At 39.2% G+C, this 106,008-nt stretch overlaps 2 protein-coding genes across 9 annotated transcripts; one reads left to right on the forward strand and one right to left on the reverse strand.

Annotated features, from left to right (window-relative positions):
• Nucleotides 1-19,128: 19,128 nt before the first annotated feature.
• On the reverse strand, nt 19,129-34,012 carry LOC137243865 (helicase ARIP4). 2 transcript variants are annotated; one of them, XM_067772087.1, is made up of 10 exons: nt 33,796-34,012; nt 27,070-29,552; nt 26,029-26,723; nt 25,681-25,879; nt 25,234-25,618; nt 24,678-24,807; nt 24,335-24,616; nt 22,515-23,095; nt 22,301-22,439; nt 19,129-20,023 (listed from the first exon to the last, which is right to left on the reverse strand). In XM_067772087.1, the coding sequence occupies exons 2-10, from the start codon at nt 29,547-29,549 to the stop codon at nt 19,281-19,283; spliced, it is 5,634 nt and encodes a 1,877-aa protein (XP_067628188.1). In that variant the 5' UTR covers nt 29,550-29,552; nt 33,796-34,012; the 3' UTR covers nt 19,129-19,280. The 2 variants fall into 2 exon arrangements, with proteins under 2 accessions (XP_067628188.1, XP_067628187.1); XM_067772086.1 differs by having other exon boundaries at nt 25,141-25,618.
• A 13,648-nt stretch (nt 34,013-47,660) lies between these two features.
• enok (enoki mushroom) lies at nt 47,661-105,193 on the forward strand. Of its 7 annotated transcripts, none has more exons than XM_067772091.1 (10): nt 47,840-47,891; nt 47,986-48,037; nt 81,802-82,342; nt 82,410-82,738; nt 82,809-82,889; nt 83,415-84,784; nt 97,859-98,078; nt 98,148-103,029; nt 103,732-104,419; nt 104,498-105,193. In XM_067772091.1, exons 1-10 carry the CDS (start codon nt 47,855-47,857, stop codon nt 105,037-105,039), a joined length of 8,742 nt encoding a protein of 2,913 aa, XP_067628192.1. In that variant the 5' UTR covers nt 47,840-47,854; the 3' UTR covers nt 105,040-105,193. The 7 variants fall into 7 exon arrangements, with proteins under 7 accessions (XP_067628193.1, XP_067628194.1, XP_067628192.1 ...); XM_067772090.1 differs by having other exon boundaries at nt 103,732-104,398; nt 104,468-105,193; XM_067772094.1 differs by having other exon boundaries at nt 103,732-104,398.
• The last annotated feature ends 815 nt before the right edge of the window (nt 105,194-106,008 follow it).

Raw genomic sequence — 106,008 nt, forward strand, 5'->3', positions numbered from 1 at the left:
AGGGCGAATACCCCAGGGATTCGGGCAGAAGCTAATCGTGGAGACTCGTGGGCGGAAGTATTACACCAACTGTTCCAGGCTTCACAGGAGGAAATGCGGAGAGAGATGGAGTCGATCCGAACCAATATGGACCAGCTCAACGCCGCCCTCTAATCGGCGCAGCAATCTATAAATTTGAACCGGAACGCGAATAGAACGGAGCGTAACCCACTTCCAGCGGCTGTAACCGTAATGAATCCTGCTCCGAGCAACATAGCAATAAAACCCCACGAGTGGAAAATATCGTTCGACGGTACTGGAAGCGTGGCGGATTTTCTGTTTAAGCTAAACACCCTGTGTGAGGGCACACAATGCCACTTATTCCTTTCTGGGCGGACCGAAGAGTGGTACTGGTTGTTCACAAAACAGAACCCAAGCGCGACATATGCCTTTTTGTGCTATTCCTTGAAGAGAGAGTTCGGTACTCTAAAAAGTGACCACGAGATCATGATGGAAATCTCCATGTGGAAGCAAAAGGCAAGTGAGTGCTATGACGTGTTCCACACGGACATAATATCCTTGAACGCGCGCTTAAGAGAACCCATGTCAGAGGTATTGCTGATTGACATCATAAAAAGGAACGCGGATGTAAGAACCCTTCATGATCTACGCGATGTAGCACGCAGAGGGGAACAAGTGCTGAAAGAAAGCAAGCTGTTGGGAGCCACTTACCCACGACGGCATGTGAACGAAGCCCGTGTGATAACCCCGGACTTGAGGATAGAAAGCGAGGTTTGCGAAGTGGATCCGCAGATAGAGGCGCTGGAATATCGACGCAACAGGAGACCGGACTATTCAGGAATCCAATGCTGGAATTGTCAGGCAATTGGCCACTCATATATATACTGTGAGGAACCCATTAGGAATTCTTTTTGTTTTAAATGTGGGTATAAGGGAGTACTTACTCCTAAATGCCCTAGGGACCATCGCAGGCAGGGAAACCAGTACCCGAGCGAGAAGGGGGGGAACCTCATTCGGCATCATAGCTCCCACACCAGCGGGTGCTCGAGGCGTCGTCCAGTGCACCGAACCAGAGGGTGAATCTCTGCATGTAGGTGGTGAGCTTCTGAGGTGCAGTAGTACCCTGGCGAAAGAATCCTCGAACGTGATAATAACCTTCCCTGACAGTACGGATAATTCCAATAGTTCTAAATCCGAGAGTCAAACGTCCTCATCCGCGATAGGCGAGCCGATCAGAATTCTGCGACGCCAGCATAGGGATGTCGCTTGCATGACACAATCTTTACCTAATCTAGAAGAAAGGGGACATAGGTATAAACAAATAAGACATACCATTTTCGAACAACGACCGGTATCGGACAATATTTCGAAGTGCAGGAAGAGATACCACCGGAGAGTACAGGAGCGTAGACTGCTGCAAGCCACCACGTTAACGCTTACAGAGGATGAAAGGCCTCTCGTAAAGGCTAAAATAAAAGATAGTTTCATTGTAGGGTTGTTGGATTCGGGAGACAACGTCTCCATCTTGGGAAAAAATGGAGTAGAATTCCTAAGAGATAACGGCTTCGATTATCAGCCCTTACATGCATTCGTATATACCGCGGGTGGCAACAAACAAAAAATCTTAGGCTCAGTATCCCTACCGGTCACTTTCAAGAATACCACGAAGGTTATTCGTTTTTACCTTGTTCCTTCACTTCTCCAAGAAGCTTACTTCGGGGTAGATTTTTGGAGAGCATTTGCATTAGCTCCCGAAATATTCCCAAGCGTAGAGTGCATAGAGGTGAGGAATGAAAAGGACAAAGAACTTAACCTCCATGAATTGTCATCAGCCCGGAAAATAGAATTGCAAAAGGTCATAGAGACGCTTCCTTCGTACGAAAAGTTAGGCCTGGGGCAAACTAAATTAGTGGAGCATCACATTGACACCGGTGATGCCGTTCCTATAAAAAGCAAACATTTCCCTCTTTCGCCACCGAGGCAAGCCGAAGCTTTTAGCGAATTAGACAGGTTACTCGAATTGGGAGTTATAGAAGAATCAAACTCTCCGTGGTGTAGTCCTGTGGTACTGGTTCGGAAACCAGGTAAAGTTAGGCTGTGCATATATTCCAGGGAAGTCAACGCGGTGACTAAGAAGGACTGATACCCCCTGCCTCATATCAACGGCTTATTGAGCAGACTGAAATATACGCATTTTATTAGTGGCATTGATCTGAAGGACGCGTTCTTCCAGATCAAATTGACAGAGTCCTCCAAGGAAAAAACAGCATTCGCAGTTCCGGGGAGGCCTCTGTACCACTTCAAGGTGATGCCATTTGGTCTGTGCAATGGACCGCAAACTATGAGTAGGCTGATGGACAAGGCAATCCCTTCGCGTCTGCGGGAGAATGTCTTCGTCTACCTGGACGACCTGATGGTATGTAGTACAAATTTTGAAGACCACCTGAAATTGCTGGCGGAAGTGGGTGTTTGAAGGTGGATCCAGGAAAAATAGAAGCGATACAAAACTTTACGATCCCTAAATCTCCTCGGCAGGTGCGTAGGTTTGTGGGCATGGCGAATTGGTACAGGGCGTTTATTACCAATCTTGCTGACTTGGCAGGTCCCTTGACCGACTGTCTCCGTAAGTTATCAGGCCCGTTCAAGCTTACCTTTGAAGCTATAGAGGCCTTCTAAAAACTAAAAGTAGCTTCGAGTTCCGCTCCTGTCTTGGCCCAACCTGATTTTTCCAAAGAATTCGTAATCCAATGCGACGCGTCCAAAATAGGTGTTGGCGGAATGTTGTTCCAGGTCGATGACGAGGGCGCTCAGCATCCAATCGCGTTCGTGTCGAAAAATCTGAATAATGCTCAACGCAACTATACAGCAACCGAGCTGAAATGTCTCGCCGCCATAATCAGCGTGAAGCGCTTCCGACCCTATGTCGAAGGATTACCGTTTCGGATTATCACGGACCACTCCAATCTCAAGTGGCTGATGACGCAAAAGGACTTAAGCGGGAGGTTGGCGAGGTGGTCGCTCCTGCTACAAAGATACGATTTTAAAATGGAACATCTTAAAAGCACCCTGAATGTAGTACCCGATGCGCTTTCGCGGTTAGATGCCGATGAGTTAACTTTCACTACCACACCCGGGGAAATAGATTTAATCTCTCCCGAATTTAGGAGTAACGAATATCTCGATTTGATTCGGACCGTCACCGAAAACGAGGAATCGCTTTCGGACTTACGAGTGGTGGACGGTGTAATTTTCAAAAGAGTTAAATTTCGTAACGGGGTGGAAGGGGAAGAAGACTCGCTGTGGCGTTTGTGGCTGCGGGTTGACTGAGGAAGCAGTGAGATTAGCACATGACGCTAACCGGAGTTACCATGGCGGGTGGCAGAAAACCTTAGAACGTTTTAGGCAGAAGTACTTCTGGCCGCAGCAGGCTAAGAACGTCAGGGACTACGTCCAGCGTTGTGACACTTGCAAGGCAGTAAAACCCACTAATCAACAGTCGAGACCACCAACCTAATACCTTTGCATCCGAGAGGCCATTTCAGCGATTATATTGCGATTTTCTAGGGCCGTATCCGCGATCTAAGCGGCGAAATCAATTTCTTTTTATAGTACTAGACCATCTTTTAAAATACGTTTGGCTAAAGCCCATGCAGAGAGCCACCACTGTTAACGTTATAAATTACTTCGCTTCAGAAATTTTTCCAGCTGTAGGGGTCCCTGAATTTATTTATAGTGACAATGGTAAACAGTTTATCTCCAAAGAAATTAACCAATATTTAGTAAATTACGGGGTGACGCACGTGAGGACGGGGTTATATTCTCCTCAAGCTAACTCATCCGAACGCGTTAATAGAGAAATTGTTTCGAAGATTAGAATTTTCCTGAAGGATAAACCAGACCATACCGATTGGGACAAGCATATACCCGAAATTTTATCAGTGTTGAGAAGTGATCTTCATACGGCAATTCAGTGCGCTTCTTATTTTGCATTATATGGCCAAAATATGGTCCAACATGCCTCAGCGTGCAATATATTAGAGAAACTCGGCAGCCTTCGGGAAGACCAGGTTACGATAGTGAGAAGAACGGACAAGTTGACTAATATTCGTGAGCAGATCCGTAGAAATTTAGATCAGGCCAAGGATAGGGGAATAAACACCTATAACAAGCGCTCTAGACAAGTCAACTACAAGGAAGGTCAGGAAGTTTTCCGGAAAAACTTTGCCTTAAGTAACTTCAAACAGGGCATTAACGCCAAATTCTTGCTAAAATACCTTAAGTGTCGCGTGCTCCGAAAAATAGGCAATGCACTGTATGATCTCGAGGACCTAAACGGGAAATGGATAGGTCGCTTCCATTCTTCGGATATACGTCCGCAATAAACCCTCAAGAACAGTTTACCAAATTACCAATTGATTTTTTTTTAACCTACCAATAGGACCTTTTTTTTTTGTCTGGGCGTTTTGGCGGTCGGGGACATCTCGCCCAGTATTCTCCCCAAGCAATGACCTCATAGGATGTTCACACGAGTGCTCACCGAGAACCGTGAACAGCCTGGCAGTCCAAGCTTGGGTTGGACTAGCCTTACGGAGTTTTGACGAGTTCTCCATAACAAATGTCTAACTGCCGCAAAGCCCTAAACTAAGAAACAAAATTAATTCCCTACTTGACTTACCTTTTTTTTGATGGACCTATGTTACCCGTCTAGCTTCGCGGTAGAACTTTGAGACTCTTATCTTAGGGGTGGGTCGGACCCCACGTTGCTTGTCATCGGAGGTTCCTGGCAGTGGCTTCCCACAGATAATCCGGTTTCCTGTTCGCTTCATCGTCAGGTATTCAAAGCGAAACAGGTTTGTTATGGTCCACTTGGGAGAGTCACCTTTGGAACGCACCTAGTGGCTAGTGATGGCAAAGAAAAGGTGCCATGCAATTTTAATCCAACATAGACACTAGAGGTCGCCACGGCCGCGTAAATGATGATCTCTAAGAAGGAAACACGCTGTTTCCGGATAGAGAGCGAAAAAAAAGGAAGGTTGGAAAAAAGGGAAAACGTGGAGCTTGTGTGCTGGCAGCAGTATTTATAAGCCCAAATTACCGATAACAAACAAGTACAAAGTTATTAGTGAACCAGCTTGGTACTGCTGTGGTGTTGGTCTTTTTGCGCTAAACAACTTGTATTGCGCAGTCCCACCCCGACGCAGGAAAAGTTGAGAATCAGACAAGAAGACAACAGCAAACCGAAGTAGCAAAAAGTAACACGACCGCGAGAAAAATAAAAATCAACCACTTTGTATATGCGTGGAACTATCGGGAGCAAAGTTTCAATCGAGGAAATCTACAATTAAAATAAATACTTGTCAAATCATGTTGAGGTACCACTTTCACGATTGAGTGTATACGGAGTAAGTCAATTATTGCAGAGACGTAAAAGACGGTGAGGAACTTTAACTGGAACACCAACCAACAGTGTAGGTAATCCCTGTGAACTGCGCCCATTTTGCGCCCTCTACACGGCATACAGTATTTTTGTTTAACCTAAGAATACATATATGAGCACTTTTGTGGTCAGTGTTATAATACCTAAACAGCGGTGGGAAAAATAATAGGTGTTCCACCTTGATACTCATACCAGCAAAACGTCATATCGAGCACGACATAAATTGAGCATAAACAAAAAAAGGCTCCTTAAGATACACATACTGCCGCACTCACCACCCTAGAGCGCAACCACCAACAACCGCGCGTTAACACCACCATTGCGTGCAACACCGCGCGCAACCACCAGCGATAGCACTAGCCAACCAAGCGCGCAACCTCCACTAATAGCGCCAACCAAGCGCGCAACAACCACCGGACGTACCACCACCATCAGCTTTATTAGCAACAATCAGTAGGGCCGCCTCAGATAGGCCTGCTGCAACATCCACGTTAGTAACAACAAACAGCAGGACCTCCGAATACAGGCCTGCTGCAACGAACCTCGTATAGGCCTGCTGATACAGCCACCAACTACGACAATAACTGCCTTTAAAACTGGGTGAGTTCGGTCTGTAATACAGAAACCACATTTTTTTTATTTTAATTTAACCAATTACTAGTTGGGTTTGGAATTAAGAGAATAATTGAAAAAATCTTTGGGAATTGAGTTGGACTATAAATTTGTAATGCCAGTCTAAAAATAATTGTAAAAATCTTTGGGATTTGAGTTGGACTATAAATTTGTAATGCCAGCCTAAAAATAGTTAAGTTACGAAAAGCTGCATACTCAAAATTTTAATAAGGTTCTGAAGAAAAATTTCGGAATTTTCAAAAATGTTTTAGGAGTTGGTTTATAATTCATTCACATTCCTTTTAATTGCACTAAATTTAATTTTAAATTTGGTTATTAAAAAAAGAAAAAGTATCGATGGTTAAACTGTGCTGTTACTTTAGTGCGTGTAGATACCTAAACATTATTACATATATGGGTATTTTAGATTTTCTTTCATATAAATAAGAAAATGATTTTATAATGCAAGAAAATCTAAAATGTTCTTCGGAGGAAAAAATTGCCGAAAGCATACTGAAAAAATAGCTTAGAATTTTAAATGAAAATTTGTAAATTTTCTAAATATTTTTGAAAACCTGCCGAGTTTTAAAAAATTTTTTTTTTTTAAATGTTTTCAAAATCGTCCTACACATTTTCTGTATACATTCAATCAATGGTTTAAACTAACAAACAAAAAAAAAAAAAACAAAGAATATATATAATTGGATATTTATTACTGCTGAATTAGGGTGGGTCCAATTGTTCAGTAAAACCTGTGCTTCAATTAATATAGTATGCAAGCTGATGGCAGCAGTTTTTTAAAAGTCTTTATTTTAGTATAACGGCTGCTGAAGCTGTAAAGACTGAACTACCAGAGAGGTGAGGTGTGAAGCGTTTTCCGCATAAATGCAGCATTCGTTTTGCAAAATCTGAGAAATTTACCGCTTTTGCTAGCAGTTATTATTTATGAACGCGAAAGAAAATGGTTATTTCTTATACATTTTACTACCCCAGCTGCAGTACGCAGGGCAAAAGTTTAACTGACATGATTTCCAAGTTTTATATATATATCACTAGTTAAATATAGGGGTGCCGTTTTGCTATCGAGAATTTGGGAAAAAAAGCACAATACTTCAAAAGACGTTTCCAATGTCAGGTTTATATATTGGAATTGCCTTTTAAATGCGAAAAAAATACCCACCTTAATTTACTACATATGTATAGCGGAGAAAAAAAAATAGCAGATAAAAAAATTTACTTAAACATTTTATTTACGTAAATTATACAAAAAAAACGGTTCATGAATTGTACAATGAAAGCTTTTGGGGTTTACCCGAACAAAATTTCAAAAAAATTTAAAAATAAGAATAGTTTTTAAAAGTATTGGTATTATTTAATTCAAATATACATTTTTATTAATTTTGGACAGTTTTACACTTTGTATGGAAGAAAACCCAAAATCAGCCTTCGAAAAAGAGTTGTTAAAAAAACCAATGCGAATTTTCAAAAGACTTCAGCTTTTTTATTTACTCCAACTAGAATAATGTTGTAGTTCAGAATTATTGACTAAACATTTGTAAGTTTACATGAAGACTTTTAAAAACTGCGAATTTTTTCGAAATTCGTTTTCGTTATTCAAGTTTTCTTTTAGGTTTTAAATAAACGAAAACCAAATGAATTATAAATAAATTCTTGTAACAATGGGAATGCTGGCATCCTCTTTTATTTAGAAGGCACTTAGGCACACAGGTAAGGGTCCACCGAAAATCTAGGTGTGTCGGTGGCCATGGTTTTCGAGGGTGGGATAAGCACCGGGCATCGCCACAACACCCGCGGCGCCCCCAAGTTATATTCGGCTCTTTTCTTTTTTTTTAATTTTAATTTTTCAGCATCTTTTTTCCACTTTTGATTTTCAGCAGTTAGTAACCGGTCATGTCCGGTTCGGTATTTTTTTTTGCGGTTATTTCTTTTTGAATTTTGAATTTTTGAATGTTTAACGGTCTGTCCGTGGCATCCGGTTCGACCGGATGTCGTTTTAGTTTCAATTTATAAGCGTTTTGAGTCGGCTCTGCGCTTCTGTCAGTTTTTTTTTTTTTTTGAATTTGACAGCTGAGTTTTTTGAATAGGCATGATATGACTTTTTTTTTTGTTATGGCGCAGGAACGGTAAGGTTGGCAAGGACCCCGCCCAGCCGACATGACTAGCCACAGTGCTACCCGAAATCATGCCGACTGCCTTCCTTGCTGCTCCCGTAGAAAATGCGATTCCATAACAATATATTTACGAAAGCATTGAATAGCAATCATCATAAATACTTGTGCAATATGATGGAGATGACATCATAAGAGAACGTCGCCGATTTTGTTTACAACAATGAGTGGGAGTATTGGAATTATCCATTGTCGAAACAAAGATGGCAACCCTTTTTTCTGTATTCTATTTTACTATTTTTACCTTCGTCAAAGAGGATAAATACAATAAGAGCCGTCACTCCTTATTTTGTGGCGAGTATCTCGCTGGAAATTGAAAAAATTGATGCCGATTGTTTTCTGAGAGGGACATTTTTAATTGTCTCGCATTTATCCATGCCCTCGTGCAATTGTGATTTTTGGAAAGAGAATTAAATAAGTTAATTAAATACAGTTGAAAAATAAATACAAATACCCCACGAAAATGTATAGAAGACATTTATAAACATCTCGCCCAAAAAAAAAGTAGCAAATACCTCTCAGTATACATCGAGTAAATTACAAAAAAATAACGAGTGACGGCTCTTATTGTATTTATCCTCTTTGCCTTCGTTAACTACAGTTGAAATGTGACGTTTAAAGAAGAAGCACTAACTACAGTTGAAATGTGACGTTTAAAGAAGAAGCACTTCAATAAAATTTTCTTTCCATAAAAGCGAATTGTTCAACTGTTAATTAAACGTGTTTTCTTTTGTGCGCTTATTTTTTTATTCACTTAATTGGTTCGGTCGAAAGGACTTCTAAAACATTTAAAAGAACTACAGTGAGAGGGGTGTTAGAGGCGTTGGTTCTACATCACAATTGAAGAGATGGTTGGTGTTATGTGGGGACACATTGCAAGCAGGATGTATGTTTTGTATGTCGGGGGTTTATTCTGGATAGGTAAGAGTTTAACCTGTTACAGTACCCAGATCGAAGTTGAGCTAGAGTGACGCGCGTTTCCCTAGGGAAAGTGCGTTCCTGTTCTGCAATTTCTGGGTATTTTTCTTTAAGAACTGGATTAACCAGGCAATTCCTGACATAGAGGTCCGATGCCTGTTTGTAGATATCACTGAGGACCTGCTTGTGCTTTTTTTCTTCATACGGCTCTGTTCTCAGGTGCCGTATTTCCTCATAATGCTTACGGCGATGACCCCTTAAGCCCCTGTGAGGTGTAGCCTCATCAATCAGATGTCTGTTGGCATGCCAAGGTTTCTGAGTATTCAACAGAAACTGTTCAGCATTTCATTTCTCTTCCTAATGGGGAGTACTCTCGCCCATTGTGTAGGTGGTGTTCTGGGGACATAAGAAGACAGCCAGTAGCGGTTCTGAGGGTAGTATTTTGGCAGGCCTGTATTTTCTTCCAGTGAGTAACCTTTAGGCTTGGCGACCATATTGGGGACGCGTAGTAAACGATCGGCCGGCCAATTGATTTGTAAGTGGTAATGACTGTTTCTTTGTCTTTTCCCCAAGTACTGCCAGCAAGAGATTTGAGGCCGTATCAAAACCTTTGGCAGGTCTAGCGCAACAAGTACTGTCGTATGGTGGGGGTTTTGATTTGATCATCAATTTATTGTCCTGTCAATGGCGTTTAGCGCGGTGGTAGTGCTATGTAGTTTTCGAAAGCCATGCTGATGATTGGCAAGACGCAAATTTGCAGTGAAATAGGGAAGTAGTATGGCTTCAAGTGTCTTGACTACTGGCGATAGGATATCGGACGATAGGATTCTCCTACGTTAGTTGATTTCACAGGCTTTAATAGCGGTACCACCCTCGTCATTTTCCATTTTTCGGGGATGACGAAGGCGGACAGGCACAGATTGAAGACATGCCCTACATAATTAAATCCCTCTTTGCCTAGGTTTTTAAGCATCGGCATGGCTATGCCGTCTGAGCCTACTGTTTTAAATGGTTTACCATGAACGATGGCATCCTCAACCTCTTTGGCGGCGATGGTAATTGGCGATGCGCTGTATTTATGCTTGTGTGCGCGTCTGTTTACCCGCCGTCTGGATTTGTTAACCGTAGAATGCATTACATATTGTCGGCAAAAAGCGCTCGCGTATTTTTTCGCATCCGACAGCACTTTATCGCCAAAGGCGATGAAAATTTTGTCATTCTGCTTGGTCGGGTTCGATAGGGACTTTACGGTGGACCGTAGCTTACCTACATCGGCAGAGAGGTCACAATTCTTTAAGTGCTCCTCTCATTTCGCTCGGTTGTGTTCATCCACTAGCAATCTGATGAGTTGGTTTTTATCCGTTATTTGGGGGTCGCCGCTGGTCGTGCTGTATTTAAGGTCGCGTTCTGTCGCTATAGTTGCGGCCTCCGCTGGAAAATGTGACATATTTCCGGGATTCTTCAGGCGGGAATAAAGCGAGCCGAAGCGGATTCAATGACTTTCCGGAAAGCACGCTCCCCTTGACGGGCACCAGTCGGGATAGGGATGGCAGCAAAACGGTTGTCAGTATAGGTTTTGCAATCATCCCACTTCCCATTCTTAAAATTTATAAAAGTGCGTTTTTCAGTTGTGATGAAGTCGGCAGATGGCTCGAGCGAAAGGAGTATGGGTGGTTGGATGCCAATGTTACCATTGGCTGCCTGTTGACGCAGTTTACGAGTCCTGCGCTCACGATTGATATATCTGGCGAACTGTGACAGCTTCCTACCATACGAGTGGGGGCATCTCCGTTTATCGTGCAGAAAGTCCTTTCTTCTATTTGGTCCGCCGACATCTCGCCCCTGCTGTCGGCCTGTAGGTTAGAATACCATAGATTGTGGTAAGCATTGAAATCGTCTAAGATAATGCGATTGTTGCCAGTGAGTAGAGCGCTGATGTCAGGGCAGTATCCACTGGGGCAACGGGTGACAGGAGGGATGTAGATGTGGATGATTTCTAAATTTACATCGCCTGACCGAACAGATATGCTTTGGCGTCCCAGGACACTGTCCCTACGGCCGATATTGACATCAAATAGACTATATTGCACTGAGTGGTGGGTGATAACCGCGAGACCGCCTCCATGTTCGCTCTCGCGATCTTTTCAGTGAACGCTATACCCATAGAAGGTCTGCAAAGCAGATCTTGCCGTGAGTTTGGTCTCTTGGATCGCAGCAATGCGGACTTTATTCCGCTTCATAAAATCAACTATCTCCGTGATCTTCCCAGTTAAACCATTACAGTTTAACTGCAGTATTCTGAAGTGCAACGTGGGAGACGTCGTCACTTTGGGGGTAAGTGACGGGTTAATACGCCTGAGTTGAGGGAGGCCGGGACCCAAGTGCTGTTGTGGGACTGAGGCCGGACGTCCCTGGGTAAGCATTGGAGTACCCGGTGTAGTTGGGTTTGCGGCTTTCGCAGGGCGCTAAGGCGCGAACTACAGGCCGCCCTTGGGCGTGAACAGAAAGGAGCCAAAAAATGTTTATAAAAGTTACGAGGACGTCGGGTTTTGGGGTCTAGCCCGCAACCTCCCGTCCGATGTCCATGATGTGACCATCCCTTACAAGCGACACACTGATAAGAGTGCGACCGTCCTAAAAAAATTATTTTCCGGTTTTGGTTTAAACCTGAAATACTTGATGACCATTTTGGCATAAAGGGATACGTACTCTATAGGATGGATAGAAAGGTAAAGAAAGGTGGTAGTGTTGCTATGTATTGTAAAAAACATCTCAAGTCGAGAATCATATCAAGTATAGCTGTTGGCGTCACTGAGAACTTGCTAGTTGAAGTGTCTACTTCAATGTCCAAAGTCCTTTTTTCGTGCGTCTATAACACTAATAAATTGTGCAACGTGAAGGAATATTTTACAATGTTGTCCTCGGTCGCAGTTGATTACACTGATATAATTATCTGCGGAGATTTTAATGTTAATCTCTTATGTAGTGACCCGTATACCTGCCGTTTGTTAGACGATGTTTCAAGTGTTGGTCTTGAAGTGGTTAATGTGTGCGTACCAACAAGGTATGGACAGAACTGCTGCCCCAGCCTTCTTGACTATTTCATTGTGTCCGATACGTCTAAAGTCTTAAAGTTTGATCAATTATCCTTTATCTCAGACCATGATCTAATTTTCTGTTCATTTGATGTAGTGCTCGATAACCACAGTGCAGTAGCTAGACCATCCATTTCACCAGATTATCGACGACTGGACGTAAATAACCTTCTGGGAGACATCTCCAGCATAAATTGGTCTACTTGTTGGAGCTTGAGTTCGGTGCATGAAAAGCTGAGATTTTTAAATGAAATTATTTTATACCTCTATACAACTCACGTTCCATCTCGGGTATATAGCAACAGATCTTCCTCTTGCCCTTGGTTTAATAGATCCGTCCGTGCTATGATTATCAAGCGCAATAAGCTTTATTCCCTTTGGAAGAAAAACCGAAGCGACGCAAATTGGCGTGCATACAAACTTACACGAAATGAGACCACAGCCTATATTAGGAGAGAAAAATGCAGATACTACAGTAAAATGTTGAATATATCGTTGCCTAATCATGTTTTGTGGCGTAATCTGAAAAAACTTCGTGTACATGTTAGTGAGAGTTCTGACTGTTCCCTTAATCCTGAAGATCTTAATGCAGCTTTTGTGAGCCAAGCTAACCCGTCTTGTCTTAATACCAGTTTCTCAACCCCTCCCTTATATGTGGTTCCTGTTTGTCAAGTATTTGAGTTTACAGCTGTTTCGGATCTTGATGTGGCGAGATGCATAAATAAAATAAGGTCCAACGCAATCGGTCAGGGCAATATACCGCTCAAATTTGTTAAAATAATTGCCCCGTACATTCTTCCTACATTGACGCATATTATCAACCACAGTATTACTACCTCCTGCTTCCCTGATATGTGGAAGATTGCCACGGTTATACCTATTGCAAAAACTAAGTTTGCAGATTGTCCTAGTGACTTTCGGCCTATCAGCATTTTGCCAGCACTCTCGAAAGTCTTTGAGATATTGTTGTCGGAACAAATTCAAGACCATGTTTGCAAACATAGTCTGCTATCACCATTCCAGTCAGTCTTCCGATCAAAGCACAGTTGCTCCACGGCTATCATAAAAATTTTAGACGATGTCAGGGCACCCTTTGACAAAAACCAGTTGACTTTATTATGCCTGCTTGACTTCTCAAAAGCCTTCGACTCTGTGAACCATGACCTACTGTGCTCAAAATTAAAAAATTATTTTGGTTTTGATGACTCCGCAGTGCGGCTCATGCGAAGTTATCTGACGGGTAGATCCCAGCTCGTCAAAGTCGGCTCCGAAACTTCAGGTCTAAAACCACTATTGGCAGGGGTACCACAAGGCTCTATCTTGGGTCCACTACTTTTTAGTATTTTTATTAATGACATATTTAATGCATGCCAGCATGCTCATATGCATGCATATGCTGATGATGTCCAACTATATTTGTCGGGAAATCATGAGGGGACAAACGATTTATGCTCAAGATTGAATAATGACTTAACATCCATATTTGAATGGGCTAGGAAAAATGACTTATGCATGAACAGTGAGAAATCATACGTGTTGCCTATATCTAAAAAACGAATAAGTTTCTCAAGTATTCCGCCCTTGCGCGTTGCCAGTAAATGTCTCAAACTCGTTTCAAAAGTGACTAATCTTGGTTTTGTTATTAACACGACGTTGTCCTGTGATGATCATGTAAATTCGGTGGTTAAGAAAGTATACGATATCTTAAGAAACTTACGAATGTCTGCTATTTATACTCCGGTCAATGTTAGAAGAAAACTTGCAATTCAATTGATTATGCCGATCATTTGCTACTCTGAGCTAGTGTACAGTAAACTGAGCTCCCAGTCTGCTCATAAAATTGATGTAGCATTTAATCATGTTACACGTTATGTATTCGGCTTAGTCAGATTTGATCATATATCCAGCTGGAGAGCGCGTCTACTGGGCTGCGAAATCTTCGAATATCTGAAAGCTAGGAACAGCATTTTCCTTTGTCAACTTATCATGTATAAGGAGCCTAGTTACCTATATGATAAGCTAATATTCCCCAGGTCTGCTCGAATCAACGACCCAATAGTACCAACTTATAACTATCTAACATCTGGACGGCTATTCTTTGTCAATGCCATTCGCCTATGGAACTCTATTCCAGTATCCGTACGTAAAATAAAATAAATAAATGTAAGGCGCGATAACCTCCGAAGAGATCTAAGGCCGAGCTTCTCTTCCAATTTGCGTCGTGCTCCTCTTGATTTTTCCCTACAAATTGGCCGGACGGGACCTACATGTTTTATGCCGACTCCGAACGGCATCTGCAAGGCAGATGAGTTTTCACTGAGAGCTTTTCATGGCAGAAATACAATCGGAGCGCTTGCCAGACACTGCCGAGGGGCGACCCCGCTTAGAAAAATTTTCTTCTAATTGAAAAATCTTATTTCTAAAATTTTGATGTTGGTTTGCCCGGGAGTTGAACCCAGGGCATACGGTGTGATAGGCGGAGCACGCTACCATCACACCACGGTGGCCGCCAGTATCCGTACGTAGTAGTCTAAATAAAAGCAACTTTAAAAATGTTCTTTATGCTCATTTTAGTTGAAACCATTATACTTCTTGAGTTTTCGCCATCAATATGTATGAGTGTATACAATGTTTTGTTATTGAATTTAATTATTTGTTTATTTTAGATACTAGTAAATTACGATAATTCTCTATGTTTGATGTGATTATTTAACCTACATAACCCTCTGTTATGACTTTTGTTCTTTTTTACATTGTGATTTATCTTTTTGTTGTACTATAAAAGATCCTAGATCTTATTGTACTAATACTATTTTTGCAATAAATGATGATGATGATGATGCTAAAACGGAGCAAAACCATTTCTCTGGACCGGGATCAAGTACAGGTCCCGGATTGGGTTCGATACCTGCCCGGAGCAGGAGAATATGGCGCAGTCCCGCTGCAAGGATCTGCCGAGAGGATGACAACAAATTAAATGGGGTTACCCCGAAATTTCAGCCCTTGAATTAAAACAACTTTCTTTTCAAAGTATAATGTTAATTTACCGTGACTTAAAAAATACCTCGGGTGTGAAAGGCGAGCCCACCAACTCCATAGCACATTTGTACTGCTTCTTGTGCTTCTGTGAATGTTAAAAAAAGAAAACCGTGGACAGCGTTAGAGCTTTCTAGAGGCTGATATTTAACAAAGAAGGGCTGCGCATCGAAATGTGGAAATCAGTATGGATGCCAGCCAAGTATCAACTGATTCAGACTGTTCACTATAGCCTGCATCTTCATTCAGCATATTTGTCTGCAATGAGTCCTGAGACTTGAATTTTTTCCAGACTGTGTTCATGCTTTATTTTTTTTTAAACCCTCCACTCAGATGATTTTGTGATATTGTTGTTGTAGCATTGCTTCGCCCCACCTAATAGTTGCGACCGATCACAAATTGTCATCAATATCCTCTAACGGGAGTCCAAGGAAACTTGCTGTTTCAACAGGGGTGGACCATAATGGAAGGGGTGTTAGAGGCGTTGCATTACAATTAAAGAGATGGTTGGTGTCATGTGGGGACACATTGCAAGCAGGGCATACATTTTGTATGTCGGGATTGATTCTGGATAGGTAAGAGTTTAACCTGTTACAGTATCCAGAACGAAGTGGAGCTAGAGTGCCTCGCGTTTCCCTGGGTAGTATGCGTTCCTCTTCCGCAAGTTTTGGGTACTGTTCTTTGAGTACTGGATTCACCGGGCAATTCCTGGCATAAAGGTCCGACACCTGTTTGTGGAGTTCACTGAGGACCTGCTTGTGTTTTTGGCCAATTGCTTTTTATGTGGTAATGAGCGTTTCTTTGTCTTTTCCCCAAGTACTGCCAGCAAGGGATTTGAGGATTTTATTACGGCTCTGGGTTTTCGGTACAATTGCGGCTGCATGCTCACCAAAATGTAGATCCTGATCAAACGTGACACCCAAGATTTTGGGGTGTAGGACAGTCGGTAGCGTAGTGCCATCGACGTGGATGTTCAAAATGGTCGACATTAGGGACGTCCATGTTGTAAATAAGGTCGCGGAGGATTTAGTTCGTGATAATGCCAGGTTTCGCGAGGCGAAAAAACTGGAGAGATCAGGGAGGTAGCCGTTTATTCTGTTACAAAGCTCATCGATCTGTGGGCCTGGGCCTGTGGATTTAAACCACAATTTATCTGGGTGCTAATGGCATTTAGCGCGGTGGTGGTGCTATGGAGTTTTCTGAAGACATGCTGATGACAGAGTAGCTGCAAATTTGCTTTGAAGTAGGGGAGCAAAATGGCTCAAGCGTCTTGGCTACTGGCGATAGCAGAGATATCGGTTGGTTTCCCAGGCTTTAGTAGCGGGACTACCTTGGCCATTTTCCATTTTCCGGGAATGGCAAAGGTGGAAAGAGACAGGTTGAAGACATGTGCTAAATATTTGAAACCCTCTTTCCCTAGGTTTTTAAGCATCGGCATGGCTTTGCCGTCTGGGCCCACTGCTTTGGATGGTTTAGCATGACCGATAGCATCCTCAACCTCTTTGGCGGTGATGGTAATTGGTGACGCGCTGAATTTATGTTTATGTGCGTGTCTGTTGGCCCTACGTCTATCTTTGTCGACCGTAAAATGCATAATATATTGTCGGCAGAAAGCGCTCATGCATTTTTTCGCATCCGACAGCACTTTATCGCCAAAGGTGATAGAAACTTTGTCATTGAGCCTTGACGGATTCGATAGGGACTTTACGGTGGACTAAACTTTACCTACACCGGCAGAGAGGTTAAAACCGCTTAGGTGCTCCTCCCACTTCGCCCGCTTGTGTTCATCCACAAGCAATCTGATGCGTTGGTTTATATCCCTTATTTGAGGATCGCCGGGATCGAGCTGTCTTATAAGGTCACATTCTCTCGCTAAATTTGCGGCCTCCGCCGGAAGGTGGGGCCAAATTTCGGGAATTCTACCGGCGGGTATGAAGCGAGCAGAGGCGGATTCAATGACCTTGCGGAAAGCACGCTCCCCTTGGCGGGCATCAGTTGGGATAGGGAGGGCAGCAAAGCGATTGTCTGTAAAGGATTTGAATTCGTCCCACTTTCCTTTTTTAAAGTTTATGAAAGTGCGTTTTTCTCTGACGATGAAGTCGGCGGTAAGCTCGAGCGAAATAAGTATAGGCAGGTGGTCGGATGCCAGTGTTACCATCGCCTGCCAGCTGACGCAGTTTACGAGTTCTGCGCTCACGATATATCCGGAGAATTGTGACAGCTTCCAGCTACCATACGTGTGGGGGCGTCTCCGTTTATTGTGCAGAACGTCGTTTCATCTATTTGATCCGCCAACATCTCATCCCTACTGTCCGCCCGCAATGAGATCGTGATGGGCGTTGAAATCGCCTAAGATAATGCGATTGTTACCAGTAAGGCGCTGATATTAGGGCGGTATCCACTGGGGCAACAGGTGGCAGGAGGGATGTAGATGTTGATGATTTCTAGGTTTGCATCACCTGACCGGACAGATAAACCTTGATGTTCTAAGACTCTGTCCCTGCGGTCGATGCCGAGATCAAATGTATGATATTGCACGGAGTGGTGTATGATAAACATTATACCCAGAACAGGTCTGCAGAGCAGATCTTGCTGTGAGTTTAGTCTCTTGAATCGCAGCAATGCGGATGTTGTGCCTCTTCATGAAATCGACTATCTCCGTAATCTTCCCAGTTAGTCCATTACAGTTTAACTGCAGAATTCTGAAGTGCATAGGGGGAGACGTCGTCACTCGGGGAGTAAGTGACCGGTGACTACGCCTGGGTTGTGGAAGGCTAGGACGCAACTGCTGTTGTGGCCCTGGGACTGGACGTCCTTGGGTAAGCATTGGGGTACCCGGTGTATTTGGGTATGCGGCCTGGCAACATGGCGCAATGAAACCCGTCGAGGGGTTGCCGTTGTGGAGATCAGAACATCTAGGAAAGTGGCATCGTCCATGGCAGGAGCTGCATTGGGCGGATGTCGCAAACATATATATTCTGTGCTGGCAAACGGTGCAAAGGGAGGTAGGGACTAAGAGTCTGTTTCCCTGACCTACACAGTGGGCGCTAAGGCGTAGACTACGGGACGCCCTTGGGTGTGAACAGCAAGGAGCCACAAAAGATTTATAAAAGTTACGAGGTCGTCGGGTTTTGAGATCTAGCCCAGAACATCCTGTCCGATGCAACCGTCCCTTGCACGTGACACACTAACAAGAGTCACCGTTTCTCAGGACCGGGGTCAGGAGACGGACAGGGATTGGGTTCGATACCTTCCCGCAGCAAGAGAATATGGAGCAGTCCCGCTGCAAGGAGCTGCTGGGAGGATGACAATTTGTGGTAGGAACGCAACAAATTAAATGGGGTTACACTGAAATGACAGTCCTTGGTCGGGAAAAATCCCGAGTCGCTCCGGTACATAGAACCGACTGCCTGGGAAGCACTGCTACAACAGCAACAACATGATTTTGTGATTTGAGAGGAAAGATTCCGATTAAACCCTCTTGTTCTCAATCAGAGGATATGCGATATTGTTGCCAAGCGTGGTGTCTTGGGGAAAATTTATCGATATTTTTGGTTCTAAACCGGTTGTAAATCTGGCCGGTTTGGGAAAATAGCACCCTTATGGTACTAGACCGACTATCTCTGGAACGATTTGATACGACCACGTTGAGCCTTCTGGGTCATCCAATTCCTCCTTCCCTGAGGAAATTTAAGCTGCAGTTCAAGTTAATCTCAAATTAACCTTGGCTCTAAGCTAGCCTATTGACTTTGTTTTTATTTTATTTATACTGTCACAAAAAAGGTCTCAAGGGGGATCACTACGACGACAATCGATCCCAATTCTAAAACAAAAATCACAGTTACATATTTTAATTGTTTTATTAATTTAAGTCTATACTTCAAATTTACGATAATACCATGCAATTAAATTAATTAATTTAAAACCTTTCTGTGGCTGTATGTTGATATTTATTTTTTCTTACATAACTATAATATATGTATTTATGTGTATTTATAACTTGTGATGCCATTGATTATGTTGAGCACCATTTTGAGGATAAATGGACGAATGTACCGGATTACATTGATCATTTAAGGAAGCTGGCCCTAATAATGGTGACCAATGCATTTGGTATGGATTGGTGCCAATTGGCGCAGTCGCCCCGTTGCCATATGAATTGGCAAAAGGTGAAAAATAATGCGGATGTGGATTATATGAACTATAGGCGGCATAATCTGGAAAATGTGTAGAATAATCGCAGGGTGCAGGCACATTTTGTGCTGCTCCACCAACATGCATAAGGTTTGAACTGCTATTATTATGCTCTTGCACTCCCGCCGCGCCAAATGTATCGCCAGCAATAAGGCTATGATTTTGATTTAAATTGTGTGTACTGTGAGAACTTTGCGCTAAATTACTATAATGTTCATTATCTAGATTATAATTTGTTCCATAAAGATGATGCAATTTTGGCTGTTGCTGTTGATGGAATAATGTCGAATAGGGCGGTTGTGAATAGGGTGATTGGTGCGGTGGGGGATTTAAATGACTGTGCTTTAATGATGATGATGAATGCTGCTGACTCTGTTGAGATGATGATGACGATGATGAGGAAGGTGTTGAAGAGGATGATGATGAAGATACAGATGGTGGAGGCGTATAATCAGTTGGCATTGGCATCTCGTTTTGTTGTAGCTTTCGTTTAGTGTAATTGCATGTTTGAAATGAATCAGTCGGTGTTGCCTTCATATCAGCTGTAAAGGAAAAAGAACGCATGTTAAAATGTACGTTGTAATAAGTAAAATGTAAGTTAATTTGAATTTCTAAATCAATGTAAAGTCAACAGAACTCGAGTTGTGGACAATAAATAGTGCAGAAAAAGAGCAATTCACATGCTCCCTTATTTCCAAGCAAATTTGCAACTAGCCTCCCATCAGCATGGCTTCAGAAAACTCCATAGCACTACCTCCGCGCTAAATGCCATCAGCACCCAGATAAATTGCGGTTTAAATCAAAACCCCCACCATAGAACAGTACTCGTAGCGCTAGACCTATCAAAAGCTTTTGATACGGTCAACCATGGCTCGTTACTGCAAGACCTGGAAGGGTCTACCCTTCCCCCATGTCTTAAAAGGTGGACCGCAAATTATCTGGGTGGTCGGCAGGCATCGGTGCTATTTAGAAACGAAACATCAAAGCCAAGGAGAATTAAACAAGGGGTGCCACAGGGTGGTGTCCTATCCCCACTTTTGTTTAATTTCTACATATCTAAGCTACCTTCACCACCGGAAGGAGTCACAATCGTTTCCTACGCCGATGACTGCACAGTAATGGCCACAGGCCCAGGCCCACAGATCGATGAGCTATGCAATAAAATAAACGGCTACCTCCCTGATCTCTCCAGTTTTTTCGCCTCGCGAAACCTGGCATTATCACCGACTAAATCTTCCGCGACCTTATTTACAACATGGACGTCCCAAATGTCGACCATTTTGAACATCCACGTCGATGGCTCTACGCTACCGACTGTCCTACACCCCAAAATCTTGGGTGTGACGTTTGATCAGGATCTACATTTTGGTGAGCACGCAGCCGCAATTGTTCCGAGAATTCAGAGCCGTAACAAAATCCTCAAATCCCTTGCTGGCAGTACCTGGGGAAAAGATAAAGAAACGCTCATGACTACATACAAAGCAATTAGCCAGCCGATTACGTGCTACGCGTCACCCATATGGTCGCCAAGCCTAAAAATTACCCACTGGAAGAAGCTACAGGCCTGCCAAAATACTGCTCTCAGAATTGCCACGGGCTGTCTTCTTATGTCCCCAGAACACCATCTACATAATGAGGCGAGAACACTCCCCATCAGGGAAAGAAACGAGATGCTGACCAAACAGTTCCTGTTGAATACCCAGAAACCTGGGCATCCCAACAGACATCTGATTGACGAGCCAGCACCGCCTAGGGGCTTAAGGAGTCATCTCCGTAAGCATTTTGAGGAAATACGGCATCTGAGAACACAGCCGTATGAAGCGAAAAAACATAAGCAGGTCCTTGGTGAACTCCACAAACAGGCGTCGGACCTTTATGCCGGGAATTGCCCGGTGAACCCAGTACTCAAAGTAAAGTATCCAAAACTTGCGGAAGAGGAACGCATACTCCCCAGGGAAACGCGTGTCACTCTGGCTCAACTTCGTTCTGGATACTGTAACAGGTTAAACTCTTACCTATCCAGAATCAACCCCGACATACAAAATGTATGCCCCGCTTGCAATGTGTCCCCACATGACACCAACCATCTCTTTAATTGTAATGTGGAACCAACGCCTCTAACACCCCTTTCCCTATGGTCCACCCCTGTTGAAACAGCAAGTTTCCTTGGACTCCCGTTAGAGGATATTGATGACAGTTTGTGATCGGTCGCGTCTGTTAGGTGGGGCGAAGCACTGCTACAACAACAACAACAACAGCAATTCACATGCAAGAACAACAACAAGCAGTCGATAAAATATATTCACTAAAGCTAAGACTCCATTTCAGTCGTTGAGAATGTCAACTCGCTTGTTAGCTGAGTAAATGAAATAGCTAACAAATAGCTGACTTATAAATTATGGTCCAGCATGATATAAAAGGGGGTGAATCGATTTTGTGGTACCACAGCATTTGATCTATCAGCAGCAAGTCATCTTCTCTACCTAACTAATTTAAATTGATCATCACATCCACATTTACGTAAAGCTAAAACATGGTTCACACCGTTGGCAAAACGTAGGACCTTTTTTTTTCAAATATTCAAATGGCCATCTTATATTCCCTCTCTAGCATTAAAGTTGGGAAGCAGGGCTATATATTTTCTGGTTTATCATATTATCGACCTTGTCCGAATTCTCTGTTGGTGTGTTGGTGCAAATAGATCGTTCACGGCCGTGTAAGACAAAAGCAGATACCGGAGAAGCCTTTCTCCCTCACAACGTTAACTTCATCGCTACATCTTCCGCATTCAATTAAAATCACATATAATCTTTTCTTACCTCTTGGATTCGCATATTTTGGCAGATCTGGTGGCGTAAGTCCACAAAATGGATAACTACCCATTTCTTTGTATGGATATGGTGCCGGATCCACTAGTGGCTTATTCTTATTATATTGTGGTCGATTTTTTTGCTGTAGCTAAAATTTGCATAAGAGTATTAAAACGAATATTAGTGGCTTTTCATTAGTTTGAGTTGGCTTTTGTGTTCTTACCTGATTTAAATGTGGAGTTGGATTGCTCTTTTCAATACTATGTTTTAATGGATAAAGTGCATCTTCCTTTTCCTTCTCTTGATTATGTTGATCTTCTTGTTGACAGCTTTGCTGAGAGTGTTCGCTCGTTTTCAATGTTGCTGCTTCGTCTATTTGTTGCTGCTGCTGTTGGAGTTGCTGTTGCTGCTGTTGATGATTTTGTTCATGTTGCTGTTGTGTATGTTTGTGTTGGTGTTGATGTTGTATTGGTTGCTGTTGTCGTTTGGGATCTAATACGGTTTGGTTACTTCCGATTGTATTTTTATAATCCGACTTGGTGGTATTATCGTTTGTGTGAGATGTATATTGTTTCTCATTATTCAATGAATTCGCTTTCTGTTCGCCCTTTTTCATGGTATCAATTGTGTTATTCATGTCATCTTTTTGTTGCATTTGCGAATCCATTTTATATTGACTTTGCTGCATGAAATCTTTGCCTTTAGCAGGGCTGGCATCTAACGACTTTTTAGAGTTACTGTCACCGCATTTATCATACTTTTCGCCAGATTTTTCGGTGGTCGGTGTACCAATATTTTGAGATCCTTGCAACGAAATAAGAAAGTTACATTAGCCAAGTACAAGTGATATCTATATCTTATCTTTGTTGGAACAGTTCCAGGTGGCTCAAAGAAAATTACGCCAGAAAGCTGACATTAACTTTACACCTATTTTATTTTGACTATGACTATGCCCTTTACTTTTTATGTGAAGTTGTTCTTTTATATTGGCATAAAGTTTTGATTCAGCTAAATGTTTCGAAATAATATTTTGTCTTGTTTCGAACTACAAAAGAACTAGCGCCAAACTATAGTCGATCAAAGGATGTTCTGAATGTTACAGGCCTGCCAAAATACTGCTCTCAGAACCGCCACGGGCTGTCTTCTTATGTCCCCAGAACACCATCTACATAATCAGACGAGAATACTCCCCACCAGGGAGAGAAATGAGATGCTAACCAAACAGCTCCTGTTGAATACCCAGAAACCTAGACATCTGATTGATGAGCCAACACCGCCCAAGGGCTTAAGGAGCAATCTCCGTAAGCATTATGAGGAAATACGGCTCCTGAGAACACACCCGTATGAAGAAAAAACACAAGCAGGTCCTCAGTGAACTCCACAAACAGGCGTCGGACCTTTATGCCAGGAATTGCCCGATGAATCCAGTACTCAAAGAACACTACCCAAAACTTACGGAGGAGGAACGCATACTCCGCAGAGAAACGCGAGTCACTCTAGCTCAACTGAGATCTGGATACTGTAACAGCTTAAACTCTTACCTATCCAGAATGAACACAAGACACCAACCATTTCTTTAATTGTAATGTGGAACCAACGCCTCTAACACCCCTCTCATTATGGTCCACCCCTGTTGAAACAGCAAGTTTCCTTGGACTCCCGTTAGAGGATATTGATGACAATTTTGATCGGTCGCACCTATTGGATGGGGCGAAGCACTGCTACAACAAAAACAAGGGATGTTTTTACCATCTCCAATCTCACTAACCGACACTCTTTCGTTTGTCTGTCAAACAAACTGCTGGTATTGTTGAGTTGAGATAGAGATGGCAGTCCTCAAACCACTTAAATCATTAATGTGAACTTTGAGGTACAAATTAATCATAGAATACAATATTTATGTAAAAAAATTGCTAGAGAATTTTAATTAATAAAATGTTGTTTTTAGGTAATCCTAAATAATAAGTTACTTAAATGTTTAAGTTGAATTTTAAGTTGGAACACACTTTGTATCACGCAATACTTCTTTTTTGTAATTATCACCTTTTGTCGCATTGTCGCTTTCCTTTTGTGTCAAACTTTCCTTTTTTGTATCTTCACAGCCCTTTTTCTCAGCTGCATTTTCACCTTCATTTGTTATATCAATAACCTCATCTTTATCCGCCTTTGTCGCTTCTGTCGCTTTACTCGACGTACGTATTGCAATAATTTTTCCACTTTCCAATTGCATATAAATACCCTTAGCAGACTTCAGAACCATAACCCGTTGACCGGATTTCAATATTATATTTGATTTGTCATTCGAATGAGTGGGTATAACAACGTCTAAAAGAAAATATGCGATTATGTTACTGGTAATTATTTTACGAATGAAAAAGCAACATACCTAAAGGTAAAGTCATTTCTTGTGCAGTCATGCCTTGTCGCTGCCAAACTTCAGCTGGTATCCAGCGTGTGGTACGTATACCACCACCTTTAGATCCTGTGGTAGTTTTAGTTGTTTGCATTGGTCGTATCTGAACGAAAAAAAATCATATTGTATTAGAAATAACTTTCATTTTCGAACATTATACTGTGCTACATTCTCAATGGCACTGTTAAATGGTAGAATGATTCCGGTTCAAGATAAAAGTGTCAATATTACACTCCTTCAACACACTAAACTAAAAACCTTTTTGAACAAAAAGAATAATTATTTATAATAAAAAATATTGATTCCCACAAAATATATCTGCTATTTTATCTATATAAGCACATGCAACCCTATCGTAATGCGTTAGAATCACTCCTTAAGCCAGTATGGTATTTATTTTTTCAATGATGTACATATGTATTGCATGCATATTTACCGATGCAACGGGACGTGTTACAATACTGCCATCGTTACGCACAATACGATACTGATTTTTAATGGGCGCACACAAAGTTTGTTTAACACTCGCCTTCTTCTCCATTTCATAGCCACGATGTGCTTGCCTCTTTTCAGCCTGTGATAATTTCTTCTCCTTACGATCAATTAATAAACTCTCATGATAGAAAGGCTCCTTAGAGAGACCACCTTTATGCTGTTCGATTATTTTACGTATTAGTACATCCTCAAATGAATCGAGTGATTGTTTAAATTCCGGCACCTCGCTCTGATCATCATCATCGTAATCATGACAAAGATTGGTTACGTCTCTTATGGATAGATGTGCATCTGGATTGCATTCATCGACAACGCGATCGGACATTCCTTGTTTTTTAATTTGTCTATCATAAATTTTCTTTTCTAAACATTTATCCATAACTATTCTATAAACGAAACAGGGCTTTCTTTGGCCATAACTGTAAAAAAAAAATGTTTAAAAGCGCATTTTTTTATGTTTAAAATGTAAAAGTAAATATACCGATATATTCTATAAACTGCTTGTGTATCGTGACAAGGATTCCAGCTAGCATCGAAAACTATAACACGATTAGCGCCAACAAGATTAATACCCAGTGACCCAGCACGGGTTGAAATCAAAAACAATTTTACGCCATGATTTGAATTGAATTCATTTACGAGACGTTCGCGCTCTTGAGAAGTTGTTGAACCGTCCAAGCCTAAAAGAAGTTATTTGATTATAAAACACTGTACATTTATTGTAAATAAGGCAATATTGTATGCAATTTTTGCACACCTGTGTTACTAATCACAAAATTAATTTGTGTTAATTTTCTACCTTTCAACATTTAAATCGTTTCTAACTTACGGAAATAAGACACTCCTCGTACCCAATGTATATTCGTATCGGGCATGTATGCCATTTGCAAAAATGTTTCTATTAAATTTAATGTTAATAGACTTTGACTGAAAAGCAGCACGCGATCGCCAAGTTTGACACTTTCATTTAGAATACAAAACAGAATTTCCATTTTTGGTGAATTCTCTACAATGCCAGGTCGATATTTTTTCATTAAATCAATAGCCCATTCATGGAGTGTGCTATCATCCGGTTTGACCTTGGCAACATCCTCTTCAGTGCTCAACGCATTTTCGGGCGCTAAAATTTTACAATCTTCAATAAAAGCCTCAGCAGTGGTAGTACCACTTGTATTTGATAACATAGAATTTGTAGTGCTATCGGATTGTAGTGCTTCATTCTTAATTATGGGACATAGGGTCATATCAATACCAGTTTCAACTGTTTTAATTTCTTTTGTATCCAAATCGACAATTTGCGAAGAACCAGCGGTTCCATTAGTTTCATTTTCAGTCTCGTCCGCACGTTGCGGCACCATACCAACATAGTTCGGTTTCGATATGCATTCCATATTCTCCGTAGCCGATTGATAAGGAAAATAATTTACATTTGATTCTTGCCAATAATTTGGATTGCCATGCCCACCCATATAAGACGGTAGCACATCGTTTTGCTGTTGGTTGTAGGGATCAGTTAATAGCGAGCTGTAAGAACATTGAATTTTAATTAATATAAATTTAAATTTGACTAATTTTTAATATTAAATTTAAGTTTTGATTTCGCTCTACTTCTTTTTCGAAGTAACAATGACTGACGTATCAACATGCGGATATGAGAATCCCATGTCATTTGAGAAACCGCCAATCTCAGAGGCTGCTCAAAAATGTTCCTTTCTAGATTCTGTTTGAAGAAAACCTCATCGGTTAAATTTTTTTAAAAGCTTAATGTCTTTTTAGCTTAGAATGAGTGTTTTGAAACAAATTCTGAGACGTCTTTTCAGCTGGGGATCCAAATGTCTTAATTTATTAGTTAAAATTTTTGCATACATACCTTTTCATCAAATTGGTAAATTCTGTGTTCGGTTTGTGCGCTATTAAAGCTTGTACATTATCGCATTGTGCCGCTGCTACTGGTGTTTGTGTCTCCGCCAGCTTAAAAGCTGATGCAGAAGAGTTTACCTCAGGGGGACTAAACTCTTCTCTTGGTTTACTTATTTGCACCATTCGTTCAGTATTAGCTGCTATAGATTTATTCTCATAAAGATTTGGATTTTTCGATTCAGGCATGATAGCAGTAGCAGCAGGAGCAACAGGAGGCACAACAGCTGGTTCGCCGATCACTTCAGATTCTTCCATTTCTAATTCCCAATCAATTTCTTTCTTTTTCAAGAAAGTGTACAGCACATCCGGATGATTCCATATTTTACAACAAACCGCAAATGCTTTTAATGGATTAGGAACAGATTTAGTACGCACAATATCATTCATAAATGTATCATATAGTTGGCGTTGAAATTGTGTCATTCGTGTTAGTATAACATATTCTAATTTTTTAGGTAATGTTTGTTGTAGTACAACATGTGAACGACGCTGCACAAAACCAAGTAAGAGCGAATGTAATACGTGTGCACGGTAACGCATCAATTTATGATCTTCAGGTGTTGAATCAATACATTGTCCATTTTGTATTGGACGTTCGAACATATTACAAAATTCATTACGTGTACCCAAATAATTGGGACGTACAAAATCCACCATACACCAATATTCCAATAGATTATTTTGTAATGGATAACCAGTTAAAACAATTCTACGTCTTGTGCGTATCTGTTTGAGAGCAAGTGATATGCCAGCATGAGCATTTTTAATACGGTGACCCTCATCGCATATAACCAAATCTGGACCAGGTTTAACTAATGCTTGATGTACACTTTCCATTAGACGTCTATTCACTTCGGAACCATTTCGTTCACAATTAACCGCTTTAGCACTCCGCCTCTTACGTGTTGTCATCAATTTTAAGGCTAACAAACGAAATAATTCATAGCCAATAAGTAAAACACCACCTTCCTCAGCCCATTTCAGTATAACTTTAGCACGTGCATTCAATGTTTTATGCTGATCGTTAAGTATGAAAACATCAAATTGCCTCGGGCGTATGTGATCGGGATTATCAGAGTATTTCGGTAGCCACATATTGAATTCAGATACCCAATTTTGCAACGTATTTATAGGCATTACACAAAGTACCGTCTTGGATGGTGTATGCCGTAGGAAGATATCACAGAAACAAATCACTTGTAGCGTCTTACCCAGTCCCATTGAATGGGATAGTATACAACCAAAACCACTAGAACTTTTAAAACGTTTCGTTGATTCAATAATATTGTCGAACAAAAATCGTACGCCACCAATTTGATGTGGTTTTATAGTGCGCGCAATTTGTGGTGCTACAAAAATATCATCTTCACCCTCTGGATGTCCGATGTTGACCAATACACGTCCATGTTCATCGGGTACATTATATGCATCTTTCACATGTAAGCCACTATTATTCGGATCGTCCTCCACTTCTTCTTCATCTTCCAAATCTTCTTCATCGTCTGATAACATAATGCAATCATCCTCAGAGGAGCTATCTTCAATTGTAACTACATCGCTAATAACTTGATCTTCTGCTGGCTTAGCACTATCATCATCATCATCACTACCAACTTGGGCTGCAGCGATTGGAACCGTAACATCTTTCTTTATATCAGCGTCAGTTTCAATTTTATTAACCAAGCTTTTATCGCCAACAATACTTGCAACAAATGGTAATGCTTGTGTATTAGCAATTTTTTCCGTTTCTGTAGTGGAAGCGGAGGTGGCGACTGCCTCGATATCCTCAAATGGTGTGTCACTGGTAACCTTTGCAAATGTTGTGCCACTTTGTAACAGTGAGAGTACTTTATTTTGTGTACGCACAAAACTACGATTAACTGCTGCTTGCCGCTGTGTTTCACGTATGATTTTCTGTTGTTCGGCAACACGTGCCAAACGTTCAGATTCCTCACGTTGAGCTGCGAGGGTATTTGTATCTAATTGATTCTCATCATAAACATCGCGTATATTTTTGCGCATATTTGCAGTCTTTCTCTCCTCCGCAGACATTGTATTACTCTGCTTCTTCGCCTCGAAAATGGCGTCATCATAATCAATCTCCTTCTTTCTCTTCTGCCCAAATTGATCATTATTGGCATAGCTGCTACCAGTAGCAGAGGGATAGCCACCGGCGCTAGTAACTGTTTCAATAGCGCTAGTTTGTTTAGTTAAAAAAACTAATGATTGTTTGGCATTCATATCATTTGTGTAAAGTGGATCGGGGTTTCTTAGATATTGTTGGCCATAAGGAACTTCTGGCAGCGGATTTCCGGTAGGGACATCCGGCCGTAAAAAAGGTTGGAATGGATCGGTGGTAGGCAGGTTTGTTGTTGGAGGATTATGTGCAGCATTCTGATTGTACGTATCCATCTGATTTTCGGAATCCATTTTCTGGAAATTGAAATAGTTTGAGAGTTATTAGGAGAGGGAATATATACAAATCTCCGTTAATTTACCAGTAGAATTAAAAAAAAAATTATTTTAGTATTTATTCATATTATTATTTTTTTATCTTCTATACTTATTATTTTCTGAAACCAATCTTAATAATGTTGTTTTATAAGCTTAGCAAGTGCAGAATTAGAGGCATATACTATTTTTGCTTAAACGTATTTCCAGGAACCGGCGGTATATGTGCTACTGTATTTGGTACCAGGTGTTAACCCAAAGTCTATTGAATGCTCGCAAAGTCCTGTCCGTATCTGTTACAATAAAAGGGTAAGCATGGGTTTCATTCTATTCCACATATCACACAAAAGTAACGCCTTCATTCATGCAGTGTGAGCTGGAGAGTTGTCCTAATTTTTGAAGATCTTTCATAAGCAGCTTTCTGTGTTGTTGTTGTTGTAGCAGTTCAGCTTTATGTGTAATTGTTCGCTGTGTTATCCGAAGCTGGAATCATAACTGCTTTTGATTAGATTTCAAGCTAAGTTTGCTACTCTTGTGCTCCATACTTAGTGTTTGGTTTCTAAATCATGATTCGAAAAGATTCAATACAACTAATGTTTTCGCTAAACCTGCTACCTTGTCCATCTTCGAAATCAATGGATTCGCTTCTCTTTCAAGATGCACAGAACCCTTTCAGCAGATTCCTATATAACAATGTCTATCTGAATTCTTTGTCAACATCAAAGCACACAGAGTTTTTGTGTCATTGCCTTTTAACTTGACGCCAACATCTGTTGCGCCTTTGTGGCAAGTAATACCAGTCGTAAAATTGATACTTTGTTTCTGCATTGTAGCGGTCGAGGAATTTGTAAAAAAAAGGTATTCAAGGGGTTGATAAGCACAATACAAAGCTTGATAGCTTCTGAGCTTCCGCAACCTAATTGTCAACCTCACCGCCAGGGGAATCCTGTTACAAATATGAATGTATCATACACATGTAGTAGCAGGCAAAGCTCTGGCGTAGCCAAGTTCTTCATGGAACCAGGGGTGATGGGCGGGATGGCATAGAAGGTTTAATGTGGTCATAATAATCGTTCCCGAGATGGTGGGGCTAGAAGCCTAATGGACCTGTATCGAAGGACCATCAACATCGATAACACTCCCCTAAACCTTCGGGAAATGTCTTTACCGTTTACCGTTAATACAACAACTCCAGGGATTTGAAAAATAAAGCATGAGTATAAATGTAGGACGTTACCAATCTCAATGTTTAGGCGCAATTTGACTTGGGCGTATAGGTTGTAAAGGGAGATTGTCTAGGACGGGACAAATTCTAAAGATCACTACTATTTGGAGCCGATTTCTATATGCTTCTGATTTTGAATACTTGTGTATACGCAGCTAAGTCCGTACCATATTTTATGGATCATCATATGTCATCATCCAGTGGATTGTTCACAGTATTTTTTAAGCTTATACTATGTACAAACACACAGTAAATTGGCAATTTATACCATTGGGAAATTTATCATATAATAAATTGCCAATTAAAAAAAAAAAAATCAGGCATGCTTAACCAACGAACCGATATCATTTCGTTACGATAATTAATGTTAATAAACGAAACACAGTCATTTCGTTACGTTTATTAACGTTAAGAACGTCAAATTAACGAAATGATTTTGTTTCGTTTTCTGCCATATCAAAACGAAACCAAATCGTTTATGTTGATTATTAATTTCAAACTATGCTGGCAAAGCTGATTGATGGCGGAGCCATTAAAGGTGAAAGCATTAGCCAAGCTGATTGCAACTATTCTCATGAATTTTGACAGTACGAATATTTCTCAGAGTATTTTTGACATGACCACCAACGAATTACACAAACAAATTACATGGAGTTTGTGTGTGTATGTCCGCTCGCTGTTACCACCTTACGGCTTCACTATGGCTATAGCATTGCCAGCACAATTCAAACATAAAGTATCACGTTTTTGTTAGCATTTTTAACGTTAACGAAAGCTTTTCGTTTCGGTTAAAACCGAGACACAATTTATCTTGATAATTTCTTTATCGATAATATTTCGAAGTGTTTCAACGGAAACGGTGGAAATTTTTTGATAAACGATCAGCTTAACGTTAAGGTGCATCCCTGAAAAAAATGCGTAATAAAATGTATCAAACAGCAAAAGCAACCTTGTAAAGTGTGTCTATTGAGTAGATTTAAACGTCAGTTACGCATGCTCAGCTATATGGTTGGCTCATCCCATCAGCTGATTTTATTTTTTGCCATTTCACTGGAGTAGGGATTGCAAAAGAAGATGGCAAACTTAAAATTAAACCAAAATATTGAACACATTTTCTTACAACACACAAAAATTTCAAAATTTTATGTGTTCATTCCATTCCGTTCACCTAATCCCAACACGCACAACGGTATGTTGCTGCTGTATATATATGAGCCAACCAGCTATCAAATTACTATTGTGTAAGATAAATTGAGTTGTATGAACACCACTCAATTTAAATGGAATTTGCCTCAATTTATTTTTCTATTTGAACATAGTATAATAAACTTTGGCGAATGAAATGGAATGAAAACATAAAACTTTGAAATTTTTGTGTGTTGTAAGAAAATGTGTTAATGTTTTGGTTTCATTTTGATTTTGCCATCTTCTTTTGAAATCCGTACTCCAGTGAAATGAAAGACATAAAATCAGCTGATTAGATGAGCCAACCATATAGTTCAGCCATGCGTAACTGACGTTTGAGTATACTCAATAAACACACTTTACAATGTTGCATTTGCAGTTTGAAACAATTTATTACGCAATTTTTTTTAAATTGGCAATTTATTATTACAATTTATTATATGACAAATTGCGTAATAAATTGCCCAAATAGTATAAATTGCCAATTTGGTGTGTGTTTGAACCTAGGTGGTAGGGTGGGGTTCTCAATGTTACAGGTTTTGAGAAGCATTGCCGATGTCGGTCAATTAAGTATATCATGTGCATGACATACAAAAATGAAAGGTGCGCATTGATACTGAAATTTGAACCACAGCATAGTGGCAGCTTAGCGCATTTTGCTTAATGGGCACGATCACTGGAAAAATTGTCATCAAACTAACAGTTTCACTAGGGTCACATTGTCACATCTTAACAATTTAATCGGTTGGGCGACACTCATATGGTACAATGGCTATACGTATGGTCTACGGCAATGTGACACCTCCCAGTTATATAATTTGAATGTTGGTAAGAACTCTCTTACTAATGGCACTAAGTTATCTTCGCCGTTTTTAGTTTAGTGCAATGTTGAACACAGTAAAAGTCTCTAAAGAAAATTTCTAACAAAAGAAACACTTTCAGTTCCAGCATCAGCGGTATAGCTGCTGAAGATGAGATTATATATAGTCTCGCTGAATTTTTCTACATCAATATTTGCCTTCGCCTGCAATGATTGCCTAACGGTACATAAAAATGTACATTCATACTTATATTTTACATACCTACCTATAATTATTATAGAGATATTACATTCAAATGAGCACATGAAGGAAACATAAATCTTCACGCATCTGGCTTTTACATGATGGCAACAAGATGCATAATCTCTCATATATACAAGTGAGCATACACACATCTTATATACGTAGTAAGCCAATTATCACTTTGAAAAAGGAGTGCCGGAATGCAAATGCGTTAGATTATTCCTGAGTAAGTAGTATACCATTTAGATACATAGAGGCTCATCTATCGGAAAATGTAAAAAAATATGTAGTACAAACTATTTGATTTTTTACATATTTAGAGACAAGACCTAAAATGAATATGCAATTCAAGTTATTGCAATAAAAACGGTATGTATTAATTTTCAATCGTTCCTACTAAGCACGGCAACATCGCCCGACCACATCTTTTCTTTCTTTATAATCAACGTGTGATAATTAAATGTAGGTACAGGAAGAAGAAAATTTTCTTTTATATACATAATGGAAGATAGATATATCCGTACATAAGTAAACCCAAACTTCGTTTTCCAACTCATTCTAATCATAATATACACACAACCATTTTAATATATATTTTAACATTTACACACATGTAACTAATGTAAGTGCAATCAATTTGCAGATATAATTCATTAGTATATAATTAGTCTTATTGTGATCGAGCTGTATAGCAATTTGCTGTTTATAAACAATAGATATCCGCTTAATTTACAATAAACAAAATATATACCTTTTTTTGGATGTGTTTCAAGGATTATAAGAACATGAAGAATTTCCACATATTTAATATACGAAAAACACGCAAACTTAATTAGCGAAACACTTTATAGCTTATAGAGATATTAATTAAGTTATTGTAGTTCATTTTCTCAATTTAAATTAATTACAAGATGAAAAATTTTTTATCTACAAACAGTGCAATCTTTTCTTCACAAAAACCTAATCAAGTGTTGTAAAAATGTGTATCGCAAAAGGAAAATATGGAATAGAATACAGGGAGACATACAGAAAAAATATAATTCCGTAACTACCCTGCAAAAATTGTTGGAATACGTGTTCCATTTTCTTCAAGCTGGAGTGATCGTATGTCGTATCGCTGTATCTGTATCCTTAACGTAATCAGCTGTTTATCGTTACGACGGTAAACCAAAACCCAATTGGTTGGCTACGATACGGTTACGACCTTAGTGGCACCAATAATCGATTGCATTGATTCTCATAAAGTTGGTCGAATCAGTTGTTAAAAGGTTACCGATAAAGCACAAATGTCTCCAGCTTCATGTTGGAGTACTCTAATCATAGTCCTTTGCAATGCGTTTGCGGAGCACCGTCAGCCGATCATTGCTCGTTTTTTAACGGCAGTGATCACGACACGATGACGATCGAACAGAGTTGCCAAAAGTAAAATATTGCATGCAAATAACTATAAAAAAATTTTACTTTGGCAACTCTGATAAAATGCAACAGCGCACTGGTTTTATGTATACATATTATATTAGTTCCTTTATTCAGGTATGCGTATTATATTAGTTTCTTTATTCACGCAAATGCTAAATAACATAAGAATATTCGTAGTATAAAATATAGAAGTTGTATTGCCCCTCTTCATTTACTTTCATTTTAAATTAAATTCGCTTCGATAATTCTTTCCGACACAATTCCTCTTTAGTACTTTGGCATATGATCCTCTGTGGGTGCTCCACGGAGTACTACAGTGAAAGTACTTTGGAAAGTACCCTCACGTATGTACTCTATGGAATACTCACAAACAAAGCGAGAGTGGGATCACCTACTCCTCTCCTAGGACATCGCAATGTTAATTGGAGCACATTTTTTGTATGAATACAGATTAGATTTCCCTGCAAAAATTGTTGGATTACGTGTTCCATTTTCTTCATGTTGGAGTACTCTAACAATACTCCTTTGCAATGCGTTTGCGGACCACCATCAGCCGATCATTGCTCGTTTTTTAACGACCGTGATCACGACTCGATACAAATAACTGATAATAAAATTTTACTATGGCAACTCAGATAAAATGCAACCGCGCACTGGTTTTATGCATACATACTATAGTACAGAGAAATATTAGTTTCTCTATTCACGCAAATGCTAAATAACATAAGAATATTCGTAGTAAAAAATATAAAAGTTGTATTGCCCCTCTTCATCTGCCTTCATTTTAAATTAAATTCACTCCGATAATTCTTTCCGACACAATTCCTCTTTAGTACTTTGGCATATGATCCTCTGTGGGTGCTCCATGGAGTACTACAGTGAAAGTACTTTGGAAAGTACCCTCACGTATGTACCCTATGGAATACTCACAAACAAAGCGAGAGTGGGATCACCTACTCCTCTCCTAGGACATCGCAATGTTAATTGGAACACATTTTTTGTATGAATACAGATTAGTTTTGGAATACTCCTATACTCCCAAAGGAGTATTCCTTAAATTATGTGTGGAGTACTCGCGTTTTTTGAAGGGTTGTTTGAGCAGTCCTGTACTCCCAAAGGAGTAATCCTTACATTATTTATAGAGTACTCGCGTTTTGAGGGGTAGTCAATCTTTTTTTTTATTTGGAAAATGAAACACAGGGGGAAAATGAAAGGGAAATTATTCAAAAATTACAAGTTACATTCTCATTTTTTTTTTTGCTTATTTTTTTTACTTTTTTTTGGTACAATAATAATGGCTTCTACCATAGTGCATATGGTATATGGTGAGTTTTTCGCATAACCAAATTTTTGGCAGTTATATTTTAGTATTAATTTTCATTACAAAAGTAGGTAATTCTTTACGACAGCATGACACTGCTAATACGAGTCAAAAAATATGGAGAGAGGTGTCAAAAGACGCGTATTAATCTCGATAAAAATAATCCGAAGGCGGAAAAGAAACATTTTATCTCTGTACGGAGATATTTGCAGTTAGAGTTGGCAATTTTCATGTGGTTGTAATGTTGTAGTACCCACCAAAAAAATTGTGAACATAAGTGTTTCGCGCTGATATAGTTTTTGTCTCAAAGCCGGTGTTTGACCCAACCATGGTAATTTTTTATAAGCGCGGTCGAAGGCCGCCAACGCAGAAAGGTGTTTTGCGCAAAAATACTATGCGGAAGCGGAGCTGTACAACGGCACTATTATCTGTGACAGACGAAATGCGCGAGCGAGTGGATGAAAGTTACATTGCCTTCTTAACACTTCTTGACCACTCCAAAACTTTCGATTCTGTAGACCACACTCTGCTCTGTAGGAAGCTGGAAAACCTATTTAACTTCTCTGGTCATGCAGTTGCCCTTATAAGATCATATCTTGGCGATAGGACTCAAGCAGTATGTATAGATGGTGAAAAGTCTGACTTCCTACATGTCTTAAGAGGCGTCCCTCAAGGCTCTATACTGGGTCCTCTGTTATTTGTTCTGTACATCTATGACTTACCGGATGTCCTTAAGTATTGTAATGTTCATATCTACGCTGATGATGTGCAGTTGTTTAACGTGTTGTCCTCGTGATTAAACTAGCTTGTGCATAAGTAACTTAAACCACGATTTGAATCAAATATTTTCATGGGCTGCTATGAATGTTATTCATAGAAGGTCTTTTCCCACTAATGATTTAGAGAATGTAGTCTTCGACAATTCCGTTATAGAATACGTAGATACGGCGAAAAACTTAGGTGTAATTTTCAACAAAACATTGACATAGAAAGACCATATTTTTAGAACAGTTGGAAAAGTGTATGGAATGCTTCGTACACTATGGTTAACACAATATTTCACGCCTTTGCACATAAGACTACTTCTCGCTAAAGCGTACTTAATACCTACGCTACTCCATGGTTGTGTGATTTACTCAAACTGTGACTATCTGTGCAAGAACAAACTAAATGTTGATTACAACAGCATTGCTAGATATGTTTGTGGGTTGAAAAGACTTGACCACGTATCACAACATGCTGAAAGGTTGCTAAACATTTCTTTCGAAAATCTTTTAAAAGTCAAAACACTGCCCTTCCTCCATAAGTTGATACACACGAAGGAACCTGACTATCTATATCGTAAGCTTATTTTTCTGCAATCATCAAGATCGGTGCTTCTTCTTAAGAACATTAGATACCGCACGCTAGCCTCTGGGCGCCAATTCTTTGTTACTGCAATACGTCTTTGGAACTCCCTACCTACAAGTTTTCGACTCTTAAGTAATGCTCTGTACTTCAAAAAAGAGCTAACATTATTTTTTAACGAATCTTAAACTGGATCTCAAATTGATGTTGTTAAAATGTTCATTTCTAAGTCCTTTTCCTTTCTGTGTGTCTTCTTTCTTCATTTGTTAAATACTATTCGATCTATAACCAGTCAAAGGTTATCATCACTACTGCTGTCTTTTAATATTTATTAATTACATTTACATACATAAATATTTCACTATTATCCGTTATATTTAATTTAATTTGATTAATCTAATTTATTATTATTATAAATGTTCAATTTTTTATAGCTCACGCTATTCATGACTAGCACTGTTAAATAATTTGTCAAAATTGTTGTGCTGGGAACAAATTATCAAATAAATACATACATACATACATACATACTATGGATACCACCCCCGGTTTCGGAGGTACCCGCGGGTCTTTTTCCGGTTTTTCGTTAATATCTTTTGAACGAGTAAAAATTATTATTTTCCTCCGGATTATTAATACTGATTTGAAGACGTGTCGTTTGATATCTCTCTCGATATTTTTGGACCCGTATTAGCAGTGTCATGCTGTCGTAAAGTAGCCGTGTTTTTTTTACACGGTATACGTTTCGTTTACGCGTTAAAAAATGCCTATCCTCGCTTAGATAATGCTTAGGAGACCTATCTAGCAGCGGTGGTTAAACAACTAGCTACAGCAAAAGGGTGTACTGAAAAGCGGAGACACAACGATCTGATGGCCATAGGGTATAACATATAGCTGAATCAGTTGCGAAGAATACATAGAATTAGTGTAGAGGGTGAAACAAAGACACATATTTCAGTTACATCTGAGTATAATGCGTATTGAAATTTAGTAGAACAAAATTTATGCGCAGCAATTTCAGAGGTGTATTTAAAGTTTGTCGCTTAGCAGTCCATATAAAGTTTAAGCGTAAACGTATATACGCGTGTTAAAAAACATGGCCAAAAGTAATAAATTCTGATTATGTACTTCGTTTTTGAACAAATTTTCTTAAATATATGAGTTTTTTCTTAAAGGTTTCAGTTTTTTGGTATAAGTCTAGAACAGGGGTCGTGAACTGTAGAAGGTTAGACACTGTTGACTTTCCCTTACAAAATCCGTGCTGTGATAAGTCAATAACCGAAGATAGACTTAACGCCAGTTGCCTTGTGACAATCGCTTCTAAGAGCTTGGGAATGGCATTGAGTTTAGCTATTCCTCTGTAGTTTTTGACACAAGATCTGCTGCCACTCGTATGGAGAGGAATTATAAATGACTCTTTCTACTTCATAGGAAATATCCCTTGCTTCAGGGAGGCATTAAATAAACAAGCTAGAGGTCGATATAGGTATTGTGCACAAGTTTTTAGTACATCTAGCGGAATTTGATCAGGTCCAGAAATCTAAGATATTAGCCGTGTTTTTTTTTACACGCGTATACGTTTCGTTTTCGCGTGAAAAAAAAAACGCCTATCCTCGCTTACATAATGCTTAGGAGACCCATCTAGCGGCAGTGGTTAAATAACTAACATAACAGCACAGGGTGTACCGAAAAGCGGAGACTCAACCCTCTGATGGCCATAGGGTATAACATATAGCTGAATCAGTTGCGATGAATTGTGGACACACATAGAATACATAGAATTAGTGTAGAGGATGAAACAAAAACACATATTTCAGTTACATCTGAGAATAATGCGTATTGAAATTTAGTAGGACAAATTTTAAGCGCAGCAATTTCAGAGGTGTATTTAAAGTTTGTCGCTTAGCAGTCTATATAAAGTTTAAGCGTAAACGTATATAGAAGTAAAAAAAAAAACACAGCTATTTTCAGATTATCCATATGCCAAAGAACATCTTCAGGACTAATGAAAGGAACTAATGCCGAATTCATTGGGAACAAACTAAATGTATAATCTTACGGCACCGAATCGGGTGAATTCGAATAGTTAGATTTGAAATAATCGGCAAACATATTAGCAATTATGGCATTATCGCTCGAAGTATGATCGTTAAGCTTCATTGTAGAAGGAAACTCTTTAGTCTTTCCAAAGAGGATAGATAATAAGAGACACCAGATGACAATGTCGGGCAGAATTGCAATTTCCCAATGTACCTATTTCATGGGCTCGGCCATTCCGTCTCTTCCTATTTTTCGTAATTTCTTGTCTCATATTTTTTGTTTCGCCTGACGAAAATTAAGTAGAGAATAAGTCAAAATGAGTGACATTTAGACATTGAGTTATTTTCTGCATTTGAGCTTTTTGAAGTTTTGTTAACTTTGTCCAAATGCTTACAAAATGCGATTTCATGCAAAATAGCATGTTAATATTTTTATACAAATTACTAGAATATTTATGCACAATTTATGTTCAATATTTGTGCAATATTGAAAATTTTAACTTAAATAAATAAATTATACCATATTACAATTTACTTAATCAAGGGGAAGTGTTGCATTTTGCCGACGGCAAATCTTAACAATGGCAACCAAAATTTACATGGTTTCAAAATGTAATTTCATGCAACATAGCAGGCACGATATTTATTCAACAAATATATAATGAATTATATAATTTGTATACAACAATATACACTTGTACATATATCAACTTTCAAATACCTAAATATGTTTATAATTTATTTCAAATATTTTAATATACTTTTCTTTGATATTTAGTTTTGATAGATATAAAAATATTTTCAATTGAAAATAGTTCTGATCTCTCAAATTATAATACTTAAAATAAAAGAACATTTAAAAAATTTCAATCAATTTCATTAATCAGGCGGAGATCTACAAGATTTGCGTTTTGCCGACGGCAAACCATATTATTGGTCACTAAAATTGACATACATTGCATAAAGTACATATGTATGTATGTACTTATAATAAATAAAAATGTAATTATTTTATTCGCAACAATACGAATTAAGCGTTTTCATTGGGATTTGGGGGTGGTTGCATGGCTGCATTTAAATATATGTACATATGGACATGTGTCAGCTGCCATTGAACATATACATATATCTATTTATAATATTTATAAATACAAATTTACGTATACGAATGGCGAATACAATCGAATACGAAGGGCTGGCAAAGTTGTCGGCTGTCAAAAGTGCTGCCCTTTTACAGCTTTCAGAAAACGGGAGACAAAAAAGGGAATTAAATAATTGCTAGAATTAACTAAATTCCAGCTGTTTTTAGCAATAAGGCTATTTAATTCATCCATACTATTCTGGAAAGACTATTCGCAACCTTCTTTTGTATATTACATTATAAAATTAGCGGAAATATGCTCTTTAAAGAAAGAAAAATAGCAACAAATGCAAATTTTGACATCGACGTGTCAGTGCGAATTTGTGCCATAAGAGGGCAAACTAGAAATCTTCAACCGCAACAGCAACATTGCCGCATAAAATCATGGCAAGAATATAATAAGCGTATCCATATAAAAGATGAAAAATATGAAGCGGTGAACCCGCGAAATTATGCACTTTACATAAATATTAAAAAAAAAAATTTATTTTAATTTATTCGCATAATAGGGGGTAATTTATGTATTATTTTTTATACATCTTTGCTGTGCGATAGCTATGCTTCTTTGGGTGATACACCTTTTCCGAAATAGTTACTTCCACACAGCCGTATGACCGTTTAATCATTATTGCTTTGCAAAAATCTTTAATTTTTAAAGATAACTTTGTTTTATATTAAAATACTTTACCTTTTTCCTTCGTTTTACATTTGAAAAGCTTTGTGTAGTAACACATATATTAAATGTTCATTGGAATTTTACCAATTTTGGCGCAATTTTCTTCCGATAATTTCCATAAAATAAGAGGTTAATAACTTTATTGCTGGAATCCAAATACATATACATTTATATAATATTGTATAGATTTTAAAAACACATATACAATATATATATAATACATATATAAATTTTGGAAAAACTTAATACACTTGCATAATTCCTTTTAGTTTCTTTTATCACACACAAATTCTTTTTGAAATTATATACCACGATTTCAAACTTCACTTAACACTTTACAAAATTTTTCACAATTTTCTTAACTTTCTGCACAATTTTCCGAAACAATTTTTTCTAAAATTTTTGTTTATATTTCCACTTATTTCCACTATTTTGAGCATAAACAACACACAAATGAACAACTTCTTTTTTTGAAGATATCTTATTTTTATGGCAATACTTCACTTCACTTAACTTTTTTATCCTTTTTTACACAATTTCATAAACTTTTTACACAATTTTAATCACTTTTTTTTACTAATTTGCACAGAATATTTACGTGTTTTTATTTCTTCACTTTTTATCCTGTGCTTTTTTTACATTTTCATTTACACTGACATTTCACATTCTCACTCAATTAATGCTTCCAGCACAAACACAATACTTTTTGCACAATTTCTTAGTTTTAAGCCAATATTTCACTTTACTTCACTTTTTTATCCTTTTTTACACAATTTAATTAACTTTTTACACAATTTCAATCACCTTTTTACTAATTGGAACAGAATATTTACCTGTTTTTATTTCTTCACTTCTTATCGTGTGCTTTTTTTTTTACACTTTCATTTACACTGACATTTCATATTCTCACTCAATTTATGTTTTAGCTCAAACACAAAAATTTTTGCACAATTTCTTGATTTTAAGCCAATATTTCAATTCACTTCACTTTTTTATATATTTTTACACAATTATATTAAATTTTTACACTATTTATTTGCCTTTTTATTCACTTTTTACACTATTTTAACACAAAAACACAATGTTAACTTTACACTCACTGAGTTAATTCTTCACTGCATTTTACCAAATCTTCGCGGACAGGCACAAAGAGGAATGGCCGAGCCCATGAATTGGTACATTGGCAAATTTCATACAAAACGCAGTCGGTTTTCTGAAATGGCGATATGACGCCTCTTATTATCTATCCTCTTTGTTGGCACTAAAGCACGAAAATAATCGTTTTCATGAGTGTATATATATCTATACAATGCTATGTATTAGTTTTAATTTGCATTTGTTTACAATTTAAGTTTGAAACAGGATTTTTCTCTCCTATTATTTTCCACCTCCTGTATATTCTTTGTTTGTTTACTTTCTTGGGTACATGTGCTCAGCTTATTTTCCTTACTCTTTTCAAATCTCAAATGCTTTGTTTCTACACTATGTTCTTCTTCTTCTTTCTCTTGTTTAATTGCAATCATATTTTATTTTTGTTATGTTTTTTTGCTTTTGTGTTGCATTTATTTTGTGGTTTTTTCTTCATAAAGTCGGTGTGATGGTTTTAACCCCCAGTAGGACATTGGCCTCCAGTATTAATAGTAACTATAATAATAACCATAAGACTTTAATTAATATTTTATGTCAGCAGTCTAATGGCCTGAATGTGGTACATTTTAATGCGCGAAGTCTCAATAGTGAAAAGTTGGACATGTTAGGGATATATTTGGAGGATCAGGTGTTGATGTCATTTGTGTTTCAGAAACGTGGTTTAATCCTGCAGTGTCTGATATTCATTATAGCATCCCAAATTTTGGTCTGATTAGGCATGATCGAACTCACAAAAAAGGTGGAGGAGTTGCAATTTACTTTAGGTCTACACTTGCTATCAGAACTTTAGCAATATCAAATAACTCTGAAACTGAATTTCTTATTGCTGAAATTACAGATAATGTTATTAAAATACTAGTGTCATGTGTGTACAATCCTCATAGATGTTGCATGTTAGATTCGTTTTTTTCTGAGTTGACTACGTATTTGATTGAATATGAGCGTTATGTTATTTGTGGTGATTTTAATGTCAATCTTCTTTTAAATGATTCCTATACAATAAAATTACTGGATCATGTGTCTACCGCTGGACTTACTGTGGTTAACAGATCCATCCCAACAAGATATGCCAACAACTCGCGTCCTAGCCTGTTGGATCTAGTTATCCCTTCTAGTCCTGACAATGTTATAAAGTTTGACCAAATGTTTTTTATATCGGATCATGACTTAGTATTCTGCTCACTAGATGTGTCGTTTAACTGTCCACCTAATAGTAGTACTTTTACATATCGTGACTTGAAGTCTGTAAACGTTAGTGACCTGTGTGCTAGTGTCTCGAATTTCAACTGGACTGAATGTTGGTTCCTTGAGAGTGTTGATGAAAAACTTGAATTTTTAAATAACACCTTGGCTCAATTATTAAATGAACACGTCCCTATTCGTAGTGTTAAGTCCATTAACACTTCTTGCCCTTGGTATAACAATAAAGTAAAATCAGCTATTAAAATTCGGAATACATTATATGCCAGATGGAGAAGGACGGCTACTGCATACGCTTGGTCGCAGTATAAAATTGCACGAAACAAAGCGACTGTGATTATTAGAAATGCGAAGCGACGTTACTGTGATGCCAAGCTGAGTCCGTCTCTACCAACAAGAGAACTTTGGAATAACCTGAAAAAGCTTAATGTGCATGGGAAAGTTGAGGCTGAGTGTAAAATAGCTCCAGCTGTACTAAATGATTACTTTACTAGTGCTAGTAGAAGTATACATAGGCCTCCCCCTCTAACACTTGTAGATCATTTTAGTTCAAATGAGAAATTTCAATTCGAAGGAGTATCTGAGTTTGATGTTTTAAAATCACTCACCATGATTAAATCAAATGCAGTAGGTAATGATGGATTATCCCTGAAATTTGTAAAATTAGTGTTGCCTTTTTTTCTGGGTCCTTTAACACATATAATAAATCACTGTTTTACCACTGCGCATTTTCCAACGGAATGGAAAAAGGCTGTTATTATACCAGTTCAAAAAAAGAATAATGCCACTAATCCTTGTGATTATAGACCAATAAGTATTCTGCCAGCCTTCTCAAAAGTGTGTGAGTCCCTAATGGCAACGCAAATTTCTACTTTTATTAAGCGAAATAATTTGTTATCCCCACTACAATCAGGGTTTAAGCCTAAACATAGCTGTTCTACAGCTATGGTAAAAATAATGGACGACATTAGGTTACAGCTCGACGATAGTCATCTTACGCTCCTTTGTCTCCTGGACTTTTCTAAGGCGTTTGATCTGGTAAATCATTACCTCCTTTGCAAAAAGCTTAAATACTTTATTGGATTTTCGGATAGCTCCCTTAAGCTAATGACAAGCTATCTTACTGGAAGAACACAAAGGGTTGTCTGCAATGCTGAGTCTTCTATGTCTAGTAGCGTTACCTCTGGTGTGCCCCAAGCATCTGTTCTTGGTCCCCTTTTGTTTAGCATTTTTGTCAATGATGTATTTTCTGTATGTCAGTACGTCAAAGTTCATGCTTACGCAGATGATATTCAACTGTATTTGTCCAGTCGCGTTGGTCTTGTTGAGGATTTGTGTTTTAAAATTAACAGTGATCTCTTGGCAATTTCCCAATGGGCATCCGATAATTGTCTTTGTCTAAATGCCGCTAAGTCGTATGTATTGCCTATCAGTAATAGTCTGGTTCATGTGGAAGACATTCCTGAATTGTATATTGGTAATAGCGTCTTAATGTTTACTGAGAAGATACGGAATTTGGGATTTGTATAAACTCCTCGCTAACCTGTTCAGACCATATAAATAAAATTGTTAGTAATGTGTATGTTGTTCTACGAAGATTAAGAATGTCAGCCTCATTTACGCCTGTAAATACTAGAAAAAAGTTAGCTGTTCAACTAATTTTGCCTCACTTCACGTACTCGGAGCTCGTATACAGCAAACTCGATTCTATTTCGTCTCACAAAATTGATGTTGCATTCAACAATGTAACGCGATATGTCTATGGTATTAAAAGATATGACCACATATCGGCTTGGAAGACTAAAATTCTGGGATGCACTATTTTAGATTACCTGGCAGCAAGAAACTGTATATTCATTTACAAGCTTATAGAATATAAAACTCCAGAATATCTTTATGAGAAACTGAAATTCGCAAGGTCTAAAAGACATCACAACCTGATCGTACCGAAATATACCTATTTGTGCTCGTCAAGACTTTTTTCATTAATGCTGTGAGGCTGTGGAATTCTATTCCAGAACATGTCAAAGCTGCTATGAGTAGGTGTAATCACGAAAGAGTAATTCTCAATTACTTTAGTTCTGCGGAGTGAGTATGATTGCTATCTAACTGGTTCATGTTGCTAAGTGTCTGTTCTATCCTATACTGTTTCTAAATCCTATATATGCTATATATTTATACTTTTAAATTTGAAACTAAAACTAAATTTTATCTGAAACGTACATAAATTTAATTGATACCCACTGTAAAGCTTTAATTTAATTAGATTTAATTTCATTCTATTAATTTAAACAAAATTGTATTAGATTTAAGTTTATATACTTGTTAAATTTCCACCTTGTTGATGTATCTAAAAAGACTGAAGTCTTACATATACACCCTCTTACTTAAAATAAATATGAATATGAATTGTGTGCTGTTTAGGGTGTTATATTTATGACGTAATATAGAGTAAGCAGCATAGGCAGTTCTTGTACCAGATAGTTTGTATCGCTTGAACAAACGCGTCTTTTCGTTTTTCAGATGTTTTAGATGTTCTTTAGTGCACCAAGCAGTTGATGTAGCTGTCGAGGTGTCCGATAAAGGTATGCATTTGTGAAAAATTTCGTGAAGCACATTGTTAAAGTGAGATACGCTCACTTCAATATCCCCGTTGTACACAGGCCAGGCAATTTTTGAAATCTCGCTGATTAGCTCGGACCAATTGGCTTTCCTGAATAGAAACCGGCGAGGAGTCTCACACGCAACTTTGGACCTATGCTCAGGAATATCGTGAGATACGAAATACAAAATAAGAGCAGGATGATAGACATCTTCAAGTAAAGTAAACGGATCACATCTATTTACAGAATACCTCGAAGTGTCATCTACAAATATCAAGTCCAAACATTTACCAAATTTGTTGTGAACATTGTTCAATTGATAAAGTCCGGCATCAGCTAGGTCTTTAAAAAAATCGGAAAAGCTAGCACGGGAAGATGCAGGAACGAGAAAACCATCAATGCGACTCCAAGACACCTAAGGCAGATTAAAGTCACCAAGCAACACCACAGAATTATGACTAAGAGACTTATTTTTTGTGGAATATGTTTGTAATTTTTGCGTTTTCTTCATTTTTATGAAATTTTCACAATAATGCCATGGTACAAATAGATTTCTTTGTGTGCTCACAATCTTTCATTTTTCACAAAATATTTTAATAAATAAATAAAAAAAAAAATAAAAAATGTAAGGCGCGATAACCTCCGAAGAGATCTAAGGCCGAGCTTCTCTTCCAATTTGCGTCGTGCTCCTCTTGATTTTTCCTTACAAATTGGCCGGACGGGACCTACGTGTTTTATGCCGACTCCGAACGGCATCTGCAAGGCAGATCAGTGTTCACTGAGAGCTTTTCATGGCAGAAATACAATCGGAGCGCTTGCCAGACACTGCCGAGGGGCGACCCCGCTTAGAAAAATTTTCTTCTAATTGAAAAATCTTATTTCTAAAATTTTGATGTTGCTTTGCCCGGGAGTTGAACCCAGGGCATACGGTGTGATAGGCGGAGCACGCTACCATCACACCACATAAATAAACAAAAGCACAACGACTAATGGTAATAGTCTAGTTGAGGGGTCGACTGCTAATACGCTATCGAGAGAGGTGTCAAACGACGGGTCTTGACATCAGTATTAATAATCCGAAGGCAGAAAATAAAAATATTAACTCGTTCAAAAGATATTAACGAAAAACCGAAAAAAGACCCGCGGGTACCTCCGAAACCGGGGGTGGGATCCATAGTATTTTTGCGCAGAACACCTTTCTGAGTTGGCGGCCTTTGGCCGCGCTTATAAAAAATAATCCTGGGCTACGCCATGCCAAGTCCGGGTGTGTGGTATAACCCTGGCTACTGCCACGGTGATGCACAATTTTTTTGGTGGGTAAAAACACAACAACAACCACATGAAAATCGCCAACTTCAACTGCAAATAGGTTTTTGGTAGCATATTAGCAGTCGACCCCTCAACTAGACTTTTACCCGACTAATAATGCCCAAAGCTAATAGCACGCATCTTTCCAACCAAAACTTTATGTATAGATCTGCATTTCAAATAAGAGCGAAAAGGGACCCGTGCATAAAAACAGCAATTAGAAATAATTAAATAGAATGGTAATTCTGATCTTGAATTAAGTTCTTTTGAACTTGAACTGTCGATTTCGTCACCTCGACACCTGCCATTTCAATCTCGCCATCTGCCATATTGCGAGGCTACGACATCAATCAGGATCCAACTGCTTAGTCCGGTATCTCTAATAAAAAGCCAATTTGAGCTATCTGGCAATACGGTTTTTCATAAAAGTAGAAAACGCATCTTTGCGTGCCAGAATTTTTATAAGATACGTTTTATTATACATATGAAAGTGCTTGTGCAAAATTAATACATCTTTAAGGTATAATAAGCAATAAAGCATTGAAAAATAGTATTTAAACTAATAAGAATATGCATTTAAGACGCCTTTAAGAGTTTGAAATCAAATATGTGTAGAGCTGCTGTTTCAGTTTTTTGGCGTATATGTATGTATACAAAATTTTCCAATTGTCAGCCAAAGTTAAACACGTAAAATTGATGAAAATTGAAATATTTTCTATTTTTCGTTATCATACCAAGTATTTGGACTTTGTGATGTATGCGATTCGCATTTAAAAGAGTATATATGCTGGTTAGTTTTCTATTTGACCCATTTCGGTACATACAAAATAATATATCAAATATGTATGAAAATATAGATGTACATAGTACTTCATCCGGTACAGGCAATATCTAAACGCGTTTGTATATACATAGTATCTGCTTCATATAGATATATATTCTTGCTAATTACAAGTCAGTACCACTCATACAACACTTGTGTTATTAAATATGATACGCTTGTATTAAATATATATATATATATATATAAATTTAGTATGTGAATATCAACGTTATGCATACATCTAACGTTGTGTGAATAACAAATTTGTAACCAAGGGTGTTGATGCTACATATATTCATATCTTAATGTGCACTTACATACTACTTTCCAACAGGAGTAAATTTTAAGGTTACAAAGCTTAAATTTATGCACTACAGGAAAACTACATAGGTTATATAATATGTATATCAATTGTTTATCTCTTACAAGGACACCAAATCCTTAAATCAAATAGATGACAAAGCGTTCTGTACGTTAAACTGGGAAACTCGACAGGCATCTCCATCGTAAACGCACATTGTGGTTTAATGTGGTCATATGCTTTCCAAGATGGTCGGGCTAGTACCTTAATGGTGTCTTGTTACCGGAATGTATCGGATCTACATATATGCGGCAAAGGACCGAACATCGATAACACTCCCCAAAACCTTTGGAGAGTGGCTTTATCGTTAATACATCTACAACAACATGCACTTCACAAAAATTAATTGCAACAAATATGAATTTTTTTTTTTCGTTTTATTTCGTTGAAAAAATCCCGCAAATCTGGCTAAAATTTCAAACGGAGACTCCAATTCGTGTGAGAGACAGCTAGATCCTGGCACCCACAAACCAAGGACGTAAACGCATCAGACAGCTGTGCGGGGAAAAATTGGAGAAACATTTAAAAAACCTATACCATCTAAAGCAGTAGGCCCGAACGGAATTGCCATGCCGATGCTTAAAAACAAAATGAATTGCCACAAATATGAATTTTTTTTCGGTTTTTTTGGTTGAAAAAATGCCGGAAATCCGGATAAAATTTCACACGGAGGCTCCAATTCGTGTGAGAGACAGCTAGATCCTGGCACCCACAAACCAAGGACGTAAACACATCAGACAGCTGTGCGGGGAAAAATTTGAGAAACATTTAAAAAACTTATACCATCTAAAGCAGTAGGCCCGAACGGAATTGCCATGCCGATGCTTAAAAACGTTTTTTTTTTATTTATTTATTTATTTAGTCTAGTAACAAATGTTTAGTACTGACACTTATGACTAAATTACAGATACCAGCTTATATTAAGCTATGGAGAACACTAGCAAAAATATTTTTACAGATTAAGTAATTTTTTAGTTTAAGTTGAAAAGCGTATTTTGAGTCGGAGAAATCAATATCCAAAACACTTGAGAAGCAATTAATTTCTGATAGGACTCTGTTAATAGGCGCTTTTGAGTTATAAACAGTTCTACTCAGCCCTATGAAAAAGATTTCAAAGTGGCGGAGGTTTCTACAGGAAGTATTTAAGCATAGTCTTTTAAGAAGCAGCGCGCAGTCAATTTTGCCCGTGAAAAGATAGGGATAGTAAGGATATTAGTTGGCATCGAGACTCATAAGACGGGATCGGTTCAGAGAAACGTAATGAAATAAGCGCGAAGCACATAAAGATTTTTTGAACCCGCTCCAGGCGGTGGATGTGAACTGCGTGGTAGGGCCGCCAAATGAAAGCCGCATACTCAAGTTTGGACCGCACAAAGGACGTATATAAAACTTTGAGTGTGTAGGGGTCAGAGAAGTTTGCGGAATGGCGTCTGACAAAAGCAAGCATTGAAAGCGCCTTAGAAATTGTGAAGCTGACGTGAGTGTTAAAATTAAACTTTGAGTCGAAGTATACCCCCAAGTCTTTAACTTCAAGAGTTGTTCGAAGAAAGGTTTCTGCAATATGATAGGAGGTATGAAGTGGCCTCAGCAGTTTACCGTACGTCACAGTGTGGCGCTTACTTATATTAAGGAAAAGACGGTTCTTAACACACCAGATATAAAGCTTATGAATCTCAGATAGAAGAACAACGATATCATTATAACAACTGATCTCAGAATATATCTTGAGATCATCAGCATAAAGCAGAAATTTGGTAGATGAGAAGCAAGAGCTAATGTCATTAATGAACAAGATAAATAGTAAAGGGCCCAGAATGCTGCCCTGGGGCACTCCAGAGGTGGCCCAAAATGGTTACGAATAAACACCGTCAATATTTACAACATTACTTCTGCTGTGCAGGTAAGATTTAATCCACTGTAGGAACGTAGAGTGGAACCCATAGCAAGCTAATTTCGCAATTAAAATTGTATGAGAAATTTTATCGAATGCCTTGGAGAAGTCTAGGTATATTGTATAAACCTGAAAACCCCGCCTAAATGCCGCGTAGCAATCCTCAGAAAAGACAGCGAGGTTCGTTAATGTGGATCTGGCCGGGACAAAACCAAACTAAAGTGAAGCTTGTCATTGACAACACATTCAAAAAGCTTCGAAGTTGTAGACAATTTGGAAATAGGCCTGTAATTAGAACAGTTACTTTTGTTGCCAGACTTAAAAATGGGAGTGACGGATGCTTGTTTCCAGTCAACAATAAAAATACCCGATGCCAATGATTTATTGAATATAATTATTAACCGTCGTACTAGCGAAAGACAATTTTTCAATATTATAAATTGTAGCTTACTGATTTCGGTATGCTGGATACGCTCTTCATGGAGTTAATGTAATTCCAAAAGTTCTTCGGATTGCTCTTGATGTTTACCTCAAAATTTCTGACGTACTGAGCAATGTCAACGACATGGTGAACTATATAAATACTTGTTTACTAGATTGTATGGGAGTACTAACGTTTGAAAAATTCAGTACGGTAAAGTTAAGAAATAAATGGTATGACCAAGAATTGACAGAATTGAATAAACTAAAATACCGGGTTGCACTCACAAGCTAGAGCAACGGGTGACTATACCGAATATAACATGGTCGCGAAGTACTACAAAAAACTAATCAAATTTAAAAAGAATAAATACATGGAGAATAATATTGATATCAATTGTTCAGATAGCAGGCTAATGTGGAAGTATCTTAAGCATGCTGTAAACTTAACTGGGCCACAAGAAAAGATCTTGAAGGTGATCGTAAAAGGTGTGACATATGATACACCTCGCGATATTGCTGAAGCATTGAACTCCTTCTTTATAGATAGCATTGTTGATATAAACAGGGAAATTGAAGTTGTTCAGAGTCAGAACGACTTCCAATTTACAACTAGGTCATGTTTAAAATTCGAAGAAATTACGGTTGAGGATGTTATACGTATAGCAAAAAGATTCAAAAATAAAACTGGGGGGAAAAATTTACTTTCAGAAGGCGTAATTAAAGATTCGGTATCGTACATGGGTTTCTTCTATGCAACCGCTATAAACAAATCCATGACTACTGGAATAGTGCCAGACATGTGGAAAATTTCGACAATAGTACCAATTAAGAAAGTAAAAGATTCAATAATGGCAGAAGAACTAAGGCCGATAAATACATTGCCGAACATAGAAAAAATTCTGGAAATTGTAATAAAAAATCAACTGCTTAATTACTTAGAAAATAATGAAATCCTTATAAAGGAACAATCCGGTTTCCGAGAAAGGCACTCTTGCGAGACGGCGTTAAATTACGTCATATCTAGCTGGAAGGAAGAGCTGAGCCTAAAAAAAATATAGTAGCAGTTTTCATTGACCTGAAAAGAGCGTTCGAAACAATTGATAGGAATATAATGCTCGATAAACTACAAAAAATTGGTAGTAGGGAAAATGAATTGCAGTGGTTTAGAAGCTTCTTGTCAGACCGGAAACAAAGAACAACCATCGAGTCAGTAGTCTCATCCGAGGCACAAGTGGACATAGGTTTACCACAAGGGTCGGTATTAGCACCAATCCTGTTCAACATTTACATAAACGATATATCATCAGCACTGAAATATAGTAAAGTCAGGTTGTTTGCAGATGATGCGCTACTTGAAGTAAATGAAACCGACATTTCAATAGCAAGGAGCAAAATGCAAGAAGATTTGGACTCATTGTATAGGTGGCTTTGCACTAATAAACTCAAGCTTAACGTTATCAAAACTAAGTTCATGGTTTTATCTAGGACGACCAATAGAGAATCACTTAATTTTGATCTAAAAATAATGAATACGAGCATTGAGGATGTCAAAATATTTAAGTACTTAGGGATCCTGATTGACAATAAACTGAGGTTTACAGATCATATTGATTATATTGTTGCCAAAATGGGCAAAAAAATGGATTTTGGAAGAGATCGTGTAAACTTATTAGTAAGAAATATAAGTTGAAAGTTTATAGATCCATCATAGAACCGCACTTCTTATATTGCCCTACAATATTCTTTATTGCCAATGAAACACAAGTAGACAGGTTACAAATTATGCAAAACAAAGCTATGAGATTTATATTGAAAGTGAGGTACGACACTTCCATAAAGAGTATGCTTGATGCACTAAACTGGCTGAGCGTGAAACAGTTGATATTTTACCATAGTATGAAATTTGTATTTTATATCAAGCATGGTAAATTACCAGCCTACCTAAGTGAAAAACTTGTTTATGTGAATGAAACCCATTCCTACATAATCAGGGAAATAATAATTTTAGATTACCTCTTCTCAAAACAGAAATGGACAAGCAAAATATATTTTACAAAGGCCTGAAATGTTTTAATGAACTACCTAATTATGTTAAAAATTGTGAAAACTTAAACACCTTCGAAAAAAGTTTATTAGAATATTGCAAAACCCTTCCAATAAGATAAAATATTTTGTATCTGTTTTTCATGTTACTGATCCTTGAGCGTACACGGCAATCCAAATAGACACAGAGAAACCTTATGCATCAGGTCAAATACATATATCGCTCGCAATCAAATTAGGAAAGAATTCCTGAATATATCGTCCCAGACAAACAGTTGGAGTGTTCATGTGAATCACGTATATTCCTACAACAATGATATATTATAATTAATTATGTTTACATAAAAGCTGGTACAGGGAGGATTGGAAACACGTCCTTTCCAACCGTCCGATAAGAGTGGCTCATTCTGCTGAGCTGCTAGCTTTTGGGTTGACCGGAATCAAATGCATTCCGACAGCATAAATAATAAAAATGTGTAATCATACGTCTTGGAGTAGGGCAGGATTGAGAACACGTCCTTCCAACCTCCCAATGATATGACCCCAAGACTCGCTCGTTGGGACCACCAGTTTCCGTGCTGATCGGAATCTCATGCATTCCGACACCCCAAACGCTAGAAATCCTATTATTATTAAAATGTATTAATAATTTGTAATAATCTAAGTTTTAGGCTTAAAACGCCGTAATAATAAATAAATAATAATAATAATAATAATAATATAAAGACTTATTAAGATTCATAAGTTTTTTCTTATAAACAATAAACATCATAAAATCGAGGCTGATTAGTAAACTTATATTTTTTAAAGAACTTGTTTCTCAAATTTTTTAAATGTTTGAGCTCACTATTGTGCTAGGGAGATTTATAAATTTTATTTTTATATACCTGTTAGCGCGCAACAAACCAGTACACCCTTGAGTACCTAAAGTTACAAATTTATTCTACTTCAAAATGCAACCTTGTGTCTGCATGTCAAGTAAATCGCCTACACGAGTTCAACTGACGTTAAGGCATTGCATTGGATCCTTTGCCTTTTCTTTTTCTTTTCGTTGGCGGCGTTGAACAAGGAGGACAAGCAGCACAAGTATTTTAGCGATCACGATCACGACCACGACCATGCTTATAATTAGATTTACAATCATATAATTGCAATATAAGTTAATCATTTCCTTTGTACAGAATTACACCTGAATTAAATGAATTTTACAAGGTAATACAGCTTAAAATACGTGTTATTTCTCCACCCGCCAACATTCTAAAATACTTGTGGAAAACGACAAACGAAAGCACGTTGTGGAAAATATATTGTTTCTACGCATCCGCCATTTGCTAACACGCCATGAATGACTTGCAAAATTCCGAAGTTTCCCTTGTTAGTGATGCACCTCCGCTTATTGGTGCATGCAGCAGTAATCCACAATCACATGTTACGGCGGGTAATTTGTCAATTGGAACACCTGCTACCACAATGCCAGGGAGTGTGTCCGCAATATTTTCCACGAATAGTGCTTACCAAATGTCACCATACACATCGCTACATGCCGGGCTCGGAGGCCTGGGTGTACCCATAAGTCAACAGCCATGTTATACTAGCACACATATGATGCATAACCAATATCTTTATAATGGTGTACCCTCTTATATTGGTAAACCTCAGCTAAACTCAACGTTTGCTCACCCATCTGGATGCGTGTACGGTCAGAGCCGTCACGGACCGAATAGTACCATTTTCACATCCATTCAAAGGGGTAACGACCAGCATGCATCGCAATTGCCATTCGATATATCACAGGCTAACGTGGGCACTGCATATATAGGAACATATGGCGCTGCCGCACCATACCAACCCGTCTCACCAGTGCACGGCTGTTCCGGGCAACCACATGGAGGTTTAGCGCCCGTCAGCGACAGCACGTGGGGTGGTCTATACACGCAGCCTCGGTACAATCTGGACGTAAGCCTGACACCATCGCAAGCGGCAGCACGACACGTGCTTAGTAAAGATCTGCCACTCTTCTCTGGAAAAGCAGAGGAGTGGCCGCTCTTCATCACGAACTACGAGCAATCAACTGAACGTTGTGGGTTCACTGAACAGGAAAATCTAATTCGACTTCAAAAGTCACTACGCGGGGCGGCTCTAGAAGCTGTGAGAGGGAAACTAATGATGCCCTCCACCGTTCACCTTGCCATTGCTACATTGCGCATGCTTTTCGGGCGACCCGATGTAATCCACGATACACTTCAGCGCAAGTTGAGACAAATGCCAACAGTAAAAACTGATCGGTTGCACACCCTAATCGAGCTCGCTCTGGCCGTTCAAAATTATAGGGCAACGATGCAGGCGTTGGGTCTTAGCGACTATCTTAATGATCCAATGTTGATAAATGAGTTGCTGGCCAAACTTCCAGGGGATATGAAACTAGATTGGGGTCGCCGTCGAATGACCACGGCTCGCGTCGACATTATAGCATTTGATGATTGGCTTTTCGGCCTAGCATCGTGCGCCAGCCAAGTGACACCACTTAGCTCTCCAACTTATACGACTGGGGAAGAAAAGGCGGGACGAAGGGGCAACAAAGAAAGAGTCCTCATTCACGACAGTAATTCCAAAGGGCATGCTAGAACAAAACCTCTCTGTCATCTGTGTGGCAACGACCATAATCTCTCCGAGTGTCAAAACTTCAAGGCAAAGAGCAGAAATGAACGTTGGCAGGTGGTGAAGGACAAAAAACTATGCATCCGTTGCTTCGAAACGCATTTGCTTCGGCGCTGTGCATCCAAGAAAGAGTGCGGAATTGACGGTTGTAGAATGGCCCATAACCCACTATTACATAGTCGATCATTTGGAGCTGACAACAGCAAGGTGAACAATAATGACGGGCCCACAGTCCTATTCCATCAGCGCAAATTCAAGAGAACAATCTTCCGCTACATTCCGGTGACTCTTTATGGACCGAAATCAACTTTAGAGACGTTTGCCCTCATCGACGAAGGAGCATCGTGCACACTGATGGATAATAGCTTGGCCGAGCACTTGGGGCTTGACGGTCCCAGCGAAGAACTTTGTTTGAGATGGACAGGCGATATCACTCAACAAGAGGCTAACTCGAAGTTTGTAGGCTGCGAAATATCTGGCAGAGGAGAAAACTCAACGCGATACCGTATGCGTAACGTGCGCACCATCACTAACCTTGAACTACCGCAACAATCTCTAAACGCCGAAGAGCTGGCAGAGCACCATCACTTGAGACCACTGCCTATTGTACCATACACTAATTGCAGAGCACGTTTGTTGATAGGTTTGGATAACACAAAGCTCTCCATTCCGATAGAGGTACACGAAGTCGAGGGTGATGATCTAGTAGCTGCGCGTTGCAAGTTAGGCTGGTCGGTATATGGCCATAAAAATTCCAATCATCCAGTAGAGGAAAGCTTGTTGCACGTATGCCCCTGTACGCGAGATAATCAAGTGGACAGCTTGATGAGAACATATTTTTCCATAGAATCGATAGGTACCAGTCCCACCGTCAAACCGCTCAGGTCAAAGGCAGACGAACGCGCATATACCATAATGCAGAATACAGTCAAATATAAACCATGCGAGAAGAAGTGGGAGACTGGCCTCTTATGGAGATACGACATAATTGATTTACCCGACTCCTTCCAAATGGCTTATCATCGACTTCAATGTCTTGAAAGAAAGATGGAAAAGTGCACCGAGTTGAAAGAATTCGTCATTGAGAAAATGAATCACTACATCGACAAGGGGTACGCTCGAAAGCTTTCCGCCGACGAAGTCACTAAAGGAGGTAAGTCCTGGTTTATACCAATGTTCACCGTCATGAATGTTAACAAAAATAAGAGACGAATCGTATGGGATGCGGCGGCCAAGGTGCAAAACACAAGCCTGAACGACGTATTGCTTACAGGCCCTGACCTCTTACGATCGATGGTGGGTGTTTTAATGAGGTTTCGTGAACGACCGGTGGCTATATGCGGGGACATCCGTGAAATGTTCCACCAAATACATGTAAGGAAAGAGGACCAGGTGGCGCAACAGTTTCTTTGGAGGGATGGCGATACCAGCCGGCGGCCTGATGTATTGACTATGACCGTTATGACGTTTGGAGCGTCTTGCTCCCCATCTTTAGCCAACTATATAAAAGACAAAAATGCGCAACGTTTCGAGAAAGAGCTTCCTCAAGCAGTGGCAGCAATCGTTCAAAATACATTTGTAGACGATTGGCTGCATAGCGTAGACGACGAAGATGAGATGATTCGCTTAGCTAATGATGTCCGCCACATCCACGGTGAAGGCGGGTTCGAGATGCGGAGTTGGCTGTCAAATTCTGCGCGAGTTGTGCAGGAACTCATGGGAGGATCAGAGTCTATAAACAAGTGCTTTGACGAGCCAAGTTCGGAATTCCAAAAGGTTCTCGGCATGTGGTGGCTGCCGAACAGTGACGAGTTAACCTTCAAACATAATTTCAAGCCGGATGTTTTTGACGAATCAAGCATACCAACGAAGAGGCAAATGCTCCGAGTGGTGATGACGATATTCGACCCCTTGGGTCTGCTAGGCTTTTTTGTGATCGAGGCTAAGGCAGTTCTGCAAGATGTTTGGCGGTCAGGGGTGGCCTGGGACGAGCCCGTGCATAACAAAGAACGATCGGCGTGGTGGCAGTGGGTGCGTAAGCTGAAATACATTAACGACATCCGAATTCCACGCTGCTATGTCTTGGCGAACCGTAGTGACGATAACCAGCTGCATGTTTTTGTAGACGCCGGTGTATCAGCATATGCGGCTGTAGCATTCCTGCGTTCCAACGTAATCGGCGAAGATCAGTGCAGCCTAGTAGCATCAAAAACCAGAGTCGCCCCATTGAAGCCGCTGTCTATTCCGAGGCTTGAGCTGATGGCTGCAATTCTTGGGCTTCGGCTCGCTAAATTTATACAACAAGAGATCTCTATACATATTAGCCGTCGTATCTTCTGGTCCGATTCGAAGGACGTGTTATGCTGGATAAGGTCTGACACCAGAAAGTTCCACCAATTTGTGGCCGTACGCGTCGGCGAAATCTTAGAAGAATCACAAGTCAACGAATGGCGGTGGGTGCCATCAAAGCACAACGTCGCGGACGACGCCACTAAGTGGAATCCCAAACTCGACGTTAACAGCGCCGACAGATGGTTTACGGGACCGGAGTTTCTGAGACTCCCGGACACTTCCTGGCACACATCCGAAATACAACAATCGCAATCCACCCTGGAAACGATACAGCACATAGCAGCTGACATCTCGGTTGAAGAGGGTGCATCACCAGATCCCAAAAGATTCAGCAAATGGGAGAAACTACGTTCAGCACAGATGTCCGTTCTCCGATTTCTTCGATTGACTATAAGAGCTCCGATTAAAAACCCTATAACTCAGATGCTGCTGTACGATACGACTTGCACAAGTGCCGAGCTTCTGATATTTCGTATGTGCCAGCGCGAATGTTACAGCGAAGAACTCAATCAACTGAGAACCGGCGGGGTAAGTCGTAAAAGCTCAATTTACAAACTTTCTCCATTCACAGATAAGTACGGTCTGCTGCGCGTAAAGGGACGAATCGACGAAGCAAGGGGAGTGCCATCAGATCTAAAACAACCGATAATTCTCCCGCGGCATCACAGCGTTACAAATCTCATCGGAGACTTCTACCACCGCAAATTCCATCACCATCACAACGAGATAGTGGTAAATGAGATGAGGCAGCGATTCTGCATTCCGGGATTACGTGCATTAGTGAGAGCGGTTGCAAAGGTCTGTCAACAATGTCGCAACCAACGGGCCACGCCAAATCCACCAGAAATGGGCAGACTTCCGGTAGATCGTCTTGCAGCATTTACTCACCCCTTCGCATACACAGGGGTTGACTATTTTGGACCCTTTGACGTGATGGCAGGAAGAAGGCATGAGAAACGGTGGGGCGTTATATTTACGTGTATGACCATTCGAGCTGTTCACATTGAGCTTGCGCCATCACTCTTGACTGACTCATTTCTACTCATTCTGAAATTGTTTATTGCCAGAAGAGGCGTTCCCAGGCGAATTCTATCCGACAACGGGACCAATTTTAGAGGCGCCAGTCGAATACTGGCGGAAGAGATCGAGAAAATATCGTCTGACGCTATTATACAAAAATATCCTGAAATCGAATGGTCCTTTATACCACCAGCAGCGCCACATATGGGTGGGGCATGGGAGCGCATGGTTCGCTCGGTGAAATCAGTCTTGATGGACATATTACCAAAAGGTGGTTTGCGCGAAGAAGTGCTGAGAGCTGCCCTAGCTGACGTTGAGAGCATCATCAATATGCGACCACTAACATATATTCCGCTTGACTCACAGGAAAGCGAGGCTCTGACGCCAAATCATTTCCTTCTCGGCAATTCCAGCGGCATAAGAGAAAAGGATGACATCGACGTAGGTCTTCCTACACAGCTGAACGAAAGCTTTCGCAATGCCGGCGACTTAGCGGACCGATTTTGGAGACGATGGCTCCGTGAATACTTACCGGGTCTAACCAGACGCGCAAAATGGTTCGATACGCCCGAAATACCAATCGCTCCAGATGACATCGTCATAATCGTAGACGAGAACACAAAGCGGAACACATGGGTAAGAGGAAGGGTACTAGATGTCATACGCAGCGCTGACGGGCAAGTCAGGAGTGCAGTGGTCAAAACCTCCAGCAGCTTGGTCACCCGCCCAGTGGTGAAACTTGCGCGCCTCGATCTGAAATCGGTGAACCCCACGCCAGAGCATGAAGTTCACGGAAGGGGGAATGTTAGCGCGCAACAAACCAGTACACCCTTGAGTACCTAAAGTTACAAATTTATTCTACTTCAAAATGCAACCTTGTGTCTGCATGTCAAGTAAATCGCCTACACGAGTTCAACTGACGTTAAGGCATTGCATTGGATCCTTTGCCTTTTCTTTTTCTTTTCGTTGGCGGCGTTGAACAAGGAGGACAAGCAGCACAAGTATTTTAGCGATCACGATCACGACCACGACCATGCTTATAATTAGATTTACAATCATATAATTGCAATATAAGTTAATCATTTCCTTTGTACAGAATTACACCTGAATTAAATGAATTTTACAAGGTAATACAGCTTAAAATACGTGTTATTTCTCCACCCGCCAACAATATACCGGCACGATTTTTTCGCAAATCTTATGAATTTCATTTTTAAATACATTGAAAGACTTTCCAACTTCACTTTCGCCAAGCATAGCATCCCAATAAACTCCACGTAAAGCAGAATTTAAACTATTAAAATCACATCTTCGAAAATTGAACGATGTTTTCATATTTGATGTAGGAATACAGAAATACTCAAAAAACTGAATTTCAAGCTTTAAGGGCAGGTGATGCAAGTTTGGTGGCGAAATTGAAGACGCAGGTTCCGAGATAACAAAACTAATATTATTAGTTACAAAAATTAAATCAAGAGTGCGATGTAAAGAATTATGGAAACTATTAATTTGAGATAAACCAACCCCTCCAAAATTATCAATAAGATACGATTCATAAGAGCTGTTAATATTAGTAGGAGTTAAATAGAGATTGTTTTCAAGAGAGATCCAGCTAACATTACTTAAATTAAAACCCCCAGTACACATAGCTGCGTTTCTCCTAAACTTCGCTTAAGATTTAAGATATTATTTACATGAGCCTTATAAATACTTTCTGGGCTGGACGGCGGATGTATGAAGCACAAATGAGCAGTTGACCCAGAGAGCCATGAATCCGCACACAAAGTTGATCAAGAAACGTGTCACTAACAGTTAAAGAAATAAGCGAGGCCTGAAGACCGACCCGGGCGGCAATCAGCACACCACCTCCTCTATTTAGGCCAGTCTTTGTTGCATCTCTATCCTTACGGAAAACATGATAAAGCTTAGGATCAAAAAATTCAGCCTCTAAGAAATTACTATTCAGCCAAGTCTCAATGATGACAAATACATCATACTCCAATAAAGAACTAAATAGGCGCACATTTTCGGTCTTGCTTCTAAGGCCAGAAACATTTTGAAAAAAGATATTGATATATTTGCATGGCATGTGATTGACACTATGAACTAAGTCCGCTGTAGTAGTTTTGCGTCCTTTTCAAAAAAAAACGGAAGTGGCTGCTCGTCACATTGACTGGCCACAACTCAGGCTTCAGAACTTTATCAAAGTGCAATTCATCTACACCAAGTTTAAAATTTACATATTTCCGGTTAATCGACTCCGACTCCTTAGCGAGTTGAAACACTGCAGTTGATGCTTATTTATATATATATAGCAGCTACCCCAAGTTCAGTAGTCACATAAGAGCCAATCACGCGCCTCCGTCGCTTCCCAAGACAGTCGGTTCTATGTACCGGAGCGACTCGGGATTTTTCCCGACCAAGGACTGTCATTTCAGTGTGACCCCATTTAATTTGTTTCGTCCCTCCCACAAATTGTCATCCTCCCAGCAGCTCCTTGCAGCAGGACTGCTACATATTCTCTTACTCCGGGAAGGTATCGAACCCAATCCGGGTCCGTCTCCTGACCCCGGTCCTGAGAAATGGTTTTGCTGCATTTGCCAAAAAAGAATCTTTTTAGGACGGTCATACTCTGTTCAGTGTGTCTCGTGCAAGGGATGGTTGCATCGGACAGGTTGTTCTGGGCTTGATCCCAAAACCCGACGTCCACGTAACTTTTATAAATCTTTCATATTTCATATTTCATATTTCATATCTTTATTAAGTCAAATGGTAACAACCTTACTGACTAGATTACAGGTTAACTTAGTACTAGTTTAACAATTTTAAAGTAAGATTTACTGAGATAAGTAATAGGACTCAATGCGTGCCTTAAACAGAGACCTTGGCATGGCAAAGTCCAGGTCAAGGCTTCTGGATAGGCGATTAAATTCTACAAGACCTCTTATAAGAGGTGCGAAACTGAAGTAATTCGAACGCAGCACTTCAACGCGGAATGTACTGTGAAAGCGGAGAGCTCTGTTAGGGACATTGAAATTCAACTGCCCAAGTAGTTCTGAGCAGTCAATGGCACCGGATATTATGTCAAAAATAAACATTACGTTTTGAACAAGACGTCTAACTTCAAGTGGCAAGACATTGATAAGCATGCATCTTGCATTGTAGGGTGGCAGGGGATTAACAAAGTGCAGAGGTTGAAGAGCAAATCGTATGAACTTGCGCTGAATTCTTTCAATTCTTAAAGAGTGTGAGGAGTATATGGGATTCCAGATGACTGATGCATACTCTAACTTGGAACGCACTAAGGCATTGTATAAGATTTTCCTCGTATATGGGTCCTTGAAATCCTTGGCATATCGTCGCAAGAAAGCTAAGTTGGTATAAGCCTTTGGTATGAGAAAGTTTACATGATTACAAAAAGTAAAAGATGAGTCAAAAATTACGCCAAGATCGCGAAACTCATTAATTGACGCAAGAGTTACATTTGAAATCGAGTACGCGAATGAAACCACATTCGTAGACTTAGTATACGTCATGTGGCAGCATTTATTAATATTGAGTCGCAGATTATTTTGACAGGCCCAATTATTTATAGCATTCAGATCTTCTTGCAGACGCAATGCATCAGAAGTACAGGAGATTCTCCGAAAGAGTTTTAAGTCGTCAGCATAAAGCAAATAATTGGAATTGTTTATGCATGAGCCAACATCATTAATAAACATTAAGAACAAAATAGGACCAAGGATGCTACCTTGTGGTACACCCGAAGTTGCTGAGAATTCATAAGACTTAGTTCCCTCGATTTCAACAAAAGATATTCTATTTTCCAAATAGGACTTCACCCACGACAGAAAGCTTGAGTGAAAGCCCATGTTTTCAAGTTTCCACAGAAGTAATTTGTGCGAAACTGTGTCAAAAGCCTTGGAAAAATCCGTATATATGGTGTCAACTTGACATCCATCCTTAAACGCAGAGACACAAAACTGAGAGAAAACAGCCAGATTTGTAGTAGTCGAACGTCCCGCAATGAAACCATGCTGACATGGATCGACTATTTTATTTATAGCGAATGATACTTTGTTTTTAACTACCTTTTCAAAAAGTTTTGAACATGTTGACAGTTTGGATATTGGCCTATAATTCTTCACTTCATTTTTATTGCCTGACTTGAAGATAGGAGTGATAGACACCAGCTTCCAGCGATCAACAAAAACTCCAGACGATAGCGAAATATTGAAAATGTGGCACAGTGGCACACAAAGAGAAATACTACACTTCTTAAAAAAAAAAGAGGACAATCCATCAATATCATTTTTGATTGAGGTCTGTAAGGAGGATATACCCAAGATAATATCGGTCTCAGACAAGGACAGAGACCCAAAGTCTAAAGGTTTGGGGCTATCAGTAAGATACATGTTATCAAAGTTATCGGCCTCAACAACAAACGTTGATTTGAAAAAATCAGCAAAAAGATTTGCCGAATCGACCAAACTGTTAGAGCAAATGTCATTAAATTTGACACAGGTAGGTATATTAGAACAACCTTTCTTTGAACGAACATAGTTCCAAAAAGATTTAGGATTAACTTTCAACTCATCTTCAACTCTAGAAACGTATTTGTTGTACAAAAACTTATCAAGAACATTGAACTGCGTCATATAGGAAGTATACTGATCTTTAAAAACAGTATCGCTGGTATCCTTGTATAATTTAAAGTACTTATTTCTTTGATTTTTCAACTTTTTCAACCTAGTATTGTACCAGGGTAGTTTGTGAACTTTAACTGGTAGGAGAGAAAGATTCCTACTGAATATGTCAGCCATCTTTACCAGAAAAATGTCGAAACATTCAGTCGCATTTTTAGCAAAGAAAATAGATGTCCAGTCTATTTCAGATATGAGAGAGTTTAAGGATTCGTAATTTGCATCCTTAAAGTTATAGGCGCACTCATTATTATTTATATTGTTTTTCGGCACTAGGTCGAAGAATTCAATAGATAAATATAGGGCTACATGATGCATATCTGATTTATATATAGGAAACACACATTCAGTCAAGTGAGTTATGAGGTTCTCATCGACAAAAATTAGGTCCAAAATATTGTTTAACTGGTTCACGAAACTGTTAATCTGAATTAAATTGGCACTAAAAAGGGTGTCTAAAAAATTAATCTCATGGGGATGATGAACATTAGTAGGTGTTAAGATATCATCTTCTAGTAATTTCGACCAAACAACCTTGCTGAGATTAAAATCTCCCAGGACGCAAAAATTACTATCAACATTATATTCATATAGGTCAAATATATTATTAACATGAGCAAAGTAGAGCAAATCTGTGCTGCAAGGCGGAATGTACGAAACGCAGATAAATAAATTGCCAGAAGGCCCAGTAATACAGACACAAAGCTGGTCCAAGAGAGAGTCATCGTTAGAAAGCGGCACAAAAGAAGAGAGAAGAGAACGCCTTACAGCAATTAACACCCCACCGCCTCTGAGACGCCCTGTTTTGATAGGGTCTCTATCCTTTCGATAAGTTTGAAACAGACTATGATCAAAAAATTCTGAGTCAGAGAAGTCATTATTAAGCCAAGTCTCAACAATGACGTAGACATCATAGTCGCACCGTGAAGTGGCTAAAAATATATCTTTAGTTTTCGTTCTCAACCCAGATATATTCTGATAATAGATATTTATACTTTTTTTAATATTACCGCATATAGCTAAGGTTTTGCAGTTGAGCCCTGTGCTTTTTGAAAAAAACGGAATGGTTTAATTTTGACGTCCGATGGCCATAGCGAAGACTCAAGAAGCTTATTATATATTGAAGGCGAGACTCCAAGTTTAAAATTACATCTTGATAACAAACTCGAGTCTGCATCTTTCTTTATTAATTTAAAGCAATGAATTAATGAAGGCGAGATGTTTGCATTATGTGAGACATAGTCGACAATATCGCTAGCGTTTACCGTCGGCTTAAAAGACGACAAATGCAACCATTTCAATCGAACAGCTAAGCTAAGATTTGCGTTTGAATTGCTACCTACGACAATGGTGGGTGCTTTTATGAACTTATTTGAAGTATTATTATTATTGTTAGATGCTAAGCTAGAATTATTAATAGATGTTAGGTTAGTAGCGACTGATCCCTGACGGCCAAAGGCTACAACCCCGGAATACCCAGTTTTATTATTGGCAGGTGCAGCAGAACTGATATTTGCATCACTAGTAGAACAAGCGGCAGCGCCACTAAAAGAACTGGATGAGGAAGACAAATCAACAATAGCACAATGAACATTTGCCACAGCTGAGTTGTTGTTAGTGCTATCATCTGTTGGTTGTTTTGTATTTTCTGTCGTGTCATCTTCGCAAGTTGATTTGCTTGTTACGCCTGACTGAATTGCTTTTGCATTTTCGAGAGAGGCTGCCTGTATTGTTTTCGCAGCCTTAACAGCTTTCGAGTTAATTTTGCTTGTAGAGCCAGCCAACTCATTGCCTTTGCCTTTGCCCTTTTTTTTTGTTGTAGGCTGTTTTGTTGCAGATTTTGTTTGCTTATTGCTGTCCGCAGCACTAGTGAGAATGGATTTGATATCACTAGCAACTGTAGCAACAATACTGCCAAGATTTTTCATTTCAGAACTCATCGTAGAGATTATACCATTTTTATCTTCTATGACTGAGTATAATGAGCGAATTTCAGCTGATAAAGAAACACACTTTAGTGATAATTGAGAGTTTTCACATTTTAGAGCATCCATGGTCGATAGTATACGAGCGTTATCACAACGTAGGTCGGCAATGCTTTTAACAATACCACTTAAATAATCATTGCGCTCAACATTGTTAAAGATAGTGGGGAGAGCAGTAGGTGGCGGCGTACGAATAGACGCGCGTCGCTCAACCGAACACACTTTGCAGAAATAAAGTTTGTTTGACGAAATGAGAAAATCAAGATCATCCGACGACATGTTGACACACTTCAAATGAAAGAGTTCATTGCACTTAGCACACAACACTTTCAGTTGGCCTCTTTCAACCTTTTGTCCACATTCGCACGGCATAATGATATTTAATGATAACACTTTGCCACTATTAATTTAATTTTATTATATCATGTTCCTTTGTAACATTTAAATATTACTTTCAGGATTGAAATCCAAAACAAGAGTCACTATCTCAATGTGGCAGTAGGCACAAATTATTAACATTTGTTAAGTGAACAATTAAAAATTGCACATAAATACGGAGCGAAAATAAACACGTCCGTATCGCTTGACGACTGTATTTCTGTTCTGTCTTTTGTGGCTCCTTGCTGCTCACGCCCAAGGGCGTCCCGTAGTCTACGCCTAAGCGCCCCTCCACTACCCTCCAGCAGCCTCGCTGCTCAGCAAGCCACACAACAAGTACCCGCTGCTGCTCGCGCCCCACGGCGCCATCAACTCAAACAGCTGATACCACTCATAACTACTACCTTCGTAGTAGAGCTGGTAGCAATGCTGAGCATCAGCCCCTGCCCCCGTCTTCTTCTCCCCCCCTCTTTTCTGGCAGCAATCGTGCAGGTCAGGGAAACAGACTCTTAGTCCCTACCTCCGTTTGCACCGTCTGCCAGCACAGAATATATAGGTTTGCGACATCCGCTCAATGCAGCTCCTGCCTTGGGTGGTGCCACTTTCCTAGATGTTCTGGTCTCCGCGACGGCAACCCCTCGACGGGTTTCATCGCGCCATGTTGCCAGGTCGCAAACCCAAATCATCCGGTACCCCAATGCTTGCCCAAGGGCGCCCAGTCCCAAGGCCACAACAGCAATTGCGTCCTGGCCTTTCACAACCTAGGCGTAGTCACCCGTCACTTACCCCTAGAGTGGCGGCGTCACCCCTCATGCACTTCAGAATTCTGCAGTTAAACTGTAATGGACTAACTGGGAAGATTATGGAGATAGTCGATTTCATGAAGCGGCACAACATCCGCATTGCTGCGATTCAAGAGACTAAACTCACAGCAAGATCTGCATTGCAGACCTGCTCTGGGTATAATGTCCACAGGAAGGACCGCGAGAGCGGAAATGGAGGCGGCCTCGCGTTTATTATACACCACTCTGTGCAATATCATATATTTGATCCTGGCATCGACCGCAGGGACAATGTCTTAGAACGTCAAGGCCTATCTGTCCGGTCAGGCGATGCAAATCTAGAAATCATCAACATCTACATTCCTCCTGTCACCTGTTGCCCCAGTGGATACCGCCCTAAAATCGAGGCCTTACTCACTGGCAACAATCGCATTATCTTAGGCGATTTCAATGCCCATCACGACCTATGGCATTCAAACTTGGGGGCGGACAGTAGGGGTGAGATGTTGGCGGATCAAATAGAAGAAACGACGTTCTGCACAATAAACGGAGACGCCCCCACACGTATGGTAGGAAGCTGTCATAGCTCGCCAGATATCTCAATCGTGAGCGCAGAACTCGTAAACTGCGTCAACTGGCAGCCGATGGTAACATTGGCATCCGACCACCTGCCCATACTTATTTCGTTCGAGCGTACCGCCGACTTCATCGTCACCGAAAAACGCACTTTCATAAACTTCAAAAAAGGAAAGTGGGAAGAATATAAATCTGCAACAGACAGCAGCTTTGCTGCCCTTCCTATCCCGACTGATGCCCGCCAAGGGGAGCGTGCCTTCCGTAAGGTCATTGAATCCGCCTCGGCACATTTCATTCCCGCCGGGAGAATTCCCGAAATCCGGCCCCACTTCCCGGCGGAGGCCGCGAGCTTAGCGAGGGAACGCGACCTTATAAGACAGCTTGATCCAGGCGACCCCCAAATAAGGGATATAAACCAACGCATCAGATTGCTTGTGGACGAACACAAGCGGGCGAAATGGGAAGAGCACCTAAGAGGTTATAACCTCTCTACCGGTGTAGGTAAACTTTGGTCCACCGTAAAGTCCCTATCGAATCCGACTAAGCACAAAGACAAAGTTTCCATCGCCTTTGGCGATAAGGTGCTGTCTGATGCGGAAAAATGCGCGAGCGCTTTCTGCCGACAATATATAATGCATCCTACGGTCGACAAAGATAGACGGAGAGCCAATAGACACGCACATAAACACAAATTCAGCGCGTCACCAATCACCATCACCGCTAGAGAGGTTGAGGACGCCATTGGTCGCGCTAAACCATCCAAAGCAGTGGGCCCAGACGGCATAGCCATGCCGATGCTTAAAAACCTAGGGAAAGAGGGTTTCAAATATTTAGCGCATGTGTTCAACCTGTCTCTCTCCACCTTTGCCATACCCGAGAAATGGAAAATGGCCAAGGTGGTCCCGCTACTAAAGCCTGGGAAACCAGCTAACGTAGGTGAGTCATATTTCGCCGATATCTCTCCTATCGCCAGTGGCAAAGACGCTTGAAGCCATTCTGCTCCCTTATTTCCAAGCACATTTGCAGCTAGCCCCTCATCAGCATGGCTTCAGAAAACTCTATAGCACTACCTCCGCGCTAAATGTCATTAGCACCCAGATAAATTGCGGTTTGAATCAATACCCCCACCATAGAACAGTACTCGTAGCGCTAGACCTATCAAAAGCCTTTGATACGGTCAACCATGGCTCATTACTGCAAGACCTGGAAGGGTCTACCCTTCCCCCATGTCTTAAAAGGTGGACCGCAAATTATCTGGGTGGTCGGCAGGCATCGGTGCAATTCAGAAACGAAATATCAAAACCAAGGAGAATTAAACAAGGGGTGCCACAGGGTGATGTCCTATCCCCACTTTTGTTTAATTTCTACATATCTAAGCTACCTTCACCACCGGAAGGAGTCACAATCGTTTCCTACGCCGATGACTGCACAATAATGGCCACAGGCCCAGGCCCAGAGATCGATGAGCTATGCAATAAAATAAACGGCTATCTCCCTGATCTCTCCAGTTTTTTCGCCTCGCGAAACCTGGCATTGTCACCGACTAAATCTTCCGCGACCTTATTTACAACATGGACGCCCCAAATGTCGACCATATTGAACATCCACGTCGATAACACTACGCTACCGACTGTCCTGCACCCCAAAATCTTGGGTGTAACGTTTGATCAGGATCTACATTTTGGTGCGCACGCAACCGCAATTGTTCCGAGAATTCAGAGCCGTAATAAAATCCTCAAATCCCTTGCTGGCAGTACCTGGGGAAAAGATAAAGAAACGCTCATGACCACATACAAAGCAATTAGCCAGCCGATTACGTGCTACGCGTCACCCATATGGTCGCCAAGCCTAAAAACTACCCACTGGAAGAAACTACAGGCCTGCCAAAATACTGCTCTCAGAATCGCCACGGGCTGTCTTCTTATGTCCCCAGAACACCATCTGCATAATGAGGCGAGAATACTCCCCATCAGGGAGAGAAATGAGATGCTGACCAAACAGTTTCTGTTGAATACCCAGAAACCTGGGCATCCCAACAGACATCTGATTGACGAACCAGCACCGCCTAGGGGCCTAAGGAGTCATCTCCGTAAGCATTTTGAGGAAATACGGCACCTGAGAACCCAGCCGTATGAAGCGAAAAACACAAGCAGGTCCTTGGTGAACTCCATAGACAGGCGTCGGACCTTTATGTCGGGAATTGCCCGGTGAATCCAGTACTTGAAGAAAAATATCCAGAACTCGCAGAAGCGGAACGCATACTCCCCAGGGAAACGCGTGTCACTCTTGCTCAACTTCGTTCTGGATACTGTAACAGGTTAAACTCTTACCTATCCAGAACCAACCCCGACATACAAAATGTATGCCCCGCTTGCAATGTGTCCCCACATGACACCAACCATTTCTTTAATTGTAATGTGGAACCAACGCCTCTAACACCCCTTTCCTTATGGTCCACCCCTGTTGAAACGGCAAGTTTCCTTGGACTCCCGTTAGAGGATATTGATGAGAATTTGTGATCGGTCGCGGCTATTAGGTGGGGGAGCATTGCTACAACAACAACAACAACAACGCGCCTCCGTGAACGCCTATGATTGTTATTAACATTATTGTTGTTGTTACCGACATTGTTGTTGTTGTTGGCATTCTTGTTATTGTTATTATTATTATTGTCATTTGGTGAGCTAGGTTGGATGTCCAATCCCGACGATGCACCGAAAAATGTCTAATCGGACACGTAAATACACCCGCTCACTAAATTTCATCAAAATATCTCAAAAATTGAGGGACTAGTTTGCATACAAACAGACAGACGTACATGGCTAAATCAACTCAGCTCTTCATCCTGTTTATTTCGGTATACTTAATGGTACTTCTATCTATTTTCCTTTAAGGACTTACCATTGTGGAATTCGTGACGAAATTAATATACCACTTCATTATCATGAAAGGTATGAAGTTTTCGGCACAGCCGAAGACAGTCCCGTCCATACTTGTTTCAATTAAAAAAAAATATTTTGCACTGACCTAGCAAAGTTTTAGACCCAACCTAATAATCTGGCTTATTTCTTTTTATAATTTTCAAATATTAAATTTTTAAATTATTTAATTTTCAAAGTGCCTCAAAAACATTTTTAGCATACAAAAATAATTTTTTTTGTTAAATTCAAGGGCAGTCTCAGCCCCGCTACCCCTTAGCCAGATCTGCATTTCTGTACTTAGATACCATTAAAAAAGCGTTGTACATAATTTTCATTGTGCCTCAAATACCTGCTCAAAAATGCTTACCAGCTCTCCTACTAATAGGTGCGACCAATCACAAATTGTCATCAATGTCCTCTAGCGGGAGTTCAAGGAAACTTGCAGTTTCTCACCCCACTGAGAGGGGTGTTAGAGGGGTTGGTTCCACATTACAATTGAAGAGATGGTTGGTGTCATTTGGGGACACATTGCAAGCAGAACATACAATTTGTATGTCGGAGTTGATTCTGGATAGGTAAGAGTTTAACCTGTTACAGTACCCAGATCGAAGTTGAGCTAGAATAACGCGCCTCATCAATCAGGTGTTTGTTGGGATGCCCACGTTTCTGTGTATTCAACAGAAACTGTTTGTTTAGCATTTCATTTCTCTCCATAATGGTGAGTACTCTTGCCTCGTTGTGTAGGTGGTGTTCTGGGGACATAAGAAGACAACCCGTAGCGGTTCTGAGAGCAGTATTTTGGCAGGCCCGTATTTTCTTCCAGTGAGTAACCTTTAGGCTTGGCGACCATATCGGGGAGGCGTAGCATGCAATCGGCCGGCCAATTGCTTTATATACCCGCGGCAGGTTTGCCTGTCATAAGAGGCCACTAAAATACCAAATTTATTCAAGGGGTTGTCTAGCGCAATCCTTTCAAGGTGTTGCTAGCGCATAATATAGCACCCCAATAAAATTATGAAATTAAACCTTACTAATTAAAACTCATTTAAATTCACATTAAAAGATAAAATAAGGCTTAAAGTTTATTGTATTGTAACGAATTTAGTGCAATTCTGCTTATTTGCAACCTTCTACTAACGTTCGTATCGCTAAACTGTTGAATAAATAACTCTAATATTCAATAATGCAAAATGGCCTTTATTACAGTACTTCACAATAACACTGATACTTGTTGTTGTTGTTTTTTTTTTTGATTGTCGCGCCTCTACTGTTGCTGCTTTTATACTGTGTGGTTTCCTCGTTCACATATTACTAGTTAGTTATCAGCTATAAAATTACTCAACTGTAACTACGGATGCCCCATGCGCTTGTATGTGCACAACCATTGCATACTTTCGGGAGTATCTCAGATTTATGCATGTGGTTGTGCGTTGCTTCTCCGCTGCGTATACGTACATATGTGTAGACATAATGATTGAATTATTGATGTGCATACAAGTCACTGCTTAGCATCGGCTTAGATATGATAGGTGGAGAGCAGTGTAACGGAGATTAGCAGCACTAAGGAATACTAAGTCTGATCGTCCCGATCAGACAAATCTCTCGATCTCATCTCCAAATGAACCACCATTCTATTTCGTGGTTTCCCAATGGTTTGTATGCGGTAGATGGTATCACTGATCTTCTTCACAACTTTGTACGGGCCTTCCCAACTGCACCGAATTTTGGATGGAACACCTTTCCGCCGGTGGGGGTCGTATAGCAGTACCAAATCTCCCTCCCGGAAACCTTCCGAATTATTTTTCTTGTCGTACCTCTGGTTCATCTTACTACTCATTACCCTGGGCCATTCCCTCACACTCTTCTTTAGCCAATTAACTACTTAGCAGAGCTTGCGCTTGACGGATTGGCTTCGCATAATCAGTATCGTTCCCACGTTTCACAACAGTAGTGCGCGCTGGTTTGAAACCACCTTTGCATTCTTTCTGAACAATTCTTTCAGTCGTTTTAGTGCATCCATTAAGGTTTGTCAATTCCAGTGTTTTTCTCGCAGGTACCTTCGGTTTTGATATGTTTGGCACATTCGTTCCATCAACCCTTGCCATTGACTTTCGTGGTTGTTGTTGTAGCAATGCTCGCCCCACCGCCGCGACCGATCACAAATTGTTATCAATATCCTCTAACGGGAGTCCAAAGAAACTTGCCGTTTCAACAGGGGTGGACCATAAGGAAAGGGGTATTAGAGGCTTTGGTTCCACATTACAATTGAAGAGATGGTTGGTGTCATGTGGGGACACATTAGAAGTGGGGCATACATTTTGTATGTCGGGGTTGATTCTGGATAGGTAAGAGTTTAACCTGTTACAGTATCCAGAACGAAGCTGAGCAAGAGTGACACGCATTTCCCTGGGGAGTATGCGTTCCTCTTCCGCGAGTTTTGGATAATTTTCGTTAAGTACTGGATTCACCGGGCAATTCCCGACATAAAGGTCCGACGCCTGTTTATGGAGTTCACCAAGGACCTGCTTCTGTTTTTTCACTTCATACGGCTGGGTTCTCAGGTGCCGTATTTCCTCAAAATGCTTACGGAGATGACTCCTTAAGCCCCTAGGCGGTGCTGGTTCATCAATCAGATGTCTGTTGGGATGCCCAGGTTTCTGGGTATTCAACAGAAACTGTTTGGTCAGCATCTGATTTCTCTCCCTGATGGGGAGTATTCTCGCCTCATTATGCAGATGGTGTTCTGGGGACATAAGAAGACAGCCTTCTGAGAGCAGTATTTTGGCAGGCCTGTAGTTTCTTCCAGTGGGTGATTTTTAGGCTTGCACGTAATCGGCTGGCTAATTGCTTTGTATGTAGTCATGTGCATTTCTTTGTCCTTTCCCCAAGTACTGCCAGCGAGGGATTTGAGGATTTTGTTACGGCTCTGAATTCTCGGAACAATTGCGGCTGCGTGCTCACCAAAATGTAGATCCTGATCAAACGTCACACCCAAGATTTTGGGGTGTAGGACAGTCGGTAGCGTAGTGCCATCGACGTGGATGTTCAAAATGGTCGACATTTGGGACGTCCATGTTGTAAATAAGGTCGCGGAAGATTTAGTCCGTGATAATGCCAGGTTTCGCGAGGCGAAAAAACTGGAGAGATCAGGGAGGTAGCCGTTTATTTTATTGCATAGCGCATCGATCTTTGGGCCTGGGCATGTGGCCATTATTGTGCAGTCATCGGCGTAGGAAACGATTGTGACTCCTTCCGGTGGTGAAGGTAGCTTAGGTATGTAGAAATTAAACAAAAGTGGGGATAGGACACCACCCTGTGGCACCCCTTGTTTAATTCTCCTTGGTTTTGATGTTTCGTTTCTAAATTGCACCGATGCCTGCCGACCACCCAGATAATTTGCGGCCCACCTTTTAAGACATGGGGGGAGGGTAGACCCTTCCAGGTCTTGCAGTAACGGGCCATGGTTGACCGTATCAAAAGCTTTTGATAGGTCTAGCGCTACGAGTACTGTTCTATGGTGGGGGTATTGATTTACACCGCAATTTATCTGGGTGCTAATGGCATTTAGCGCAGTGGTAGTGCTATGGAGTTTTCTGAAGCCATGCAGATGAGGGGCTAGCTGGAAATTTGCTTGGAAATAAGGGAGAAAAATGGCTTCAATCGTCTTTGCCACTGGTGATAGGAGAGATATCGGACGATACGACTCACCTATGTTAGCTGGTTTCCCAGGCTTTAGTAGCGGGACCACCTTGGCCATTTTCCATTTCTCAGGTATGACAAAGGTGGAAAGAGACAGGTTGAAGACATGCGCTAAATATTTGAAACCCTCTTTCCCTAGGCTTTTAAGCATCGGCATGGCTATGCCGTCTGGGCCCACTGCTTTGGATGGTTTAGCACGACCAATGGCGTCCTCAACCTCTTTAGCGGTGATGGTGATTTGTGACGCGCTGAATTTGTGTTTATGTGCGTGTCTATTGGCTCTCCGTCTATCTTTGTCGACCGTAGGATGCTCGCGCATTTTTTCGCGTCCGACAGCACTTTGTCGCCAAAGGCGATGGAAACTTTGTCTTTGTGCTTAGTCGGATTCGATAGGGACTTTACGGTGGACCAAAGTTTACCCACACCGGTAGAGACGTTACAACCTATTAGGTGCTCCTCCCATTTCGCCCGCTTGTGTTCATCCACAAGCAATTTGATGCGTTGGTTTATATCCCTTATTTGGGGGTCGCCTGGATCAAGCTGTCTTATAAGGTCACGTTCTCTCGCTAAGTTTGCGGCCTCCGCCGGGAAGTGGGGCCGGATTTCGGGAATTCTCCCGGCGGGAATGAAATGTGCCGAGGCGGATTTAATGACCTTACGGAAGGCACGCTCCCCTTGGCGGGCATAAATCGGGATAGGGAGGGCAGCAAAGCGGCTGTCTGTAAAGGATTTATATTCTTCCCGCTTTCCTTTTTTGAAGTTTATGAAAGTGCGTTTTTCAGTGACGATGAAGTCGGCGGTACGCTCAAGCGAAATAAGTATGGGCAGGTGGTCGGATGCCAATGTTACCATCCGCTGCCAGTTGACGCAGTTTACGAGTTCTGCGCTCACAATTGAGATATCTGGCGAGCTGTGACAGCTTCCTACCATACGTGTGGGGGCGTCTCCGTTTATTGTGCAGAACGTCGTTTCTTCTATTTGATCCGCCAACATCTCACCCCTACTGTCCGCCCGCAAGTTTTAATGCCATAGATCATGATGGGCATTGAAATCGCCTAAGATAATGCGATTGTTGCCAGTGAGTAAGGCCCTGATATTAGGGCGGTATCCACTGGGGCAACAGGTGGCAGGAGGGATGTAGATGTTGATGGTTTCTAGGTTTGCATCGCCTGACCGGACAGATAGGCCTTGACGTTCTAAGACATTGTCCCTGCGGTCGATACCAGGATCAAATATATAATATTGCACAGAGTGGTGTATGATAAGCGCGAGACCGCCTCCATTTCCGCTCTCGCGGTCTTTCCTGTGGACATTATACCCAGAGCAGGTCTGCAATGCAGATCTTGCTGTGAGTTTAGTCTCTTGAATCGCAGCAATGCGGATGTTGTGCCGCTTCATGAAATCGACTATCTCCGTAATCTTCCCAGTTAGTCCATTACAGTTTAACTGCAGAATTCTGAAATGCATAAGGGGAGACGTCGCCACTCTGGGGGTAAGTGACGGGTGACTACGCCTGGGTTGTGGAAGGCCAGGACGCAATTGCTGTTGTGGCCCTGTGACTGGGCGTCCTTGGGCAAGCATTGGGGTACCCGGATGATTTGGGTTTGCGAAATGGCAACATGGCGCGATGAAACCCGTCGGGGGGTTGCCGTCGCGGAGACCAGAACATCTAGGAAAGTGGCACCACCCAAGGCAGGAGCTGCATTGGGCGGATGTCGCAAACCTATATATTCTGTGCTGGCAGACGGTGCAAACGGAGGTAGGGACTAAGAGTCTGTTTCCCCGACCTGCACGATTGCTGCCGGAAAAGAGGGGGGAAGAAGACGGGGGCAGGGGCTGATGCTCAGCATTGCTACCAACTTTACTACGAAGGTAGTAGTTATGAGTGGTATCAGCTGTTTGAGTTGTTGACGCCGTGGGGCGCGAGCAGCAGCGGGTAATTGTTGTGGCTTGCTGAGCAGCGGGGCTGCTGGAAGGTAGTGGGCGGGGGGGGGGGGGGCGCTTAGGCGTAGACTACGGGACGCCCTTGGGCGTGAACAGCAAGGAGCCAGAAAAGATTTATAAAAGTTACGTGGACGTCGGGTTTTGGGATCAAGCCCAGAACAACCTGTCCGATGCAACCATCCCTTGCACGAGACACACTGAACAGAGTATGACCGTCCTAAAAAGATTCTTTTCCGGCAGATGCAGCAAAACCATTTCTCAGGACCGGGGTCAGGAGACGGACCCGGATTGGATTCGATGCCTTCCCGGAGTAAGAGAATATGGAGCAGTCCTGCTGCAAGGAGCTGTTGGGAGGATGACAATTTGTGGGAGGGACGAAACAAATTAGATGGGGTCACACTGAAATGACAGTCCTTGGTCGGGAAAAATCCCGAGTCGCTCCGGTACATAGAACCACTTTCGTGGTCCTTGTCGACTCTTCTCCACCAGTACTCGATTACTGCTGAGCCCTTTTTCCAAACTGAAGTTAAGTGGTATATCCTGGTTCTTATAGTGCATAACCCTTCTCTGCATATCGATCTTGATGCCATGGTCAACCAAGAAGTCCACTCCCAATATGACTTCATCAACGTTCTCCGCAACGAATTTGTGTAGAACTGTGACCTTTCCAATTAAGACTTCACATATCACTTCTCCCTGGACTTGGTTATGCTCGCCAGTGACCGTACGCAACCTTGCTCCAGGTAACGGTTTTACTCTCCTGTTGACCAAGTCAGATCGGATTAAGGAATGAGATGCACCCGTATCTACAGTCAGTACACGTTCTTTGCCATCCACATTCCCTTTGACGGCCAGACTGCTCGATTTTCTACCAATTTGCGACACAGATATCACAGGACATTCAATAGCTGGAGCTAGCTCTCGATCTCTACATCTTACTCGCTCTTGCTCATCCCTTCCATCTTTGTTATTAAGACGACCCATGCTGTTGAAACCACTAGGATCAAGATCGCAATGACGTGCAATGTGACCGGGCATCCCGCATTTGAAGCATTTGATAACTCTTTCACTCCGCTTGCGATCATTTCAGCGCCTCCAATATTACGTCTACCCACTCTGGCCTTTATACTTCCACCCGTCGTGCTATGAAAACTGGCTTACACAGAAGCGACGCTGTTTCCTGAATCAGAGCATGTGATACCGTTTCTGCGAATGTTGGCTTTGGGTTTACGTATGTAGCTCGCTTTGTTTCGACGTCCCGTATGCCATTTATAAAGCTCTGAATCTTTACCCTCTCAGTGTATTCCACAGGTGCGTCCGCATTCGCTAAATGTGCCAGCCTTTCAACATCCGACGCAAACTCTTCCAATGTCTCACCAGGCTTCTGGAAGCGGTTCAGTAACTCCATTTGGTATATCTGTCTCCTATGCTCAGTTACGTATCGTCACTCTAGAGCGCCCATCAATAATAATAATTTATTTATTTACGGTCTTTAAGACCTAGTTCAAGGTAAAAAAAAAATATATATAAATAATTTTTTTACATTACATGCTTAATGACTTAAAGTATAAAAATAATTTTGCTTTAAACTTATTAATATTTTTACAGTCTTTTATCGCATTTGGTAATTCATTGTACATTTTATAACCTATATATTTCAAAGTCTTCTTCGAGAACTCCGTTCTTACTCTAGGCAGTCTTATATTTTCGCTGCTTCTAGTTCCATTGTTATGTATTTCATGATTAAAATGTATTCTCCCGTTCAGATAATTCAATGTAAAATAATATATCGACTGTTTTGTACTGAACCAGTTTAACATATTTAGCATTGTAGTTTTTGGTGTTCTAAGCGAACATTTTAAAATTAATCGCATTGCCTTGTTTTGTTGTATCTGCTGTTTTTTTATACTCAGTTGAGCAGAACTCACAGAGTATATTAAGTTTGATTGGATAACGGTTGGTTGTACATATATAAAGGAATCGAGATAGATATAGACTTCCATATATCAAAATAATCAGGATCGAAAAAAAATTTGATTGAGCCATGTCCGTACGTCCGTCCGTCCGTCCGTCCGTTAACACGATAACTTGAGTAAATTTTGAGGTATCTTGATGAAATTTGGTATGTAGGTTCCTGAGCACTCATCTCAGATCGCTATTTAAAATGAACGATATCGGACTATAACCACGCCCACTTTTTCGATATCGAAAATTTCGAAAAACCGAAAAAGTGCGATAATTTATTACAAAAGACAGCTGAAGCGACGAAACTTGGTAGATGAGTTGAACTTATGACAGAGAATAGAAAATTAGTAAAATTTTGGACAATGGGCGTGGCACCGCCCACTTTTAAAAGAAGGTAATTTAAAATTTTTGCAAGCTGTAATTTGGCAGTCGTTGAAGATATCATGATGAAATTTGGCAGGAACGTTACTCCTATTACTATATGTACGCTTAATAAAAATTAGCAAAATCGGAGAAGGACCACGCCCACTTTTAAAAAAAAATTTTTTTTAAGTAAAATTTTAACAAAAAATTTAATATCTTTACAGTATATAAGTAAATTATGTCAACATTCAACTCCAGTAATGATATGGTGCAACAAAATACAAAAATAAAAGAAAATTTAAAAATGGGCGTGGCTCCGCCCTTTTTCATTTAATTTGTCTAGGATACTTTTAACGCCATAAGTCGAACAAAAATTAACCAATCCTTTTGAAATTTGGTAGGGGCATAGATTTTATGACGTTAATTGTTTTCTGTGAAAATAGGCGAAATCGGTTGACGCCCAGTTTTTATACACAGTCGTCCGTCTGTCCTTCCGCATGGCCGTTAGCACGATAACTTGAGCAAAAATCGTCATATCTTTAATGAACTTAGTTCACGTGCTTACCTAAACTCACTTTATCTTGGTATGAAAAATGAACGAAATCCGACTATGACCACGCCCACTTTTTCGATATCGAAAATTACGAAAAATGAAAAAATGCCATATTTCTATACCAAATACGAAAAAAGGGATGAAATATGGTTAGGTAATTGGATTGTTTTATTGACGCGAAATATAACTTTAGAAAAAACTGTATAAAATGGTTGTGACACCTACCATATTAAGTAGAAGAAAATGAAAAATTTCTGCAGGGCGAAATAAAAAACCCTTAAAATCTTGGCAGGTATTACATATATAAATAAATTAGCGGTACCCAACAGATGATGTTCTGGGTCACCCTGGTCCACATTTTGGTCGATATCTGGAAAACGCCTTCACACCACTCCATTTTAAAACTCTCATTAATACCTTTAATTTGATACCCATATCGTACAAACTCATTCCAGAGTCACCCCTGGTCCACCTTTATGGCGATATCTCGAAAAGGCGAACACCTATAGAACGAAGGCCCTCTCCCTTTTAAAATGACTCATTAACACCTTTCGTTTGATACCCATATCGTACAAACATAGTCTAGAGTCACCCCTGGTCCACCTTTATTGCGATACCTCGAAAAGGCGTCCACCTATAGAACTAAGGCCCACTCCCTTTTAAAATACTCATTAACTCCTTTCGTTTGATACCCATATTGCACAAACGAATTCTAGAGTCACCCCTGGCCCACATTTATGGCGATATCTCGAAACGGCGTCCACATATGGAACTAAGGATTACTCCCTTTTAAAATACTCATTAACACCTTTCTTTTGATACCCATATTGTACAAACAAATTCTAGGGTCACCCCTGGTCCACCTTTATGGCGATATCTCGAAAATGCGACCACCTATACAACAACCACTACTCCCTTTTAAAACCCTCATTAACACCTTTCGTTTGATACCCATATCGTACAAACATATTCTAGAGTCACCCCTGGTCCACCTTTATGGCGATATTTCGAAACGGCGTCCACCTATAGAACTAAGGCCCACTCCCTTATAAAATACTCATTAACACCTTTCGTTTGATGCCCATATTGTACAACCAAATTCTAGGGTCACCCCTGGTCCACCTTTATGGCGATATCTCGAAACGGCGTCCACCTATGGAACTAAGGATTACTCCTTTTTAAAATACTCATTAACACCTTTCATTTGATACCCATATCGTACAAACGCGTTCTAGAGTCACCCCTGGTCAACCTTTATGGCGATATCTCGAAAAGGCGACCACCTATACAACAACCACCACTCCCTTTTAAAACCCTCATTAATACCTTTAATTTGATACACATATCGTACAAACACATTCAAGAGTCACCCCTGGTCCACCTTTATGGCGATATTTCGAAACGGCATCCACCTATAGAACTAAGGCCCACTCCCTTTTAAAATACTCATTAACGCCATTCGTTTGATGCCCATATTGTACAAACAAATTCTAGAGTCACCCATGGTCCACCTTTGTGGCGATATCTCGTAAGGGCGTCCACCTATGGAACTAAGGATTACTCCCTTTTAAAATACTCATTAACACCTTTCATTTGATACCCACATCGTACAAACGCATTCTAGAGTCAACCCTGACCCACCTTTATAGCTATATCCCTAAATGGCGTCCACCTATAGAACTATGGCGCACTCCCTCATAAAATACTCTTTAATGCCTTTCATTTGATACACATTCCAGGGTTTCCCTCGGTTCATTTTCCTACATGGTTATTTTCCCTTATGTTGTCACCATAGCTTTCAACTGAGTATGTAATGTTCGGTTACACCCGAACTTAGCCTTCCTTACTTGTTTTACGTTTGGATTGCTTGCTGAAACAACTGGGCGATTTAATTGCAACTCCTGTATACGACCTCTCAAAGCATCCATCTCTGCCTCGAATTTCTCCTCAACGACGACATTTCTGAAATGCGTGCCTCCTGTGCTTCCATCTTGGATGTTAAAGGTCTCTCCTGTGATTCCAATTCAGTTTCCATCTTGGATGATATCTGTGTCGACATTTCTGAAATACGTGTTTCTTGTGCTTCAATCTTCGATGTTACTGTCGACGTTTGTGCAGATATTGCAGCCAATATGACGTTCAAGTCTGTGCTGGTAACTGCCTGCGATGTTCCGTTATTCTCTTCAATTTTTGTTGTTGTCTCGTCCCCATCAGGATGAAAGACATCATCGTCCACGTTAATTCCTTCCGACTCCATAGCGTCTCGTAGCCGTGCTTGAAGTTCGATCTTATTGCCGGTTGTATTCAATTCACGGGCTTCCAACTTTTTCAGTTGCTGGATCTTTAATTCACTTAACTTCGTCATGTCCTTGTTGTGCTCTGCAACTCTGGAATTTATTTAACAATTCCTCTTCTGACACCAATTGTAACGAATTTAGTGCAATTTTGCTTATTTGCAACCTTCTACTAACGTTCGTATCGCTAAACTGTTGAATAAATAACTCTAATATTCAATAATGCAAAATGGCCTTTATTAAAGTACTTCACAATAACACTGATACTTCACAACCAATAGCTTGCTTAAATCAAACTTATTGAGCCTCTACTGTTGCTGCTTTTATACTGTGCGGTTTCCTCGTTCACATATTTCTAGGCGCTTCCATTTCCAGAACTTACTAGTTAGTTATCAGCTATAAAATTACTCAGCTGTAACTACAGATGCATGATTTTATAGCTTCTCTCAAACCCCATGCGCTTGTATGTGTGACCAACACTTGCACAACCATTGCATACTTTCGGGAGTATCTCAGATTTATGCATGTGGTTGTGCGTTGCTTCTCCGCTGTGTGTACATTCATGTGTGTAGGCATTAGTGATGTGCATACAAGTCACTGCTTAGCATCGGCTTAGAGATGATAGTATCCCTTAGTGCTACTAATATTCGTTACAGTATATTTGAAATATCTTAAACTTCCTAAGCCAAACTAATTTTTCTCTGATAATATTTTTCACACTTTACTGCGTTTTTCCAACGACTGCATATTATATTTAACGAGATATTTTCCTAATCCATATGTAAAAAATATTAATTTAATATTATATCATCACATTTAGCTATAAAATGAGGGAGTCTGCTCATGACATCAGTCTTGACACTTGGAAACAATGGATTTTAGAAGCTATTTCGAAAATACGTTCCCAGAAGCAAAGGCCCAGCGTTCAACGCATTTGCCAAGCTATTGGAAGTCATCATAAGTTTCACGAAGATATCGTTGCCGAAAAATTAGAGGAGGCCGTCGAGTCTGGTGCCGTCATAAAAGTATATAATAAAGGACTACATTCCTATAAAGCACCTATGGCGAAGAGGAGAATAAAAGTTGAAAAAAATAGTAATTTATGTAAAATTGTTGCAAAAGCTGTACATGATTTGGGAGAATGTGAAGGTTCAACAATAAAAACAATTGAAAATTATATACAAAAATTCAACAACATTGATCTGGGACCAGACGTAGACTTTCGCGGAATTATCAAAAGTTCAATTAAAAAAGCAGTGGATGCAGGATTTCTTATACAAGATGGAAAACTTTACAAGAAAGGAAGATCACTTACAACACCACGTAAATCATCATCAACATTGGAAGTATCAGTAACGACTGTAAGTTAATGCATACATGCTACCAACCAAAATATTTTACCTAAATATAAATATATAAAATTTTTAGGGCGATGACAACTGTTCCTACTGTTCAGGAGATGCACAGAAGAATCGTAATGGAATTCCAGAGCCACTTAGTTCATGCAAAAAATGCGGAATGTCATTGCATACGACATGTGCAAACATAGCTGCTAAATGCAAGTCCCAATCCTATGTGCTGTTATATATGTTGGTTACAAAAGGTTCCGTTTGGTACTGTAAAGATTGTGTTGAATGCAGTGAGTGTACATACACAGATCGCGGACCTTGTCTACTTGAATGTTCGGCGTGCAAGAAAATGTATCATTTAACTTGCTTGGACACTATACCAGATAAGAAACCAAAACATCCTTACAGGTAATATTAAAGTGGATGAAATAGTTCGTTGGTTTGCGATAAAAACAATTTCTTGTGTTAATTTCCTTAGATGTAAAACCTGTTTATCACAAAACATCGATATAGTAAAAAAGGAAGCGAAAAAAGGTGCACTGGATGCAGGAAAAATTCGGTAAGTGCAATTTATGTTTGAAATATTCGTTCGATTAGCTCATAAATATGAAATAGACATAATATAAAAGATCTGAGCCTGATATCCTGATCGATTCGATGCTATCAGTCATATGTAATATAATGCAACATCGCCCATTAAAACATTGAAATAAACAAAACGTTTCATCATTAATTAGAGGAATTTAGAGTTTGGGATAAGTGAAACTTTTCCTGAAACATTAATGATAAAAAATCGTTTATCTGAACATCGATGCTAATGAACGATACATCGATTTTTCTCTTTCGATCGTGTGGATCCCTAATTGCACTACTGTGATCTGCGGCAATATAAGCCACATATAGAAAACGAAACAACTTCAGCATTTTAGATGCTTTCGACTAAATTAAATTTTATTTCTATGAAAATATTTAGCACCTTTGGGTGGAATTTTCTACAATTGATTCATCTCTCAATCCAGGATATTTCCTTTTAACTATTTCTTAATATATATACTATATATATATATATATTTTTTTTTTAAAGAAATCAAGCTTCGAATGAGTCAAGCAAAGTCGCAAAAGTTGCACGTGCTGTAGTTCCGTCAACTTCTGAACATGCTGGCATCCGTGGAAAGGATTGGCCTGGTGGTAAATGGAAAGATAAACGTAACCTAGCTGGAGGTGCATCATGCAAACGACAAATCATAGATGAAATCGATGAGAGTCCAACTACTTCAAAACTTTCCAAATATGATAGCTCTAAAGAATTGTATAAAGACATTTCGCTAAGCCAGGCAATTAAATCATCACAAAATTTACAAAAAACTATTGCACACAACTCACATTTGAAAATGTTTAAACAACGGCGACAATTCGCTGGTTTCCTTAAAATGCACGCTGGTGATGAAACGAAACAAGCAAAGAAAAAAACACCATCGGATTTATCATCATCGAGCTCTTCAAGTGATAGTGAAGAAGATGATAACATGGAATTTGATGATGAAAATCAAGATGATAGTACATCTTCGGGCTCATGCTCGTCAAGTTCGTCCGGTTCTGATTCCAGTGAGAGTAGTAGCGATAGCTCAGAATTTGATAACGAAGAAAATGATGAGGAAAATGATGATGACGATTGTGATTCAGATAAAAGTGAATCTAAATCAAATATATTTATCTCACAAATCTCTGTAAAAAAGGAAATAAATTTGCCTACAAAAAACTATACAACGCCTCAGACTACAAAACCACCAAAAGATGAACAATGGGGTTTTGCTGCTGTTGCTAAAAATCGCGTAGATATATTTTCTCAATCGAGAAATAATTTAGAGTCTGAAGGTTTTGCGCTAAAAAAGAGTGGTGGCAGCCTTTTGACTGGTTTAAATAAAAATTTAGTAACGGATGAACTTACAACAAACAGCAAAGAAATTAAACACAAGTCAACGCCAAATGTGGAAAATGAAACTGAGGAAACTGATAAAAGACCACATAAAGTTACAACGAAGAAAGATAATTTACCACAGACCAAAACTACAACAGAAGCACGCACTGCTACAACAACAACACCAGAAGCACCCGTGGAAGTGGAGCCGCCGAAAACTACAATAGAAACCGTAGAAGCAGTAACAGCAGAAAATTTAGCGAAAGCTAGTGACAGTAAGGATGCAAAAAATCCTGTGGAAAAAGTACAGAAAAAGAAAGTTGCAACACTCAAATCAGCGCCTTTGGATACGAAAAAAACCGTCTATAAAAGCGATGATGATGAGGTGCCATATTTAGATGAAAGCGCTGTAATCAAGTATCAATTAATGGAAAATACAAATTATGCTAGAAGTGTAAAGCCACCACCTTTGAATGAAGAAAGTTGTTCCAATGAAAAAGTTGAATATGAAGAAGTGTATCCGGAAAACCCATTTGGTAAGTGTTATATCATTGTAAATGGAATTTCTAAAAAATGTGTATGTATATATATACAGGCGTGGTTCTGTAAATCGCTTTTGGTCGGATTAGTGTTTGGCATGTTCTGTGTAAATCGTTCTGATTTAGTCTTGTCCAAAATCGTTGTCACTATGTTCGTCTAAATTGTTAAAGTTTTATGTTAAAGTGGTTTTAAAGCAAATTTTTGATAAATATTGCAAAATTTCAAAAGTGTAAATGGAACAACCAAATAATAATACAGTTAAGAATAATTTAAAATATTCGAAAAAATTAATAAATAAATACAATGCTATAAAAAAATCAAAATTTTTGAAATATAAATAAAAAGAAAATATATTTATAACTAACTAACCGACCCGTCAGACGTTGTTCTGCCCTAAATTTGGTCTATGTGCATACATTTTAATAAGCTAATTCATGTCTTTATTTCGGCTTCGCATGCATATTTATCAGTTTTGCAAGGTTGATATCACAATGAAAATTTCTTTAAGGCTCTCAGCAACAGCTTTTATTTGATATCCATATTACACACACATTCTAGGGGTATCCGGGTCCACGTTTTGGCCTATATATCGAGACCCTAAACACCCAACGGTATAAAAATCTATACTAAAGCACACATCAACAGCTTCAATTTGATACCCATAATATAAAAACACATCCTAGTGTTACCCTGGTCCACGTTTTGGCCTATATCTCGAGACCCTAGTCACCAAGAAGTATGAAAACTACCCTGTACTACAGCACTCATCAACAGCTTCAATTTGGTACGCGTAATGTAAAAACACAACCTAGTGTTACCCTGATCCACGTTTTGGACTATGTCTCGAGACCCTAGTCACAAATAGGTATGAAAATTACCCTGTACTAAAGCACTCATCAACAGCTTTCATTTGTTATCCATATTCTATAAACACATTCTAGGGGTACCCGGGTCCACGTTTTCGCCTATATCTCGAGACCCTAGTCACCCAGAGGTACGAAAAATACCCCGTATCAAAGTATTCATAAACAGCTTCCATTTGATACCCATATTGTACAAACATCACAGGATTACCCAGGTCCATGTTTTGACCTCAAGATCCTAGCCAGAACGGGATAAAAAGTATCCTATGTCCGTCTCCTGGTTCTAAGCTACCTCTCCACCAGTTTTCAGCCAAATCGGTTTATCCGTTCTTGAGTTATAAATAGTGTAACTAACACCACTTTCTTTTATATATATACATCACATTAGAAACTTCAAAAATAACAGTATTTCTCCACTATTTAATGGATGTTATTATACATATAAACCTTCCTGTTCAATCACTCTTATCTGTTAAAATAAACGCATCAAAATCCGCTGCGTAGTTTTAAAAGTTTAAGCATTCAAAGGGACATAGGGGCAGATAAAGCGACCGCGGAGTGACAATCTTATGTTTATAACGGTTATATACATCGAAAAGTTAAAAAAGCTGCGAAATCTGTGGCGATTAATTTGCATAGTGACAAAATTTATTGGAAAATTTGGAATGGACAAAAAGTTGATTATATTCCGATCGACACTCGCAATAGGGGGAATAGTTTGATCGATTCATTTTGTGTTGTTGATTTTCCGACAGTTTGATAATTGATGTATATTGGAACAATTTTCGGTCAAGTCTTGTCAAATTTGGTTTGGAGACAAGCCGGTTTCTTCTTTAGGAGAAACATTGTCACAATGAAAAGCTTGCCGGGGAAATGAAATGTCGTAGATTAAAAGAGAATCCCACCGATGAATATCAGAAAGAAATCCAAGTCGCTACAAAAAATGCAACAAATAGTGGATTCAATATCGTTTCAACAACAACCACCCACTTAGTATAAAAATGCAGCAAAATAAATAAATAAAAAAGTACATATATAACATTGCTGTAAACAACGGGTATAAAAGCACTGCCTTACCGGCAGTTGCTACCATACGCCAGATGGCAGCGCAAGCTGTAAGTTTTAATTGATTGATAGAATAGCCGATTTATGTTGATATTTTATAAGAGACTTTTATATTGGTTGCGCAAGATGCGCACGGGTCCGGCTCGTTTTAACATAAAAACTGTAAACATTTTTGTGAAGAACAAAAATATAAAGGTGGATTGCAATAAATAGGCTTTCGATACACATATTCTTTACCTAAGTCCGGCAATGTGTTTTTGTTTAAAGAGACATTTTTCGTTTCTTCTAGAATATTATTATAAAGGAACTACTTAAAAATTTGTCATCTTTATTTGCTCCTTTTGTTGCATTGTCAAGGTGCCTGAACCATGTGGCAGGTTTCATGTTTCTAGCACAATGAGTAGTTACTTAAAAAATAACAAACAAAAAATTTTGAAGTTAAACGGTTCTATTGAAAACAATACTTACATGAAGTAATAATAATACTAAAAGCTAGAAAATAATTAGGTAGGTCCCAGGTAATAGTCATCACACTCCTCATCAATCTAGGGCGTTGATCAGACATTTAAATAAAAGCGTTGGACGCGTCAAATTTCTATTGATAGTCATAAGTAAGTCCAACTGAACCTTAATCAGGTTATGCTACGCCTCACATTTTTAGAAATTTCACGCGCCCAACGCTTTTATTTAATTGTCTGATCAACGCCCTAGATTGATGAGGAGTGTGATGACTAGTGCCTAGGACCTGCCTAATTGATTTCTATCTTTTAGTATTATTATTACTTAATGTAAGTATTGCTTTCAATAAAACCGTTTAACGTAAAAAAATTTTTTTTATTTATTTTATTCATAGGTCGCTTTCTATTCATGTATGTATTATGTGTTCCAAATATGAGCCAAAACGGACCCCAAATACGTTTTTTGTGAATATCTCGATCCATGCGCCACCTAGCGGGATTTTTTCCATAGGTCGCTTTCTATTCTCGTATGTATTAGGTGTTCCGAATATGAGCCAAATCGGACCAAAAATACGATTTTTGTGAATATCTTGATCCTTGCACCACTTATCGGCGATTTTTTTTCATAGGTCGCTTTCTATTCATGTATGTATTATGTGTTCCAAATATGACCAAATCGAACCACAAATACGATTTTTGTTAATATCTCAATCCATGCGCCGCCTAGCGGCGATTTTTTTCATAGGTCGCTTTATATTCTCGTATGTATTAGGTGTTCCAAATATGAGCCAAATCGGACCAAAAATACGCCACCTAGCGGCGATTTTTTTTTCAGAACTCGCTTTCTATTCTTGTATGTATTATGTGTTCCAAATTTGAGCGAAATCGGACCACAAATACGATTTTTGTTAATATCTTGATCCTTGCACCACTTAGCGGCGATTTTTTTCATAGGTCGCTTTCTATTCTTGTATGTATTATGTGTTCCAAATATGAGCGAAATCGGATCACAAATACGATTTTTGTAAATATCTTGATCCTTGCACCACTTAGCGGCGATTTTTTTCATAGGTCGCTTTCTATTCTTGTATGTATTATGTGTTCCAAATATGAGCGAAATCGGACCTCAAATACGATTTTTGTTAATATCTCGATCCTTGCGCCACCTAGCGGCGATTTTTTGCTTATTATTGCAATGTCATCGGGTTCTGAACTATATTCCAAGTTTCAAGCTTGTAGCTTATCGGGAAGTTACTTAAATTTTAATTATAAAATTCGCGCTGGCCGCGCAGCCTGTCAAGTCAACCTAAAGAAAACAGTTTAATAAAAAACGATCGCAAGACCATAATTCTAAATGAACTTTTTAAAACCTCTAATATCTCAATCGCTGTCCCATCTAGGAAATTCTTTTATCCTTAATATTACAACCTAATAAAGCCCGAAGCTTCATTCAAAGTTTCAGGTCTGTGGGTTATCGGGAAGTTCCTTAAAACTGGAAAGAAAATTTTCAATTTAGGAGGATTTTTTAATTTTCACGATCCCTGGACCACCTATCGAAAACTTTTTATCCTGTTGTTGTTGTTGTAGCGATAAGGTTGCTCCCCGAAGGCTTTTGGGAGTGTTATCGATGTAATGGTCCTTTGCCGGATACAGATCCGGTGCGCTCCGGTACCACAGCACCATTAAGGTGCTAGCCCGACCATCTCGGGATCGATTTATGTGGCCACATTAAACCTTCAGGTCATCCCCTCCCTCCCCACCCCAAGTTCCAGGAGGTCGCCAGAGCCTCGTCTGTTAGTGAAACAGGATTCGCCGCGGATAGGTGAGGTTGACAATTGGGTTTGGAGAAGCTATATATTGCGCTGGCAACCTGAAGGGTTGCGCTACACAGCCCCTTGGATGTGGTATTTTAGTCGCCTCTTACGACAGGCATACCTACCGCGGGAATATTCTGACCCCCTAATCCACTGGGGTAACTTTTTATCCTAATGTTGTATTATCATGGGGTTCTGAAGTATGTTTATAGTTTTAAGCACTGCGGGAAGCTATCCATATAGCAGTTGCAAGATTCCACATGTTGTAAATGGACTTTTTTAATATACCGCTCCCTGTCCCATCTAGTAAACTCTTTTCCTAAATATAACAACTCAATAGAGCCTAAGTAACGTCCAAAGTTTCAGGTGTCTGGGTTATCGGGATGCTCCTATTTAATTTAAAAATTGGGACGACTTTTTGAATTTTCACTAGCCCTATACCACCTAGCGAAAATTTTTCTGTCATGTTGTATTGTCATAAGGTTCTGAAGCATGTTCTTACTTTCAAGAATCTAGCGCTACGGGAAGTTATACAAATAGCGGTCGCACGATTCCACATGTTGTAAATGGACTTTTTAAATATCTCTAAATCCCTATCACATCTAGGAAACTCTATTATCCTAAATATTAGAATTTAATAAACCCCGAAGCTACATCTGTTCAAAGTTTCAGGTCACTGGGTTATCGGAAAGTTTCTTAAAACTCGAAATCAAAATTTTGCAGTTTTTCATTATGTTGCATTGTCATGTGTGTTCCAAACTTCAAGACTCTAGCTCTCAAGGGAAGTGAGTTAAAAGTTGATTGCGAGACTCCCCAATTTTGTGTGGAAATTGGCGGAAAAACATCCAACGAAACATAAAGTTACCTTTTGTACCTTTCTAGTAAGTGCCTTTAAGGCCATATTAAAAGAAAACATTTTGTAAGACCTCTAGTACCAATGCAGCGCAAAATGTCTTATTAAGTGGTAAAACAAACTACCGATCGGAGAGACTCGTCAGTTGATCGACCACAAGGAATTGTGAAGAATACCATAAGCAAACAAGTAAGAAAGGCTAAGTTCGGGTGTAACCGAACATTACATACTCAGCTGAGAACTTAGCTGCGTTGGTTTCGTAGATGGTTTATAAGTGGTTTTTAATTCCATATCACATACGTTTGGGAAATTCGACCCATGACGTTTTTTGGAACGATTTTCCTTCATCCTTTGTCAAATAACGGAAAATCACCATGTAAGAAAATGAGCCTAGGATAACCCTGGAATGTGTTTGTATGAAATGGGTATCAAATGAAAGGATTAAAGAGCATTTAAAAAGGGAGTGTGCCTTAGTTCTATAGGTGGACGCCTTTTCGAGATATCGCCATAAAAGTGGACCAGGGGTGACTCTAGAATGTGTTTGTACGACATGGGTACCAAATGAAAGGTGTTAATGAGTATTTTAAAAGGGTGTGGACCTTAGTTCTATAAGTGGACCAGGGGTGACTCTAGAATGTGTTTGTACGATATGGGTATCACATGAAAGGTGTTAATGAGTATTTTAAAAGGGAGTGAGCCTTAGTTGTATATGCTAAGGCGTTTTCGAGATATCGGACCAGGGTGAACCAGAACATCATCTGTCAGGTATATATGTAATACCACGAACAGTATTCCTGTTATGATTCCAAGGGCTTTTGATTTCCGCCTGCAGAACTTTTTCATTTTCTTCTACTTAATATGGTAGATGTCACACCCATTTTACAAAGTTATATTTTGCGTCAAAAAACCAATCCAATCACCATGTTTCATCCCTTTTTTCGTATTTGGTATAGAATTATGGCATTTTTTTCATTTTTCGAAATTTTCGATATCGAAAAAGTGGGCGTGGTCATAGTGGGATTTCACCCATTTTTAATACCAAGATAAAGTGAGTTCAGATAAGTACGTGAACTAAGTTTAGTAAAGATATATCGCTTTTGCCCAAGCTATCGTGTTAACAGCCGAGCGGAAGGACAGACGGTCGACTGTGTATAAAAACCATTTCGCCCATTTTCAGAGAAAACAGTTATCGTCATAGAATCTATGCCCCTACCAAATTTCACAAGGATTGGTAAATTTTTGTTCAAATTATGGCATTAAAAGTATTCTATACAAATAAAAAGGCGCCCATTTTGAAAATTTCTTTTATTTTTGTCTTTTGCTGCACCATATCATTACTGGAGTTAAATGTTGACATAATTTACTTATATACTGTAAAGATATTGGCCCGTAGTCATAGTCGAAATAAAATAGAGTTTTATTGGTTTAAACATGGTTCTAAATTAAATATCATTTCAAGTCTGTTATAGTCCACTTAAAAACTATTTTATCTCTAAAAAAGTATTTTAAATTTAAAATAACATGAGCGCAATTTTAATTTTTTAAAATAGGTTTTAAGTTGGTGGTCTACTGTCAAAAGTTGCGAGAAATTAAACAATTTGCTATTTAAACGCAATGAACTTAAATGGAAGTGAAAAAAGGCTTCCCCGACAAGCAAATATACGTCAAGAACTAATTTATTATACCTAGAATACGTATTAATATGTTTGTGACGAAAATTACACAATTTTAAAATGTGCCATGGTTACTTGGCTCCACATATGCGAGAAATTTTTAATTAAGACTATTCCGCATTCATAGATATTTGTGAATTTTGATATTTTAGTTTCTTTAGAGGAAAAAGTAGCATCCTACACTGATTTTGGCATTAAATTTAGAAATAAATATTCAATGGAAGGAATTATTTACCACAGGCGTCGATTTTTAATACATGTAAAAAAATTTCGGGAGAGGTGTCAAATGACGCGTTTTAATTTCGGAAGCAATAATCCGAAGGCGGCAAAGTAATACTTGTACTCTGTCCAGATATTTTTGAAAAAAAATAAGCTTAAGGCTTTCATGTGGTTGATGTAATTTTGGTGATATTGTTGTACACAAAAAAGAGTTAACTAAAAAGTCGTTTTGCGCTGATACAATTTTCCCCAGTTTCGCAGCCGTTTGAGGGTAATTATTCGGTTTTTTGTGAATATCTATTAATAAAAGAACAATTTCTTATTTCCGACTTCTAATTATTGAATTACATTACAGAATTCTTGAATTCAATTCTGCTGGCAATTCCTCTTAAAAGAAAGCGTGAAATAAAACACGGAATACAACAAGAATTAGCAATAAAAATTTTAAGAACTGCTTGGTACGGGCGCTGCAGAACTTCCCCCCTTTATCACCCTCTTAGTCTATGTCATGATCGACTTGAGTTCAATGATTTTCTAATGTAAAAGGGACTTACACTTTACAGGTCCATGTAAAATGGCTCAACATTCTAGGTCACTTCTTTCCTATGGAAAACTATTCTAAACTCCCTTTATACTGACTTTGCTAAGACAAACCTAAATTTGATTTAACCTGATTATCATTGAATATCCTGCATACTTATTAGTATCGAGGTTAGACGTATCCCTATTCGGTTTCGGGTATTAAACGGCTTTAACGGTTAGGGCCACCTAACATTTAAGATTTGCATCATTTAGGCCGTCACATCTGTCTTAATGCAAACAACTTTTCTTTACAACATTCTTACAAACTATATAAACTATTCAACATGAATACGAGTGTATGAGTGAATAGCCTTGTTGCTTCCTTTGCTTTAAGGAGCCCAAATCCGCTTTAAACTGCCTATTCGTTTATGTTGCGAGATTTAAATATTTTTTAAGAACGAAGCTATGTAAGTAAATTTTCTTTAAATAAGTATGTTCATGTTCGATTAATAGATCGTGCCCTCAATTTTAAATTGACGGCTGATAAAAAACAGCGAATTTTTACAAAACGTTTTGCTAATAACTTTTAAATAGAATTGAATGATAATTATCTGCCACCGGATTATGATCAAAACGCGTTTTCAGGTACTCCTTTGACAATTTTTGTAGTATTGTAAGAGTTTTTGTCAAGTAAAAAAACCATTTTTTATACGTGGAGTCAAGTAACCACGGTTTTAAGGAACAGGGTGAACTTTTAAAACTTCTAAAAAAATTCTTCATAGCGCCAATCAATGCCTTTTAGCTGAAAACTGTGTTTAAAATGTCTATGACAGACCAAAATTTTAAATCCCATTTTTAATTTAGACAAAATTAAAGAGTATTTTATTCAGCGACTATGATTACGGGCCATTAAATTTTTTGTTAAAATTTGACTTTTAAATTTTTTTTTTTAAAAGTGGGCGTGTTCGTCATCCGATTTTGCTAATTTTTATTTAGAACACATATAGTAATAGGAGTAACGTTCCTGGCAAAATATCATCATGATATCTACAACGACTGCCAAATTACAGCTTGCAAAACTTTTAAAAGTGGGCGTTGCCACGCCAATTGTCCAAAATTTTATTAATTTTATATTCTGCGTCATAAGGTCAACCCACCTACCAAGTTTCACCGCTTTATCCGTCTTCGGTTATGAATTATCGCACTTTTTCAGTTTTTGGAAATTGTCGATATCGAAAAAGTGGGCGTGGTTATAGTCCGATTTCGTTTATTTTATATAGCGATCTGAAATGAGTGCTCAGGAACTTACATACCAAATTTCATTTAGATACCTCAAAAGTTACTCAAGTTATCGTTTTTACGGACAGACGGACGGACGGATATGGCTAAATGAATTTCTTTCTTCGCCCAGATCATTTTGATATATAGAAGTCTATATCTCTCTCGATTAGTTTATGCCGTTACGGTGTGCCGTTATGCGAATAAAATGAATATACTCTGTGAGCTCTACTCAGCTGAGTATAAAAAGCGCGAAAAAAGATTTGTTGGCCGAAATTTTCTGTTAAGAAACGTGTGGCGGTTCTGATCATGTTCGGAGATTTGGCCGGCAAGGTGAACAGTTGAAAATTTGAATGGGTTGATACTAATAAGTGTTGTTCAGAAAGGATGGATATGATCTTAAAAGCCATTCCTGATCCCAAAGCTTATATAAGTAATCCCCAAAGAAAAAAAGGAAGCTGTTACATAGACCCGATTTCATCAAACTATACAAAGTGGAAGGGAAGATCGTCGGTGGATGGTTCCAACACATTTTTATGGAAAAGGGATCTTTAGAGCTTAATGAAATCATGGCAATAATTTGTTACCGAGACTTTCACTACTAAAATTGTTTTGCAACAGCACCAAGACTCCAGACCAAGCTCTGATTTCTGTGTAATGGTATTAAGTAAATAAATGTCCAGTTTAGTTTGCTGACTTCAACATACAAGAAACTCCATACCGTCCTTGACAATGTTGCGCCGAAGGCAAACCATATTTGTATTGTATTAGCAAATTCGACGCATCACTATACCGCTGCACAACCAAGCTGGTGAGACAAATGATTGCTCAAACATATGAACAGCGGCAATGATCAAAGACATTACTCACACACAAACACAGCAACAAAGAGCGCTGACAACTGCCCCAGCGGGTTTGGGGGTTAGAATATACTCGCGGTAGGTATGCCTATCGTAAGAAGGGACTAAAATACCAAATAGATTCGGGGGGTTGTGTAGCGCAACCCTTTCAAGGGGTTGCCAGCGCAATATACATATAGCGCATTATACATATAGTTTAGTAAAATATATCGATTTTTGGAAAACTATTCTAAACTCCCTTTATACTGACTTTGCTAAGACAAACCTAAATTTGATTTAACCTGATTATCATTGAATATCCTGCATACTTATTAGTATCGAGGTTAGACGTATCCCTATTCGGTTTCGGGTATTAAACGGCTTTAACGGTTAGGGCCACCTAACATTTAAGATTTGCATCATTTAGGCCGTCACATCTGTCTTAATGCAAACAACTTTTCTTTACAACATTCTTACAAACTATATAAACTATTCAACATGAATACGAGTGTATGAGTGAATAGCCTTGTTGCTTCCTTTGCTTTAAGGAGCCCAAATCCGCTTTAACTGCCTATTCGTTTATGTTGCGAGATTTAAATATTTTTTTAAGAACGAAGCTATGTAAGTAAATTTTCTTTAAATAAGTATGTTCATGTTCGATTAATAGATCGTGCCCTCAATTTTAAATTGACGGCTGATAAAAAACAGCGAATTTTTACAAAACGTTTGCTAATAACTTTTAAATAGAATTGAATGATAATTATCTGCCACCGGATTATGATCAAAACGCGTTTTCAGGTACTCCTTTGACAATTTTTGTAGTATTGTAAGAGTTTTTGTCAAGTAAAAAATTACCATTTTTTATACGTGGAGTCAAGTAACCACGGTTTTAAGGAACAGGGTGAACTTTTAAAACTTCTAAAAAAATTCTTCATAGCGCCAATCAATGCCTTTTAGCTGAAAACTGTGTTTAAAATGTCTATGACAGACCAAAATTTTAAATCCCATTTTTAATTTAGACAAAATTAAAGAGTATTTTATTCAGCGACTATGATTACGGGCCATTAAATTTTTTGTTAAAATTTGACTTTTAAATTTTTTTTTAAAAAGTGGGCGTGTTCGTCATCCGATTTTGCTAATTTTTATTTAGAACACATATAGTAATAGGAGTAACGTTCCTGGCAAAATATCATCATGATATCTACAACGACTGCCAAATTACAGCTTGCAAAACTTTTAAAAGTGGGCGTTGCCACGCCAATTGTCCAAAATTTTATTAATTTTATATTCTGCGTCATAAGGTCAACCCACCTACCAAGTTTCCCGCTTTATCCGTCTTCGGTTATGAATTATCGCACTTTTTCAGTTTTTAGAAATTGTCGATATCGAAAAAGTGGGCGTGGTTATAGTCCGATTTCGTTTATTTTATATAGCGATCTGAAATGAGTGCTCAGGAACTTACATACCAAATTTCATTTAGATACCTCAAAAGTTACTCAAGTTATCGTTTTTACGGACAGACGGACGGACGGATATGGCTAAATGAATTTTTTTCTTCGCCCAGATCATTTTGATATATAGAAGTCTATATCTCTCTCGATTAGTTTATGCCGTTACGGTGTGCCGTTATGCGAATAAAATGAATATACTCTGTGAGCTCTGCTCAGCTGAGTATAAAAAGCGCGAAAAAAGATTTGTTGGCCGAAATTTTCTGTTAAGAAACGTGTGGCGGTTCTGATCATGTTCGGAGATTTGGCCGGCAAGGTGAACAGTTGAAAATTTGAATGGATTGATACTAATAAGTGTTGTTCAGAAAGGATGGATATGATCTTAAAAGCCATTCCTGATCCCAAAGCTTATATAAGTAATCCCCAAAGAAAAAAAGGAAGCTGTTACATAGACCCGATTTCATCAAACTATACAAAGTGGAAGGGAAGATCGTCGGTGGATGGTTCCAACACATTTTTATGGAAAAGGGATCTTTAGAGCTTAATGAAATCATGGCAATAATTTGTTACCCAGACTTTCACTACTAAAATTGTTTTGCAACAGCACCAAGACTCCAGACCAAGCTCTGATTTCTGTGTAATGGTATTAAGTAAATAAATGTCCAGTTTAGTTTGCTGACTTCAACATACAAGAAACTCCATACCGTCCTTGACAATGTTGCGCCGAAGGCAAACCATATTTGTATTGTATTAGCAAATTCGACGCATCACTATACCGCTGCACAACCAAGCTGGTGAGACAAATGATTGCTCAAACATATGAACAGCGGCAATGATCAAAGACATTACTCACACACAAACACAGCAACAAAGAGCGCTGACAACTGCCCCAGCGGGTTTGGGGGTTAGAATATACTCGCGGTAGGTATGCCTATCGTAAGAAGGGACTAAAATACCAAATAGATTCGGGGGGTTGTGTAGCGCAACCCTTTCAAGGGGTTGCCAGCGCAATATACATATAGCGCATTATACATATAGTTTAGTAAAATATATCGATTTTTGGACAAGTTATCGTGTCAACGGCCGAGCAGAAGGACAGACGGTCGACTGTGTATAAAAATTGCGCGTGGCTTCATCCGATTTCGCCCATTTTCACAGAAAACAGTTATCGTCATAGAAGCTATGCCCTTACCAAATTTCACAAGGATTGGTAAATTTTTGTTCGACTTATGGCATTAAAAGTATTCTAGACAAATTAAATGAAATAGGGCGGAGCCACGCCCATTTTGAAATTTTCTTTTATTTTTGTATTTTATTGCAGCATATCATTACTGGAGTTAAATGTTGACATAATTTACTTATCTACTGTAAAGATATTCAATTTTTTGTTAAAATTTTACTTTTAAAATTATTATTTTTTTTTTAAGTGGGCGTGTTCGTTATCCGATTTTGCTAATTTTTATTTAGCACACATATAGTAATAGTAGTAACGTTTCTGCCAAATTTCAGCATGATATCTTCAACGACTGCCAAATTACAGCTTGCAAAGCTTTTAAAATAGCGCCCATTGTCCATTGTTCAAAATTTTACTAATTTTCTATTCTGCGTCATAAGGCCAAATACCAAGTTTCATCTCTTTATCCGTCCTTGGTAATGAATTAACGTAGTTTTTCGAAATTTTCGATATCGAAAAAAGTGGGCGTGGTTATCTTCCGATTTCGTTCTTTTGAGCTCTGCTCAGCTGAGTATAAAAATACCAATGGCATATACAAAAAATATTATAACTCCATAATAATATTCCGGATGTTGAATAAGTAAAAAGGTTCAGATGATTAGAGAGACTGATATATGTACATAAAAAAACTATTAAAAATTACAAAAAAAAATTTATAAAATTTGAAATAACTTCGAACATAAATTTGTTTATAAATTATACAAATTAAACACCGCGCGATTTTTAGAACACGCCTGTCTGTATCTGCATAGTATTTATTGTGTTTCAATACTGAAAATCTACTTCACTTCTGATGTTGTGTAGAAAATCAACCTCTTCCTAATGGCGTTGAACAAAGTGACATAACGATTTATAAAAAAATACGTGAGAATGCTGCAAAGAAAGTAGCAGAATTGAAAAGTTTAAATGCGCTAGCCAATGCTAGTATTGGTGCATCACAAGAGCGCTGTCCATCAGCAATCGAAATCGGAAAGTGGCATATAGAAACATGGTATTCTAGCCCTTTTCCACAAGAATATGCCAGGTAAGTTGAAATAGTTTTTGTTTTGTTCTTTTCTTTTTATATAATCACTGCTTCTTTTATAATTTTCAGATTACCGAAATTATATCTGTGTGAGTTTTGTTTGAAATACACAAAAAGTCGCTCTGTTTTGGATAGACATCAGAACAAATGTTTGTGGAAGCAACCGCCAGGCACGGAAATATATCGTCATAATGATATATCTGTATTTGAGGTCGATGGAAATATCAATAAGATTTATTGTCAAAATTTGTGCTTGTTGGCAAAACTTTTTCTTGATCACAAAACACTTTACTATGATGTGGAACCATTCTTATTTTATATACTGACCAAAAATGATAAAAAAGGTTGTCACCTTGTTGGCTATTTCTCTAAAGAGAAACATTGTGCACAAAAATTCAACGTTTCATGCATATTGACTATGCCACAATTTCAAAGGCAAGGTTTTGGTAGATTTCTAATTGAATTCAGTTATCTGCTTAGTCGCGAAGAGGGTCAAGTTGGCACACCGGAGAAGCCACTATCCGATTTAGGACGTTTATCATATTTTTCTTATTGGAAATCAATAATTTTGGAGTATATTTATAGTCATAGGAATGATGGACGTATAACATTTAAAGATATTGCAAACAAAACAGGCTTAACAGTATCTGATATAGCATTAGCATTTGAATTGTTGAACTTTATAAAGCTACGTAAAAATGAAGATGATATACGTTACCAAATAAATATCAAAGTTGATTGGGAAAAAGTAATAACGCACTATAAAAAATTGCAAAATTCTAAACGCATTCCATTAGAACAAGATTGTTTACGTTGGAGTCCTTTGTTAACCAAAGCAGCTGTGCTGGCTGCTGATGGCATGAAATCATCCGAAGAAAGCAGCTTTTTAGATGGTTCTGCGAGATCTGAGCAAACAGTAATTGAACGTATGAGATCTAGGAAAAACAAGACCATGATGGCAGCAAATAATTTAACATTTATAAAAAAGGAGTTAAATACACAAGAGGCTACAACGCCTACGCGTGACAACAAAAGTAAATTCGCCAATTCATCCAATGAAAGTAAAATGGCTAGCGCAACAGTTGAACTAAATTTTCAGAAACGTAAGGGCACACACGTAAAAAACGGTAAAACGGATTTAAAAAACTCTTTGCGTGAGGCGATCGACGAAAGCAATGAACCGTCGAAGAATTATGACAATGAGCTGGAAAAAGGTAGAGATGATGAAGCTGATGTTATTAACGGTTCTGTCACAACAACAACAACAACAACAACAGCAATGTCAACTGCCACACCCGCCGTTGTTAAAGTGGTACCACAAACAACTAATCAAGAATACAAAAGAAGCTCACGGAAGCGGCAACTCAGCAAGGACGATACAGCTGATGTAATGGCAAATAACACCGCTGAAGAGATGGAAATTATGCATAAGCCGGATAAGAAAAGAAGAATTTATAACTCACCAGTTCAACCAATAGTGGAAAAGCTATCAAAAAGTGAAATAGAGGAAGCTGTTGTCAGCGCAGATGATGACAAACTGACAAGTCGTGCACAACGATTAGCGAATCGTAAGCACAGCGCACCCACTATTTCCACGAATAGAAGAAAACATTTTGAACGACAAACTGAATTGAAGATGAATATTAAACAGGAAGAGGTAAATGCTGTAGAGAAAACTGCATCACCACACGAGATGGGGATGGAGCCGGAGCCAGAAGCACCGAAAAAATGCACTGAAAATGACGACAACGAAGAGAAATCTACAAAAAATTATAACAATGACAAGCCCATAACTACAGTGCCTAAGTTAAGAGGCAAAATGTGTAACGATAGGAAAACGAGCTACAATGAGACCAATAATGTGGCTGTCGCTGCCACAGATGAAACAATCACTAAGGAAGGTAATGAAGTTAATGAAGTTGAAGAAGGCCAGCAAGTGACGAAAAACAATTCCGACCAATCTGAGAATAGTTGTTATAACACAGAGAAAAATAGTATTAACACAGACGAAGTGCGACAGGCAATTGATAACGAGCAACAGCAAGCAGAACAACATGAGGAAGAAGAAACAGAAATAGAAAGAGAACAGGAACAAGAAAAGCATACTTCACCTAGTAAAAGCGCTAAACCAGAACCAACTGCGTCAACGGCATCGGGAAACGATGAAAAGGTCTTAGAGGCCGTAGCAAAAAAGACGAAGAAAACCTTCGCTGAATTGATGGTAGAGAATAATGACACAAATGTCATTGTGCAAGAAACAGAGAAAAAATTGGAGAATGAGAATCCAAAAAGCCCAGAGAATGCTGCTAGCGAAAGCGAGCATAAGGCAGAGCAATGTAGTACTGAAAATGATAATACAACTGATGTAAATACAACAGTTACAGTTGTTGCTAATAATGCGACAAGTGATGATAATGAATCAAGAGTAGATGAATTGATGAAACAAAACGAACCAGCTAAAGAAAAGGAAGAAAAGGAAACAGCAACGAATGTAGAACATTTAGCAGATCCGATGCAAATTAAAATTACTGAGACAAAGGATGCTACCAAAAATGAGAAAACTATCAACACCCAAACAAACCCCAAAATTGAACCGACAACAGATATAACAACAGCAACAACAGTAGTTAAGGAGCCCTTATGTAAAATAGAATTTATCGATACGGAAGCATCACCAAAAAAGCCGACACAAATTTCTCCCAAAGATAATATAAAAGAAGATTGCGCAAGTTCACCATGCATGCCGAGTGTGGTTGAGAAAGGCAAGGAAGATGAACGAAAAGATGTATTAGAGATGCTACAGCAACAACAGCAACCACAACAAAGAAAAGATGTTGAGAACAAGTGTGAGGTGAAAAGTATAGCTACAACAGGGCCAGCTATTACCACTCCACCATCACCACCAGTTATAACTTCAGCTCTGAATATGCCTTTGTCATTGGCTACAGCAACAACTTCATCTGTTCTATCTGCGGCTACACCAACATCAATGGCGGTATCACCAATAACAACGGCTTCTACGCCAATGTCTATATCACAATCGGTGCTAACATCAACTTCAATAGCAGTGTCGCCAACTAAAACACCAATACCAACACCAATTGTAGTACCCACACCGATACCGGCAAAAGCTGCTGTAGCAGCAGCTGTTGCTTCACAACAATTACAAATACCAAAAGCACCAATAGTAAGTGAGGCGATCGTTTGTAAAACTGATCAACTAATGGACACCAAACCTTTGGTGACCATGAAAAATGCCTCACCACCTGCGGCAAAAACAGCGAATATGGAAACCATCATGGATACCAAAATAAACGAAGGTAGAAAAATTAAAACTGCTTTTGAGAATGTTATAGAAAGAAAGGAAAAGGCTTTAGCTCAATCCAACATACATAATAACAATGAGATCAACAACAAAATCAAAATTGCACAAAAAATACACGAAGCAGCAGCTGCTGTTGCAGCTAATTTAGAATTACAAAGATCACAATTGCAAGCGGCATCCGCAAAAAAGTCATTGAATCAAGCTGCAGCTATTGCAAATGTAAACTCTTTGAATAATAGTCGTAATGAAACGGGAGGTAGTGGATTTATTAAGACTACCCCGAAAGATAAACAAAAGTCGATTATTGCACATACAGATATTAAAATAAAGGAAGAAGATAAACAGCAGGTACAAGTGATAACCAGCAAAGGAGTTGATGCCGCATTATTATCACTGCACGATAAAAATCCCTATAATACAGCTGAACATCAAAAAATGCAAAACTCTGTGGATTTAAATAAAATTGCACCTCATTTTCCAATAAACCAGTTACCCAATTATCCAAATACGCCACAATATTGGCAATGGGATTATTATGGTTATAATTTCTCACCCTTGGATGCTGCAAGTCAAAAAAATCAAAACAAATTTGCCAAGGATTTGGCTACTACAATGGCTTATTCTCATAATTTTACACAAAATCTTTATCAATCAGCTATACAACATCATGCTCATCAGCATATGCAACAACAACAGCAGCAACAACAACAACAACAGCAGCAGCAACAACAACAACAGCAGCATACAAAAGAGAAATTGAAAAGCGATCGAAAAATGTCCACTTGCAAGAAAGAAGATTCAACATCGAAGAGCCAATCGAACACGAATAATCAAAACTTTAACAGCCGCGATGATGCGCATTGTGGTTTTACAAATACACAATCATCCTCTAGCTATACACAAAAATGTAATGTTCAAACGAAAACACATAAAATGTCTGCAGCCGATCAAACACAGCACATCAAATCCTTAAATCTCTTGCCCAACTCCAGTTCAAGGTTTTATAACCCAATTCTATCATCCGTACCAGTCGCCACTAATGCTCTTACACAGCAGGCTTTATGCCAAAAAGCTAGAGGTGGTAGTGGAGGCGAGCATAATTTAGTAAGCGCTACTGAAGAAAATAAAGTAAAATTAAGCGGTGGGGGTGGACATAACTCGACTGCTAGCCAGCAGCAGCAACAGCAAAACACGTCTCAAGATATATCAACATCACTCTCGTATAGTTCAGGTTCATCAAATCATTCTTCAAGCAATTTACATCACTATGATTGTGGTATGACAGTATCAATGACAATGGATTCACCAACAAGTATTGGTAGTGATATTCAACAGAATACGACCAGCCCTATTCCATCGACCACGCCACATATTCAACAACAGCAGCAGCAGCAACAACAACAACAGCAGCAGCAGCAATCACAATTCTCTGATTGCTCTATGCAAACTCATACAGGAAATACACCAATGCATATGGCGATACAGACAGCACACCTTCAACAGCAACAACAACAGGCAAATCTTAATTTAAACATGCAGCAATCGAGTAGCTCGCAGGCATTAAACTCTCTTACAAGTTCTCAGCAACAACAACATGCACAACAAAATCGAAAAGTTAATCAACAGGTATTTAGAAATTTTGAAATCAAAAAATATTCACGTACATAAATCTGGTGCGGTAATATAAGGAATTTCCTAAGATAACGTATTGAGATACTCTTAGTCAAATCAAATTTCAAAAAAAAAAAAAAGAATATAACATCTTCTTTCATTGTTTTGGTGATTTTTATATAATTTTTATATAACATTTACCTGGCTCTTCACCCATTTTCCCGTTTTCTTAAAACTGCTCAACCAACTTTTTCACAAATGATACTTCTGTCGTGGTATACTGTTGTAACCCTGTCAGGGTAATTTGTTTAGCGCTGTGGATGTTCGACCAAAATTACTAGTTATATCGTTTGGCATATCAAACACTTTTAAGATTCAAATGGTAAAGCATGCGATGTGACGTAGTTTAATATGATCTGATATGATATCTTTTAGTTATGTAAACAAATTAATGATAATATTGTTAGAATTCAAAGAGGTCATAGTATCAGCTTTATTAGTTCTACCTGAGCAAAGTCTACGAAAATTATTTACAAAACTGAAATTATAGTTTATTATATCACATCATATTAACTCATACGACATCGCCGTATCACCATATTATATATGTAGTATATTCTCAAAACTTAACTTTCCTATTTATCTAAATTCATAATTGTTCAATCATAGTTTATTTATCATTATTAATTTGAAATTTTTTTCTTCTTTATGCTGCAGACCGATCTGGTAGCCAGTAGCTCGAACCAACGCTCGTCCACACCGAAAGCAATTCGTGGTTCAAACTCTTCTGCAAACAACCAACAGCAACATCGTCAGGCCAAAAGCACACCACCTGGCAATTCAGCTATAAATGTATCACAACAACAACAGCAGCAGCAACAACAGAGTGTGAACAATAATCAGAACTTGCTCCAAACACAACAAGAACATTTACATAATATGCAACAACAATATTCGCAATTGAGTGGCCAACATCATCATCAACAAAATATGCATATTGATTATATAACATCAATACCACCAATTGGTCAAAATTATACATCGAATGCGTCAAATTCATATGATATTGTATCAATGCCAGCAGTGATACAACAACGGATGGCCATAAATAATACTTCACATTCGTTATCTAGTCCCCATCAGCGTACGATTGATCAATCGTCTTCATCAGCTTGTGCTGTCAACAATTTTTATTTACAAAATAATTTGACATCGAACGAAGCTAGCACATCACGTGTGCCTGTACCAGCGTCATCAGGAGGGGCAAACTCAAACGGTGGTGTTATTCATATCAGCCCAGATGCATCGGCTAGTTCCTCGAGCGGTACTGGTGATTCACAATTGGCACAGGATAATGTATCTGAGTCGTCCTCATCGAATGCAGGTACTACATCAACACAAGTTGGTAATTTATGTAGCCTTTCAAAATTACAACAATTGACAAATGGTTTAGATATTCAACCATGTAATACTTCACCTGCAGGACAAGTTAACTTGACGCCACCTCCACACCATCCAGTGTCTCATAATTCAATGACGCCACCACCGCATCTATTGGTGACGCAAAATCGCAGCTTGGGCACACCACCAAATATGCTACAACCGCAAATCAATCCATTACAGTATCATAAATATTATTCAAGTAATATGAATATAGCACCAATCGCGACCACACAAAATGTGAATAGGAATACACGTAATACTGCATCGGCACCGGCGCAACATATTGCCGTTTCATCTGTGACAACTTCATCAACAACAAGTCGCACCACAAATGTTCACATTAGTCCAAATTTGATGGCACCATATGGTACATATCGGATGACTACACCACAACCGGCAGCCACACCAACATATGCAGCTGGTGGTGATTATTCCAATTCGCAAATTCCGATGCAAATGGGTGTTATGAATATGCAATCACAATATCAGGATGCATGCGCCATTCAAAGGGCACAACAGAATTCAATGTATTCAACTTATCCACCCCCATATTTATCATTAAATGGGGCTATGCGAAGATAAAGTATTTAATGTATAGAAGTTAATGCTTGTAAAGTCTATATTTATATACATTATATTACAGTATGTTACATGTTTTTGATCGATCACGTAAATGTAAAACAAGCTATTATTGTATATTTCCTAAAAATAAAGTAATTGATTCAATTAAAGTAAATCTATTTGAAATGCGCTTAAGCAGCATAGTCAAACTAACAAAAGTTGGCTTAGATGGCAATACTCTGCTAAAAATCTAAAAAAAATAAGAAAAAAAGATACGCATTTATAAAATTAAAAAGAAATTTTTTTTCTTTCAAAATTTTAGAACGAACGGCTAAAGCGAAGACGAAAAAACCCAAAATACCTAATGGAGCATCAGAAAAAATACCTCGACTAACGCAAACAGAAATACGCTATGCGATTCTCTTCGGTTTCCGTCGTGAACTAAAGCCACTAGAAATATTCAATGAATGTCGTATTGCGTATGGAACAAAAGCACCTTCCCTACAGACTATTTTCAAATGGTTCCGAAAATTTGAAGCGGGAAATTTTTCCGTAAAAAACGAACGCCGCCGGCAAGGTCGATCAAAATATTAAACTGATGACTTAATTGTAGCTCTTTTGAGTACAAGACGAAGGTGCACGATTGGCGCACGAAATGGTTGCTGATAAATTGGGCATCAATGCCATGGCATCTGTGTTACGAGTTTTATTTTTTTCTAAATTATTTATAAGTAAAAACGAAAAAGGTTACTGTTATCTCTTGGTTCTATAAGTATGATGCGAAGCAGCATCCATGACATGAATCCCAAAAGGAACAATTTGAAAACTACAAACTCGGAAATTGGAAAGAAATAGGGAAATTATTTATGTTATTTTGTGCCTAATGAACAAAGCGCCCTTTTTTGTTGTCTGGAAGCCAAGTTTTTCAAGGGATGGCGGAAAAGCGTTCCAATATACATCTTTTTTTAGTCACCTTTTTAAGGATGAGAA

Source organism: Eurosta solidaginis, chromosome 3 (genome assembly GCF_040869045.1).
Source record: "Eurosta solidaginis isolate ZX-2024a chromosome 3, ASM4086904v1, whole genome shotgun sequence".
NCBI classification, from domain to species: domain Eukaryota; kingdom Metazoa; phylum Arthropoda; class Insecta; order Diptera; family Tephritidae; genus Eurosta; species Eurosta solidaginis.

Coding starts and splice junctions, on each gene's coding strand:
- enok (XM_067772088.1), top strand. CDS start 47,855: ATGTGTAGAGCTGCTGTTTCAGTTTTTTGGCGTATAT. Junction 82,343..82,409: donor TGGAAGTATCAGTAACGACT/GTAAGTTAATGC, acceptor TAAAATTTTTAG/GGCGATGACAACTGTTCCTA. Junction 82,739..82,808: donor AAACCAAAACATCCTTACAG/GTAATATTAAAG, acceptor TAATTTCCTTAG/ATGTAAAACCTGTTTATCAC.
- LOC137243865 (XM_067772086.1), bottom strand. CDS start 29,549: ATGGATTCCGAAAATCAGATGGATACGTACAATCAGAATGCTGCACAT. Junction 24,808..25,140: donor TAACACGTCCCGTTGCATCG/GTAAATATGCAT, acceptor TTTTTCGTTCAG/ATACGACCAATGCAAACAAC. Junction 22,440..22,514: donor CAACTCCACATTTAAATCAG/GTAAGAACACAA, acceptor TGCAAATTTTAG/CTACAGCAAAAAAATCGACC.